This window comes from Panthera tigris, chromosome X, assembly GCF_018350195.1.
Source record: "Panthera tigris isolate Pti1 chromosome X, P.tigris_Pti1_mat1.1, whole genome shotgun sequence".
Lineage (NCBI taxonomy): Eukaryota > Metazoa > Chordata > Mammalia > Carnivora > Felidae > Panthera > Panthera tigris.
Genome location: NC_056677.1, coordinates 35,928,392 through 36,072,570, shown reverse-complemented (window position 1 = coordinate 36,072,570; position 144,179 = coordinate 35,928,392). Strand labels below are relative to the sequence as shown.

General features: G+C 43.6%; 1 protein-coding gene, 1 non-coding gene and 1 pseudogene across 5 annotated transcripts; 1 reads left to right on the top strand and 2 right to left on the bottom strand.

The window, feature by feature from the left end:
* The first annotated feature begins 59,731 nt into the window (after positions 1 to 59,731).
* On the top strand, positions 59,732 to 59,804 carry TRNAK-CUU. Its single transcript has one exon. It is a non-coding gene; the product is annotated as a tRNA-Lys (tRNA).
* Positions 59,805 to 67,331: 7,527 nt separating this feature from the next.
* Positions 67,332 to 84,085, bottom strand: DDX3X (DEAD-box helicase 3 X-linked). 4 transcript variants are annotated; one of them, XM_042974043.1, is made up of 17 exons: positions 83,181 to 84,085; positions 80,029 to 80,086; positions 78,058 to 78,105; positions 76,157 to 76,289; positions 75,062 to 75,220; positions 74,880 to 74,979; positions 74,349 to 74,484; positions 73,007 to 73,092; positions 72,595 to 72,693; positions 72,325 to 72,485; positions 71,772 to 71,916; positions 71,549 to 71,693; positions 71,171 to 71,352; positions 70,967 to 71,084; positions 70,582 to 70,735; positions 70,120 to 70,277; positions 67,332 to 69,914 (listed from the first exon to the last, which is right to left on the bottom strand). In XM_042974043.1, exons 1-17 carry the CDS (start codon positions 83,223 to 83,225, stop codon positions 69,835 to 69,837), a joined length of 2,007 nt encoding a protein of 668 aa, XP_042829977.1. In that variant the 5' UTR covers positions 83,226 to 84,085; the 3' UTR covers positions 67,332 to 69,834. The 4 variants fall into 4 exon arrangements, with proteins under 4 accessions (XP_042829977.1, XP_007099363.2, XP_042829978.1 ...); XM_007099301.3 differs by having other exon boundaries at positions 70,120 to 70,259; XM_042974044.1 differs by having other exon boundaries at positions 70,120 to 70,256.
* On the bottom strand, positions 83,832 to 142,721 carry LOC102964244 (annotated as a pseudogene).
* Between the last annotated feature and the right edge of the window lie 1,458 nt (positions 142,722 to 144,179).

Genomic DNA, 144,179 nt, shown 5'->3' with positions numbered 1-144,179 from the left:
ATTATAAAATCAAAAAGAATTTTTAATAATGTTATAAAATCAAACACTTTATTTAAAATGAGGATAAGAAATCCATTACATATTAACTTAAATCATATACTTTTATGGAGTAAAAAAAAAACCCTATATTTTCCAAAACAAAACAAAAATTAGCCGGAAGATTTGTATTGTTTTTCATTTTTGCAAATCTCTCATGTATGGCTTAATAGAAGACAGCTGGATTCTCCAAGTGCTTTGCCCTTTCAGTCTTTTGTGTTAGCAAACATATATAACCCTTGGAAAACTCCACTGTACACTCGAGAGAGAATGACAGAGAGAAATGCAAACAATGTCTTAGTATGTTATGCAAGTAGTTTTAACCTGGTGAGAGCCCTGAACCGCACTATGTGGGAATGGATTAGGCAATAAGATTGTTTTTCATTCGTTGTTCAATAAAATTGCTTAAATTAGATCATCTTTTATATTAAAAACAAAATCTCCTGCAGGAAGCTAATTAAGCATCTCTGCCAAGAGGCCAGCAGCTCCTGCTCGAGCCTGTGTTTCTGCATCTGGTTGCCAAGGATGCCCTGTCCCCGTTGGAAAGCCCTGGTCACCAACTAGGCTCCAGAAGATATGTGCATGCAGGGTTTTTAAATGTAATGCTAATAAGCAGCTGGTACTGAGGTCATGCACGGGAAGGGAGGCTAGCCTGTTCAGATTTTATTTGGGGGCTGACGCTAGGACACTGGGCCCCTGGGGCCTCAGTGCATCAACATACCCAGGCCTGCATTCGAGGATTTGCTGCCAACAGGGCACCATGGGCCAGGACAGCCTACCCCAGCTCTGCCAAGCATTGCCTTCTTGTTATTCGTTTATTCTCTCTCTCTCTCTCTCTCTCTCTCTCTCTCTCTCTTTTTTTATAAGACTTTATTTTTAAGTAGTCTCTACATCCAACATGGGGCTTGAACGCAAAACCCCGAGATCAAGAGTCACGTGCTATACCAACTGAGCCAGCCAGGTGCCCATTTGTTTATTCTTTATATCAAGTAAACTTTGTTTTGAATTTTTTTTTTAGTTTATTTATTTTGAGAGAGAAAGAGAGCATGAACAGGGGAGGGGAAGAGAGAGAGGGAGAGAAAATCTCAAGCAGGCTCTGCACTGTCAGCGTGGAGCCTGATGCAGGACTCAAACTCACGAACCATGAGATCATGACCCGAGCTGAAGTCAAGAGCTTAACCAACTGAGCCACCCAGGTGCCCCTCGTTTTGAATTTTTTTTAATGTTTACTTATTTTTGAGAGAGAGAGCACAAGAAGGGGAGGGGCAGAGAGAGAGGGGGACAGAGGATCCCAAGCAGGGTCCATGCTGACAGCAAAGAGCCTGATGCCAGTCTGGAACTCACAAACCACAAGATCATGACCCGAGCCGAAGTCACCCAGGTGCCCCTTGTTTTGGAATTTTTAATTGAAATATAGCCTATAGATGGGAAAGTGTACAAATAATAAGATACAGCTCCATGAATCCCCACAAACTGAGCACATCTTTGTAGCCCTTACCCCAGAAGCTCTCCTACGTAGCCCATTCCAAGTCAAAACCCACTCACCCCCTTAGATGATCACTATCCTGACTACTAACACCATAAATTAGCTTTGCCAGTTTCTATACTTTACATACATGGAATAAACTACATATTCTTTTGTGTGTGGCTTCTTTTATTCAACGTCATATTTGTATAAGTCTCCATGTGGTTACATTCAGTGTGGCTCATTCAATTCTCATTGCTGGATAGTAAGTATTCCATTGTATGAATATATCACAATCTGTTTATCCATCCTCCTATAGATGGACATCTGGGCTATTTCCAGTTTGGGGCTACTATGAATAAAGCTGCCATGAATATTCTTGCAGAAATCTTTTTGTGGAAACATTGGCTAGTTTTAAATTTAAACTGAACCATGGTCATGGTGATTGTTGCTGTTGTTGTTGTTGTTTTTAACTCCAACTATAATGTGAAGTGTTATAATGTGAAAAGCAAAAATTGCCTTCCCCATCTCTGACTCCTTTCAACACCTTCGTTGTAAACCCTGTTAAGTTACTCAGGAATCCTTCCAGAAATTTCTTAAGCAGATAAACACACAGGCATACAAATGAGATCACTCTTTTTGCACTTAGGATTTTGTCATGTAATAATTATCTTGGAGATCATATTAGTCAGGATAGGCTAGAATATGCTGAAGTAATGAAAAGCATTCACAGTCTCAGTGGTTTAAATGTTTATTTCCCACTCCTACTAACCCAGATAATTATGAGGGCCAACCTCATCATAATCACTCAAGAACCATCTCAACATTTGTGTCCATCATAGACCCAGGACCCATCTCAACATCTGTGTCCACAATCACTGGGGCAGGGAGAAAGGGATGCCACACACCAGCACTTAAGGTGTTCACCCAGAAGGGATATATGTCACTTCTGCTTAGATATCATTGGCCACAAGCCATGTGGCCACACCTATCTTTAAAGAGGATGGGAAATGCAGCCCTACCCTGTGTGAGGAGGCAGAAAAGAGGCAGAGCATTTGGGAATATCGTTACTGACTACCACAAAGATCTTCACATATCAGCACCCATAGACCTACCTCATTTACCACAGTAAAGATGTATTGTAAATTACTTAACCAATTTATATCACTGGACAGTCCAAGCAATGAGACAGTGAATATTCTTTTAGATTTATCTGTACCTACTTGTTTTGGTATATCTGTAGGCTAAATTGTTTAAAGTAGAATTGCTGAGTCAAAAAGTTTTGTGCATTTTTAAACTGTGGTAACTGTTGCCAAATTGCTAGGTACTGCTAAATTGTCTCCTTGAAGGAGTCGCCAAGTTGCACGTATACCAAGAAAGAATGAGAATTTCTACTTCTACCATGTCCTGGTTCTACTGAACTTTTAAATCTTTGACCATTAGACAGGTAAATATGGTTTTAATTTGCATTTATTTAATTAGAAATTACACCGAGCATCTTATCACATGCTTATTAGCCACTTATATTTCTTTTTCTGTAAACTACCTGTTCCTGACCTTTACCCGTTTCCTGTTGGATTACTGGTCCATTTTCTCATTGATTAGTACAAGCTCTTTGTATATTCAGGAAATTAGCATATAGCCTGTCATGTGTATTTCAAAGATTTTTGGGGGGTCTGTATTTAGCTTTTGTCCTTAGTTATGGTATTTTGATTTACATAGACATTTTTTATATTATATTATCAAAACTACCCATTTTTTTGCTTTGTGGCTTCCTGGTGGGGGGGCCTGTTTTAAAAGGCTTTTTCCAACCAAAATATTTTTTTTAATCACCAATGTTTCTTCCTCAAACTTGTATATCCCTTTACTCCTGGAGGAGTTCCCTCTCTTCAAAAGACAGGGCTGAGGGGAGCCTGGGCTCAGTCAGTTAAGCGTCCGACTTCAGCTCAGGTCATGATCTCGCGGTTTGTGAGTTCAAGCCCCGCGTTGGGCTCTGTGCTGACAGCTCAGAGCCTGGAGCCTGTTTCAGATTCTGTGTCTCCCTCTCTCTCTCTGACCCTCCCCCGTTCATGCTCTGTCTCTCTCTGTCTCAAAAATAAATAAACGTTAAAAAAAATTTTTTTTAATAAAAAAAAAAAAGACAGGGCTGGTATTAGTAAAAATATGTTTCTTACAGAAAGGGAGTGGATAAATATTGAAGCAAACTCTTACATTATCTTGCATTTCAATGCCCCCCCCCAACACACATGCATGTTGTACTTTAAAATTCTTTTCTTAAATTTACTCAATCCCTTCTCCAGGAAAATATCATTACTGGGCTAATTATAGATATTTCACTTGGGAAAAATCGGTCTAGGTCAGCAGGACCTGTTTCTGCCTCCTTTCCAAATCTTGTTTCCTGCACACAGACACCATAATTATAGGTAGACTGAGTTGAGCTGATGTAACAACCCAATGGATGCCACAAAACTGGCAAGATAAAAGGAAAAGATCGAGAAAATTCAGGATGGCTACTTTGTATTCCCCTTTTCCTAGGACTGGGAGCTTCAGAAAGCTACAAACTAAAAGCCTATGATATCTAAATTAAGTAAAAGAAGCAAGAAGAGGTAGAAATGTATATTCTCATGTGTACATAAAAATGACACAGTTTTGGGGATGCCTGGCTGGCTCAGTCAGTGGCACGTGTGACTCCTGATCTCAGGATCGTGAACTTGAGCCCCATGTTGGGCACAGAGATTACTTAAAAAATAATAATAATAATAAAAATAAAAGGTTGGGGTGCCTGGGTGGCTGAGTTGCTTAACCATCTGACTCTTGCTCTTGATTTCGGCTCAGGTCATGATCTCACAGTCATGAGATGGAGCCCTGAACCGGGCTCCATTGTAAGAATGGAACTTGCTTGGGATTCTCCATCTCCCTGCCCCACCCCTGCTCATGTACTCTCTTTTTCTCTCTCAAAATAAATAAATAAACTTCAAAAAAAAGGCTAAACCGTATTGTTTTATCTCTTTTCTTAATTGAAGTATAGCTGACATACAATGTTATATTAGTTTCAGGTGTACAGCATAATGATTTAACAATTCTTTTTTTTTTTTTTTAATGTTTTATTTTTGAGAGAGAGTACGAGGCCGGGGCAGCAGAGAGAGGGAGACACAGAATCCGAAACAGGCTCCAGGCTCTGCGCTGTCAGCACAGAGCCCAACGTGGGGCCTGAACTCATGAACCACGAGATCATGACCTGAGTCGAAGTTGGACGCTTAACTGACTGAGCCACCCAGGCGCCCCTGATTCAGCAATCCTGTACATTACACAACACTCTCCATGGTAAGTACAATTACCATCTGTCACCATACAACATTATTACCATGTTATTGACTCTGTTCCCTATCCTGTACTTTTCATCCCCGTGACTTATTTATTTTATAACTGGAAGTTTGTGCCTCTTAATCTTCACCTATTTTACCCATCCTCCCACCCCCCTCCTGTCGGGCAACTACCAGTTTGTTCTCTGCATTTATGAGTCTGTGTCTGGTTTTTTTGTTTGTTTGCTAAACCATATTGCTTTAGAATGCAAACACAAGGGGTGCCTGGATGTCTCAGTCAGTTGAGCGTTCTACCGTTGATATTGGCTTGGGTCACAATCCAAGGGTCATGGGATCAAGCCCTGCATTGGGCCCCACGCTGAGAATGGAGCCTGCTTAGGATCCTCTCTCTCCCTCTGCCCCTCTCCCCAACTCTCGCTTGCTCTCTCTTTAAAATAAATAAGTAAATAAATAAACAAATAAATAAGAATGAAGACATGAATAGTCAAAATGTAAGGAAAAGCAAGGAAATTATTACTATTAGAGTACACATGAGAACTATGATTGGAAGAAACACCTGGGGTCTTCAAGGGCTGGAGTGATGTTCTATTTTTTGATCTGGGTATTGTTGGTGTAGGTGTTAGCTTTATGAATATGTGTTAAATCACCTGTGTAAGTTTTAGGCACTTTTTTGTTTTTTACTTCACAATGAAAAAGGTTTTTTAAAAAACCCTAGCAGGTCAGGGGTGCCTGGGTGGCTCAGTTGGTTGACCCCTCCAATTCTTGATTTCAGCTCAGGTCGTGATCTTACAGTTTGTGGGATCAAACCCCATGTTGGGCTCTGTGATGACAGCACAGAACCTGCTTGGGAGTCTCTCTCTGTCTCTCTCTCTCCCCCTCTCTGCCCCTTCCCCACTCTCTCTTTCTCTCTCTCTCTCTCAAAATAAATAAATAAAATGTTAAAAAAAAAAAACACTCTAGCAGGTCAGATAAAGTTGAATTACAGTAAAGATTCATAGCAGATTAGACTGGGTTGTAGGTAAGTCTCCTCCTTACATTTGAGTTATTCAGTTACGGTTGCCAGATAAAGTAGAGGACACCCACCCAAGAAATGTAAATTTCGGATAAACAAAATATAGTTCTTAGTATATTTCAAATATACTTCATGGAACAAACTTATCCTAAAAAATTATTCATTGTTTATTTGCAATTCAAATCTAACTTGGCTTTTGTATTTTTATTTGCTAAATCTGGCAACCCTAAACTGTCAGGACAAGAGTACAAAGGGAGGCCCCATATGTCTAAAGACTTTAACTTATACACCAAACTAGCAAACTGTTGAATAAAATATGTTCTATTCTCCTATCTTGACTAATACACCCACACAACAGGGGCATGTGGGTGGTTCAGTCGGTTATGCATCAGACACTTGATTTCAGCTCAGGTCATGATCTCACAGTTCGTGGGATCAAGCCCCAAGTCGGGCTCTGTGCTGACAGCGAGGAGCCTCCTTGGGATTCTCTCTCTCCCTTTCTCTCTGCCCCTCCCCTACTTGCTCTCTCTCAAAATAAGTAAATAAACATTTAAAAGAATTAAAACAATATATGGGCCACCTGGGTGGCTCAGTCAGTTAAGCATCTGACTTCAGCTCAGGTCATGATTTCATGGTTCATGAGTTCAAGCCCTACATCAGGCTGTCAGCACAGAGCCCACTTCTGTCCCCCTCTATCTCTGCTCCTTCCCTGCTCATGTTTGCTCACTCTCTCTCTCTCAAAAATAAATAAGCATTAAAAAAACTTTTTAAAAAAAGAATCTTTAAAAAATACACCCACACAATGACAAAACTGGTAAGTATATATGTAAAGCTATGATTTTCTATAGGACTTAAAGTCAGTAAAATATCAAAGACTACTGGAGTTCCTGGCTGGTTCAATCAGTGGAGCGTGATACTCTTGATCTCGGGGTTGTAAGTTCAAGCCCCACGTTGGATGTAGAGATTACTTAAAAATAAAATCTTTTTTTTTAAGTTTACTTATTTATTTTGAGAGAGAGAGTGCAAATAGGGCAGGGGCAGAGAAGCGGGGGAGAGATAGAATCCCAAACAGGTTCCACATTGTCAGTGCAGAGCCCAATGCAAGGCTCAATTCCAGGAACCATGAAATCATGACCTGAGCTGAAGTCAAGAGTCTGATGCTTAACTGACTGAGCCATCCAGACACCCCTAAAAATAAAATCTTAAAAAAAAAAAAAAAAAAAAAAAAAAAAAAATATATATATATATATATATATATATCAAAGACTGCTAAAATTAGTTATGTTTGTGTGTGTCTGTATATTTTGAGTTTGGATGAGTAATAAAATAAAGATGTATATAATTCATATATTAGTATATATATTCCATAAATGTTATTATATTGCCTTTATTTTACAAAGTCACAAATTATGCTGTAATAATCAAAAAGTTTACATAATTTATGTTCTCTGGATAGCAATCATCTAAAGGATTTTAACAGAAGATATGTGTTAGGAAAAACAGTCTCCTCCTATATATCTCTCTTTTTTTTTTTTTTGGAAAGTTTATTTATTTATTTTGAGAGAGACAGAGAGAGGGAGGGAGGGAGAAAATTCCAAGCAGACTCCGCACTGTCAGCATAGAGCCTGATGTGGAGCTTGAGCCCACAAACCGTGAGATCATGACCTGAGCTTAAGTCGGACGCTTAACCAACCAAACCACCGAGGCACCCCATCCTATGTATCTCTTTTACTCTCACATGTCTGCCACACTCACAACACTTATGACCCTGCATGTGTGGGGGTTTCCCTCAGCAACAATCCTCTGTGACATCAGCTGGGTGTGCTACAATTTAACACAATGTTCACACTAGTGTCAGATCCCACAGGGTAAGAGCTCAGCCCCACAATACTGTCCCCCACCCTCACTTCAGATGCCGGTCACAAGTTCAGTTTGTCACCAGTTTGTCACCTATCAGCTATAAATCAGAGGATGCTATGACCCTGTCCTTGGGTTCCATTAATTTGTTGGAGCGGCTCACAGAACTCAGGAAAACAGTTTACTTACTGCTTACCAGTTTATTATAAAAGGGTATGATAAAAGATATGAATGTCCAAATAAAGAGGTGCATAGGGCAAAGTGTGGGAAAGGGGGTGGAGCTTCCATGACCTCTCCACATGCATCACTACTTCCCCATCACCACCACCACCACCACGTGCTCACCAACCCGGAAGCTCTCTGAACCCTGTACTTTGGTGCGTTTTTTTTGTTTGTTTGTTTTTAAGTAGGCTTCACGCCCAGTGTGGAGCCCAAATCAGGGCTTGAACTCACAACCCTGAGATCAAGACCTGAGCTGAGATCAAGAGTCAGACACTTAACGGACTGAGCCACCCAGGCACCCCTGTACCTTGGGGTTTTTATGAAGGCTTCCTCATCTAGGCATGATTCATCATTAACTCCATTTCCAGCCCCTCTCCTCCCTCTGGAGAGTAGGGAGTGAGGCTAAAAATTCCAGCTTCTAATCATGTTTTGGTCTTTCCAGTGACCAGCCCCCATCCGGGAGCCACCAGCAGAGGTTTCATTAAAACAAAAGACACTGCTGGGACACCTGGGTGGCTAAGTCAGTGGAGCCAACTTCAGCTCAGGTCATGATCTCACGGTTCATGGGTTCGAGCCCCGCTTCGGGTTCTGTGCTGACTGACGGCTCGGAGACTGGAGCCTGCTTCGGATTCTGTGTCCCCCTCTCTCTGCTCCTCCCCTGCTCATGCTCTGTCTCTCTCTCAAAAATAAATAAATACACATTAAAAAACAAAAAGACACTGGTGTCCCTCAGGAAATTACAAGGGATAGAGGAACTCTGCCTCAAGAACCGGGGGTCAAAGACCAAATATTAAAATGAAAGGTACAAAAAACAAATAAATAAATTTAATTAAATAACATAAAATAACAAAATAAAATATGCTCCTAGTGCTCTTATCACTTAAGAATTTACAAGGGTTTTAGGCGCTCTGTGCCAGAAACCAGGAATAGAGACATATATATATTTTTTTCCTATTATCTCACAAGAAGTAATTGTATTAAAACTGTATGGATTTTTTTTCATTTAAATTTTTAATTTTAAAATTAAACTAGGTAGTAAAAATCAAATTATTTAAACCTTTTCATATGTTTTAAAATATTTTTCTTCTAAAAGATTCAAAATTTTGTCTTAAATTTACATGATGGTGGTTGCCAACGGCTAGAGGAGGGAGGAAGGAGGAGTTAGTGCTTAATGGGTAGACTTTCCGTTTTGCAAGATGAAGAGTTCAGGAAAGGAGCGGTGGTGATGACTGCACAAAAATATAAATGTACATAACACTGCTGAATTATATGCTTAAAAATGGTTAAGGTGGGGCGCCTGGGTGGCTCAGTCGGTTAAGCCTCCGACTTCGGCTCAGGTCACGATCTCGCGGTCTGTGAGTTCAAGCCCCGCGTCAGGCTCTGTGCTGACAGCTCAGAGCCTGGAGCCTGTTTCAGATTCTGTGTCTCCCTCTCTCTGTGACCCTCCCCCATTCATGCTCTGTCTCTCTCTGTCTCAAAAATAAATAAAAGTTAAAAAAAAAATTTAAAAAAAAATGGTTAAGGTGATCGATTTTCTTCTATGTATTTTACCCCAATAAATTTTTTTTAATTTTTTATTATTTAATATTTACAAAAAAAATTTATTTTAGAGCAAGAGACAGAGAGAGCTGGGGAGAGGGCCAGAGTGAGAGAGAGAATCCCAAGCAGACTCCATGCTCAGTGTGGAGCCTGACCCAGGGCTCCATCCCACAACCGTGAGATCATGACGGTTGAGCCTAAATCAAGAGTCCAATGCTTAACCAACTAAGCCACCCAAGTGCCGCTAACTTTTTTTTTTTAAGCAGGCTTCACATCCCATTGAGGAGCCCAATGTGGGACTCAAACTCATGACCCCAAGACCAAGACCCAAGCTGATATTAAGCACTGGATGCTCAACTGACTCAGCCACCCAGGCGCCCAAAAACATTTTTAATTACATGGGAAATATAATCAACATATATCAAATTCTTTCCTAAGTTATTTAAATAAAGATGACGTATTAAATTTAAGTTTTTGAAATTTTAATTCTTATTATGTATGTTGTAACGGTAAAACAATATAACAAAAAACGGTATCATATTTCACACATCAGGCCCAACCCTGCATATATAGCAAGTTAAAAGTAACACAAGGGCTCAGTAATACAAGGTGGCTCAGTCAGTTAAGCGTCCAACTTCGGCTCAGGTCATGATCTTGCAGTTCATGGGTTCAGGCCCCACATCAGGCTCTCTGCTGTCAGCGTGTAGCCTGCTTCAGATCCTCTGTCTCCCTCTCTCTCTGCCCCTGCCCTGCTTGTGTCTGCCCACTTGCATGCATGTGTGTTGTCTCTCTCTCAAAAATAAATAAACCTTTTTTACAAAAAGAATAATATGAAGTTTTTATGTTGCTATTTGTTCTTTAAATATTCTTTAGATGTTTTTAAATATGGTTCGATATTGCCAACGTTCCTCAGCTACTGTGCCGTGAAAATCACTTTAACTCATGAGAACCTCCAAAACCATGAATTGTTCTGAGAGGAAAGAGTTGGTGAGTTTGATGATACTGTTTCTTATCAGGTACCTCAGTTCCTCAAACCCTCCTCCTCGAACTCCAAAACACTGTCCCCCTCTGACATCTGCAGCACAACTTACAAATCTCTACAGCATGTGGCTAAGGTCACCTGTTGTTTGAAAGACATAGGTCAACACCAGTGGAGAAGTGTTTCCTGGGACCTAGACACTGTCTGTAACAGGAGTGTCTGTAACAGGAGTGGACTGCCCAGCACATTGTGGGCTGGGCAGTGCGAATGCTGACTAGCTGATTCTAAGCCAAGAGGTGCCCATATGTTCGTTAACCAATGTGTTTTTGTGATCTGCAGGGCTCTCTGAAACGTGGGCCCTGGGGTAGGGGTCCCTCTTGCCAATATCTAAGGATGGTACTGGCTATAAGAACCTGATCATATGAAAATAAATTCAAGAAGCAAGGAATCATTGGGTCACCTGGGTGGCTCAGTCGGTTAAGCATCTGACTCTCGGTTTCAGCTCAGGTCATGATCTCATGGTTCATGGATTCAAGCCCCACAACGAGCTCTGTGCTGACAGTGCAGAGCCTACTTGGGATTCTCTGTCTCCCTCTCTCTCTGCTTCTCTCTCTGTCTCAAAAATAAATAAATAAACATTAAAAAAAAAAAAGCAAGGAATCATCTAGAACTTTGGCAAGAGTAAGGTTAACAAGTTTTCCTCTAGTTTTACCAACATGAGGAAACAACAGTGCTAAACAGCTAAAGTTAAATGTCAACCAGGAGACAGCCAGTGCTGGTTGGGTCAAACAGCAACCAAAGCCTCAGGTAAGTGGCAAGGAGCCTCTCACTGAGGACTTCCCTGTTTCCTTTGTACCACCAGGGAGAGACAGAGGGGGCTACTCTATCTGTGGTCCCTAACCCCAGCCTGACTGGGAGATACCATTTTCCACCCTCCAACAGAAGTGACCTCTCTTCAAGTGGGGCCAATTTACAAAATATTCAAGTTTTAAATGCTGAGGCTAGGGGCCTGCAGCTGGCCGGGAAGGGGTGTGGGGCCTAGACTGAACTTTGTTCTTCCGGCTAGCTAAGTATCTCCACCCTGCCTTCCCTTTTCAGCAGCTGTCAAGTTCCCAGCTTCATCAGGGTGTGCCTCCTCACACACTTAGCCCCGCCCCCTGCTGAAGGGGATTATAGAACCCTCTCTGCAATTTCTTTGAGCAAGAAGCTGAAATCATCCACCAGTACAAAATCTGCAGAGGATTTCTCACCTAGGGAGGTGGCTGCTGGTCTTCTACCCTGTGTGACTCCATGAAAGAGGCTGATTTCAATTATGCATTCTCATTGAGGCTTTTATTTATTTTATTTTATATTTTATTTTATTTATTTTATTTTATTTTATTTTATTTCATTTTATTTTAAATAGCCTCCACTCCCCATGTGGGGCTCCAACTCATGACCCGGAGATCAAGAGTCACATGCTCTACCTACTGAGCCAGCCAGGTGCCCAGATGCTTTTTTTTTAAGTTTTGGTTTTTTTTGTTTGTTTGTTTGTTTTACTTTGAGAGAGAGAGAGTGAGAGCAGAGGAGGAGCTAAAAGACAGGGAGAGAGAATCCCAAGCAGGCTCCCCACTGTCAGCATGGAGCCCTACACGGGGCTCAAACTCACAAACCTTGAGATCATGACCTGAGCCAAAATCAAGAGTCATATGCTTAACTGACTAAGCCACCCAGGTGCCCCACCATGAGGCTTTTTAAATATATATATATATTTTTAAATTTTTTATGTTTATTTTTGAGAGAGTGCTAGCATGGGAGGGGCAGAGAGAGAGGGAGACAGAGAATCCAAAGCAGGCTCCGCACTATCAGCACAGAGCCTGATGTGGGGCTTGAACTCATGAACCGTGAGATCATCACCCGAGCCAAAGTCGGATGTTCAACCAACTACCCACCCAGGTGCCCCTTAAATGTATTTTTTTAAGTTTATTTATTTATTTATTTTTTTAGTAATCTCTACACCCAACGTGGGGCTTGAACTCACAACCTCAAGATCAAGAGTCGCACACTCTTCTGTCTGAGCCAGCCAGGCAGCCCTTAAATGTATTTTTAAATATAAGGGATTCATATGTTATAAAACCCCATCTAAAGGGGCACCCAAGTAGCATAGTCAGTTAAGCTCAGGTCATGATATCATGGTTTGAGCCCCACAATGGGCTGTGTGCTGATGGTGTAGAGCTTGCTTGAGATTCTTGCTCCTTCCACACTTGCGCTCATGATTTCTCTAAGTAAATAAATAAACCTAAAAATAAATTTTAAAAACCCATCTAAAAATATTCTATTTCAGTGGTTCAATATTCACAAGTCAATCAATGTGATACATCACATCAGTAAAAGAAAGGATAAGAACCATATGATCATTTCAGTAGATGCAGAAAAAGCATTTGACAAAGTGTAACATGCATTCATGATAAAAACTCTCAACAAAGTATGTTTGCAAAGAACATGCCTCAACATAATAAAGGCCATATATGAAAAACCGACAGGTAACATACTCAGTGGTAAAAAACTGAGAGCTCTTCCTCTAAGATCAGGAACAAGATGAAGATGTCCACTCTCACCACTTTTATTCAACATAGTACTGAAAAGAAATAAAAAGCATCCAAATTGGTAAGGAAGAAGTAAAACTTTCGCTATTTGCAGATGACATGATACTATATATAGAAAACCCTAAAGACTCCACCAAAGAAACTACTAGAACTGATACATTAATTCAGGAAAATCAATGTACAGATATCTGTAGCATTTCGATACACTCATAATGAAGTAGCAGGAAGAAAAATGAAAACAATCCCATTTACAAGTGCACCAAAAAGAGGGGTATCTGGCTGACTTGGATGGTGGAGCATGCAACTCTTGATCTCAGGGATGTGACTTCAAGCCCTGCACTGGGTGTAGAGGTTACTTAAAAATAAAAATTTTAGGGGTGCCTGGGTGGCTCAATCAGTTGAGCGTCCAAAGTCGGCTCAGATCATGATCTCACAGTTTATGGGTTCGAGCCCCGCATCAGGCTCTCTGTTGACAGCTCAGAACCTGGAGCCTGCTTTGGATTCTGTGTCTCCCTCTCTCTCTCTGCCCCTCCCTCACTCACGCACCATCTCTCTCTCTCTCAAAAATAAATAAACATTAAAAAATTTTTAATAAAAAAAATAATAATACATAATTTAAAACCAAAAAACTAATGCACCAAAAAGGAGGAGTAAACTTAAATTAACCAAGGAGGTGAAAGACCCTACTCTGAAAACTATGAAACACTGATGAAAGAAATTGATGATGACACAAACAAATGGAAAGACATTCCATGCTCATGGATTGGGAGAACCAATATTGTTAAAATATCCACACTACCCAAGGCAATCTACAGATTTAGTGCAATCCCTATCAAAATACCAATAGCATTTTTCACAGGACTGGAACAAATAATTATAAAAATTTGTATGGAACCACAAAAGACCCCAGAATAGGCAAAGCATTCTTTTTTTTTTTAATGCTTATTTATTTTTGAGAAAGAGAGAGAGGCAGAATGCAAGTGGGGGGAGGAGCAGAGAGAGAGGGAGACACAGAATCCGAAGCAGGCTCCAGGCTCTGAGCTGTCAGCACAGAACCGGGCGCGGGGCTTGAACTCACGAACTGTGAGATCATGACCTGAGCCGAAGTCATTCGCCCAACCGACTGAGCCACACAGCTGTCCCTAGCCAAAACATTCTTGAAAGAAGAACAAAGTTAAAGGTATCACAATCCCAGTCTTCAAGATATACTACATACCTGTAGTATATTACCTGTATTTGATTACCTGTATTACCTGTATTTGATATTTGATTACCTGTAGTAATCAAAACAGTATGCTATCAAGACAAAAACAGACACATAGATCAGTGAAATGGAATAGAGAGCCCAGAAATAAACCCATGATTATATGGTCAATTAATTAATGACAAAGGAGGCAAGAATATACTATGGGGAAAAGACAGTCTCTACAACAAATGGTGCTGGGAAAACTAGACAGCTACATGCAAAAGAATGAAACTGGACCACTTTCTTACACCATGAACAAAATAAACTCAAAGTGGATTAGAGACTTAAATGAGAGACCTGAAACCATAAAATTCTTAGAAGAAAACATAGGCAGTAATCTCTCTGACATTAGCCATAGAAACATTTTTCTAGTTATGTCTCCTTTGGCAAAGGAAACAAACAAAATTAAACTATTGGGACCATATGAAAAAAAAAGCTTTTACACAGTGAAGGAAACCATCAACAAACAAAAAGACAACCCACCGAATGAAAGAAGATATTTGCAATTGATATATCCAAGAAGGGATTAATATCCTAAATATATAAAGAACTTATATAATTCAACACCAAAAAAACCCCACAAAAATAATCCAACTTTAAAATGGGCAGAAGACATGAACATTTTTTTTAATATATATATATATATATATATATATATATATATATATATATATATATATCTGAAAGAGAGACAGAGACAGAGGCGCACACAGAGGAGGGGCAGAGAGATAATTTATCTTTTCTTTCTCCTCAGCCTCTGCTGCTCACATTCTGCCTTTACTCCAAAGGGCCATCTCCAGGGCTCCTGGGTGGCTCAGTCAGCTAAGCATCTGACTCTTAATGTTGGCTCAGGTCATGATCTCACAGTTTGTGAGTTTGAGCCCCATGGTAGGCTCTGTGCGGGCAGCTCAGAGCCTGCTTGGGATTCTCTGTCTCTCTCCCTCTCTCTCTGCCCCTCCCCCCCCACACACACACATGCACACACTCTCTCTCTCTCTCAAAATAAATAAATAAACATTCAAAAAACAAAACAAAAACAAAGGGCCATCTCCAAGCAGCCATCTCCAAGATCAGAAGAGGCACAACCCACAAACCCTCATGGCATCCACAGTCACCTTTTGTTTTGAGAACACAGTGCAAATGTTGTTCAGAAGTATTTCCTTGGGGCCTGAACAGTGTTAAGTCATGTGAGTGGCTGTCCCAAGAAGGGCATAGTTCAGGGCTCAGGATTGTGCCAGCACTGACCACTGGATCCCAAGGTGGAGGTGCCCATGCAATCTCTACCACGTGTTTTCTGTGTGTTCTTGTGGTAATGTGGCACCTTCCAAAGCATGGAGCCCAAGCCAGGGCCCTCTTGCCCAGGTCCAAGGACAATATTGGATTAGGAGCTCCCATTGCTGCCTGGAGCAGCCCAGCCTGTGTTCTGGGCCCATCCAGGACAGTGCAATAAACGAATGTGGCAAAGAATGCTTCTGGATAATCACCTGTGCTTCGCGGGACACAGACCACTTTTGAAGCAATCTGCCAGAGGCATTACCATGGACAGAGGCTGCCTGGCCTGCTGCAAAGCTGTTTGCATGGAAGACAGGCTCCAACCCAGGCAGGCTCTATAGCATCATTAGTGGAGAGGGCTACCTGCTTCCATAACCTCACTGAAGCCAGGAAACTGTTGCCATGGACGAGATCCCTTGGCCCTGGGATGAGTTGGGGGGCACCAGGAGGCAGTTCCATGAGGGAAGCTGGGCTTGATGGGAACCCAATGGACCAGGCTGAGGAAGCAGGTGCCCCACAGCCATGGAAAGCTAAATGTGCATCAGCCTCATTCATAAGATTTCTAGGGAAAGACTATAGATGAGCTGGTGAGGTGGTCACGTTTGCCATCCCTCCTTTTCACAGCCCAAATCTCCTCAGATGGAGGGCAGAGGAAAATGGCCACCAATGCCAAGAGCATAAATGGGCAACATTCAGACTACAGGAATCCTTCCAGGACAAAATGGCTCAGGCTCTTCAACAGATAAATTGTAAGGAAAAGAAAGAAATGGAAGAGGGGGTAAATAGGTTAAAAATGGCTTAGAAGACATTTAAATAAAAGTTTTTAAAAGGCGGGGCATCTGGATAGCTCAGTTGGTTGAGCGTCTAACTTTAGCTCAGGTCATGATCTCACAGCTTGTGAGTTCAAACCCCACATCGGGCTTTCTGCTGTCGGCACAGAGCCTGCTTCAGATCCTGTCTCCCTCTCTCTCTCTCTCTGCCCATCCCCCACTTGTTCCATCTCTATCTCTCTCTCAAAAATAAACAAACATTTTTAAAAAGTTTTTAAAAGGCAAGCTAAACTATAGTACATAGGAACTATAGTACATAGGAATGTACAGTTGGGTGATAAAGCTATTGTTTTTTGTGATTAGCATAGAAGTCAGGATCATGGTTACATCTGGGGGAGGAGGGGCTATGGTTTGGATGGGAAACATGAAGGGGCTTCTAGGGTGCCCGGCAAAGTTCTACTTCTTGACCTGGTTGGTGGTTACAAGGAGGTTCAGCTTATAATAATTCATTAAGCCACACATTTGTTGTGCGCTGTGCCTGTGTTTTATTTTATAGTAAAAAGGGTTGTGCTTTTAAAAAAATCTCCCCGTGAATATAATTTTGCTATATAATCCATGAGGACTTTGTTTTGGTGTTCTTAGGACCCAGAAACCCTCAGTATACTTCTTAAAATTTCCAATTCTCCGGTATTTGTTGTGACCGCACCATCCATGCAGATGTTTCCCAGATGTTGATCATGTGCTCTGGCTATTTTGGGTTAGCCCTGATTTTAAATAGTCTATCTGCTTGTCATTACAAATCATCATTTCCCCTTAAATTCTATGATCCTGATGAATTATATCTAAATGAATGAAATCATTAAACATTTTTTGAGATTGCAGGGTTGAAAAAAAACCACCACCTCACAATTATTCACAAAGTGGAGCTCACAGTGACCCATATTCTGCTGAGGGAAGATTGTGTGTGCAGCACTTTCTGGTCAGAATGCCTGAGGGCAAGGAGCCAGAGAGAATAAGAGAACAGTGGCAAATATTTCTAGACTCTTTTCCCTGAGCAATGCCCACCTCCTTGAGGTACAGTGGTTGATATCCAGGGGACCAAAGATGGTACACAGATTTCTACTGAAGTTAAGAAGAGCCAGAGGGTAGGCCTGGCTCAACAACCACTGGGGCCAAAGGTGAGAAAGTAAGGTCAGCAGGCAAGTCTCCAGGTTAGAAGCAGAGGTAGAAACAGGGGCAAGCCCAAGGGGCACGAGATGGACAGGACAGGAGTGGTCGTGCGTGTGGAAATGGTGGCTTTCCTTGTTGGCCATCCATCTTATGGGGGATGGTAAGACAACCTGGTTTATGGGCAGCCCTCATCCTTCTGCCCTCTCCCACCTAGGCAGCTGGGCAGGGCAAGGCAGAATCAAGGCTGCTTCAAATTTGTCTGAGGAAAGAATTTTGCCTTTTCCTGAGAAGGAAGGCAAGTTTTCTCAGGTGCTTCTGGTCTACCTCCTTTTCCCACAGTACATATTAACTAGAGCTAGCCAGGGTCTCTGCCACAACCCAGTGCCCCCTCCCCTGTGTTCTCTGGCTCCCTGTCTCTAGTGGCTGGACTGTTGTAGTGGGAGGTACGGTAATCCCCAGAACCCACAAACATATGACCTTTCATGGCAAAAGGGACTTTGCCAATGTGATCAAATTAAGGATCTCACAATAGGGAGATCAGCCTGGATTATCCAGCTGGGCCCAATGTGATCCCAAGGTCCTTCTAAGACGGAGGCAAGAGGGTCAGAGTAAGAGAAGGCAATGTGGGGATGGAAGCACAGGTCAAAGAGAGAAAGGGCGGGACTGGAAGGTGCTACATTGAAGGCTATGAAGATGGAAGGAGGGGCCATAAGACAAAAAACTCAGGTAGCCTGTAGCTGGACAAAGCAAGGAAATGCATTCTGCCCTCTAGTCTCCTGAAGGAGCACAGCCAACACCTCGATGTCCGGACTTTAATTTTCCAAACTGTAAGATGATAAATTGGTGGTGTTTTAAGTCACTGAGTTTGTGGAAATTTGTTACAGCAGCATAGGAAACAGATACAGGAAGGAATGACTCTCAATGAGCCAGCCAAGTCAGAAAGTGGTAGAAGATGCCATTGGGTGCTTGGACAGGGGTCACCAACAGTGTAATTCCACAGGGCTGAAAAAGTGGACTCCATTTCTCAACAGGGAGAGCTGAAGCAGTGGGGGAAGAGGGAGAGTCTCAGGGTGTTTTCTCTGATTATCTCCCTTGGAGCCAACTTCTGTCAGCCCATGCCATATATGCCTCTTTCCCACATTATAGTGTATCCCATTAAATCTGACAGGGGCTCTGTCCTACTGGGGCAAGGAGAAGTCTTGTTAGATATTAACAGGCAGCTGGCGTTATGGTGAGGCTCAGAGGCAATCAGGATGAAAGCTCTAGTGACCAAGAAATGGAATGTTCCGGGTAGACAGAGGGACATTCACAGGTTACTTGTTATCTGAATGGGAAGTTAGCATGGGGCCATGAGTCATTCAGTCTGGCTGTGGGGCATGAACTGGAAAGCTGTGGTGGCTGTGGCCCGGTGACAGAAACTCTGGAAGCTTCAGTTTCCTCATCTGTGAAATGGGCTGAACCCACCTCATAGGGTTGTAACTAGGCTTAAGGTGATAATCCATGCAAAACACTTAGCGCAGTGCCTGGTGTGCAGGAAGTGCCCAGTGAAGGCTATAATTATGTAAAACTATACCCCCATTGGAAATCAGGTAGAGGGTGGCCTGTGCACGTGGAAAGGCTCTTTGATAAAGAGGGCAAATGGAGGTCTGTGAGTGCAGGTACTGAGGTGTGTCAGGTCAGGCTGTGACACTAGGATCAGGTGGGTCCATCAGGAAGCCAAGCAGGGGGTTCCCCAGGGATACTCAGCTATCAGGAGTAGATGCCCAAGCTTGATCTCAGCTGGGGCACATGTGTGTAGGGGGCTGATGGTGCACACCCCCAAGAACAGGCCCTGAAACCGAGAAGCTACCGCATCCTTGTTCCTGTAGCACAGGGAATGTCTCTGCCCTGGTGAAACGTGGTCAGGAAATCCAGTGCTGGGGGTCCCATCCTGGGGGCCAGGCCAGAGAAGGACACCTACAGGATGCAGGTGGAACAGAGAAAGCTGAGGGCAGAGCCAAGCACAGTGAGCCCCATGAGCGCCAGGCTGAGGTAGCCAAGATCATTTGAGGAGACTAAAGGGTAAAAGCAGGACTGGGCCTGAGAGAGAAAACCCAGCATCAGGAGCTGGAATGCAGAGGGACAAAATCCAGCGCGAGGCTGGGAAGTGTTGAGCAACTCACCAACAGAAGGCATGGGCACCCGTGGAATGTTCCATGATTTTCCATGCTGGGATGTGCCTGAGTCAGCTGGGTTAACTTTGTCAACAGTTCCAGGCTGTTTGAAGAGTTTGAGGGAACATTCAAACACAATTTTTAATTTTTTTTTATTTTTTAATGTTTATTTATTCTTTGAGAGAGAGAGAGAGAATATGAGTGGGGGGGGGGGGGCGGGCAGAGAGAGACACACACACAGAATCCGAAGCAGGCTCCAGGCTCTGAGCTGTGAGCACAGAGCCCAACTCGGGGCTCAAATTCAGGAACCATGAGATCATGAACTGAGCCAAAGTGGGACACTTAACCAATGGAGCCACCCAGGTGCCCCTACGGTTGTTAATTTTAGTGTCAAAATGAGTGCAAAAGGCATGAGAAGAACACGTAGTCTTACAAACCTGACCTTGTACCATTTGTACTCAGTAGAAAAGTGGCATAAGTGTTTTTTTATGATGGGAAATCTGACTTTTCGAACACCACCAAAGAACCATCAGTTTCCCTACCAGTTCCACAGCTTCTATTATATTTACGAAGAAAATTTTCATAAAAATGTTCTGGCAAAATGCAAGAGTCCTTTGATAGTGACAAAAAACAGTTCTCTTTTAAATGGATCACCCCCTTCCCTGACAGGACCATGACTTCAGATCGTATTAAACATCAATTTTCACAAAGTTAAGACCTACATTTTTCATCAGCACAAACAAGAAGTGGAACAATTGTGGGAAAGTTTTGTTCCAAAGCCTTGTAAGAAGTAACCAATGGCACTGAGTGAAATTTTATCTCATAGATACATTTATCGAAATTCAAACAAAAAAGTTGTTCATATCATTGCTAAAATATCTCATGAAAACACCATAGTTAACATGAAAGCTCTTGAACTTTACATTCTACTGTGGGAGTTGTCCAATTAAGTCAATGTTTTCATTGTTATGAGCCATAAAAAACCTGCCACCAAGACTACTGGCATGTTCACTCAAAATATAAATACTGACTTTGGAGAAGCAAAACTTACAAAGTTGGAGCAGAGTTTAGAAGAAAGAAAAAGCTTCTGAAATGTAGCTTCTGCTGGAGACAATTGCTAATGATAGTATAGGCAAATCTTGAGAGCATCTATTGATTATTCTAATTTCTTGGGGGTTTTGCTTTTTACTTTATTTTTTTAATGTTTTATTTATTTTTGAGAGAGAGACAGCATGAGCAGGGAAGGGGCAGAGAGAGAGAGACACGGAATCTGAAGCAGGCTCTGAGCCACCAGCACAAAGCCTGATGTGGGGCTCGAACCCACAGACTGTGAGATCATAACCTGAGCCACAGACGGACGCTTAACCAACTGAGCCACCCAGGCACCCCTCTTTTTATTTTATTTTTTAAAGTAATCTCTACACCAATGTGGGGCTGAAACTCATGACCCCAAGATTAAGAGTTACATGCTGTAATGACTGAGCCAGCCAGGCATCTTGATTATTATAATTTCAAAAGGGAAAAATAAGAGTCCTGAATGGGATAATCTGAAAAAAGCATGGAATCTTTGATAAATTGTTCTCCTTCTATATCATAGTGTGGCCTCATCTTTCCATTATTTCCCAATGAAAACAGTAGTCGAAAGGAACATTTTCAGGGTACCTGAGTGGCTTAGTCAGTTGAGTGACTCTTTATTTGGGCTCAGGTCATGATCCCAGGGTCATGGGATCAAGCCCCACATTGGCCTCCATGCTGAGCATGGAGACTGCTTAAGATTCTGTCTCTCTCCCTCTGCCCCTCTCCCTAAAGGTGATCATCATGAGAAAATGAGAATGTTAATCCTTTAACTTCTAGGGAATTAAGATTATTTTGTTGATTATCCAGTTTGAGGAATCTGAAAATCAATTGACAATTGAAGATGTAAACCCTCTCTTAAAAATTCAAATGAGTTACTCAGAGGCAGGCCAAAAAAAAAAAATGTTTCAAATTTTTGTTTAAATTTTATTTTTATTTATTTATTTTTGAGAGTGGGGGTAAGGGCAGAGAGAGAGGGAAAGAGAGAGAATCCCAAGCAGGCTCTGCACTGTCAGCAGGGAGCTGGATGTGGGGCTCGGACTCACCAACCATGAGATCATGACTTGAGCTGAAATCAAGAGTTGGATGCTTAACCGAGTAAGCAACCCAGGCACCTCCCCAATTTTTTTTAAGTAGTCTCCATGCCCAGCACGGAGCCCAGCAAGGGGCTTGAACTCACAACCTTGAGATGAAGACCCAAGCTGAGATCAAGAGTCAGACAATCAACTGAGCCACCCAGGGACCCCAATGTTTCAAGTTTTAAAGAAGAACAAATAATTGTTGAGTAAGCTAAGTTTTTCAAACAAGTACATGTAGCTAACATTGCAGGAGACCACTGCCAATGGCAGTTTAGGGAACTATCCATCAATCAATGTTCCCAACCCATATGATCTTGTTGTAAAGTCCATAAAGCAAAAGACTAAGTTTTTGTTGTTTAAGAAGAATACCCAATACCTAGAATAGTGTCTAGAATTTAGTAGGGCCTCAAATAGTCATAAATTTTAAAAATAAGTGAATAAAAAACTCAAGGCAATCTCCTGGGAAAAAATGAAGGTGTGGCAGACATTATTTGCTATCTCCCCAGCAGCCATCCCTCCTTCTTCTTTGCTAATGGAACTCTGATTTCATTTAAGTAAATGTAAGTTTCATCTACTATAAGAGTGTTGGAACTCTTTCTCCCCCAGAGGGAGAATCCTGATTAGTCAAATTCAGTCGTGGTTAATTATTTATTAGCTTTGATAGTGACTGGCTTACTAATAAACAAGTGACACAATACTAGTCATTGAGACCTGAGAATAAGTCTGCTGTGAAGTTTTTTTTTTTTAATGTTTATGTATTTTTGAGAGAGAGAGAGAGCAGGCAGGGGAGAGGAAGAAAGAGAGGGAGACAGAGGATCTGAAGCAGGCCCCGTGCTGTTAGAGCACAGAGCCCGACATGGGGCTCAAACCCACAAACCAGGAGATCATGACCTGAGCCAAAGTAGGACACTTAACTGATTGAGCCACTCAAGTGCCCCTGCTGTGAAGTTTCTAAGAGAGTTCTTACTTTTCAGAAAAGGACAGGAATGGATACAAAATCAATATACAGAAATTTGTTGCATTTCTATACACTCATAATGAAGTAACAGAAAGAGAAATGAAGAGGACCATGTGGGTGGCTCAGTTGATTAAGCGTCCAACTCCTGATTTCAGCTCAGGTTATGATCTCATGAGATCAAGCCCCACAATGGGCTCTGCGCTGACAGTGCGGAACCTGCTCGGGATTCTCTCTCTTCTTCTCTGCTTCTGCCCTGCTCACGCTCTCTCTCTCTCAAAATAAATAAACTTTAAAAAGAAAGAAAGAAAGAAAAACCAATACAGAAAACAATTCCATTTACAATTGTACCAAAATAAATAAATAAAATACGTGGGAATAAACTTAACCAAGGAGGTAAAAGAACTGTATTCTGAAAACTATGAAACACAGATAAAATAAACTGAAGAGGACACAAACAAATGGAAGGATATTTCATGCTCAGGGATTGGGAGAACCAATATTGTTAAAATGTCCACACTACCCAAAGCAATCTACAGCTTTAATGCAATCCTTATCAAAATACCAACAGCATTTTTCACAGGACTAGGAAAAGGAATCCTAAAAATTTGTATGGAACCACAAAAGACTCCAAAGTAGCCAAAGAACTCTTGAAAAGAACAAATTTAGAGGTATCACAATCCCAGGTTTCAAGATATATCGCAAAGCTGTAGTAATCGAAACAAAGTATGCTAATGGCACAAAAAATAGATACATAGATCAATGAAACAGAATAGAGAGCCTAGAAATTAACCTGTGATTATATGGTCAATTAATCTACAATAAAGGAGGCAAAAATATACAATGGGAAAAAGACAGTCTCTTCAACAAAATGGTGTTGGGGAACTAGACAGCTACATGCAAAAGAATGAAACTGGACCACTTTCTTACACCATGCACAAAATAAACTCAAAGTGGACTAAAGACCTAAATGTGAGACCTGAAACCATAAAACTCTTACAAGAACACATAGGCAGTAATCTCTTTGACATTAGGCATAGAAACATTTTTCTAGATATGTCTCCTCTGGAAGGGAAACAAAAGCAAAATTAAACTATTAGTACTACATCAAAACAAAAAGCTTTTGCGCAGTCAAGGAAACCATCAACAAAACAAAAAGACAACCCACTCAATAGGAGAAAATATTTGTAAATGATATATCTGATAAAGGGTTAATATCCTAAATATATCAAGAACTTACACAACTCAACATCAAAATATCAAAGAATCCAATTTTAAAATGGGCAGAGGACATGAATAGACATTTTTCCAAAGAAGGCTATATAGATGGTCAACAGACACATGAAAAGATGCTCAACATTACTCATCATCAGGAAAATGCAAATCAATACCACAATGAGATATCACTCCATACCTGTCAGAATGGCTAAAATCAAAAACACAAGAAACAACAGGTGTTGGCAAGATGTAGAGAGAAAAGAACCCTTATGTACTGTTAGTGGGAACGGCAGCTGGTACAGCCACCATGGAAAACAGTATGGAGTTTCCTCAAAAAATTAAAAATAGAGGGCGCCTGAGTGGTTCAGTCAGTTAAGCATCTGACTCTTGATTTTGGCTCAGGTCATGATCTCATGGTTCGTAAGATCGAGCCCCACATTGGACTCTGCTCTGGCAGCACAGAGCCTACTTGGGATTCTCTCTCCCCCTCTCTCCCTACCCCTACCCTGTTCACTCTCTCCACTCTCTCTCAAAAATAAATGTTTTTTTTTTTATTAAAAATAGAATTACTGTACAATCCAATAATTCCACTACTGGGTATTTACCGAAAGAAAACAAAAACACTAATTCAAAAGGATATATGCACTCCTATGTTTATTACAGCATTATTTACAATAACCAAGATATTAAAGCAAACCATGCATCCATCACTATATGAGTGGATTAGGAAGATATGGTATCTATCTATCTATCTATCTATCTATCAATAATGGAATACCACTCAGCCATAAAAAAAGAATGAAATCCTGCCATTTGCAACAACATGGATGGATCTAGAGGGTATAATACAGAATTTAAGAAACAAACAAATGAACAAAGAAAAAAAGAGACAAACCAAAAAACAGACTCTTAACTATAGAGAACAAATTGTGGTTACCAGAGGGGAGGTGGAGGGAATGGGTTAAATAGGTGAAGGAGATTAAGAGTACACTTAGTGTGATGAGCCCTGAGTAATGTTTGGAATTGTTGAATTTCTATATTGTACACCTGAAACTAACATAACACTGTATGTTAACTATATTTGAATAAAAAAGAAAGAAAAGGATAGGAAGACAGGATATTCTCTTTCTTTAAAAATTTTTTTTAATGTTTTTTAAATTTATTTTTGAGACAGAGAGAGACAGAGCATAGCAGGGGAGGGGAAGAGAGAGAGGGAGACACAGAATCAAAAGCAGGCTCCAGGCTCTGAGCTGTCCGCACAGAGCCTGATGCGGGGCTCGAACTCACAGAGTGTGAGATCGTGACCTGAGCTGAAGGCGATGCTTAACCGACTGAGCCACCCAGGCGCCCCTCTCTCTCTTTCTTTTGAATCATTTTATTTTATGGGGTGCTTGGGTGGTTCAGTCGGTTGAGTCTCTGACTTGATTTTGGCTCAGGTCGTGATCCCAAGGTCATGGGATTGAGCCCCATGGAACCCAGGGTCATAGGATCAAGCTTGAGATTCTTTCTCTTTCCCTCTGCCCCTCTCCTCCACTTGCACACACTCTCTCTCTCAAAAAATAAAAAAGGAAAGGAGTGCCTGGGTGGCCCAGTTGGTTGAGCATCTGACTCTTGGTTTCCATTCAGGTCATGATCTCGCAGTTTGTGGGTTCGAGCTCCACCTTGGGGTCTGTGCTGACAGTGTGGAGCCTGCTTGGGATTCTCTCTCTCCTTCTCTCTCTGCCCTTCCCCTGTTCATGCTATCTCTCACTCTCTCAAAATAAATTTAAAAAATAAACAAAAGGAGTCCCCCATTCCCTTAAAAAAAATTAAAAATAAATAATAAAAAGTAAAAAATAAATAAAAATAAATAAGTCATTTTATTTTATTTTTTCTAGGTAATCACTACACCCAACGTGGGCCTCAGTCTTAAAACCCCAAAATCAAGAGCCGTATGTTCTAGCAACTGAGCCAGCCAGATGCCCCCAGAATGTTTTCTCTTTAATCCAACTGATGCTCTGTGATCTTTGCTGCTGCAGCCCTCTTGTGACCATGAGGAAAGAAGCCAGAGGACCAAAGCCAACCTTAAGGATAACATAGCAGAAAGATAGAAAAGGCTTGGACCTTTGCCAATATCACTGAGTCACTGAATTAACCAACCCTGGAATTCCCTAGCTCTGGACTTCTTATATGAGATAACAATCCCCAGTATTGTTTAAGCCATTTTAAATCAAGTCTTGTGTCACTTGCAGAAAAAAACACCCCAATAGGCACATGCTGTTGGTTGGCTACCCATTCCCAAACTCCTCTTCCATTACAGAGGGTGAAAAGGCCAGATACTTGTTTTCCCAGCTTCCCTAGCAGCCGGGAGCTCACATGACCTAGTTCTGGCCCATGAGACATAAAGGTAAGTCCACTTGGAACTTTGAGAAAAGAATTACCACCACTCCCCTCATCACCCCAATCAAAATTTTAAAAAGAGGCATGGAAAGAGAAGTTTCTTTTTCTTCCTGAATGACGTAGTATGAAAATCTGACTGTTTGAGCTATGTCAACCATCTTGTGACTGTTCAGAGCAAAACTGACTATGAAGACCAGGACATACACTGGCAAAGTGGAAGGAGGGAAGGAAATAGGTTCTGATGACATTGCCAGGCCTCTGAACCAACCCTTGGCCCACCTACTTCACACTCATTAAGAAAGCAAGAAAGAGAGTTGCATTGGCTGGCTTAGTCAATAGAGCATGCAATTGTTGATCTCAGGGTGGTGAGTTCAAGCCCCATGTTGGGTGTGGAGGAAGGGAAGAAGGAAGGAAGGAAGGAAGCAAGGAAGGGAGGGAGGGAGGGAGGGAGCAGGGGAGGAAGGAAGGGCCTTATGGTTTAAGCCTCTGTTGGTGAGATGGATTTTCTGTTGCTTACATCATCCTTACTGATAAACCCACATTTATAAAACTGCCGGTTAAGAAAGGAAGTGTGGCTGTGGAGCATGATCTAGCTCAGCACTAAGCATTTGCATGGTCATAATAATATAAATGGTGAACTGTTTTAACCAGAAATTGTAAAAATAGCCCTGTTGGGGGAGTAAAAGCAGGGGAAAATGGGATCAGAGTATGTGAAAAGGCCCAGTCTTCATCAGCATGACAGGAAGTCACAAATGATGTCTAAATTTAAAAAATTAAACACAGTGGTTTTAAGTGTATTAATTATTGGAGCACCTGGCTGGCTCAGTTGGTTAAGCATCTGACTCTTGATCTCAGCTCAGGTCATGATGTCACAGTTCATGGCATCGAGCTCTGTGTTGGGCTCTTTGTGGTCAGCGTGGAGCCTGACTGGGATTCTCTCTTTCCCTCTCTCTCTCTCTCTCTCTACCTCTCCCCCATGCTCTCACTTGCTCTTTCTCTCTCTCTCTCTCTCACAATAAACTTTAAGAAATAAATCTTCTTTTAAAAAGTGTATTAATTAGAAGTATGAAGATATATATGAGGAGAAAGAGAAAGGGCTGAAAATATCTCCTTTGGAAAAGAAGTCAAGGAGGTAGGGAAGGCTGGGACAGGGTGATTGGCATGATTCATCATGAAACTCTCAGTTCCACTTAACTCTTTTTAAAAAATGAACACATATTCTCTGATAAAAAATTAATGTCAAATCTCAAATTAAAAAAATATTATGGATTTGGAGACAAATTTCACAAACTAAGCCATGTCAAAGAGAAACAAGCTAACAAAAGAAAATGAGTGATTCCATGACAGATTACTCATTAACATGCTCTAATACCATTTAATAATTATAAAAATGGGGGCACCTGGCGGGCTCAGTCAGAAGAGCATGCAACTCTTGATCTTGGGGTTGTGAGTTTGAGCCCCCACATTGGGCATAGAAATTACTAAAAACAAACAAACAAACAAAAACTTAAAAAACAACTATACAAAGACAGATATTTGAGGTTTGTGGTGACATATATGTATAATGAACATAGGCTATGTGGAGACAAAGCTTGAAATTTTTAACTTCCAGTTTAAGGCATCAATTTTTCAGTTTACAGAGACTAGTTTTTGCATACCACATGCTCAGTCTTATACTTGAATCTCTGTGGATCCCTGCAGTACAGAAGCCCAACATCCCAGCTGGGGAAGCAAGATTAACCAACAAACATAAAGCACAGAATGGCATAAGAAAACAGTCAAAAGGAATTGAGCGTCCATCAGTATAGTTAGGCACAGCCCTCTGGGTAATGTGGGTTTGAATTCTGGGCTGTAAAGAATGAATGGTGTTTCTGGAGGCTGGAGAAGGAGGGTGGTGTTCTAGGTAAAATAAATAGGACAAACAAAGTCATTAAGGTAGGAAATATCCTTAACCTATAAAGAGTTCATCCAAGAAAAAAAGAAAAAGACCAAGAATCCAGTGGAAAAAAGGGCAAAAAATATTAGCAGATAGCATTCTCAAAAAAAAAAAAAAAAGAGAAAGAAAGAAAGAAAAGAAATAGGAAATGGGGGCACCTGGGTGGCTCAATCAGTTAAGCATCCGATTCTTGGTTTCGGCTCAACTCATGATCTCACATTTTGTAGGTTCGAGCCCCACATCGGACTCTGCACTAACAGCAAGGAGCGTGCTTGGGATTCTCTCTGCCCCTCCCCTTCTTGCACACTCTTTCTCTCAAAATAAACAAACATTAAAAAAAATAAAAAATAAAATATTTGAAAGCATAGTAAGAGAAATAGCCAATAAATTCCATTGTCATCTCTCATATTGGTGAAGATCAAAAAGTTTCCTAACACTATGTGTAGCAGGCAGAAGTCTAATATGGTCCCCCAAATTCCCACCCCCTGGTGTACACACAGCTCCCAGTAATTCACTCTCACACTAATCTAGGTGTTGCTGTGAATTGGATTTTGTCGATGTAATTACGTTTCCAAATCAGGTGACCTTAAGATGATCTGGGTGGGCCTGAGCTAATCATATAAACCCTCTAAATCTAGGTCTAGGGGCACCTGGTTGGCTCAGTCAGTAGAGCCTGCACCTCTTGATCTTAGGGTCATGAGTTCAAGCCCCATATTTGGCATAGAGTTTACTTAAAAAAAAAAAAAATGAGGGACACCTGGGTGGCTCAGTCAGTTAAGCGCCTGGTTTCAGCTCAGGTCATGATCTCAAGGTTTCATGAGTTCAAGCCCCAAGTCGGGCTCTATGCTGGCAGCACAGAGCTTGAGATTCTCTGTCTCTCCCTCTCTCTGCCCGTCCCCCATTCGTGCAGTCTCTGTCTCTCCCAAATAAATAAATACACTTAAAAAAATGAATGAATAGATAAATAAATCTAGGCCTGGAGGTCAGAGACAGGGAAGTCAGAGATCCAAAGCATACGAAGGATTTGATTCACTGTTGTTCACTTGAAGAGGGAGGGAGCCACGTGGCAAAGAATGCCAGCAACTTCTATAGCTGAGTGCAGCCCAAAGCTGACCAGCCTGCAAGAGAGGCAGACCTCAGTCCTACAACCATAAGGAACTGAATTTCACCAAAAACAAGCTTGGAAGTAGACCTCTCCCTAGAGGCTCCAGACAAGAATTCAGTCTGGCTGACACTTTGGTTTTAACCTTATAATACCCTGAGCCGAGAACCCAGCCATGCTGTGCCACCTACAGAACTGTGAGCTAATAAATGGGTGTTGTTTTAAGCCACTGAGTTTGAGGCAATTTGTCATGCAGCCATAGAAAGCTAATGTGCTGTGTTAAAAGGGTGTGGTGAAATGGCTGCATTCATTTGTTGCTGGTTGTCATGTAAATACATATAACATCTATGGAGGGCAAGTTGACAATATCTATGAAAATTAAAGTTGCTCATCCCTTTGACTCAGCAACTCCTTCTTTAAGAATTCATCCTACAGATACACTCACACACGTGCCAGGTGATCTATAAACAAAGATATACATTGTAGCATTGTTGGTAACAGCAAAAGACTATCTGCAACCTATGTATCTATCAATGGTAGGCTAGCCAAATACACAATGGAGTGGCTCCCAAGATGATGCCATGCGAGACACCCAGACATTGACCCCCAGGAATTATTTTTAGGTGAAAATGTAAGGTTTAGATGGTGTATAGAATGCTACTATTTGTCTGTAGCCAAAAAAATTATAAAAGAGAAAAACATAACCATACATGTTCATAGATACATAGGATATTTCTGGAAGATACACAAGAAACACAGGTTACCTTTACAGGAGGTGATCCATTGACTAGTGGACAGAAGAAGGACAACTGTTTCCATGTCACCTTGTTCTCTCTTTCCAGAACAAAGACGGTGTGTGTATTAGTTCAGAAAAAGAAATACAAACAAAAGAACAAGATTAGCTCTGCCCTTGTGGGTACTTGAAGAGAATAAAACTACATTTCTTTAAAGGAAGTAAGCAGGGGCGCCTCGGTAGTTCAGTCGGTTGAGCGTCTGACTCTTAATTCAGCCCAGGTGATGGTCTTGGTTGTTGGATGAACCCCATTGGGATCTGCACTGAAAGCAAGGAGCCTGCTTGGAATTCTCGCTCTCTCTGTCTCTCTCTCTCTCTCTTTGCCCCTCCCCTGCTCATATGTGCTTTCTCTCTCTCAAATAAATAAATATTTAACAAAAAATAAATAAGGGAGGCAAGGAGAAGGAAAGAAGGGAGGGAGAAAACTAGAAAAGACTAAGGCAAGACTTAACTGCCCCTCGCCCTCTGTTCAACTAAATATTTCTCCTTGATATCAACGCTTTGGCTCATTTTCAGACAAAGGTCCGCTTGCAAGTGCCTACAGAGACGTCCTCTGTGAGAAGGATGCCCTGCCAGTTCCTTGTGCTGAGTGTGCACCCATCTGGCTCCCAGCAGGTGCCCTATAAATACTTACCCGCCAGAATAAGCTAGCGTCTATTGCTGTTTTATCCACCTTCCCTCCCTCATAAAGGTAGGATGCCAATGTGGTTTTGTTCCGATGTTAATCGAAGATTTCTTTTTTTTTTTTAGTTAAAGGCTTTATTTTTAGGTACTCTCTACAACCAAGGAAGGGCTCCAACTCGCAACCCCAGGATCAAAAGCTCTACTGACGGAGGCAGCCAGGCGTCCCCTTGGAAGATTTGTCGACATTCGCTAAAAAGTTGGAGTTTCAGTATTGGCTGCTGTCTTTTTTTCCAGCGGGCGCCAGCACGGTTAGAAGGCTGGGTAGAGGGTTTGCTCACGACCCACCAATTTTGAAATTGAGAACGGATTTTGGGGAGAACAGAGCCCGAGGTCGAGAGATACGAGATGAGGAAAGCCCACCGTAGGCCCCAGGCCCCGCTACGCTGAAGATCCGTGTCCCGCCCACCCCTACAGCTCGCACTCGCGCCCCCTGCAGGCTGGTGGTTCTATCTGCAACTCTCCGCGGTTTCTCACACCTACAACCCTTTCCACCTGTTGGCCCCTCCGCCTGGAACCCAAGCCCTTCTCTGTCTTCTTCGCCTGACCAATTCGGGCTTCTCATCCGACTCGGTTCAAGGCTTTTTGTTTGGTGAAACTCATACGATTTCTGGCCTAGGGGTCCCTCCTCTGGGCCCCCATAGCACCCGCATTCACATCCCTCTTGTCTTTGTTTCCCCTCCCCCCCCAAAGCAAACCCCGAGACAAGGATTTGGAAGCAAATAGCTTAGGTGACCCCAGGAATCACAAGTGATTTCCTTCCTTTAAAGAACTGTGCTTTTGGGGCACCTGGGTGGCTCAGTTGGTTAAGCGTCCAACTCTCGGTTTTGGCTTAGTTCAGGATCTCACGGTTGGTGACAGCTCAGAGCCTAGAGCCTGCTTGGGATTCTCTCTCCTTCTCTCTCTGCTCCTCCCCTGCTTGCTCTCTATCTCTCTCTCTCTCTCTCAAAATAAATGAATACACTTTAAAAAAATTTTTAAAAAGAACTGTACTTTTATTCTCTTTGAGTAGGGAGAGTGAGACACCGAGGGAAGCCCAAAAGGATGAGTTTATGGGTTCATTAGCACCCTGGGCAGCTGGGGCTGAGGCCTGCTAGGGATCCTCTGAGAGGCCGGGAACACACCTCAAAACCATCACACTGGAGGACCAGGAGGCTGGGACATTTCTCTATCAACTTCCATGCCCTTTTGCTACCCCCCCCCCCACACTTCTGGTTGTGCCTCCAGGTGCTAAGGCTGGGAAGCTGAGAGGCAGGCCTCCAGGTAGAGTGGTCACCTGCCTACCAGAGCCTCAGCGGGGCTCAGGAGAGACGGGACAGGCCATTGCCAGCATCCTGCAGCACCGAGCCTAATGCTGGCACACGGAATGGTAAATTGGTTATTTTCTCCTTCCTGGCCCCTACAGACTGTAGTTTTCATCTCTGCATCCCCAGCGTCAAGCAGCACATTGTTACACATTTCGTGCTCAAAAACTATTGAAGGAAGGACGGAAGGAGGGAAGGAGGGAGTGAACAAGCTTGAAGTTGATGTCAATGAGCACTGAGGGAGAAGAATGATTTTCGTCCTGCTAGGATCAAATTACAGTGGCTTTGGGGTGCCTGGGTGGCTCAGTGGGTTAAGCAACCGACTTTGGCTCAGGTCATGGTTCATGAGTTCAAGCCCTGCATTGAGCTCTCTGCTGTCAGTGCAGAGCCCGCTTCGGATACTCTGTCTCCCTCTCTCTGCCCCTCCCCTACTCACTGTCTCTCTCAAAAATAAATAAACACACAAAAAAAATTACAGTGGCTTTGAATGCCAGAATGTTGTCTACTTTAATAATTTGAGGGAACAACTTTCACAGACAAAAATTGGCAGAGGAGCGCCTGGATGGTTCAGTTGGTTAAGCGTCCGACTCTAGATTTCCGCTCAGGTCATGACCTCACAGTTTGTGAGTTCAAGCCCCGCACTGTCAGTGCGGAGCCTGCTTGGGATTCTGTCTCTCCCTCCAGCTCTCTGCCCTTCCCCCACTCACGCTGTCTCTCTCTCTCTCTCTCTCTCAAAATAAATAAATTTAAAAAACAAGACAAGTCATGAAAAGTCTCAAAACAACTTGGTAAATGAGACTGTCCATATCCACCTTGTGTCACAAGGATGAATATGCCATTATTTGTCATTTCTGTAATTTCTCATGGTCTCAGGAAGTGACATCCCCGTTATTCCCTTCTCAACCAGGGCCTTGACAATCCATCCCCAAACTTCTCTGTGAGTCCAAATAGACGGGCTATTTCTTTTTCATTTCCTTCTTCAGTCCAAGAGCTATTGAAAGTAACAACCAAGGCAAAAAACTAAAATGACCCCAGACAGGACGAACAAGAAGCAGCAAGTCGTGTGGAAATCAGGGCTGTGTGCCTAGCCACTGTCGTCCTCAGTTAATTGCCTGACACGCCCTCCCGGCCCAGTTCAGGGATCTGGACCCGGCAGGCCTGCCCACGCAAGTGACCTGCCCACCTGCCCTTGGGCGCTCCCACGGCCTCCGCCACTCTGGCACTCGGAATTGGCCACCCTGCCCAGGTCGCAACCACGGAAGTGGAAGGAAAATTAGTTGCTCCCTTGTCCTCTGGCCGGCAGCCAGGACCCAGGCTCCCTGATGACGGGAAGTGCTCCCCTGCGCTGTTGAAGGCCCTGACTCACCTCTCCCCCTACAATAGGTGTGGCTTCAGAAGGGACTCTACCAGTAAAGGCCTGGGTGGCCTGGGATCCAAGAGGAGTACAGTCTCCTCAGAAAAGAGCACATTCAGGGTGCCTGGGTGGCTCAGTCGGTTGGGCATCCGACTTCGGCTCAGGTCATGATCTCACGGCTCATGAGTTGAAGCCCCGCGTCTGGCTCTATTCTAACAGCTCAAAGCCTGGAACCTGCTTTGTATTGTGTGTCTCCCTCTCTCTCTGCCCCTCCCCTCCTCATCTGCTCTCTCTCTGTCAAAAATAAATAAACATCAAAAAACAAATTTTTTTTAAAAGAGAAGAGTACATTCAAGGCCTAGAGAATTCAGCTTGCCCATCGTCAAATGTAAGGCAAGCACAATGCCCAGAGGCATATGAGGAACACAGCTCTTACCACATGGATTAGCCTAACTTGACCACCCAGCACAGCAGGTGTGCACCGACCACGTACAGAACTGAGCATCTGTCGTTGAAGCTGTGGCTTCCTCAAGATTCTTTGACACAGCACTTTTCCAGTTTTCCCGCTACACTTCCACTCTCTTCCATGACTGTCTTTTGTCCTCCCCTTGGCTGGGGCTGCTCTCAGGCTTCTGACCTAGTCTTCCTTAATGGATGGGTCTCCTCACCCTGTTTGTCAGCGAGTTCACCAAGCTTGGATTCAACAATCATTTTTTTAAGGTTTTTTTATTTATTTTTGAGAGAGCAAGAGCAGGGGAGGGGCAGAGAGAGAGGGAGACAGAGAATCGTAAGCAGGCTCCGTGCTGTCAGCACAGAGACAGATGCTGGGCTTGAACTCAGGAACTGTGAGATCATGACCTGAGCCAAAATCAAGGGTCGGACACCCAACGGACTGAGCCAGCCAGGTGCCCCTCAAGGATCATTTTTTGGGAGCTCAAAATGTAGTTCACCTTTATACCACTCTTTCTGTATTTCCCAGGGTAGAACTTTCTAGAGGTTCAGTATATGTTGATCCCTACATTTCTACCTATAGCCTGACTCCCTGTTCTTGGCCTAAATCCAGCCAGAACAGAAATTTCTCTACAAGCCATGCAGCACAGGAGGGAAATCCCGGACAGCTACACTCCTCCCGGCTCTATCTCACCATTCTGTAGTGCCTAGACATTCCCATGTGGCCCCTCTGTGTGTTTGATGGCAGGGGACAATGCAGAACACAGTCTCCTCTCAGGGTCCCAAATGTGAATCTGACCAAAGGCTTCCTGCTTCTGGCTTCCCGTTCAACTTCTCCAACTTCTCACCCTTTCTCTGGCCATAAGCCCAGAAAAGTAACCTTGAGACCCACTGCCACTCCTCTCTTGGCCCTGCTTCCATGTTTCTTCCCACAATTCCTGTGGACCAGATGGGACAAATGTTGGACTTTCACTTCCTCTAGGTCACATCTTCCTACTCGAAAGCAACAGCCTGACCAATATTGATGGAAGGGGTAACATCTCTCCATCATGGAAGAACTACTGGGATCTGAACTCACCAGAATCATTTTTTTTTTATTATTGAGGTATAACTGACATACCACATTACATTAGTTTCAGGTGATTTGATAGTTGTATGTGTTGTAAAATGATCACCACAATAAGTCTAGGTAACATCCATCCTATACATAGCTACAAATTTGTTTTCTTGCAATAAGAACTTTTAAGATCCACTCTCTTGGCAACCTTCAGATATGCAATACAAGGGCACCTGGCTGGCTCAGTCAGAGGAGCATGTAACTTTTGATCTCAAGGTTGTGAGTTCGAGCCCCATATTGGGAATAGAGATTATTTAAAAAATAAAATAAAATCTGGGGTGCACGGGTGGCTCAGTCAGTTAAGTGTCTGACTCTTGATTTTGGCTCAGGTCGTGATGTCACAGTTCATGAGTTCGAGCCCCACATCGGGCTCTGTGCCGACAGCAAGGAGCCTGCTTGGGATTCTCTCTCTCTCCCTCTCACTCTGCCCCTTCCCTGCTCATGTTCACTCGCTCTCTCTCTCTCTTTCTCGCTCTCTCTCAAAATAAACTTTAAAAAAATAAAATAAAAATCTTAAAAAATATGGAAGACCGTATTATTAACTATAGTCACCATGCTGTACATTACATCCCCATGATTTATTTATTTTATAACTGAAAGTTTGTACCATTTCACCCACCTCCCAACCCCCACCTCTGGCAAACATTACTCTGTTCTCTGTATCTATGAGCTTGGTTTTTTTGTGTTTTGTTTTTTTAGATTCCACATGTGAGATCGTATGGTACTTGTCTTTCTCTGACTTCTCTCAGCTAGCCTAATGCCCTCAATCCTTCCACGTTGCTGTCCCACATGGCAAGATTTCATTCTTTTTTGTGGCTCAGTGATATCCCCCTACATATATGTATGCCACATTTTCTTTGTCCCTTTATCCGTTGGTGGACACTTGGGCTGCTTCCACATCTTGGCTATTATAAATAATGCTGCAATAAACACAGAGGTGCATGTATCTTTTCAAATTGGTGTTTTTGTTTTTTTCAGGTAAATACCCAGACAGAGGATTGCTGGATTGTAAGGTAGTTCTGTTTTTAATTTTCTGAGGAACCTCCACGCTGTTTTCCACAGTGGCTGCACTAATTTACATTCCCAACAGTGCACAAGGGTTCCTTTTTCTCCACATCCTCGCCAACACTTGTTTCTTGTCTTTTTGATAATAGTCATTAGAACAGGAGTGAGGATATCCCATTGTGATTTTGATTTGTATTTCCCTGACGATGAGTGACACTGAGCACCTTTTCATGTACCTGTTGGCCATCTATATGCCTTCTTTGGAAAAATGTCTTTTTTTTTTTTAAGCTCATTTATTTTTGAGAGAGAAAGAGAAAGTGTGAGTCAGGGAAGAGCAGAGAGAGAAGGAAAGAGAGAATTCCAAGCAGGCCCCACGCTGTCAGTTTGGAGCCCGAAATGAGCTCGAACCCACAAACCATGACATCATGACCTGAGCCAAAGTCAGACACTTAACTGACTGAGCCACCCAGTCGCCCCTGGAAAAATGTCTATTCAGATCCTCTGCCCATTCTTGGTTGGATTGTTTGGGGATTTTTTTTGCTATTGAGGTGTATGAATTCTTTGTTTATTTTGGATCCTAGCCCTTATTCAGATATATGATTTGCAAATATTTTCTCCCACTCAGTAGGGTGCCTTTTCATTTTGCTGAGAGTTTCCTTTGTTGTGCAGAAACTTCTTAGTTTAATGTAGCCCTACTTGTCTGTTTTTACTCAGGATTAATTTTTAATTCAGTCAAGAAATTTGGAAAAACCTTTTCCTCTGCCAAGCAAATGGCTCCTCAGACTTTCCAAGGAGAAGGTGGCCAAAATAGAAACTCAAGAGGGAAAAGTCCACTTGAATTCTTCAAAGTGTCCCCTCTGTTTCATATGGATTTTCTCAGTTACTCATCAGGACAACCTATGGGGTCATTACTATTGTTATTTGAATTTTACCCTTAGAAGAGTAAAGCACAGAGAGGTCATGTGACTTGCCCCATGTCACAGAGCCAATTGTGGGAGAGCCAGGATTGAAACCAGGTCGTGGTCTGACTCGGGAAGCAGCCATGTTTCTTCCTTCTGTGTGCACAATGTAGGCTTCTCTCTGATTCTACTCTTTCCCCCATTCTCCATTAGCCAATCTCATGCCAATTTCCTTTTTAAAGTCCTCTCCAAGGGGCGCCTGGGTGACTCAGTCGGTTAAGCGTCCGACTTCGGCTCAGGTCATGATCTCACAGTTCGTGGGTTCGAGCCCCGCGTCGGGCTCTGTGCCGACAGGCTCGGAGCCCGGATCCTAATTCGGATTATGTGCCTCCCTCTCTCTCTGCCCCTCCCTTGCTCATGCTCTGTCTCTCTCTGTCTCAAAAATAAATAAAACATTAAAAAAAATTAAAAAAAAAAAAACTTAAAGTCCTCTCTAAGACACTGTCAAGCCCCTGGCACAGACCCTCACTATTTTATTTCTCAATTCCTGCCCCAGGAATCTCTCTCTCTCCCTCTCCCTTTCTTTCTCTCTCATTTTAGTTTATTTATTTTGAGAAAGAGAGTGTGTGCGACCAAGGGAGGGGCAGAGAGAGAGAACCCCAAGCAGGCTCTGCACTGTCAGGGCAAAGCCTGACATGGGCCTCGAACCCACAAACTGTGACATCATGACCTGAGCAGAGATCAAGAGTAGGAGCGGAGATCAATAAACCACCCAGGCACCCCCTGCCCCAGCTTTTCAATCGGCCTCTTACTGCCAGTCCTTGCCTTCAATGCATTTTTACATAAATGCCAGATTATTCCTCCTAAAACTCTGCTTTCTTTGCGTCGTTATAATCATCTTTGGCTCCACATCTCCCACCTCAGTGCTTCCTGGCTGGCACTCAGGGAGGACCCCAGCCCACTCCTCCAAGCCTGTCCTTCCCCAAACCCACAATTTCACCTTCCAGGTCAGTTCTAACAGACCCCAAACCATGCCAAGCTCATTGCCACCACCTCCGGACCTTTGCCAGTCCTGCCTAGAATTTGGCCCTCTGTCCTTTGTAAATCTTGCCCACCCCTCCCAGGTCACCTTGACCCAAACCATCCTCTCTCTCCTGACCTTCTTATGTCCTCCCCTCTAGGATCACATAGTTTGACACTGAATTGTCCCCTAAGAGACTCCTGTGTTGCCCCAGTGTGACTGTGAGCTTGCTCTTTGGGAACATGAGTGATTTCATACAATTCTTTGCAAGCCACTCCCTCCCTGACATTTAGGGTACTTTAGAAAAAGGCAGAACTAATCTTTGACAAAACAGGAAAGAATGTCCAATGGAAAAAAGACAGTCTCTTTAACAAATGGTGCTGGGAGAACTCGACAGCATCATGCAGAAGAATGAAATTAGACCACTTTCTTACACCACTCACAAAAATAAACTCAAAATGGATGAAGGATCTGAATGTGAGATGGGAAACCATCAAAACCCTAAAGGAAAAAGCAGGAAAAAACCTCTCTGACCTCAGCCGCAGCAATTTCTTACTCGACACATCTCCAAAGGCAAAGGGATTAAAGGCAAAATGAACTATTGGGACCTCATCAAGATAAAAAGCTTATGCACTGCAAAGGAAACAATCAACAAAACTAAAAGGCAACTGACGGAATGGGAAAAGATACTTGCAAATGACATATCGGATAAAGGGCTAATATCCAAAATCTATAAAGAACTCACCAAACTCCACACCCAAAAAACAAATAATCCAGTGAAGAAATGGGCAGAAGGCATGAGTAGACACTTCTCTAAAGAAGACATCCAGATGGCCAACAGGCACATGAAAAGATGCTCAACGTCGTTCCTCATCAGGGAAATAAATACAAATCAAAACCACACTCAGATACGACCTCACGCCGGTCAGAGTGGCTAAAATGAACAAATCAGGAGACTATAGATGCTGGAGAGGATGTGGAGAAACGGGAACCCTCTTGTACTGTTGGTGGCAATGCAAACTGTTGCAGCCACTCTGGAAAACAGTGTGGAGGTTCCTCAAAAAATTAAAAATAGACCTACCCTATGACCCAGCAATAGCACTGCTAGGAATTTACCCAAGGGATACAGGAATGCTGATGCATAGGGGCACTTGTACCCCAATATTTATAGCAGCACTTTCAACAATAGCCAAATTATGGAAAGAGCCTAAATGTCCATCAACTGAAGAATAGATAAAGAAATTGTGATCTTTATACACAATGGAATACTACTTGGCAATGAGAAAGAATGAACTATGGCCTTTTGTAGTAGCAACGTGGATGGACCTGGAGAGTATTATGCTAAGTGAAATAAGTCATACAGAGAAAGACAGATGCCATATGTTTTCACTCTTATGTGGATCCTGAAAAACTTAACAGAAGACCAAAGGGGAGGGGCAGGGGAAAAAAAAGTTACAGAGAGGGAAGGAGGCAAACCATAAGAGACTCTTAAATACTGAGAATAAACTGAGGGTTGATGGGGGAGTGGGAGGGAGGGGAAAGTGGCTGATGGGCATTGAGGAGGGCACCTGTTGGGATGAGCACTGGGTGTTGTATGGAAACCAATTTGACAATAAATTACATATAAAAGAAGAAAAGAAAAGAAAAGAAAAGGCAGGTACTGGGGCGCCTGGGTGGCTCAGTCAGTTAAGCGTCCAACTCTTGATTTCTGCTCAAGTCATGATCTCACGAATCATGAGTTCGAGCCCTGCATCTGCAGAGCCTGCTTGGGATTCTCTCTCTCTCTCTCTCTCTCTGTTTCTGTTCCTCCCCCACTTGTGCTGTCTTTTTCTCTCTCAAAATAAATAAACTTAAAAGAAAGAAAAGAAAAGAAATTGAAATGGCAGGTGCCCAGGTTTCATCTCATACTTGCTAAACCGGAATCTCTGAGGGTGGGCCCAGGCAATTTTTTTTTTTTTTTTTTTTTGGTAATAGCTTAACTGAGGTACAATTTATGTAGGATAAAATTCACCCTTTTACAGCATACAAGTCAGTGGTTTGTAGAATATTCACAGAGTTTTGCAACCCACTATCTAATTTTAAAACATTTTCATCACCCCAAAAGGAAATTCCAAACCCATTAGCAGTCCCTCCCCATCCCCCGCTTCCTCCAGCCTCTGGCAACCACTAATTTACTTTCTGTCTCTGTGGATTTGCTTATTCTGGACATTGCATATAAATGGAATCATACAATATGTGGTCCTTTGGGGCGCCTGGGTGGCTCAGTTGGTTAAGCGTCTGACTTTAGCTCAGGTCGTGATCTCACAGTTCTTGGGTTCGAGCCCCACATCGGGCTCTGTGCTCAGAGCCTGGAGCCTGCTTCGGATTCTGTGTCTCCCTCTCTCTCCCTCTCTCTGCCCTTCCCTGCTCACACTCTGTCTCTTTCTCTCTCAAAATAAATAAACATTGACAAAATTAAAAACAAAAAACAATATGTGGTCCTTTGTGTCTGGCTTCTTCACTCAGCCTCATGTTTCCAAGGTTCATCCATGTTGTAGCAGGTGCCAATCCTTCTTTCCTTTTAATTGCTGAATAATATTTCATTGTACAGATAGACTACATTTTTTAAGTTTATTTCTTTATTTTGAGAGAGACAGAGACAGCGCGAGCGGGGGAGAGGCAGAGAGCTAGGGAGAGAGAATCCCAAGCAGGCTCCACACTGTCAGCGGAGAGCCCAACACGGGGTTCGAACCCACGAACTGTGAGATCATGACCTGAACCGACATCAAGAGTCAGACGTTTAGGGGCACCTGGGTGGTTCAGTTGGTTGAGCGACCAACTTCAGCTCAGGTCATGATCTCGCCGTTTCCGAGTTCGAGCCCTGCATCGGGCTCTCTGCTGACAGCTCAGAGCCTGGAGCTCATTTAGATTCTGTGCCTCCCTCTCTCTCTCTCTGCCCCTTCCCCACTCATGCCCTGTCTTTCTCTCTCAAAAATAAACATTAAAAAAAAAAAGTCAGACATTTAACTGACTGAGCCACCCAGGCGCCCCCAGATAGACCACATTTGGCTTATCCATTCATCAGTTAGTGGACATTTGGGTCAGTTCCACTCTGAGGCTATTACACAAATGCCTCTGCAAACACTTGTGTATCAGTTTTTGTGTGACCGTATGTTCTCACTTCCCTTGGGTAGGTACCCGGAAGTGGAATTCCTGGTTCTAGGGTACCTCTGTGCTTAATCTTTTGAGACTCTGCTAAGCTGTTTTCTACCAGAGCCGCACCATTTAACAGTGCCACCAGCGGTGAGTGAGGGTGCCAGTTTCTCCACATCCTTGGCCCATGGATTTTTGCCATTGTTGCACAGGTATGACAGAGTTTGAACACGCTGTGCTAAGCTCTGGAAGCCCTCCTTGTTTACCATCCTGAGAACTCCCCAGGATTCCTCTGAGGTGTCGGGTGGCCCGGGGTTGGATCACCTTTCACAGAGAGCCCCAGGGTGGGAATGAGGGGATGGCATGCCTGCCAGTGTGAGCATTGCCAAGGAAACAATCATGGCAGCCCCGGTGCTGAAACTCTGGGCCCAAGAAACTGAGTGCTTAGAGAGAGACATTTAGGAGGAAGTATCTGAGGTGGAGGGAGGGCTGAGACCAAGCCAGGCCCTGACTCAGCCTTTGAGCTGCTGTTTGACCGTGATAGGGCCATTTAACCTCCCCAGGATGGCTGTGATGTGTTGAAAAACTGAGGATTGTGTCTGCTTCTCATCCCCACCCCCAGAAGGATGCCAGGAGGTTAAAATTAGCTCATTGAAAGCATCTGGTGCAAGTTCTGGGTAACTCCTATGCATTGTTATGGTATTATCTCTGTCTTGTCCTCGGGTGGGAACAGGAGGGCTTCGGTGGCCAGAGAGGCAACGCCACAGTTTTCTGGACTGATACAGCAGTTCTGATTCTTTCCGAGTGCAACCGCCATGGTTTAAATCCCTGCCCCCGTGGCTTTAATGGACTAAAATAAACAGGAAGTTTCCACTTCATCCAGACCTCACTGAGGCTTGTGTGGCATGTGACATGTGACTTCTGCTGTCCATTTCCTTTTCTCTCTGGAAGGACCTTTCAGACTTAGGCGTGGCTACATCTGTACTCACAGCAAAGCTTCATCCTTTTTTTTTTTTTTTTTTTTTTTTTTTTTTGCCTACATAACTTCCTGTCCAGCAGTGATTCTAGTACTCCCCACCCCCCACACACACACTTTTACGACATCAAAAGGACATGCGGAGAAATAAAAGGGTTAGAATTCACATCAAAGCCCAACGTCCAGAATCTTGTTGCAAATCCAGATGAAGCTATTTGTGTGGGCAGAGGCTGAGAGCTGTTACTCAAAAGCTGGGTCCCCAGGAGAAGGAAGATGGGGTTTAGTGTGTGTGTGTGTGTGTGTGTGTGTGTGTTTTGAACAGAATGAAACCTTAGTTCCTTGAGCAACATGAGGCTGTTGGTTTTCTTGCCTTGCTGCACACAGGCTCCCTGTGCGGTAGGTCAGAAGAGATACCCGGCTTGTCTTTGTCCCTGGGCCGAACTGGGGGGTTGTTTCCTTTCTGCACGTAAAGAACAGCAAATCCCCGAAATGGGTCTATGTGGAAATAGTCACAGAGGATAAATAGCTGTTCCCATCCTACGGCAGGCCTCCCTTCTCCCGCTTCCCGGAATGGTATTCCTTGGCTGGGGGATAGGCAGATAGTGTAAGTTCATTTGTGACTTTGGAATATTAAGGTGTGTGTGTTTGTGTGTGTGCACATGTTAATAGAAAAATGAACAGGGCGCCTGAGTGGCTCAGTCAGTTAAGTGTCCGACTTTAGCTCAGGTCATAATCTCACAGTTTGGGGGTTCGAGCCCCGCGTCGGGCTCTGTGCTGACAGCTAGGAGCCTGGAGCCTGCTTGGAATTCTGTCTCTGTCTCTCTGCCCTTCCCCTGCTCAAGCTCTGTCTCTCTCTCTCTCAAATATAAACAATAAAAAAATTTTTTTAGAAAGAAAAAAAAAAATGAATGGATTCCTCAGCAGCCACAAAATTTTATCAAAGCTTTGTATGCTTCTCGTGTCACCTCGTCATCCAGATCTCAGTCATAAATGAAGAAGCCCAGCGGAATCTTTGATCACCTCCTTCCCAGAAAGCCAGTGAGAATGTGGCTAGAGGGGGCTCTGCCCTGAGGGAAAACCAGGCAAGCCTCTGCCCCGTGCCCGCTTGCAGTCCTCTGCTTTCAGACAGTGGAGCTCCAGTCCCAGCAGTGGGGGCGGGGGGAGCTCTGTTCCTGACTGGAAGAGTCAAGAGTATTTTCATAAGAAGACTGAGAAACTTCCCAGAACTCTGAGGAGCCATGAGCAAGGGTGTCCTCATCCCCCGGTTGAGCCTAGTGGGCTACCCTTGAAGAACAGAAGCCACACAGCTGTCTGGCTTGTGTCCCCACGGCCGTGTCCTGGGGATACAGCCTATTTGAGAAAGGGCTTTGAACTGGAGAAAGAAATCCACAGGAAAGATCATGGTGCACCTTCTGTTGGCTCTAGCGTGCTTAGGGTCAGCCCTCAGACTTCACCCAGCCCCAGGCTGGGATTGAGGGACAGTGAGAATTGGACTCAAGAGCTTCCACACTGACCTTCCAGAAACTTCGTCTTCAGCCCCGTTCCAGGCCTCGCTCCAGGCCCCGCTCCTTTGAAGCACAGGTGGATTAGAGGTAGCTGTTCCTCACGAGGCATCCTGCCCACCCAGTTTGACGGGTTAGGAGCCCCTCCCTCCCCAGGGGCAGTTTCTAGCCTGGCACTAGCATCCGTGCACCTCAGACTCCAGAGCTCTGTCCAGAATGTTGATGGTTGGGAGATGACTCTGGAAAATAACCGGAGCTAAGCGGCGCTTCCCACTTGGCCACCCCAGGCCCCCTGCCTGGCTGTGTGGAAAGGGGGGGGGGGGGACAAGAGCCTCATTTTCCAGGAAGTCAACTCATTGACTAATGATGCAAGCTCAAGACAGGGGTTCCTGAGAAGGCTGCCGAAGGTCTCTCAACCATCCCTCTGCCATCGTCATACCCTAGAAACCATTTGTTACTGTGGATTTAAAAACTTTTAGCGAAGCACAACCACTATCCTGACTTCTAATACCATGGATTCATTTTGCCGGTTTTTGAACTTCTTATAAATGGAATCATACAGTATGGACTCATGGTTTTTGATTTTTTTCCCCCCGCTCAACATTATGAGGTTCAGCCCTGTTGTATCAATAGCTTGTTCATTCATTCTCGTTGTTGTACACTATTCCACTGTCTGAATACACCATCTATTTCTCTGTTCCCTGTCAGTGGCAGGCACTTGGGCAGTTTCCAGCTTCGGGTTAGTACAAAGAACGCTGCCGTGACCATTTATGCCTTTGGGTAAATGTATATTTGCATCTCGGTTGGGCATATACCCAGGAACGGAAGTGCTGGATCAGAGAACGCATCTGTTCAATTTTGGTAGATACATACAAAGCTCTAAAGGAGCTCATACATCTTCACCCCCAGACCCCTAAATCTGGAGCCTTTCCCATGGATCTCACGCCTTCAGCAGCTCTGAAGCCAACGGTGATGAACTATACCCCTCGCACTTAGGTGGCAGGGGCAGTTGTTACCCCAAAGGAAGTAACAGTCAGCTAGGGTTGCCATTACAAAATACCATAGACGGGCTGGCTTTAACAACAGAAATGTTCTCACAGTTCTTGGAGGCTGGAAATTGGAGATCAGGGTGCCATTATGGTCAGGTTCTGGTGACGGCTCTTGTCCTGGCTTGCAGCCTTCTCCCAGTGTCCTTACATGATGGCAAGAGAGAGGGAGATCTCTGGTGTCTCTTCTGTTTTCTTTTTTTAAAACTCTCGTGCATAGTCGAGTTTTTATTTTGTATTTTTTAATTACTTTATTTGTTTATTTATTTATTTTTAATTTATTTTGAGAGAAAGAGCATGTGGGAGCCGAGGATGGGCAGAGAGACAGGAAGAGAGAGAAACCCAAGCAGGATCCTCGCTGTCGGCACAAAACCTGACACAGGGCTCAAACTCACAAAGAATGAGATCATGACCTGAGTCGAAATCAAAAGTGGGATGCTCAACCAACTGAACCACACAGGCGTCCCTGTATTTTTTTAATGTTTACTTATTTTTGAGAGAGAGAGAGAAAGAGTGTGAGCAGGGGAGGGGTGGAGAGAGAAGGAGGCAGAGAATCCGAAGCAGGCTCCAGGCTCTCAGCTGTCAGCACAGAGCCCAACATGGGGCTGGAACTCATGAACCGTGAGATTGTGACCTGAGCCAAAGTCAGACGCTTAACCGACTGAGCCACCTGGGCACCCCTGTATCTTTTTTTTCTAAGTAAGCTATATGTAAGTATGCCCAATGTGGGGCTTGAACTCACGACCCTGAGATCAAAAGTCGCATGCTCTATCAACTGAGCCAACCAAGTGCCCCTCTGGTGTCTCCTCTTATACGGACACTAATCCCATCATGAGGGCCACACTGGCATGACCTCATCTAAACCTAATTACACTTCAAAGACCCCATTCTCCATATACCATCACTCTGGGGGGGTTAACATGCATAGGGCAAGGGGCAGTGGGGAGCTTTCCAGTGAGAGGAGAGGCTGTTTCTTCCTATGTCTATCATCTGTCTAGCTGCTTCACCACTGCATCCCCAGTGTCTGCTAGCAAAGGGTCTGGCATGCAGTGTGTGCTCCATAAATAGTGTTTTGAAACCTATTTTATGGGAACTCTCAAGCATACAAAAGCTATAGAGAGACCAGCATAATGAGCCCCTCTATTCTCATTGCCCAGCTTCAACCATTATGAACATTTTGCCCATCTAATTTCACTTACCACTTGTCACGGTTGGTATTCCAAGGAGAGGGAACAGCATATAAAAGGCACAGGGGTGTGAAGACTGTATGGTGTGTTCAGCCCCCGAAGGGCCGAAGGGTGGCCAGATTCGGGAATAGACAGTCCCTGTGACTATTCCAGCTCCGGCCTTCATTGCCTTGATCTCATCTCTTCTCACGACACATTGAGCACTTCCTGTGGGTGGGCCATCCCTGAGCAGGAGTAATAGGGTGAATGAGATGTAGCCCTTCTTGTCATGAGGCTGACTCTCTAGGAGAGAGACCCACAACAGAAGAGCCATATGGCATGACACTGCTCTGGGAGGAGTCTGTGGGCACCTAGCCAGACTTGGGGTCGGGAAAGGATTCTTGGAGGAAGTGTTAGCTTTTGAAGGTCTTTCTCCATTTGCCCCCAAATCCATTCTTTGTTTCTCTATGCCCCTGAAAGTGACCTTTAACAGACTTCAACCAGACCGCTTTGCCTCTTTGGCCTTCAGGTGAGTTCAGCCAATCAGAAAGACAGGCAGCAGACTGAGAGTTGGGAAGAAAAACAAGTTTGAGTCTATTTCTCTTGCTTGCTGCTCCACGGTGGTTCTGGCAGTGGCTGGAACCTTCCATGGCCACAGCTCCTGTCAAGCGGCCCCTTTTCATGGCACCAGTGCTCGCTAGCCTCCAGTGACATAATTTCCTCGACCTACCCCTTTGGACCTATGGGTGTTAATGGCTTCCTGCTGTTGATAGTTCCTGGGTGCCTCAACATCCCTTGTGAATTCCCCCAATCCTGCCAACACCTTTGTCAATAGTACCTTCAATAAAAAGTCTCCCCCAAAATTCTACATAAAGAAAGTAAGGAATTGCTCACAAAAGGATAAAAACATGTTGAAAGGACACAGCAGCCAACCTGAGGGCACTCCCAATAGCCAAAGCTAGAATAACTCAAACAAAATAAATAATGACAGTATTGCATTATAACCCATAGAATAAAATGAATATCCAGAAGTCCATACTAATATTGATAACTAAATAAATTAATTAAAAAGGGAGAAGGGACAGCACTTTCTTACAGAAGAATTCCGATTAATAAATATAGAAGGAACGAAATATAAACAACACAGTAATAATTGTCCAAGGCAAGATCTACTGACAGATGCTAAAATCAGTGAGCAAAATTTGAAGAAAAACAGGATAGACACATAGTCTCAAAGTATCTTCTCCAAAATATTTTTTTAATATTTATTTATTTTTGAGAGAGAGAGAGAGGCAGAGCATGAGCAAGGGAGGGGCAGAGAGAAAGGAAGACACAGAATCCGAAGCAGGTTCCAGGCTCTGAGCTGTCAGCACAGAGCTCAACATAGGGCTTGAACTCATGAATCGTGAGATCATGACCTGAGCCGAAGTCAGACGCTTAACGGACTGAGCCACCCAGGCGCCCCTCCAAAATACTTGTTAATAACAATGGGGTGGGGTGCACCTGGTTGGTTCAGTTGGTAGAACGTGTGATACTTGATCTCAGGGTTGTGAGTTCAAGCCCCACATTGGGTGTAGAGCTTACTTAAAAATAAAATCTTAAAAAAAAATAATAACGGGGGACATAGTAATTTTACAGTGAAGAAACGCAGCAGAAACCACCTTAACCAATGAGCAGGATTAACATTGCCAGTATCAAGACACCTTGACATCCTGTAACCCCATGATGAGACAAGAGGAGCACATCATTTCTGTGGTATTCTTACCCAAAATGCATAACCTCAATTTTTCTAAGATCTTATTTTTAAGTAGTCTCTACACCCAATGTGGGACTTGAACCCATAACCCTGAGATCAAGAGTTGCACGCTCCACCAACTGAGCCAGCCAGGTGCCCCACATAACCTCAGTCTAATCATGAGAAAACATCAGACAAACTCAAGTCAAAAGTTACTCCACAAAGCACATGACTAAGACACTTCACGAGTGTCAAGAAAAGACTGAAGAGCTATCAGAGACTGGAAGACACTAGAAGACGTAATAGCTACATGCAATGTGGAATCCTGGGTTGGATCCTGAAAGAGAAAGAGGACATTTGTGAAAGCACTGGTGACACTGAGATTAGGTCCACAGTTTAGGGAATAGTGACATAACTAAATGCAGCGTGGGATCTGCAGGGATTGAGCTAAAACCCGTTCGTTTAGCAAAGGCACCCCCAGAGATTCTGATGTTGCGTTAAAAACACTTGCATTGCAGTGTTGACAATAATTGAAGCTGCATGTAGCTCCATGGGGATTCGCTATACCACACCTTCTCTACTTTTGCATTTTTTTCCCAAAAATTCTCTAATCCCAAAGCTCGCTCTTCAATTGTTCTCAATAGCAAAATAGTAGAAAATGATCCAAATGTCCAGCGGTGAGAGAATGAATGGATTAACTACATCGTGCTCTTCATGAAATGGAATATTATACAGCAAAGAAAGCTCAAAACAGGCAAAACCAGTATTTAAGACGGCATGTCTATGTGATAAAGCTATACAGCAAGGAAGGCATAGTGGTTACCTCTAAGAAGAGGGGCTGAGATTAGAAAGGAAGATGTGATGGGCCTCTGGGAGGCCGGCAAAGCTCTGTTCTTGATCTGGAGATGGTTAGATGGGTATTTATAACTATTTATGAAATTATACGAGCATAGGATAGGCACTTGTATGTATTTTTTGTATTTTTTGTTAAATGTTTATTTTTGAGGGAGACAGACAGAGCATGAGCGGGGGAGGGGCAGAGAGAGAGGGAGACACAGAATCGGAAGCAGGCTCCAGGCTCCGAGCCGTCAGCACAGAGCCTGACACGGGGTTTGAATCCACGAACTGTGAGATCATGACCTGAGCAAAGTCAGTCACTTAACCAACTGAGCCACCCAGGTGCCCCTATGTAGTTTTATAAACCAGCACTGCAAAAAAATTATTTAAAAAAAAAACAAAAAACAAAAAACAAAAAACCAGCACTGCAGAATTTGTCTAAGCGGGAGAATAACATGATCGATTTGCCACTTATTTGTTTATTTATTTATTTATTATTTTAGAGAGTGTGCACACGAGTGGTGGAGGGGCAGAGGGAGAGACAGAATCCCAAGCAGGCTCCTCACTCAGCATGGAGCCCGACAAAGGGCTTGATCCCACGACCCTGGGATCGTGACCTGAGCTGAAATCAATAGTCGGATGCCCAACTGACTGAGCCACCCATACGTCCCCCAACTGGCCCTTTAGAAAGATTATGCTGACCTCTGGGTGGTGAGTGGATTTGGGGGTGAGAATAAGACCGGGTGGACCAGCTCTGAAACTGTTGCAGCAATTCAAGGGAGAGGCATAGATGCGTGGAGAACCCCAACCGGGGCAACAGCAATGGGGTTTTAAGGAGAAGTGAGTGGGGGCGCCTGGGTGGCTCAGTCGGTTAAGCGTCCGACTTCAGCTCAGGTCACGATCTCGCAGTCCGTCAGTTCGAGCCCTGCGTAGGGCTCTGGGCTGATGGCTCAGAGCCTGGAGCCTGCTTCTGATTCTGTGTCTCCCTCTCTTTCTGCCCCTTCCCCGTTCATGCTCTGTCTCTCTCTGTCTCAAAAATAAATAAACGTTAAAAAAAAATTAAAAAAAAAAAAAAAAAGGAGAAGTGAGTGGTTCCAAGGAACACCTGGGATTAGGGTCAACTGGAGGTAGTGTTTTGGGGTGTTGCCGAAGGGACCGGGGCTGGTCCCAAGCATGGTTTTGAGCCGCAAAGTCCACATTCTGCTAATATCAGCCTTCTGCAGTGCTCCTTTAGCCCACACAGCGGGCTGAAACAAGCGTGTCCTTTGCCTGTTTTTCAAATAGTTTACATTGGGAGAAGGGGAATGTGCTTCAGGATCCATACACTGGAGTTTGGACACACACGGCGATCACCCACCACTAGCAGTGTGGAGAGGAATCAATGCCATAATCCAATGTAAAACTCATAAATGATCCCATTCTTTGACCCATAACCCCAGTCCTGGGAATTTCTCCTAAAGGAATTTTTTTTTAAGTTTATTTTTGAGAGAGAGAGAGCGCATGCACACTCGAGCAGGGGAGGGCAGAGAGAGATAGAGGGAGAGAGAAAATCCCCAAGCAGGCTCCACACCGGCAGTAGAGCCCGATGGAGGGCTTGAACCCACAAACCATGAGATCACAACCCGAGTCTAGATGAAACAAGAGTCAAATCTCGACCGACTGAGCCAGCCAGGTGCCCCAATCCTGAGGGAATCTTTTTAAAAAGACTTACCCACCATCCAGCTTCAACAAATGTCAACTCATGGACAACCTTGTTTCATCTATACTCTGACCCACTTCTGCCCCTCGATTATTTTGAAGCAAATTCCAGACATCACTTCATTTTGTTGGCAAATACGTGTCTCTCAAAGGTAAGAATCCCCCTCAAGGGGCGACTGGGTGGCTCAGTTGGTTAAGCATCCAACTCTTCATTTCAGCTCAGGTCATGGTCTCAGAGCTCATAAGATCAAGCCCCACATCGGGCTCTGTGCTAAGAGTGGGGGGGGGCCTGCTTGGGATTCTCTCTCTCTCCCTCTCTCCCTGCCCCTCCCCTGCTTACACTCATGCACACATGAGCACACTTCCTCTCTCCCTCTCTCAAAATAAATAAACTATAAACACACACACACACACACACACACACACACACAAAGAATCCTCCTCAAAAAAAGTAACTGCACTACCATTATCACACTTAAAGAAAACCACCATAATTCCTTAACATCAGGGTGCTTGCAAGAACTAGAGAGAGCAATGTCAGGCTCGCAGAGAAAACTTAAACTCAAGAGTGGTGGTACTTATTGTTGAGCCACTGGTTCTTGATCTTTCTGTGTAATGGGCTCACCTCCATCATAGTGGCACTAAGATAACACAGTGTCACCACAGCCAGATGCTCTCCATATTCCTGAGAGGAGTGTGTATGTGTGTGTGTGAACGTGTGTGTGTGTGTGTGAGAGAGAGAGGGAGATCTTTTTTTTTTAACAGTAAAATAGGCAGTTAGAATTTTAAACCAAGAAACTGATTTCAGGAGCGCCTGGGGGACTTGGTCGGTTAAGCGTCCTACTCGTGATTTAGCTCAGGTCGTGATCTCACAGCTCATGGGTTCGAGCTCAGAATTGGGCTCTGCATGACATCGCGGAGCCTGCTTGAAATTCTCTCTTGGCCCCTCCCTGCGTGTGCTCTCCCTCTGTTGCTCAAAAAATAAATAAACTTAAAAAATAAATCATATATAAAAAAAGAAGAGTCATCAGCCTCCGCAGCTCCTGCCCCGCCTTTTGTAGACAAGGCACTGGCTCAGGGCCCTGTCAGAGGTTACACAGCTTTTTCCTTCCTTGGTACTTTAATTAGAGTAGCTAGCTAAGAATGTCAGGACCTCTGAAGAGGCTGAGACCTGAATGAGCAGGAGTCAGCCATGAGAAGGGAAGTTCTAGAAGGAAGGATGAACGTGGCGTGGCTAAGGAAGTGAAAGGAAGTTGGTATGAGAGGAACACGCAGTGGATGAGGGGAGGAACCCAATCAGGTAGAATCTTCTAAGCCATAACGGAGGCCGGGAGACCAGCGAACAAGCCAGTTACAGCCGTTCGGGAAAGAAAGGAGGTTAACTTGGACTGGGATTTTAGCAGTGGTGATGGTGAAGTGGTCAGGTTTGGAAGTAGAACTTATGAGAGGTGCTGATGAAGGTACGAGAGAAAGAGAAAAAAGGAATGACTTCTAAGCCTTTGGCCTGAATGAGTAGGTGAAAAATCAAGCCACTTAAGGAAATGGGGGAAGGGCCCTGGAGAGGTCAGGGAAAAGGGGGAAGGTACAAGTATCTATTGGTATCCGCTACTATTCAGTTCTTTAGTTCAGATGATGAAGAGTATCCCATCCTTTGAATACTATAAAATCTATGAAAATATGTATGTATATTAATAAATCCAGGGGGAAAATACATATAATCATTTCTGCAGAGGCTGATCAAAACTCAAAATTCAAAATACGGGGGCGCCTGGGTGGCTCAGCGGGTTGAGCATCAGACTTCAGCTCAGATTATGATCTCACAGTTTGTGGGTTCGAGACCCACGGCGGGCTCTATGCTGACAGCTCAGAACCTGGAGCCTGATTCAGATTCTTTGTCTCCCTCTCTCTCTGCCCTTCCTCCTCTTGTGGTCTCTCGGCCTCAAAAGATAAATAAAACATTTCAAAAAATTCAAAATACGAATGGACTAATACCCTTAACATTATTCCATCATCACGCTTAACGGCAAACACTGGAAGAATTCACAGTTATTATTTTAGCATTATAATGGAGATACCAACTGAGGTGATTGGACAAGAGAAACAAATCGGAGGTCTGATAGGATAGTTTTAAGGAAGAATTAGAATTACTTTATATATTATTTGAATGATTTCAGTACCTAGTATATCTTTAATAAATTGTACCATTTCTGCAATTTAAATAAATAAATAAATAAATAAATAAATAAATAAAAGAAACATAACCTAGCTAGTGTTGCCCTCCCCCAATTACAGGTCTAATAACTGGAAAGGAGGAAGTAGAACTATTATTATTTGTACATGACATAATCATATACCTGGAAAAGCAAGAGAATCAGCCAAGAAACTACTACAAATGATATAATTCAATAAGGTACCAAAAGGTAAAATTTACAGAAACCAACAGCTTTCCTATATACAATTACCAGCTAGAAAATATAATGGAAGAAGATACCTCACTTATAATAGCAACAAATAATACAAAATACACAGAAATAAACTTCATATGAAATGTGCAAGATGTATATAAAGAAAACATTAAAAACACTACGGGTTACAAAAAGACAACTTGAACAGAGTCATCTTAAATGTCAATGATCCCTAAATTAGTTTATAAATTAACACCATTCCAAAACAACCTGAAAAATTTCTAGAACTAGAAAAAATGACTATAAATGGTGGGGGATTTTTTTTTGTTTATTTATGTATTGGGGTGGGGGGGCAGAGAGAGAGGGAGAAAGAGAATCCCAAGCAGGCTCCACATTGTCAGTGCAGAGCCGGATGTGAAGCTCAAACCCATGAACCATGAGATCATGACCTGAGCCAAAATCAGATGCATAACCAACTGAGCCACCCAGCCGCCCCTGTGAATGCTGTTTCTAAAAAATAAGCAAGCAAAGGGTGCCTGGCTGGCTCAGTCAGTGGAGTACGCAACTTGATCTCAGGCTTGAGGCTTTGAGCCCCATGGTGAATGTAGAGATTACTTAAAAATAAAATCTTTTTTTTTCATAAGATCTTCAAAAAAAGAAAAAAAAAAGCAAGAAGAGCAAAACAAAACTCTTAAAAAAAAGAGCACTGGAGGACTGACTACATATTAAAGATACTAAAACATATTACAAAGCCTCAATTATTAAAACTATGTGGTCCTAGCATATGACTCAAAAAAGCCAGTGTTGGGACACCTGGGTGGCTCGGTTAAGTGTCCAACTTTGGCTCAGGTCGCAATCCCACAGGTCATGAGTTTGAGCCCTGCATCAGGCTCTCTGCAATGGGCACAGAGCCTGCTTCAGATCCTATGTCTCCCTCTCTCTGCCCTTCCCCGCTCATGAGCGTGCATGCTCTCTCTCAAAAATAATAAAATAAACATTAAAAAAAAAAGCCAGTGTTAACACAGTAGAAATTCCAGAAGTAACCACATTTGTATAATGGGAGTTTTGCATCTGATCACTGTTGGCCGCATTGGAGACTCTTAGCTATCCTCTCAATGTGCCCAGCTACATGACACTACCCAGCCTCCTTTGCAGTTAGAGGTGGTCATGTGACCCATATTTTGCCAAAAATGGCATGAGTGATGTGTGCCCCTTCTGTACTGACACATGAAAAACAGCTGGAGTGCCTCCTCCAACCTCTTTTTTTTTTTTTTTTCTGTCTGCAAATCAGGTTTATTTGAACCACACAGATGAGGACAATGTCCTAAATCAGCGGTTCCCAAATGTTAGCAGACATCAGAACCCCCAGAGAGCTTGTTAAAACACAAATGGCTAGGGACACCTGGGTGACTCAGTCAGTTAAGCATCCGACTTCAGCTCAGATCATGATCTCTCCGTTCCTGAGCTCAGGTCCCCCATCGGGCTCCGTGCTGACAGCTCAGAGCCTGGAGCCTGCCTCGGATTCTGTGTCTCCCTCTCTCTCTGCCCCTCCCCTGCTTGTACTCTGTCTCTCTCTCAAAAATAAATAAAACATTAAATACACACACACACACAAATGGCTGAACTCCATCTGCAGAGTTTTGGATACAACAGGTCTGGGGTGATACTTAAGAATTTCTATTTCTAACCAATTCCCAGGCGGTGCTGATGCTGCTGGTCTAGAGACCACATTTTGAGAACTACTTCCCTGAAGTTGAGAAGTAAACTGGAAGGAACCTCAATCCTGAATGATTGAGAGCAAAAGTCACCCACTGACCTGAGAATATGAATTCTGAAATGGTAGGTAAGAGAAGTCATTTCTATCTTAAGCTGTTGTATTTCAGAGCCTCCTCATTACAACACTTCAGGCTTATGCTAACAAATGCAGTGTAGAAAAGATAGATGTTTCAATAGATGGTGTTGGGTCATATAGAAAAAAAATGTTGGATCCACACACCATTATCATATATCAAGATAAACTTCAAATTAATTAAAAAAATGTGAAAATAAAACCATAAAGGTAGAAATATAATTATAAGAAGGAAACACAGGAGAATTCTTTTATGACATGTTGGAGTAAGAAAAGAAATATGGCTTAATATTCGGAAGCCCTAAAAGAAAAGATGAAATAAAGTACACATTTAAAAAAACAAAAACAACTCTCAGGACCACCTGGCTGGCTCAGTCAGTAAAGCATGTGACTGTTGATCTCGGGGTCGTGAGTTTGAACCCCAGGTTGGGCGTAGAGATTACTTAATTAAAAACAAATGGGGGGGCATCTGGGTGACTCAGTCGGTTGAGTGACTGACTCTTGATTTCAGCTCAGGACATTGTATCACGTTTCGTGACACTGAGCCCCGAGTCAGGCTCTGCTCTGACAGCACAGAGCCTGCTTGGGAATTCTCTCTCTCTCTTTGTGCCCCTCCCCCTGCTTGTGCTCTGTCTCTCTCTCTCTCTCTCTCTCTCTCTTTGTGCCCCTCCCCCTGCTTGTGCTCTGTCTCTCTCTCTCTCTAAAAAATAAACATTAAAAAAAAAAGAAATAGACCAATAACACAAAAGAAAAAACGGCCAAAATCATTGTGAATAGTTAACAGAAAAAGAAATACAAATAGCCCTTTAACATATGGGAGGGTGTTTGAGCTCACTCAGAAGAGAACTATAAATTAAAACTATCCAGCTAAAAAAACAGTATCAATTACATTAGCCAAAATATAAGTTTGCCAACGCGCTCATACACAAAACTATGGAAAAAGAAGCATTCTTGTATGTTGCTGGTGGCAGTGCAAATTGATACAACTCCTGTAGGAAACTTGACCACATGTACCCAAATTTCAATGGATATACTTTTTTTTTCTTAATGAATATACTTCTGTGTACAAAATTCATCATTCAATGCAGTATTGTTGGAAATAGCAAATGATGGAAAACAACCTGTATGTTCATCAATAGGATGGTTGCATAATTATGGTGTAGCCACACAATAGAATATTCTGGTTACACAACTGTAAAAAAGAATGGATTCTGTGTATTGACATGCAAAATTTCCCATTATATATTGTTTAGTAGAAAAGAGGTATGCAACAATATGGTGTGCTATCTATTTTTTTCTAAGTAAGCTCTGTGTCCTATGTGGGGCTCGAACTCACAACCCTGAGAACAAGAGTCACATGCTAGGGGCAGCTTGATGGCTCAGTAGGTTAAGGGTCCATCTCTTGGTTTCGGCTCAGGTCATGATCTCACAGTTTGTGGGCTCAAGCCCCACGTCAGGCTCTGCACTGACAGCATGGAGCCTTCTTGGGATTCTCTGTCTCCCTCTCTCTCTCTGCCCCTCCCCTGCTTGTGCTCTCTTTCTCTCTCAAAATAAATAAACTTAAAAAAAAAAGTCACATGCTCTACTGACTGAGCCAGCTGTTTTCATGTGTCAGTGCAAAAGGGGCACACATCATTCACTCATGCCATTTTTGGCAAAATCTGGGTCACATGACCACCTCTAACTGCAAGGGAGGCTGGGTAGTGTCATGTAGCTGGGCGCATTGAGAGGATAGCTAACAGTCTCCAATGTGGCCAACAATGAGGTTTTGCAGGGGGATGGCTAGAGGAAAACGGAGTCACAAGCTAGAGAGAGACATGTTTATTTTATTATTTTTGAGAGTTTTAATAATTGAGGCTTTGTAATATGTTTTAATATCTTTAATATGTAGTCAGTCCTTCAGATATTTTAGTTACTTCAAAGAGTAAGCCTGTGATCGGTCTAACTGGCGTCTGGGTGGCTCAGTCGGTTAAGTGTCCGACTTCAGCTCGGGTCATGATCTCGTGGGTTCGAGCCCCACGTCCAGCTCTGTGCTGACAGCTCAGAGCCTGGAGCCTGCTTCGGATTCTGTGCCTCCCCCTCTCTCTGCCCCTCCCCATCTTGTGCTCTGTTTCTCTCTGTCTCTCAAAAATAAATAAATAAATGTTTTTTAAAAAAGGAAAAAAAAAAGATGAGGCTTTGAGGTGGATGATGTGAAGGGAATGATCCAGGAGAAAGGGAAATACAGATAATGCATTCATAGGTGAGAGGCCACCACAGCCCTAAGTGGTTGAGAAAGGCATAGCTAGGAGGTCAGGCCCTAAACAGGAACACTCCATACTTCCTCTACTGGGAGAGAATGGAAAACATCTAAGAGAAGACAAAGTACCAGGGTGCCTGGGTGGCTCAATTGATTAAGCATCCGATTTTGGCTCAGGTCGTGATTCCAGGGCTCATGAGTTCAAGCCCTGTGTTGGGCTCTGTGCTGACAGTGAGAAGCCTGCTTGGGACTCTCTCTCTTTACCTTGTTCTCTTCCCCTCCCCCATTCATGTTCTCTCTCTCTCTCTCTCTCACCCTCTGTCAAAAATAAATAAACATTGGGGCGCCTGGGTGGCGCAGTCGGTTAAGCTTCCGACTTCAGCCAGGTCACGATCTCGCGGTCCGTGAGTTCGAGCCCCGCGTCAGGCTCTGGGCTGATGGCTCGGAGCCTGTTTCCGATTCTGTGTCTCCCTCTCTCTCTGCCCCTCCCCCGTTCATGCTCTGTCTCTCTCTGTCCCAAAAATAAATTAAAAACGTTGAAAAAAAAATTAAAAAAAAAAAAAAAAAAGAAAAAAATAAATAAATAAATAAACATTAAAACAAATTTTTTTAATTTTTTTTAATGTTTATTTCTGAGACAGAGAGAGACAGAGCATGACTGGGGGAGGGGCAGAGAGAGAGACACAGAATCCGAAGCAGGCTCCAGGCTCTGAGCCGGCAGCACGGAGCCCGATTCGGGGCTCAAACTCACGTACCGTGAGATCATGACCTGAGCCAAAGTCGGAGGCTCAACTGACTGAGCCACCCAGGCATCCCAAATGTTAAAAATTTTTTAAAAAAGAAAGACAAAATACTAATTTGACCATGGGTGACACCAGTTCCTCTCTTTGCTTAGGGTTTTCAACAGAGCTGTTACCAAATACATCCTTACCTTCTGTTACTAAATGTCTTTAAAAAACACCTTTGCTTTGACTGCTTGATCACTAAAACATATAAGCCTATACAGCTGCGTCCACACAACAAAACTCATTAGCTGTCAGCTCTCTCCCAGTAGAGAACACAATCATAGGGGTCATCCAGTCTTGATAAGCTAGTTTTTGGAAAGCCACAGATAGGAATATAAACCCAACTTCCCTAGAGAATTAGATGAAACCCAAGAGCTGTACTCCACCCGACTCCAAAGCAGGAAATAAATAGGATTACCTAGATTGCTACCCTGCCAAAATTGAATCGACACATACTTTATTTATTTTTTTTTTTAATTTTTTTTTCAACATTTTTTATTTATTTTTGGGACAGAGAGAGACAGAGCATGAACGGGGGAGGGGCAGAGAGAGAGGGAGACACAGAATCGGAAACAGGCTCCAGGCTCCGAGCCATCAGCCCAGAGCCTGACGCGGGGCTCGAACTCACGGACCGCGAGATCGTGACCTGGCTGAAGTCGGACGCTTAACCGACTGCGCCACCCAGGCGCCCCACTTTATTTTTTATTATCATTGTTAAGTCTCAATTCCCATATCAAGATATTCCTTCCTATGATAAGAAACTGAAACAGACAAAAAATAGCATTAAGTTTCACTTTATATATTTATACCTTATTTCCCTCCAAAATTTGGAGGCAAGTTTCAGATGCCCGTGGAAGAAAATGAAAAAAGTTGGAAGAGACAAATGAGTAGGCTAAGATTCAACCGGGGTATGGTTAATAAATGCCACAGACTTCATTTCTAGGAGTAGGCCGAAGTGAAAACTTGTATAATTTTTGTTGCTCACAAGAGAAAAACATGTTTCTTAGAAACAAAGCCTATTTATGACACTGATACCCAAAATAAATTTATTCCCCAGGTCCTATTACAAGAAATACTGTTAGCATTGCAGATCTCTTAGAAATCCACCGAACAGGGATGCTTGGGTGGCCCAGTCGGTTAAGCCTCTGACTCTTAATTTCCGCTCAGGTTATGTCTCGAAGTTCATGGGGTCGAGCCCCACGTCCAGCTCCATGCTGACAGTGCAGAGCCTGCTTCAGATACTCTCTCTCTGCCCTTCCCCCACTCGCGCACACACGCTCTCTCTCAAAAATGAAAAAACATTAAAAAAAAGAAAAAGAAATCCACAGAATAAACAGACTTGCAAATTGCACACGGTAGCTTCTGTGCCTCCTGTGAAAAAGAAGGCTTTGCCTGAGTGTATGCCAATTAAAGAAGTTCTACAGGAAGTCACCACAGTACAATCCAAGGACATCGTTCCCCTGATGAAAACTGACATTAAAATTTTGTTATTAAAATTCTGGGACATTATGGTAATTAAGTTCAACGCATGCCGAGAATTAATATTCAAGTAAGACTCCCAAGTACTCTCAAAATGATGAGTTTTAAGAAGATGAAACTAAAAAGGTGTAAGGTTTCTTCAAGTTTGAGATTAACTGAATATTGTATTTTCTGCATCATTACTGACTTGACTTTTGGGAAGCCTCTGTCTCCGTTCCTAACAGGAAACTTTCCAGAAGGTGCTTACTGGATCAGAAGGGGAATGCCTGCATTAAATTTACATGCATTTTTAGGGTTGTCTTCAGCAGAAGGGTTGCTCTGAAATACCTAGGCTATCATGAGTAGCAGATGGGCTCCTTCATATATTCCTACATGAACTTACTTCACAAAATGCCTTCCTTCACGGAGGCACCTGCTCCATGGACATGCTCCACACAAGGAGCTTAATCCTAGGATGAATAAATAGGAGTGCTCCGTGTAGGAAGTGGCAGATGATTTTTCCTGTTGGCTGGATATTCTGAGTTCACAACTTAAAAATATGTTTTAGATTCGGGGTGCCTGGGTGGCTCTGTTGGCTAAGTGTCCGATTCAATTTCAGCTCAGGTCATGATCTCACAGTTCGTGAGTTCAAGCCCTACATCGGGCTCTGTGCTGACAGCATGGAGTCTGCTTGGAATTCTCTCTTGTTCTCTGCCCCTCCCCCATTCACATTCTCTCTGTCTCTCTCAAAATAAAAATAAACTTAAAGATTTATAAATATATACATATGTTTTAGACTCAAAATAGTAAAGACGTCAATTCTCTCCCAAATTGATCTAGAGGTTCAGCACAATTACCATCAAAACCCCAGCCAGATTTTTTGTAAAGAAAATCTTATTCTAGGGGCGCTTGGCTGGCTCAGTTGGTAGAGCATGTGACTCTTGATCTCGGGGTTGTGAGTTCAAGCCCCACGTTGGGCATAGAGATTACTCAAAAAAAAAAAAAAGAAAAAAAAAAAAAAAGGAAAGAAAAGAGGGCACCTGGGTGGCTCAGTCAGTTAAGCGTCTGACTTTGGCTCAGGTCATGACCTCACAGTTCGTGAGTTCAGGTCCCACATTGGGCTCTGTGCTGACAGATTAGAGCCTGGAGACTGCTTCAGATTCTGTCTCTGTCTCTCTACCCCTCCTTTCCTCATGCACTGTTTCTCTCTGAAATATAAATCAAACATCAAATAATTTTAAAAAAAAGCTTATTCTAAAATTTATGTGAAATGACAAAGGAACTAGAATAACTAAAACAAATTTGAAAAAGAATAAAGTGGGAGGAATCACTCTACCAAATTTTAAGACTTACTATATAGCTAGAAGTAATGGAAACAGTATGGTATTGGTGGAGGGATAGACACATAGATCAATGAAATAGAAGAGAACCCAAAAGAGACCCACACAAGGATGGTCAACTGAGTTTTGACAAAGTTGCAAAGGCATTTCAACAAGGGAAGGAGAGTCTTTTCAACAAATGGTGCTAGAGCAACTGGACATCCATCGATTAAAAAGGGAACCTTAACCTAAACCTCACACCTTAAAAACGGACGCAAAGTGGATCATAGATTTCAATGTAAAATTATAAAATTACTAGGAAAAATAGAAAATCTTTAGGACCAAGGCTAAGCGAAGTATCCTTAGACATGACACCAAAATCACAATCCACAAAAGGAAACATTGGTGATTGGATTGCATCAAACTTAAAATTTTTTTTTAATTAATGAATTTTTTGTCTTGTTTTGAGAGAGAGACAGAGTGCAAGTGGGGGAGGAGCAGAGAGAGTGGGGGACAGAGGATATAAAGCAGGCTCTGTGCTGACAGCAGAAAGCCTGAAACGGTGCTCAAACTCAAAAGCTGTGAGTCATGACCTGAACCAAAGTTGGACGCTTAACCAACTGAGCCACTCAGGCACCCCAAAATTTAAAATGTTTTTAAAAAATTAAAAATGGGTGTGCCTGGGTGACTCAGTAAGTTGAGTCTGACTTTTTTTTTAATGTTTTTTTAATGTTTATTTTTGAGAGAGACAGCGATAGAGTGCGAATGGGGGAGGGGCAGAGAGAAAAGCAGACACAGAATCTGAAGCAGGCTCCAGGCTCTGAGCTATCAGCACAGAGCCCGATGCAGGGTTCGAACTCTCGAACCGTGAGATCATGACCTGAGCCGAAGTCAGATGCCCAACTGACTGAGCCACCTAGGCGCCCCAAGAATCTGACTCTTGATCTCAGCTCAGGTCATGATTTCACGGTTCATGAGTTGAAGCCCCTCGTTGGGCTCAGCACAGAGCCTGCTTGGGATTCTCTCTCCTTCTCTCTGCTCCTCCCCCCTTATGCTCTCTATCAAAATAAACAAAAACTTTTAAAAAATTTAAATGTTTGCTCTGCAAAAGACCCAGTTAAGAACAAAAATAAGCTGAGTGTCCATTAATAGATGAGTGGATAAAGAAGTGGTATATACAAAGGAATATTATTCAGCCATAAAAAAGAATGAAATCTTGCCATTTGCAACAACATGGATGGAACCAGAGTGTATTATGCTAAGTCAAATAAGCCAGTCAGATAAAGACAAATACTATATGATTTCACTCCTATGTGGAATATAAGAAGCAAAACAAACAAAGGGGAAAAAAAGAAAGACAAACCAAATGAGGATTAACAGGGAGGAGGTGGGAAGAGGGATGGGTGAAATAGGTGATGGGGATTAAGAGTACACTTACCTTTTTTTTTTTTTTAAGTAATTTCTGCACCCAACATGGGGCTCGAACTCATGACCCTGAGATCAAGAGTCACATGTTTTTCTGACTGAGCCAGCCAGACATCCCAAGAGTACACTTACCTTGATGAGCACTGCAAGTGTTGAATCGTTATATTGTACACCTGACATTAAAATAATGCTGCATGTTAATTACATTGGAATTAAAATAAAATAATAATAAAAAGAAGATAGACAAGCTACAGACCGGGAAAAGATATTTGCAAATCATACATCTGATAAAGGACTTGTACCTAGAATATACAGAAAACTCTCAAAACTCAGCAGTACAAAGCAAACAAACGAACAGAAACAGACTCCTAAATACAGAGATCTACTGGTTGCCAGAGGGGAGGGAGTTAGGGGGAATGAAGGAAATAGGTGAAGGGGATTAAGAGGTACAAACTTAGAGTTGTAAAATAAATAAATCATAGGGATGAAAAGTAACAGCATTAGGGAATACTGTTGTAATGTTGTAATAACTTTGTATGGTGACAAAGGGTAACTACACTTACTGTGGTGAACACTGTGAATGTCCAGAATTGTCAAATCCCCGAAACTAATGTAACATTGTATGTCAACTTTACTTCAATAACTTAAAAGAAACCTCAGCAGTAAAAAATAATCAATTATTTTACAAGGGGTCACAGACACAAACATTTATTTTACCAAAGAGAATATAAGGATGGCATATAAGTACATGAAAAGAAGTTCAACATCACTAGCCCATAGGGAAATGCAGATTAAGACCACAATGAGATGCCACCGTGCACCAATTAGAACAGCCAAAATAAAAATATGACAATACCAAACGCTGGTGAGGATGCACAGAAACTGGACCTCTCGTGCATCGCTGGTGGGAATGTAAAATGGTATAGCCACTCAGGAAAATGGGTTAGCAGGTTCTTAAAGTAAACATATACTTACCATGTGGTCCAACAATTGCATTTATGCCAGAAAAATGAAAACTTATGTCCACACAAAAATCTGTACATGAATGTTCATAGCAACCTTGATTTGTAATGGTCAAAAACTGGAAATAAGCCAACTATCCTTCAACGACTGAATAAACAAAACTATGGAACATCCATACCACTCAGCAGTAAAGAAACAAACTATTTGCAACAACTTGGACAGCTCTCAAGGACATTCTGCTGAGTGACAACAAGCCAATCTCAAAAGGTCACATACTGCACAGTTCCATTTATGTTAACAATTTTGAAATGACATTTTAGAAATGGAAAACAGATGAGCGGTTGCCAGGGGTTAGTGACAGGGTGGAGAAGCAGGAAGGGGTGGGGGGCAGGTGTGACTATAAAGAGGTAACACGAGGGAGACTGTGGTGATAGAACAGTTCTTTGGAAGTTGCTATAGAAATCAACATGTAGTAAAACTGCATAGAAACACACACACACACACACACACACACACACACACACACACGGCACACACAAAACTGGTGAAGTCTGGATGAGGTCTGTGGATTGTACCAATGTCAATTTCCTGGTTTTGATGTACTAGTTATGCCAGATGTTACTAACAGGGGAAACTGCGTGAAAGGTACACATGATCTCTCTGTACTATTTCACAACTTCCTGTGAATTTATAATCATCTCAGACTAAAACAATTAAAAACTTATGTTTTGTTAGAAAATATAATTGTACAAAATTTGCTCAGTACAGGAAATTATGAAGCAGCAGAAAATCATTTCATTTCAACCAGAAACAAGAACTGTCACTATTTTTGCAGATTTCCTTCTAGTTTTCTACATATTTTCCAAATAGTTGAGCTCATTCTGCCCATGCCAGTTGAAACCTACTCCTTCCTCAACCCATTAGAGCAATTATTTTCTCTACATTGTTAATAATTGTAAATGGCAGCTCAGTATTCTGAGTACTATCTATAAAATTAAACTTTCAGCCCCAATTCTAGTTAGAAGGAACAGGGTGCACAAAAACCAAGGCAAAGGCAGACTGCAGGATGTGTCTGCACAATAGCATCATATTCAGCTACAGTATAAGGTATGGGAAATAAGTTAAAAGCTGCAAAGGTAGACTAGTACCACACCAAAGGACCAACTTAATAGACCATCATTAGCTTGATTGCAGTAACTATTGTAATTTGGAATATAGAGATGCTTCTGCTATGAAGTACCTGAAACACCATCATGGTAACTGGAAGTTTTGGAACAGATAATAGAAAGTAGAGAACAGCAGAGTCCGTACCTAAGCTTGCTGCATCAAAATTGCCTGGGGAAATTAGGAACAAAAGCAAATGCAAAACAGATTGCTGAGTGAACCCCAGGGATGGATTCTATTAGGAGAGTCGCCATAGAATCATTTCCCAGATTCTTCTGTTGCAACATCAAGTTGGGGAGCCACAAAAGAAAAACTAGGTTCCAAGAGGGCAAGGAGTACGTTTGAATTCATAGCTACATTCCCCAACACTCAGCAGACCCCAACCGGTTTTTCAATGAGCCCTAAATCAACCTTGGCACTCCAAATGTCTACCAGATAACCCACTAGATCCTATCAGGTGACTGGGTCCGGAATGGAGGTTCAGAGACCATTCTGCATTCAACTAATCCACTGATGTCAGGTAAATGAGATGGTCTGTTGAAAATTTAAGTGAGTATGGAGTAGAATTAAGAGTGAAAAAGGGAGCGCCTGGGTCCGACTTTGGCTCAGGTCATGATCTCATGGTTCGTGGGCTCGAGCCCCGCATCGGGCTCTGTGCTGGCAGCTCAGAGCCTGGAGCCTGTTTCAGATTCTGTGTCTCCCTCTCTCTCTGCCCCTCCCCTGTTCATGCTCTGTCTCAAGAATAAATAAACATTAAAAAAAAAAAGTTAAATGTCGGGGTGCCTGGCCAGCCCAGTCAATAGAGCACACAATTCTTGATCTCAGGGTCATGAGTTCAAGTCTCATGTTGGGAATGGAGCCTATTAAAAAAAAAAAAAGGCAAAATGTCATCTTTGGTGCAACAAGGAAAACAGGAACCCTCAAATTATAAACCATGACTATACCTGCTAACACAATAAAATCAGGACTGAAACTGGACACACATCCACAGAAAACCTTAAGTCAGAATACAGACATGTATCACAGCACTAACAGGCCCACCTAATGATCCTTTGAAGAGGGGAAAGGAAATTAGGGATATGGTCATGTCCCCAGAGGATAGAGATAGCGTCAGTACTTCCTTCTTTTTATTGCCAAACAGCATTCCATTCCATGTATACACATTTTGTTTGTCCCTCCACCAGCTGATTGGCATTTGGGTGGTTTCCACTCTTGGGTTATTGTGAATGCTATGAACATTCGCATGCAAATAGTAAGTTGTCGGCTTGTTTTCGTTTTTCCTGGGTAGAATTCTCCTAGGAGTGAAATTGCTGAGTCATGTGGTAATTCTATGTTCAACACCTGTTTTGAGACATCTCCTCCTCTTAATGTGCTTATCTGTTTTATGGTGTTTTCTCCCATAATAAACATGTTTCCAGGTCATGATCTACTCTTCCACACCATAATTAAACATAGTGTCCGGTGTCAAAATAATCCTATTTCAAAATTATCCTGAAGAAAACTCGGTCAAGTTTTTCCCAAGGGGGAGGTGGGAATCAACAACGAAAATGAGGAAAGAAATGGAGAACAGTCACTATACAGGAAACCACATTAGAAACAGACTAAACATGCTGAAAAATAGATCAACTGAAATGAGGGCAAGATAGGAAGCAAAGCAGGTTTCAACATATCCGGAATCGTGTTCAGTGAGAAGAGAAAAAAGCCTGAGATATTCCTAAAATGCAGTGAATGGAATTTCTGCTTTTCAGTGGGAAGGCAGGTAAGACCAGTGTCAACACCCAGATATCTTAGTTACTTCAAAGAGTAAGTCTGTGATCGGTCTAACTAGGTCACTTAGGAGCATAGGGGCAAGGGAAACAAGCCACCCGTCATAGAAAAAAAAACAATTATATAGGTTCAAGCAGACACTGAACAATTTTCAAACATGGTTCCTAGAAGTCATTTTTGAAAAAAATTATGTGGTGTTGAAATTCAGCCAAGAGATGGTTAGAGCAAACCATTACCGAAACCAAACATTAATGACTGGGGGAGGCAGACAGTGACAATAGCATTTAAGTATATATTTAAACAAATCGCTTAAACTACAAAAATTTAAAAAAAAAACTACAAAAATTAACATAGTATGCAAATAAACCTGACTACTATAATCTTAATACTGCTAGACTAGAAATAATCTCAATTAAGAATTAGTTCCCCCAGATAGCTTGTGTTCACTTTTTTTTGTGTGTGTTTATTTTTGAAAGAGACAGTGCGAGTGGGAGAAGGCAGATAGGGAGACACAGAATCTGAAGCAGGCCCCAGGCTCTGAGCTGTCAGCACAGAGCCCGACGCAGGGCTGGAACTCACAAACCATGAGATCACAACCTGAGCCGAAGCTGGACGCTTAACTGAGCCACACAGGTGCCCGCACCCCTCTTTTATCAGTGACTTTGAACCATCCTTAGAATCCAATTTCACTCCATTAACTTTTCCATCTAGCTGTCCTAACATAACCTCTTTCCACACTTTTGAGAGTGCAAGTGGGGGAGCGGCAAAAAAGAGGATCTGAAGCGGGCCCCGCACTTAGAGCAGCAAGCCTGATGTGGGGCTTGAACTCATGAAATGAGAGATCATGATCTGAGCCTAAGACAGTCAACCGACAGCCACCCAGGTGCCCCTCTTTCCACACTTTTGTCTAAACTCCTACTTCCCTTCCCTCTTTCCATTCTCCAAAACTAATATGGCATATTAGGCTTCAAAATTCTGCCCTATAAATTTAGGCTTGCTACTTTGAGATGACTAACTCTGAACAATGATACCGATCCAGAATCAAGTATTTCTTTACAATACCAAAAAGAAAAAAGAAAAAAATTGTTCATCATACCGCAAAGAACTCAAAAAAGCTGTTATCAAGTACTTTCCTTAGGTTTAATCATAGCCACCTACCAACATTTGACCATGTTTGACCCCAAAAACAGGAGTCCTTTCATATGGTTCAACCTAATTGCTTACAAAGTGCCTATTCAGTTCTGGTTCACATACCGTCTGTTAATTGGTAGCAGCTGCCCGCAGCAGTAATGGATGCCAGCAAAGAAACTGAAGGGGGTAAGGGGGTAGCCATGCCAGACATCTCTATCATCATAACCCCAAATACTTTTAAAAAGTAGGCTCCACTCCCTACGTGAGGCCTGAACTCCCAACCCTGAGCCTGAGTCGCATGCTCTACCAACTGAGCCAGCCAGGCACCCCACCCCCCGCCCCACCACCACCAAATATTTTGGATCCCTTAGCATTCACCATCACTTAGATTACTAGTCCATTTGACTTTTACCCAACATTCTTCCACCGTCTAAATGTCCTTCAAATCAAGTGCTTCCAAGATTCCCACCCATGTTGGGTTGAAGTACAAACTGATTTGCAATACAATGCAATACGTCCACGTAAGGACGTCCTAGATTTCCATTAGAGCAATCTTTTTTTTCACCTTCACCTTTTATTACAAATCCTTATGGCATCAGTCATTCTGTCTCCCAAGAGGCATCTCAAAATTAGCACTCGACAGCAAAACCAAAAAAATTACACCTTACAATTCTTCAGGCAAGAGCACAACTTTATTTTCACCTATAATAATAAACCACAATTGACAACAACAAAGGAGACTGTGCAGTTCAACTTTTTATTTTAATAAAATCAGAATATGCACAGCACATGCAGTGCTAGCATCTAAACTAATACAATAAGCAATTACTAAAGCTACAGTGACTTGAGGTTCAATCTTTACATTCAGCAAGTTTAAATCCATTCTTATGTGATTTTTGAAACCTTATTAACTGAAAACATTGCTTGCTGATAAAACTTGCTCAAATGCTATCGCTGAATGTACAAGTCACTGAATATGCCAATACAACAAAGATAACCACATGTTTGAGGATAGCAATGTGCCAGACATTCACTGAAAAAAAAAAAAAAATACACACAACTAAACAAAACTCACGCAACAAACATCTGAGAATCTGGACACTTCTTATCAGTGTTTTGAAGTGTTTCATTAATATCTTAAGACAAGTGTATCAAAACCTTGGCATGATTTAATTTCAAGTCGCCAATTTTGTTTTTACTAACATCAGAAAGTTATGGCTACACTGCCAATGCCGGGTCTGCTTAATTTGACTTAAGAGTTTAATATGACTTAACATTAAAAGCTCACACTACCCCGAAATATATAATTTCACGCATACGGTGACATTCAACATTCAAGTGCCAGTGTTTTTGTACTGTCTTTTGGTCAAGTTTCTTTAAACTTTCAAAGAATCACTTTTAGGCTTACAAAAATAAATATTTGTCAAAATGTTCAATAAATATTACATAAAACTAGCAGCAAAAAGTATCTAGAAATCTGTCGTGTGCAAATAGTTTTCTTCCCAACTATTATTCCCGTGGTCCCAAATAAATTTTAGAATCTAGTCCCATCCCCTTCCTAGACAAGCTGCGTTCAACAATCTCCAAGAGACAAAATAAGATTGGAAGTTTAAGGACACGCACACAAGACATATATATAAAATTCTCTGAATGTGCAATAAAAGAAGTACTTTGTAAAAAGTTATGGGCAAAATGTACAAGGGCCTAAACCTAGACTAATTGAAATAGCACCATAACAAATGACCTCAATACTGTCAAGTGCACCTACTTAATAAAAGTTTTAGAACAAGGCACAATACACTTGAAAATCTATTGCACTTTAGGAAATTTTTGCCGTCTTCCTATGCCACTGTAAAAAGATTGAGCGTTTTGATCACCGCATTCTGGCCACAAAATTAGCACAGAATTCAGAGTGGCAGAGGCATTTTAGTGGTGGACAATGCTCATCTTTGGCCAGATTTAGCATAAACAGACTATAAATACAATGGAAACCTATGCAACTAAAACTGACTACAACTGCACTGTATAGCAGAATTGACACCTTGTGCAGTTATGTACATATTTCCAACCTGTGTGATCTCAAAGATTTCAGTTTGTTACTCTTCTGGAGCCATTTTTACAAAGTCTATAGTAAGCCAGTTTAACATCTCAACGCAGCTTGAACAGAGTAATGTGAATCGGCATTTAAAATAAAGCCTGCTGCATTAATTCTTCCTGTTCATACCCTCTTGACCAAAAAACATCAACACTAGCATGCGTTATTAGACCAAAAATCACCCAGGGCCCCAATGAGGGCTGGTCATTGCTGTGGTCAGCCATTCTACCATTTCAATTTCATTTATGGCAGGCATTTAAAAAGTCTAAGTAGATGAATTCTCCTAAAAACCTATTTCAAGTTATCAGACCTTTAAACTTTCCCTGTAATAATATGCCCACATTTGGCTAGCTCATAATTAATGATCTGCCTAAACATTGAAAGAGGAATTGCTGTATTTACTTGCATTAACTTTGAAAACAGTGCTTTGAATGTATGCATGTATTCATACATCACCTCATCATGACTGGAATGGCTTGTTTAAAGACTATCAGGTTCTAAATACCTATCCAGGATAGAGTGAGCAAATCAGAACTTTAACTTAATACAGTTTGCCACATTAGAAACTAATTCCGTTAATATGCTTCAAGACGTTTGTTGTTTATTTTCCCCCAATCTGCAAGTATCAGAAAGCCCTAATGCAGGCTACCGCATAAGTTTTTTCCTTATAATATTTATGGATGAATCGATGATTCCTGTTAAGTTGTATCACACCTGTGTGCCAAGGTTTGATTTTAGCCCAAGTTCAGTAAATTTATTTTGTCAAAACAATTGATATCTTGAGCATTACTGAGCCAACAGGACATCAAAATAAAAAGTTGTCTAAAGTTAAAGGCACAGTACATTAACAAACAAATGATCCTCAGTCACAAAATTATAAATGCAGTTTGGGATGGGGGTTGGCGGGAGGGGAGTTAATCCAAACTACAGCAATGAAGTCTTCGAACCACCTTCTGAACAGGGCTGCTGATTGTTCCTTTCATCTTTTCATGTGACCTTGAGCTCCCTTAAAAAAAAAATTTCAGTGGAGAATCACAGCTGGTAATGTACTGCGAGTTCTTGAAGCTACACAAGGTATAGTCTGGCTAAGTTACATGTGGTTTCCATATTAGCTTGTTTGGCAGGGTGACCTGCTGTAAAGCAGGTTCAGTTACCCCACCAGTCAACCCCCTGGGAGTTATAATTTCCTCCGTATCCATCACTGTTGTAAAAGCCTCCGTAGCCACCTAATGAGAGATGTGAAAAAGAGAGAAATTAATTAAGTCATCCACTGTTAAATACAACCATTCCCCTCCTTAAGTACTTTGACATCAAATTATGAAAAGCAATCCATGGGGCCAAACTTCTCCAGTGTTTTTAACTATGCTTTGAAAAAAGAGGACTACAAGAAGAAGCCCTCCCCAAAGACAGGAGGTGAAAAATGAACATCACCTCCACCAAACCCTCTGCTGCTGCCGTGGCCGCCTCCTCCGCTGCGGCTGCTGCTGGCGCGGCTGCTGCTGAAGCTGGAACTGCTGGCCCCGCTGCTTTGTCGATAGTCTCGGGCACCGAAGCCTCCGCTGAATCTACTACTGCAACGACAGAATGTGCTGGTGGTTCGAAGGAAGAGGAGATCCCACCAGACAAGCCAGTTCTTGTTAAAACCTCCCGATGGTCAATTTCTGATTTTTCGATTCAAATGATTCCCCATCCAGCCCTGTTTTCCCTAATGCGATCTTAAAGACTGTAGCCCGTAAACGGCTGGCGTTAACTTTGTGACAACCCCTTCTAACACCCCTTCCCCAAATGATCCAGGCAACCGAAGAAAATAAAGCCTGTTCCACTAAGTACTTGAAAAGTTAACTTTGGACACAGCACCCACCCCATTCTTTATATGCCACCCGTATGCCTCACCTCTTAGACCGTCCACGACTGCTACCCTTGTAGTGGTGTTCGTAAGCCATGTTTTCTAACCAAGACGGCACTTCTTGTTTAGCTTCAACAAGAAGATCCAACAAATCCTTGGTAATATTTATGTTCCTCTCATTAAAGAATGAGGTGGCGAGGCCTAAACCAGTCCCAAAAAGTACGTAAATTAAAGTCTTCCATAAGAGCACAGTATTCTTACTTTCCTACATAGAATAGTAAGTAGAACACTGAAAAGACCACAAGTCACTTCTATTGCTAAGATAGATTTTAACAGCATTCCTTAGTAACAGAGTTCTCAAATTAAGATCCTGAAAAGTTCTTTGCTACATCCCACTGAAAAAACCACCAGACCATCAATCTGAACACTTACCAAGGTTTCCTACACGTCCTGTACGGCCAATGCGATGTACGTACTCCTCAATATCACTTGGCAAGTCAAAATTGATAACATGTTTCACATTTGAAATGTCCAGTCCTCTTGCTGCTACCTAGAAAATAACTTTTGTTACACATGGCACACTTGAAGCCAAAGTTGAACAGCGGCAACTTGAAAATACACTTGTATTATACATACGGCTGTAGCCACTAGAATTGGGCTTTTTCCTGAGCGGAACTGGTGAAGAGCCTCTTCTCGGTCTCTCTGAGATCGGTCTCCGTGGATGCTGGTACAAGCATACCCTTCATGGTACAAGAAATCCTCCAGAGAATCTGCACCCTTTTTGGTCTCCACAAACACTAATGTCAGCGAATCCTTGCCTAATTGTGAAAAATTACCAGATATTTGTCTTTAACAGGGACTTAGTTCTCTTAACATTTAGTCAACATCTAAACAGAGACAAATAAATATACTTTTAATGGGATGTTTTAAATGGGGAGGAAAAGCAATAAAGGTGATCCAAATGGATTCCCATTACCTGAGCCAGAGTGACACTAAAATTATTCGTAATTTTACCTGTTGCATTCAGAAGATCAAGCAAAAAGGACCGTTTGTCAGACTCTTCCACCCAAACAACTTTCTGTGTGATGTTCTCAGAGGTAGAGCCAACTCTTCCTACAGCCAAAAAGATATACTCATCCAAGAAATCACGAGCAAGCATCTGAAAAGAAAAAATTATCATCATCTACTGAGACCAACAAATTCCTCAGTAAATAAAACTTGCAGCATCACACAGTACCTGTATTTCCTTAGGGAAAGTAGCACTAAACATCATAGTGTGACGAACTCCCTTTGGAGGCATGGTATCTTGTTCAACTATTCTACGTATCTGAGGTTCAAACCCCATATCCAACATCCGATCAGCTTCATCTAACACCAAGTATCTGTCATAAAAATATTCAGTTTAGAATTTGAGAAGAAAAGATAGTTTTAGTACAGCTGTTTTCTATATACAATCATATATTCACTGATGGTTAAATTCCTCACACTGCAGATTTAACACACGTACACGAGACAAAGCACAGGACTTGTGCCACGAAACAAATCATTCACAAGCACACAGCAAAACTAGCTCTTACTACTTCTGACTCCGTCCCAGTCCAATCATTCTCAGCCTCTACTAAAAGGTCACCAATTTATCAACATTAAAACTACAATCAGCATCTCATAAAAGAGGGCTAAAATGAATCACTTCTGGATCTTAAAATTTAAACAATGCTGGTAAGTACTACAAAATGAATGGCCAGTAATTTAAAAAATATTACATTTTATGCATTTAAAAATGAACATACTTGCAGAAGTCCAATCCAATCTTTCCTCTTTCCATCATATCTACTAGACGTCCTGGAGTAGCTACTAACAAGTGGCATCCACGCTCTAAGTCTCGAATCTGCTGACCAATATCAGCACCACCATAAACCACGCAAGGTCGAACTCTAGATCGGTATGAAAACTACAAGCAAAGAAATTTTTACAATTTCAAGGCCAACACTTTTTCATAGTCCTAAAACAGTTCAATAGAATCAACGAGAAAGCTAAAAATCCCTGAAATGTGTACTTACTTTTCTAGCTTCCTCATAGATCTGTACTGCCAATTCTCTGGTTGGTGCTAATACCAAGGAGATTGGGTACTGTTTGCGACGCCCATACCTTCCATTTTCCTAAAAAATAATTTAAAAGTTCAACTCTTAACATCCTCTTTTAAAGGTCCATTACGACATAATTCCCTTCTGTAGTTTACAGATTACACTTGAAAACTGTTTTTCATTAAATAATTTGGAGTAAGTAGATATGCCATTTAGAAAGTTCTCAACAGCTATCTACAAAGTTCTACAATAATGGTACATTTCGGGGAGCCTGGCAGGTTCAGTCAGTACAGTGCACAGCTCTTGATTTCAGGGTAGTGAGGTTAAGCCCCAAGTTGGCCATAAAACTTACTTAAAAGTATAAATGTCCCACATAACAAATATTTACCTTCATGGCCCTCAAAGCTTCGCCTGGACCATCTGAATAAATCTGACTCAAGATGGGCAAAAGAAATGCTGCAGTTTTTCCAGACCCTGTTTAAGAGAAAGCATATTCAGAGAAGGACTGCTTATTATTTTTGAATAAATATTGGTAGAGGACGGTTTTTTAACTGCCCTATTACTAATTAGTGGTTTTACTTTATACCCCAATAAATTTTCTAAAAACTAACAGCTAAGTTAAAAATACCAAAAAATGACTTCTTTGACCCATCTGTAACAGAAGTCAGCAAACTAAGGTCCTATGTATCTTTGTAAATAAAGCTTTATTGGAATACAACCACGCCCAATAATTTACACGGGATCTACAGGTGCTTTCACACTATGACAGCAGAAACGAGTAGATTGGCAACAGAGACTACATGGCCCATAAAAACCAAAAATGTTTATTTTGCTTCCTTACAGAGAAAGTATACCAAACTCTGATCAATAACAATGTAGTGTTCACTTATTTGCGTTTGTAAAAAGAACAGAAATTTTCCCTCAAAAATGATGTCAATTTCAATTTGTAACACATATATACAGACATACTGTATATATTCTGGTGTACAAAGGATGAAATTTTCACTCTTCCATAAGGAAGCAAAGATACCAGATAATTATATTTATTTTTAATGGGGGGGGGGGGGGGCAGTTGCCACCCTCCTTCAAATTGGTCAAACTTACAGACACAGCAAAACTTGTGCTCAATTTAGAGGCTATAAACCATCCCCATTCCCAAAAGGTGGGAAGTGCTTCTTTACCATGAAGGTACCTTTCTTTCCCTTGGCCACATTCCTATGGATCACAGACTATTCTGATCTTACAATTCTTACTGATCTCACGATTTGGGAGTTCGAGCCCCACATCGAGCTCTGCACTGACAGTGAGGAGCCTGCTTAGGATTCTCTCTCTCCCTCTCTCTCCAACCCTCCCCTGTTCGTGTCCTCTCCTTCTCTAAATTAATAAATAAACTTAAAAAAAAAAAATGTTATAGTGCTAATTTCCCACCATTGCAATGACAATAATCTAACCCTGTTGCAACAGTTAACAGGCTGAGGGCTTTCTATAGGCCTCCCCAAGATGCCCTAATGGGAACACTAAAGATAACAAAATCCAAAGGTCTGTAGGACAAGAAATACCAGCCAACTACTCCATACCTGTATCAAAATATACCAATTAGGCTATGTCTAGGACTCAAACTTCCCCATGAAACTTAGATATCCCATGTGGTTTTTTTGGTACTAGTTGTACAAGGGTAATCCCAATTAAGTTATTCTTTAGAACTTTTTACTTTTATTAAGTAGACTTACCTGTTTGGGCACAAGCCATCAAGTCTCTTTTCTCTTTGATAATAGGAATAGCATGCTTTTGTACTGGAGTTGGGCGAGTATAACGAGTAAGCTCAATGTTTCCCATAATAATTTCTCCCATCTCAACATCACTGAACTGTCAAGAAATTCAATGGGGTTAAATTGCTAGAAATGCTATCCTGGAGCCATTTTTGTTTTACACTAATACAATAACAGGGAGGAAAAACCCTAACACCTGATTTGTACTTTATAGCTGCTTTAAATAAAACTACATTATATTTTGAAGAAAACCAGTCCTCCAGGCTTAATCTACACTGAAGAAGTCTGGGGTCCTCCTACATTTGATGCATTTTCTATTTCTAATTATTAGTAATGGTGACACTTAACATTCCACAAATCAATCAGGTTTTTAATGTAACTAAAGAATTATTCAAATAGGTATGATCTATATTTGCTTTTTGAAAGCCCACCTTATTTTGATGTGCTGTGAGAAGATTTACACTTCTTAAAAAGTCAAGCAAAAATACTTACACTTTCAATGTGTGGAGGACAGTTGTTGCCTGTTGCCTCAACTGGAATGTCATCATATTTCTCAAAGTTAATCCCAGTGTTTCCTCCAGAAAAGAGTTCCCTGAAATCAAGATTGGTTAAGTTTATTTGTTATATTAGCTAATGAGGCTTTATCACAATTAACATACGTTTCAAAAACTTACTGTTCCAAGCGTTCACTTGGTGGGAGTGGTTTTGACCAATCATCTTCATCTGATTTGTCACACCAGCGACTATTTCCACCACGTTCAAATTTGCCAAAGCCACTTCTGTCACCACGGCTGCCAATGCCGTCATAGTCACTCCGTCCACGATCATCAAACCTGAACAGCATAAGAAACTAATCAGAATCATTTAACCATTATCAGATTACTGTCACTACTCTAGAACCGTACCTGGAGAGAAGCTGAATGACTCATCACAGCTCACTTCTATTTGACAAATAAGGTCCTCTAATTAATCACATCAAATGTACCATTTACATAGCTTTACTTTCTAAAGGAAGTATCCTTGATTTCTATAAAATTATACAGCCTACACAGGCCTCATACACGCTGAAATTAAGAACCAAGTCTTAAATATTTGGTATCAGCACATAACTTGTACTTTCATTTAAAGTTCTCATCCAAATACATTTTAGTGGTAGGAAAAATAGCACTCCAAATATCAATTGTCCCAGTTACAACTAGGATGTCATTTAAAAGGACAATCAATTCACCTGTGTGACAGACTGTGGATAAAAGGTAGAAAATAATCCTTACCTGAATTAAGATGTTTTTAGTTTTAGGCCTGTTTGCGAAAAATCAGGACACACAGGACTAACCACAGCTATTAGGCGCATGAGGTCAGTTCACCACTTGTGTAATCAAAGATATAAGGTGTTTAAAATTGTCATAAAGAATACCCACAAAAATCTCAACCAAATTAGGCCATTCACTAAATAAACTTACTGCTTTAAATATAAATAAAGCTAGATTAATTACAAAAACAACTGATTTCATTATGTCCAGGGGCATGTTCTTATTCTCCTCTAATTTCTATGGAACAAATTCAACTTAGTTCTAAGACCTCTTACAGCTAAGAAAACACGATTACACAGATATAATGCTTATTAACACATCCAAATAGGGGGTCTGTTAAGGGGGGAAAAAAAGCATCATGCTTCATAGTAAGAGTACAAGAACAAGCATTTACCAAAATAAAGACCAATTCCTAAATTTCATATACACAAGGTGAAAAGATCAATAAAAATCACATACCTTCCCCTTGATCCACTTCCACGATCACTAAAGAAACTAGACTTCCCTCGTGAATCGCTACGAGATCCAAAACTGCTGTATGCATCCTTATCTTTACTAGAACTCCACCCTGAACTGTCTTTATCGTAGAACCCTTCAATAAAAAAAAGCAAACCCATTTTATTGTATTAAATAGAAATTTGCAATACCTAGGTTTCTGAATTTGAAGCCCTCCACTAATTTTATCTTATCTCTGTGAACTAAAAGGACAATGGAAATATTCCTATCATGGTACTAGAAGAGAACCAAGATTTAGAGCTGGTTTACAATGGCACACAGAATTTTTTAGATTTTCTCCACTGGAAAATACTGTGCACTAAACCAAGCAACTTAACAGTCTAAAAATGTTCTAAATGAATACCACCTCTAAAAAGGTCAATAGCTTTGCCTATAAACAATGATTATGGTATAATTATATGACCACCACAATTAAATCCATTCGTTTTATAGGCATGAACAAGTTTACTGGGAAACAGTTATTGTTTCAGTGTTTCTCAGAGGTGATATTTAAGACATTCCTAAAGGTGTCAGATTACCTGATTTAATACATTATTTTCCAATTTCAATAGTAAAAAGTAGTACAATGCTCCATTCGCATGAAATACAGACAAGAATCAGGAATACGAGGAAAATCTTCATCCCTACACTGTTAGTGTGGACAGATTCCTAGGGTACAAACTATAAACATTCAGTAAGAGGGAATGAGAAAGGTGTAAATTAGCCCAAGAGGTAGAGGGTTTAAAGACGAATAAATTAAACAGATTAAACGTTTAAAAGTTAAGTTACTTTCCTTCAGCCTTAAGCCTCTACCATTAGCTGCCAGCCAGGTGATCAACACCTCAGCAAGCAATAGAGTCGAATTAGATTTCTAACAGCCCTTTCAGTTCTGAAAGGTCTGTGATACTGCCCCTTCCCTTTGATCTGTCACTGCAATGAAGAGGGAAAAGCACTAAATATACATGGGGGCCAGTTTCAGCTAGAACACTAGAATGAGAACCCATGACAATAAAGACAAACTCTGCAGGTAACTAAGAAAAATGATATGATAGTTACGAAATTATAATACAGATTTTATATACATGTATTGCCAGGGACAGTGAAGCTAATATATATAGACTGCATATGCACATGGAGGAATGATAGCAAATCACATGCTCCTGTGGACTTCTGCACCCTTCCAATTCTGCCTTCTTTATCTTCCTTCTTCTTGACCTTTAAATAGTTTTCCAAACCTTCACTTTTCCTCCAAATCTCAGATCACCTATTTCACAGAATATACAGCACCCAAACAATTGTCCCATAATGAGGTATCCACTAGTTATCACATTACAAACACAACCAGAAAAGACCAGGCGTTGTGATACATTTTAGACAAAACTTTTCAAATGAAGCACTTAAGGGCAAGGAGATGAAACCAGAGAATCACTCCCAACTTACTGGGAGCATGCCCAATGCTATAATCTGTTACCTAATCTGCAATAACACATCTTTCTTTTGACAGCTCTGCAAAACAGAAATAACTGGGTTATTACTGTGCAGTTTGGTTTACACAGTAGGACACCCACTCACCTTTTTCAAATTGAAATCATGATATCAATGATTACAGATTACAAAGTACAACACTAGTAAACTGTACAAAACCATGCCCTTGGCCAGAGGAATCTGACATAGGAAATAGAGAATTTTCCACTGTGTGACTTTAGAGGAGTTTTTTCAGAGTAAGTCCTAATAATTTGAACCAATTCTGACAGAGGCACAGGAGAGCACAATGTTCACAGACTTCTCAAAGTGCCTCATTTTTCCCTAGGCTCTGACTTCTAAACAACAAGAATTAGGTCTACCAAGTTGCTCAAAAGACTTACCTTTAGTAGCTTCTCTGTTCCTTAAGTGAGGAGGAATATAGCGTCCTTCTAAAAGAAAGAATATAAAATTAAATGCCAAAACTTAAAGCTTTTTACCAAAATTTGCACTATTAAAAAAACGGTCCTGGGGGCACCTGAGTGGCTCAGTTGGTTATGTATCCAACTCTTGGTTTCCGCTGAGGTCATGACCTCACGGTTCATGGGTACAAGCCTTGTGTCGGGCTCTGCACTCATGGTGCAGAGCCTGTTTGGGATTGTCTCTCTCTCTCTGCCCCTCCCCTCCTCACACTTTCTCTAAATAAAGAAATAAAGCTTTTTTAAAAAATGTAAAAAAAGGTCCTAGAAAAAAAATTTAATATCTAGCCTACCAGTCTGACTTACTTGGAAATGGGGGAGGGGGATGAGTCTACTTTTATTTTAAATGGGTTATTGCCTTTTAAGAACTTTAAAAGGGGAGGGGAGGAGGAAAAAAGTTTGGTAAATAAAAATTTGACTTGGAACCTAATCATTGAAATCCACAAATATAACTTGCTACTAGTGGTTAATACAACACAATTTTTTTAAAGGCCTGCTACTATTTGAGAACTGTCAGCAATAGTTACAAGGAAAGTATAACTGTAACAACCTAAAACTGCTATGTAATAAATCCTGCAATTAGCCACTAAGAGGCTTTTTTGTTTCTAACCTGGTAAGTTGCGATGAGGAAATGATTTCAAGGAATTGAGAGTTTTAATTTGGGGCTTGCCAGAGTCTACAGTCAACTGCTGTTGCTTACAGAAGTCTGCAGGCAAGAAATACAGCCTAGATAATGGATGAGAAGCAAAAGCAAATAATGTATATCCACCAAGTAAAAGAAAGTCAACCTGCTTTATTACTAATAAATCTGCAATTTAACTGTCTCTTCCACTTTTGGGTTGAACTAAATATTAAAGATCTCTATTAGGATGATCAACTCGTAACAGATCTTTAGCATGACAAAGTCAAATCTAAAAAATACCAAGCAACTTTGTGCCCAAAGAGGCCTTTCTTCCCTAAAAATGAGGTCACATCCTTTACCACGTAACACAATGAAAAAACGCTTTCAGACCCTACAGCCTGTACCCATTTGCCCCCTCCCTCTTTTTTTGGTGGGAGTTAATAGGAAGAGATCGATCCTGAAGGGACCCAAAGCAGGTCTACTGCCAAATAATAAATCCCTACACCTTAATACTAATCTCTAACAAGTTTCAAACAAAACAAAACAACTCTCTGAAAAAATAAAATGAAATAAAACTTTTATATCTAACTTCTTTCCCAGACAATGATACAATTCAGCATTTAAAATCCTAACCACCACTTCAAGATCCGGTATAGCTTTGTTCTATCAGTAAGTCTCATGTTCCTCACAGGAAAGGGTTAGCTATAGCTGATGAACAAGAATGTTCCCTTTATTGGGGCTCAGTCAGTTAAGCGTCCAACTCCGGCTCGGGAGTTGAGCCCCACATCCGGCTCTGTGCTGACAGTGAGGAGCCTGCTAGGGATTGATTCTAGCTCTCTCTCTGCCCCTCCCCCACTTGTGCTTTTCTCTCTCAAAATAAACTTAAAAAAAAAAAAAAAGAATGTTTCTTTTATTGAATTTAATTCTGGTAGATTCACTCTAATAGGGATAAACACATGCCCACTACCTCTAAGCGGGGTCAAGATTCATAATGGACATAATCAAATTCTTCCAAAGGTAATGTGTGTTGTATCAAGTTCTTTTTAATGATTATTTTTATTCAGAAAATGAGTCCCTTTTATTATTACCCAAAGGCCACAATGCTTTAAGAGTGATCACTAAGTACACTACATAATTTTACTTAACACTGACTACATAGTAACTCTACACAGTAAAAACTGGAAGGGAAACTCTTAAGCTTTAAAATAAGTCCAATGGAACATTAAGTTATTAAAGCTCTAATATTCAAGTAATCCATAAAATGATTTACTTACTGCTTGCTGTACTTCCTCCACTCTGATTATCTGAAGAGTTCAGGTCTAGGCCAGCAAACTAGGAGAAGAGAGTTAAATGGTTAGCTGCCCGTGTGCTGAAATATTATGAAGAGAAAACTAGTCCTTCTCTGTAGCATTGACTAGCACTAGTTGCCCTGCCTGCTTCATGGAGCTGATGTGAAACTCTTAATAAGAGTGTTAACGAAGAATGCGTTTTGAAAACTGTAAAATTCTAAGCAAACAGAAAATAGCACAAACTGCTTATACTATGGAAAGCAGCACACTAACATGCTGGTGTTATCCAGTAGAAACTGGGTCAAAATTTAAGTGATTCAATTCAAAGTGAATTTTCCCTGTAACATTTTCTAAAGTAAAAGCTCCAAGAAATTAAAATTATTTTAAAATGTCAAATAGGAAAACGATTTATTTTTACTCCCATCATATTTGATAAATGTTCCTAATACCACCAACTTTCTACTTGGAATTACTTTGAACCTATAGAGCACACCTGAAAAACAGAACAAAATTTTAATTGACCATTTCTTAGTTTTTTATCCCTAAGTATTGCACAAGTATTTTTAATTAGGGTAGCACTCTGATGAACAACTCTGTGGGGGCACCTGGATGGTCATGATCTCAAGGTTCAAGCCCTGTATCGGACTGTGCACTGGGACAGTGCCGAGTTGGCTTGGGATTCTTTCTCCCCCTCTCTGCCCCTCCCACACTCTCTCTCAAAATAAACAAACAAACTTAAAAAAAAAAAAAAAAAAAAAAAACCTCTGTGAAGTAGGTACCACCTATTTATTCTCCCATTTTTAAGATTGAGATTAAGCTCAGAAGACTTTGGACATAAATGGCACAACTGGCATTGAATGCTTTTAAACAGTAGGACACATTTCACTGTCTTTAATCTCGATTTCTACTCACCCCCTTACACTAGAAGCTCAAAGCCTCAACATTCCACAAAAAGCCCTGCTATGTTCATCACATTCTGTAGTGACCAGGAAGTACTTGCAAGCAATATCCGGGGGAAAAACCACACCTGTCAAAAAACTTTTAAGAAAGCCACAAAAGACATCACACAGTACTGATGCCACCTGTTTGCAAAAGTAGTATAAATCTTCTGTTAAAAGCTCAAAATTGATACTGTCAAATTGTAAGCACCATCAATGGAGTCACTGAAAATTGGAAGGAGATGCTAAATCTTAATAAAAAAAAGAAAGTAAGTACAAGACTTTTAGGCACCTCGCTTCCAAAATTTGCATTAGCAAAAACACGGCCATGCTTTCTGTTATTCAAGAGACTGATACTTTAAAGCACAAGAGGAACAAAAACTCTTTTTGCACTTGTTACAGTGTAAGTTTTGTTATTAATTTTACACTTGGCAACATGAACCATAAAGCAGGATACTGTAAACTGTTAGGAATACATTGTTGCAATTTTGTTTTCAATTTGCTTGCTGCTGAATTCTAACGAGTCTACATACTTTTTGAATTATATCACAAATTTAAATAAGACTCATTCCTGCCTATAATCTTTTTAAATTGGCACCACCTATATACAAAATGTTAAAAATGGGGATAGCCTGTGCTGTTGACAACAGATTTTCTATGTGCTTCATTCAACATATGACGTATCAGCAATTTGAAGGATTTAATACAATTCATTAATGGAAGAAAAAAACGCTCCATTTATTGACAAGGAACAAGAAACACATCGTTAAATCTGCAAAAATATATTACACACGACTACGTTAAAAATCCATCAATTTGTGTCACTAAACTTCGTTTCAGGATTGTTCTGGAGTTTGGGGTAAGCAAAAGTTTACTTAAAGGTCTCCAAACATCCCACCGAAAAGCTTATCTGTAGCATGGTGCCTCTACTGCAGAAGGATCCAGACTTCCTGCCACCGAAGCCCATCCTCCGTTAATCTACCCCCAAACCCTTAGAAGAGGGGATTCCGGTTAAGATGACAGACCCAGAGCTCTAACCTATTTCACAATCTCACTCCACAGGCAGCAACAAGTCAACAACAAAACTGTTTATTTCCCCCAAGCTACATTCCGGGTATTTTTCCTGCGGCCGATTCCTGGATCAAACGTCACTAACACGGGAACAGTCATACAACCCGTGGTACCACCCAAAACAACGCGCGGCCCTCGGCTAAAGCGCCACTCACTATGTGGAGCAAGTAAGGAAAAGGGGCCACTCCAGGTCTCTAACCTCCCGGATGTCTCCCCGCCGCGTCCAATCTCTATCTAGAGCCCAGCGCTACCGCGCACGCAGAGACCCACTCCCCCCCCCCTTCCCCCCACTCCTCCCCGAATCTTCTGCGTCACAAAACTTTCCACTCCGGAAACGCGGCCTCAGCGGCCGCGGCACCCAGCGTGCGATGGCCCCTGCGGAAACCGGGCTCGAGCAAAAAGGCCTGCGGAAGGAAGCCCGGGAGGAACAAGATGTCCATTCCATCCTTCTTTCCAGGCCCACGCCGGCCCGGGACCCGCTCTCTCCCGCTAGTGGGCCGCAGCGCCGCCCAGCCACCCAGCCCCACACAAAGAAGGCCGCCGCCATTACCCCCAGAGAAGGCCACCCCCCGCGCCGCCCCCTTCCACATTCCAGGGCTGCGTCCCTCCTGCTCACACGGGCGCACACACACACCGCTGCTGCCGCGCGCGGACACACGCGCACGCACACACACACACGAACGCCGCAGGGTCTCTGGGACAGGAATCCACGCTGCGAGCGCAAAGAGAATCGAAAGCCCTCGAGGCCAAAAGGGTCCCCATTCGCGCACTGCCGCGCCACTCACCTCCCCCTCACCACCCATGGGTCACAAACCAGTCTAGGTTCGCGCGTGCGCGTCTCCGCGAGAGCGCGCGCACCCCCTCCCCCTCCGCCCGCCTGCGCACGCACACACAAAAGCCGCCATTGTGCTCGGCCCGGGGACAATACCGCGGGCCAAGCCGGGGCCCCGGCCCGAGCGATAGCCATAACCAGCATTCCTACCACCTCCCCGTTCCTCCATAGCCCCAAATCACTGACACTGGCCAGCCCGAAGTATGCAGGAGATGGGAACTAAGCGTGCCAGTTAACGCTGCGCCATAAGCCAAGTTAGGTCCAGCAACCACCCCGGTAGGCTCCTTGCACCTCACCTGCTGGTCCAGCCCGAGCGCATTTTCCACCGCCACATGACTCATCCCTGAAGAGTACCGAGAACTCGGAGTCTTCCGCTGCTAAGCGAGTGTGTTTGGTTCACCGCGATGGCCCTCTCACGGGAGAACTGCGGCTCTGGAACGCACGGCGCGGCCACCGATCTAATATACCCACTCGAAGGGCTCCTACGTCAGCACGTAAGACGTAGCCCCTCCCTCTCACACCCGAACCCCTCCTGCTGCTGTGACTTCTGCCTAGCTACTGCGCGTTCGTTTAGTCCAAACCTCGCGTGATTTCCTCAGCAGTCCCGTCCCTGGCTCTTCGTCCTACCTTGGAGCTCAGAGCGCCAAATGCTGCCCTAGTTCGCCTGAGCTTCAGTTCTCCTGTCCTCCGCTAATACCCTAGACTAAGTCTTTGAGTTCTTGAGATCTCGCGATAACTCGTCGTGTCCCCTTTTGCGCCTGCTAGGAGGTCTTAAGATTTAACCTAGGTTTCTTTCCCTTTTATCTCCTTATGCCCCTAGTTTTTGCTGTTCCTTTCAACTGCGCACTCGCTCATTTCTCTCAGTCCTTGGACTTGGAGATGTCGGGAGATTTCTCCGAAGTAGTCAGCCCTCGTTCTTCCATGGGCGGCCTCCTTGAAATCGGGAGTTAGGCGAAAAAAAGCCCGAAGCCGGGAGGACGGCGGGTCACGTGGCCGCAGGTGTCGCTCTCGGTGGCCATTTTGTGGAGCAAACCTTGGCCTGAATTGAGTGCACGGAGTGCGGGGGGAGGAGGGGGGAGAGAGGACCTAAGGGGAAAGAGGGGCAAAGGAGGAGGGAAGAAGCGGAAAAGGGGGAGGAGGAGGAGGAAGGAGGGCGGAATGGTGACCGGAGCTGTGGTCGGGATCTGGGGGACCTGTGCTGGTGGCGGGACACTTAACTGCGCGGTTGCCTAGGCAGCAGGGGCGCCGCCTAAGAACGCAATAGCCCCTTCTGATCCACCCTCCCGACGCGAGCGCGCTCCTCGCGCTCCACCCCCCCCCCCCACCCGCGGTGAGGAAACAATGAGACAATCAAGCGCTGAACTTGAGCCGTCGCTAGCGTACCCTCTCGGGACCCCGAGTCCCCGGCCGTCCGTGGGAACAACGGCTACATTAACCCCTTAGTTTCCTCCCGCGGGGCGTTCAGCGGCTCAGGGCCAGTGGCCTCCAGTGCGCTGCTTCCCCCAAAGCTAGGGGACCCTGAGGCTTGCAAACGGCTTTCCTAGGGAGTGGGCACTGTCTGTGGCTGGGTTCAGTCAAGGCCTGCGGGAGGAAATGCTAAGGCGTTATCGGCTTGGGGTGGGGATGACCCTCAGGCCACTGCGGTGGATGAGGAATGGGAGGAAATGGGTTTCTGCCGTAGGAGGAACCCCTTCTTTAGCCCCCTCCGAAGCAAGCCACCCCTAGTCTTGCTTGAGTGCCACAGGCCCTTAAATAGAAGAAAATGTCTTGACTAGTAGATCCCTGGCTTTAAGTGAGAAGCCGCGTATACGTGGTTCTTTTAAACGCTGTTCCCCTCTCTTCTAACCCTCGGACTGACAAATAATACGTGGTTTTTTCACCATCCCTCAAAGGGTCTTCTGCCAGAATTCAAATAGCTCGGGCTCGTCACATACATTACCACATAACTTCTCTCCCTTTCCAATTTTTAAAGTTGAAACTGAAATTCTGACGAGATCGGGAGATAATATTAACACTTGTGTCCTGAGGCCAGTTGCTTAACTGCTTTGGGTCTCCGTTTCCTCATCTATATAAGGAGTTAGCTGGACTACATAACCCTGTAAAAGACTCAGTTCCTTTTTATGTCTACTGTTTGTTACCGCCCCCCCTTAACCGTGCCGAAATAACAAATCTTATCTAATATAACCTAAACCTAACAACACACAATTTCAAAAAACGTTATCTCACTGTAGAACAGAAACAAAACGATGGTAAACAATGCTCCCTCACAAGGACACTAACGTGATAGACACCTGCCCAGCATAGTCACAAATGCAAACTGAAAGTGTTTTCGCAACTCAAGTACCAGGAGCAGCGTTGCGGTTGGTGCCCTGCTTTTCCAAAATGATGAACTCTGTTTGAAACAAAACAATACAATCTTTTCTCCATTGTTACGGTATTTACAATACTAGAGAATTCGGGGTGTATCGAAAACTGAGCAAAAATATTTTTGTTTATATGTAAAATAGTGTTCCAGGCTTTAAATCATGATGAACTAGTTTTTCACTTTCGATTCTTTGCAGTAGGGGACTGACCAGCATTGTAGAACAACTAGCATGCCTGGTCCCTGACTCTAACTGCCAGTAGCCATGCTAGTCATGGTGACAACCAAAAATGCAGATTTCCACAATGCCCCCTTGAGAACCATTAAGCTTAGTGATCACTAAGTCCCCTTTTGGCCCTGAAATTCGTGAATTCTCACGGAGAATTAGGTGTTTCTGTTTGGTTTGGCTTCAGCTTCCTTTTCATATAGACCAGGGTAAACGGATTCAAAAGGTAATGGTTCTGACAGTTCAAACTGCATCTAGCAACAATGGGATGTACTGATATCCCTGGTCCTGGACTTTCTTTTACTTTTCAGTACAGCCAACATACAGGGTACTGCCATGGGAATACTTAGAAAGAATTAAAATATACAGCAGTTTCCTATTTTCAGTTAACCCCTGCTCATAGGCATACTCAGTTCAAACCACCAGGGTGTTTTGTTAATCGATATGTTATCACTGGAATATCAAATTGGAAAGGAAGCAGGGAAACATACAAAGCTTTGTCTCCAAACACATTCACTCTGAAAAAGAATGATGTGCGCACTTGAGGTAGCTAAATGAGCCAACTTTCATAGCACTCCAAAGGACTTTTCCACTAAGCAGTCATTTGCATATCTTCTCCACCCAGCCGTCATTTGCAAATTTCATTTGAAGTGACCTAAAAAGGGTTAGGAAAAGCTGAAACCAGGGAAACTTTTTTTGCATTCTCACTTCCTTACACTCCCAGACAATGTTAAGTTGATGGCCCATAATTGAGGCAAATATACGATTTGCACCACGCCCACCCCCCAATCCTTTGAGGCAGGTGAGCAGACAAAAGCCTAGAAACTGCGGATCCTGGAACCAGCAGTTCAGATTCCTGCTCTACTGCTTACAAACTGTGTGACTGGGGGCACTTACTTGACATCTCAGTACCTCAGTTTCCTTGTCTATCAAGTTAGAAGAAAAATAGTTTCTGTCTCGCAGCACCTGGACGGCTTAGCCGGAACAGCGTGCAACTCTTGATCTTGGGGTCATGGGTTTGAGCCCATGATTACTAAAATAAATAAATAAATAAATAAACTAAAAAAATCGTTTCTGTCTCAAAAGGTAGTTGGAATTCAAGGGCTAGTGCCTGAAAGTGCTTTGCAAGGAGTAAGAGATTAGTACGTGATAGATACATGTACATATACACTTGTCTTCCTCCCGATTGTCTCAAACCACCGGCCCCCCCACCCCAGCACACACCCAGCAGAGTGAGTTGCTCTGGCACAGGACTCCCGAAGCACCCACTGCTCAAGCCACTGTTACATTCACCGTGTTGTACTGCGGTTGTGTGTGAGCCCACGGAGGAGAGGGCACTTGTCACACCCCAGGACAGCCCAATAGTGATGATGAGTAAATAGTGCAAATGCCCGCCTTGGGCAAGTTAAGGGGTCTAAAACCATTATTTTGCTTCCGCAAATGGTTTTAAGTAAATTTCATCACTATTCTGTGAGACTGAGATAAACCGAAATCACATTGTCGTGATGCACATAATGTGCCCAAGTAATTTAAAACCTTGCAGAAAAATAATCAGACTATTATGCAGCTTGAAGAAAAGCAGTAGGAAAAGGGATTCTAAGAGATAGAAACCTCAGAGCCTTTAGTGAACCTCATGATTACCAGTCATTTTCCTGCAAGGTCCAGAGGAAAGGTCTCCTGGGTCTAACTGACCCATACTCCCTTTAGTGTAGAATAAAGTTCAAGGAGGGCGGAACTCCCTTGTAATCAGAAGGATAATTACAGGTGTGGAGGTAAAAGCAATGCCCACTGAGTCTCCTTTTATGTTTTAAAGTGTAATAGCCTTTTTGAGTTTTTGTTTCGGGCTCCCAATAAAGCAGATCAGCTTCCAAAGCCAGGTAGTTTACAGTACAGTTAACCATTGAACTGCGCGGTCTATTTATTCTTTTTTTTTTTTTTTTTTACAATACCGTAAATGTATTTTCTTTTCCTTGTGATTTTTTTTTTAAAGTAAGCTCTACGGCCAACATGGGGCTTGACCTCACAACCCCGAGATCAGGAGTCGCATGCTCTACCGACTGAGCCAGCCAGACGCCCCTTCCTTATGATTTTCTTAATAACATTTTCTTTTCTCTAACTTACTTTATTGTAAAAATACAATATGTCGTACATATAACATATAAAATGTGTTAATCAACTGTTTATGCTATCAGAAAGGCTTCTGGTCAACAGTAAGCTATTAGTAGTTAAGTTTTGGGGGAGTCCGGAGTTACACAGGGATTTTCAACTGGTCGGGGTCAACTGTGATTAGGAAAATGTTACTGTGAAGGCTGATAAAAGTTCTAAAGGGAAAAGAGGAGTGTTAGTCTTTGAGATATTGCTGTACACCCTTATTCTCTAAGGGTGAGAGCCGATACATTCAAAACTGGGCATGTGTCAGACAATTATTTATCCCCAGATAGCAAATCTGGCCTGGAATCCGCTTTCCTCCCACAAAGATGTTAAGATGAAAAACAAAATTATATCGGAGGGATTCTTCTCTACCACTAACATTGCTAAAAATATTTTCAAACAGAAAAATCCAGTGTACCTCTGCCTTCATTCATGTAAAGCGACTAGGCGATACAAGGGATAAATAGGGAAGTCGTGGGTAGAGGCTCTGAACCAGAGGGAACAAGGGCAGTGAGACTGCCTTGCCTTGAGAGAGAAGGGGGGGACCCTGGGAAATACAACGAAAAGGGCCACATGCCTTCAAGATTCCATGCTGCATCTTAGGTGATGGCATTTTTAGCAGTTTCTCTCTCTCGAGCGCGGGTGATGCAGAACTTGGCCATAATCTCACAGCGGTCCTGTGTTGGACTTATACACTCTGTGTTTCGTAACATGAATTAATTCTTTTCCCTACACCTTCCTACTTGGCGATTATTGCTGTCGTTATCTTACAGACCTTGGTTGCTACTAGGTTTAATCATTTTTAAAGGTTTTTAGACCTTTTCAACTTTTGAATTTTTATTTCTTTAAAGACCTCTGGTTATGACTGTCAACGATATTGTGATTTAGAATAAAAAATAGATATTTGGTCTTCGACCCCCATTCCTGGCACAGAGCTCCTAAAACCCTTGGAATTTCCTGTGAGGAGAGTGAGCGATAAAGGGCTTTTGTTATGTTAACGAGGTGACATCTGGAAAGTGCCAAAGGAAGGGGGCTGGTTGGCGGCTCGGACGTTTCAGTCCCACCCCACTGACGTGAGAGGGGGTGGGGAGCTGGAGGTTAAATTCAATCCCCAATGGCCAGTGATGTAATCGTGCCTACTTCATAAACCTGCATAAACACCCAAGAAGACTGGTTTGGAGAGCCCGGTTTGTGAGCATATGGAGATGTGGGGGGATTGGAGGGCCTGGAAAGGGCATGGAGCTCCCTGCCCTTTCTCCCCTACCTTGCCCTATGTGTTTCTTCCATCTGGCTGTTCCGAGTTATCCTTTGATAATAAACCAGTGACCTATTAAGTGACATATTTCTCTGAGTTCTGTGAGTCGCTCTAGCAAATTAATCACACCGAAGGTGGGGGTTGTTGGAACCTCCAATCTATAGCTGATTAGTCAGAAGCACAGGTGATAATCTGGATTTATGGCATCCGAACTGGGGGAAGGGGGCAATCTTGTAGGACTGTGGGATCTGACGCTGTCTTCCAGGTAGATAGTGTCAGAAAGGATCTGAATGTAGGGCTCCCAGCTGTGTCACGGGATTCTTTGATGGTGTAAAAAAAAAAATACACATTGTAATTGGAGTCAGAATCCTACTGTCCAACCCACTGTACTCTATTAATGCAGAATTGTGTGCTTAGGCAGAACCCCGGACCCTTTTCTGCGAAGTTTTCCTTCATGTTGGCCATCCTAAGGTTATGAACCAAAAAGCAGGAAAGATTCGTCATGGAAATTCAGTTTAATTACAGTCTGTGAGTGTCACCACCCACACAGGGCAGATGAGCCCTCCTGGAATGTGGAGACCAGCAGGGAAAGTGCTTTGCAACTCTTTTCCTTTTTCTGGGAAGATGGGGCTGCATTTTCAACGGTCTGTTTTTCTGTGCCTGTTTAGAAGCATTGTTCTAAATTCTTCACATGTGTGGTTAGCTCATCGAATCCTCACAGCAGCCCTAGAAGGGAGGTACGTGCCCCCAACCCAGGATACAGACGGAGGGCCCAAGGACACGCTGTCATTCACAGGCGGGGTGGGGGGCGGGGGGTGGGGAATGGGTGGACACCGCTGGGGATCAAGCCACGCCCATGAAGCCAAGGCCCCTCCTACACTTCAAACTCCGCAAGGTCTAAACAGGATTCCCCATTACCTCCCAAACAACTTGTGCCTCTGGTGTTTATCTCAGATAGTAGAATCATCATTTCTCCCACGCAGACTTAAAACCCCAGTGATATTTTGGACTCCATTTCTCTTCTGAGCGTACCTGCTGTCCATAAACAGACCCTTCCTCCTTCCCACCTTATGCCTCTCAAACTGGTCTCCTTGTCTCATTGCCTAGTTCAGGCTTTTATTTACTTTTACATCAGTAGTGAGCAATTTCTCGCGCGCGCGCGTGTCAGTTTAAAAACAATATACACGTTTATAAGAATTCTCCCTGATAGTTCAAGCTTTGCTCAAGCCTGCTCTTGATTATCCCAGAAACTTCCTCACTGCCCTTCCTGCCTCACTCTTTCCCCTCTGCCCAACCCTTTATACAGGTCAAGATTTTCTTCTTTTTTTTTTTTTAAGTTTTTAAATGTTTATTTATTTTTGAAAGAAAAAGAGCACACGCAAGTGGGGGAGGGGAAGAAAAAGACAGAGCACACGCAAGTGGGGGAGGGGAAGAGAGAGCAGGACAGAGGAACTGAAGCGGGCTCTGTGTTGAGAGCAGAGAGCCCGACGCAGGGCTCAAACTCACAATTCGCGAGATGATGGCCTGAGCCCAAGTCAGACACTTAACCGACAGAGCCACCCTGGCGCCCCGGCCCAAGGTTTTCTTAAAACAGTCCTACTGTGCCACTTCCCTGTTCAAAACACTTTGACATCTCCCCCCAGCTGACTGCATTCAAGGTCTGATCCCATTTTCTCCTGTCCCCCACCATTCCCCCACCCCTCTTGTCCACCTTGCCCCCTGTCACCACCCCCAGCACTATCGTGCTTTACGCTCCTCCACTGCACCGCTCATTATTCTTTGAACATACTCAGCACTAACCCTGCCTCTGATCCTTTGTTCACAGTGTTCCCTCCTCACAAAATCTACCCTGCAGATTTCAGACTGGCCAGCCCCACAGTCATGTGAGCCCATGTCTTAAAATCTAGTGGTTCTATTTCTCTGGAGAACCCTGACCAACATACTTTCTGCCTGCTTTGTGCTCTTACACCCTTTTCCCATTCCCAATGTTGTCTGTCTTCCGTAATATGCGATTGTACACAGCTCGCATTCAGCAAAGGCTAAGACAGTCTCTTCTCATCTGTGGATCTCCAAGGAGCCTATCGCAGCTTAAAGGTCCTGCCCTACCCAGAAAAGAAATGCCCTGGAGCAGAGGCAGAAGAACTAGGGAAAGGGAGGTCTTGAATTGTGTCAAAGGAGAGAAAGCCAACCCGGAAAGCAAACACACATACCAGGGATTATGAACTCAGATGCCTTGGGGCCAGATGGGTCATGTGGATGAAGGAAGTGCTGAACTGGAGGAGTGACCCGATCCATTATGTCCCTACAGGAATGCAGGTTTTTCAGGAGAAGCTGAATGGGGGTGCCTGGGTGGTTCAGGCAATTAAGCGTCTGACTCTTGGTTTCAGCTCAGGTCATGATTTTACAGCTTTGTGAGTTCGAACCCTGCAATCGGGCTCTGTGCTAATGGCACAGAACTTGCTCGGGATGCTCTCTCTCCCTCTCTCTCTCTGTCCCTCCCCTACTTGCACTGTCTCTGTCTCTCTCAAAATAAATAAATAAACTTACAAAAAAAAAAAAAAGAAGCTGGATATCCAGGTTTTTACGTGAAATGTCCTGATTTTTTAACTGCTGACAGCTCATTCCTATTGTTTCTAGCCACTGAGTGTGGCTAGAAAGCTTCAGGACCATTGGTACTCTTCTAGTTTGTTAAGCTAGGTTGATGGGTACATGAGGGTTTGCTTTTCCTGTATTCGTGCCCCACAGATATATTGTAAATATCCTTTTATCCATATTCCAAATTGAAACTGTAAACCTTTTGTGTGAATTCAATTTTGCAGCCGCTTCTCATTCCCATCCTCTACTGTATGTTACTTTTGCAAAACTTGCAGAGGAAGGTTTGCAGCTACACACCTTCCCTTGAATAATAATTAGATTAGTTAAGTGTTACTTTGTGCTGAAAATAGAAAAAGGCAGCAATGCCATTTCTTCCACAAGAATTATTCTATGAAAAGAAACATGTTGCATCTCACCAGCTGCCGCCCACTCTTTCCTCTCTGGAATGTGTTGGAATCTATCAGACATTACCTTTCATACAACTTGATCTTGAATAGAATAATATTAATTATTCTGCACAAACCAAACTATGACTTCCAACATACACCTCTTCCTCTCCGTGATTTTGATGGAAGTCTATATGTGTGTGTAATAGGGCACAGCTGACGCTCAGTGTCTAAGAGAGATCTACATTCTGGCACCATGGAAATAGAGCTGTCTTTGGTTCCAAAACGGTTCAGCCTCTATTTTGAATGAAGCAACCATGACTCACTTGCAGTCTGGAAGAAGTTACTTTACCGTTCTGTGTTTCAGTCTCCTCATTGATAAAATAAGGGTAATGAGAGCCATCCCCTAAGTATCACAAATGGGTAACAGGACATTATTTTATCTGGGTGGAGGAAGAAAACCACAGAGGGGGGAAATATCAAGTCAAATCATTCGTTTAGTCATTCAGAAGATGTTTATTGGAAAAAGAAAAAAAAAAGATGTTTATTCAACACCATGCTAAGGGCCAGGCATGGGGGGGGGGGGTGGGACAAATCAGTTTAAAACATGGCCTCTGCCAGAGCACCTAGGTGGCTCCATTGGTTAAGTGTTTGGCTCAGGTCATGATCTCATGGTTTGTGAGATCGATCCCCACATCAGGCTCCATGCTGACAGCGCAGAGCCTGTTTGGGATTCTCCCTCTTCCTCTCTCTCTGCCATTTCACTGCTCATTCTGTCTCTCTCTCTCTCAAAAATAAATAAAGTTAAAAAAAAAATGGCCTCTGCCCTCACAGAACTGGGAGACAAGACATACACACAGAAGGATCATTAATCCAATATGAGGCAATATGTAGTAAATCTAGACTATGAGAGTGTGAGCTCCTCTACTGCAGGGCCCGTGTTCTGTTCCATCTTAGTAAATGTGGAGTAAATGCATGAGTGGTACCAAAAGTGCAGTAGCTCTTCTAAGGAGGAAGATATGGTGGGCTAGAAAGTTCTGGAAGCCTTTAAATTTGGAACTTGAGCCAAACCTGGAGACACGGATAAGATTCAGATAATCAGAGAGGAAGGGAAACGTGGTTTCTGGCGGTGGGAATGAGGGAGAAGACACCTAGTATGTGGGTATATGGGGCCTAGGGAGTAGGAATGGCCAAGGAGCTTTTGGAAGCAGTGAGTTTGGGAAATGGTGGCTGGAAAGGCTGGTTCATTTATTCACTCAGGAAAACCCACAACGCAGAGATACAGTGGTGGATAAGCAAGGCACCAGTCCTGGATGTCATGGGGCTGCCCATCTGTTGACCATGGTGTTTAAATGTGTGTTTAGAAAAATAGCAGGAGATTAAATGGTAGGTTGAAAAGGTCGATTGGGACAGATTATGGAGAATAAAGCATTTGGGCTTTATTTGTAAGCATTGAGCAGCAACTAAAGATTTCTTTTTTTTTTTTTATTAAAAAATTTTTTTTAATGTTTACTTATTTTTGAAACAGAGAGAGACAGAGCATGAACGGGGGAGGGTCAGAGAGAGGGAGACACAGAATCTGAAACAGGCTCCAGGCTCTGAGCTGTCAGCACAGAGCCCGACGCGGGGCTCGAACTCACGGACCGTGAGATTATGACCTGAGCCGAGGTCGGATGCTCAATCGACTGAGCCACCCAGGCGCCCCATAAAGATTTCTTAGCAGGGGAGTGACAAGAGGAAATGCCTCTCCACGATTTTGATGGAAGTCTGTCCTTGTTGCTGTCTTAGCTTGGACTACTATATTAGAATACCGGATACCTTATAAACAACAGGCATTTATTTCTCACAGTGTTGGGAGGCTGGAAAGCCAAGAACAAGATGCTGGCAGATTTGGTGTCTAGTGAGAGCCCACTTTCTGGTTCCTAGATGACACCTTCTTGCTCTGTCCTCACATGGTGGAAGGGGCAAGACTGTTATCTGGGCCTCTTTTATAAGGGCACTAATCCTACTCATGAGAGTGCCACCCTTAGGACCTAGTCACCTCCTCCAAATACCATCACTTGGGAGATGGGCTTCAATATATGAATTTGGTGGTGGGGGGATACATTTAATCTATCACAGTTATGTACAGGATGATTTGGGGCAGAAAGAAACTGAGACTGGATAGCTGGATGTCAAAGTGTCTCTGGACCAAACTGCAGTAGAAACAAGAAGGAAGGAGAAGGGTGCCTGGGTGGCTTAGTCAGTTAGGCATCTGACTTCAGCTCGGGCCATGATCGTGTGGGTTCATACGTCAACCCCCACGTCGGGTGTCTCACTGACAGTGCGGAGTCTGCCTGGGATTCTCTCTCTCCCTCTCTCTACCCCTCTCCAATTTGTGCACTTGAGTGCATGCACGCGCGCTCTCTGTCTCTCATTCTAAAAAAAAAAAAAAAATAGAAAGAGAATGTAAGGGGGGGGGGGAACACCACCCAGTGAGAACTGACATTGATTAGGCATGAACACAAAACCACTCAGGTTTTGAGCCTCAATTATTTGTGATAGTAATGATTTGATCAGTCCTATATAAGCAAGATCAGGCCTTACACTTTTAAAAATTCTTGGAGCAGAACTGTGGCCTAAACCAAGGGTTCATTCTTTTCTTCTCACCAAAGTATCTCTAGGTTCCTCCTGAATGTGTCACAGGACATATTTTTCTACTTACCTGGGTAGAGAACATCATACTCTATTTGGAACATAGGCCACTGTGTAATAAATCTCATCTTGTCTTCTTCGAAGAGTCAGTGCAAAATGAGGCAGCTTGTCATGTGAGTCAAGTCTTTTAAGCTTCTCAGATGAACGTTGCTATATTAGGACCAAGGACTGTTATGCAACAGGCCCAGCTACACCTTTCCTTGATGCGTGTACTTCACACTGAAGACCACCTGTTGAACTAACAGTTGTTACTTTATTTTTGAAAAATGATCACATTCAGGGGTGAATTGTCTGTTAATCTCACAGGGTCCTCAGTTTTGGTACTGGTTATTTGGGGATATGGAAAGAATATTCTAGAAAATGAACCAGCGGTCATTTTGATGAAAAGAATGGATGGAAATGTTTTTACACGATACACTATGACCTGTATAGAGCTAGAATAATGCTAGGACTTCAAGTGGTCCATAACTGACAGTTCCTCATAAGCTGCGTGAAGGAGACAAGCAAGGAGCAGCCTTGCTGGTGCCCTGTCTTGTGCTCCCATGGCCTGTTTTTCATCCTTTGCCACACTCTGATGGAAGGCCTGTGCTCCATGTCCCTCTCCCCACAAAACTGTGAGCCCCTGGAGGCAACCATATTTTACTCCTTTTCAGATCACTAGTACCTGGTATTATTCCTGGAACATAGTAGGTGCTCAATAAACATTGGATGGACAGATGAATGGGTGAAATATGTATTTGCCCTTATTTGGCATGGAATACAGGGCAGGCTAGGAGATCACTACTATTATTTTTTTTAACTTTAAAATAAAACCACACCAGGGCTGCCTGGGTGGCTCAGCCAGTTGTATGTCCGACTCTTGATTTCATCTCAGATCATGGTCCCAGGGTTAAGGGATCAAGCTCCGAGTCAGACTTTGCACTGTGCATGGAGTCTGCTTGAGATTCTCTCTCTGTGTGTGTCTCTCTCTGTCTCTCTCTCTCTCTCTCCCCCTCTGCCCCGTCCCCCCACTTGCATTCTCTCTCTCTCTCTCTCTCTCTCTCTCTCTTTCTCTCTAAAATAAAAAATATAAGTAAAAAATAAAACCACATCAGGACGCCTGGGTGGCTCAGTTGGTTGAGCGTCCAACTTCAGCTCAGGTCACAAACTCACAGTTCATGGATTCGAGCCCCACATTGGGCTCTCTGCTGTGAGCGCAGAGCCTGCTTTGGATCCTCTGTCCCCCTCTCTCTCTCCCCCTCTTTTGCTTATGCATGCCCATGTGCTCTCTCTCTCTCTCTCACTCTGTCTTTCAAAATTAAACATTTAAAATAAATGAGTAATTAAAACCACATCAAAATTTAAAACTTTGTACTCCCAAAGACCCTGTTAAAAGGATGAAAAGGCAAGTTAAAGACTGACATAAAATATTTGCAAATCACACATCTAACAAAGGACTTGTGTCTAGAATATATAAAGAACTTTCAAAACTCAATGGAAACAATCCAATTAGAAAATGGGCAAAAGATATCAATAGATAGTTCATTGAGAGGATGGCCAACAAATACATGAAAAGATGGTCAATATCATCAGTCATTAGAGAGATACAAATTAAAATCACAATGCAGGGGTGGGGGGCACCTGGGTGGCTCAGTCAGTTAAGTGTCCAACTCTTGATTTAGTTCAGGTCAGTATCTCACGATTCATGTGTTCAAGCCCCACATCAGGCTCCACGTTATCAGCGTGGGATTCTTTCTCTCTCCTTCTCTACCTCTCCCTAACTAAAGCTCATGCTGTCTCTCTCAAAACTTTAAAAAAATTTTTTTTAAACAAATTGTTTTAAAAACACACACACACACACACACAATGAGGGGTGCCTGCATGGTTTAGTCAGTTAGGTGACTAACTCTTTTTTTTTAAGAAAATCATTTTTTTAATGTTTACTTATTTTTTTTAATTTTTTTAATGTTTATTTATTTCTGAGACAGAGAGAGACAGAGCATGAGTGGGGAAGGGGCAGAGAGAGGGGGGACACAGAATCGGAAGCAAGCTCCAGGCTCTGAGCTGTCAGCACAGAGCCCGACGCAGGGCTCGAACTCACAGACTGGGAGATCATGACCTGAGCCGAAGCCGTATGCTCAACCGACTGACCACCCAGGCGCCCCAATGTTTACTTATTTTTGAGAGATAGAGCACAAGCAGAGGAGGGAGGTAAGGAGAGAGAGGGAGACACAGAATCCAAAGCCGGCCGCTTAAGCGACTAAGCCACCCAGGTGCCCCATGACTAACTCTTGATATTGGCTCAGGTCGTGATCTCGTAGTCATGGGATTAGGGCCCGCATAGGGCTTGGCACTGAGCATAGAGCCTGTTTAAGATTCTCTCTCTCCCTCTCTCTCTACCCCTCTCCCCTTTGCGTGTGTTATCTCTCTCTCTCTCTCTCTCTCGTAAATAAAGTTAAAAAAAAAAAAACCTAAAAATTAATTTACCATATGACCCAACACTTGCACTCAGGCGTTTATCCCAGAGAAATGAAAATTTATTTTCACATGTAAACTTCTACACAAATGTTCATAGCAGCTTTATTTGTAATACCCAAAGACTGAAAGCTATCCAAAATGTCCTTCAGTGTTCTAGCTAAGCTATGGTACATCCATACCATAGAATAAGACTCAACAATAAAAACAAATGAGGGGCATACTGGCTGGCTCAATCAGTAGAGCATGTGACTGTTGATCTCAGGGTTGTGAGTTCAAGCCCCACGTTGGGTGTAGAGATTACTTAAAAAAATTTTTTTTAATAAAAAAAAAGTACAGCTAAAAAAAAAACAATAAAAAGGAACGAACAATTGTTATGCACTGAACATTTGTGACCCCCCCCAACAAAGTTCATGTGTTGAAGCCCTAAACCCCAATGTGATGGCATTTGGAGATGAGGCGTTTGGGAGGTCACTAGGTTTAGATGAGGTTATGAGGGTGGGGTCCTCATGATGGGATTGATGCCCTTATAAGAAGAGACACCAGGGGTGCCTGGCTGGCTCAGTCAGTAGAGCACACAACTCTTGATATTGGGGTCGTGAGTTTGAGCCCCACTCTGGGTGTACAGATTACTAAAAAATAAATAAATGCTTTTTTTTTTAAAGCCAGTCTCAAAAGGATAATACTACATGGTTTCATTTGTATGCCATTCACAAAATAACATAATTCTGGAGGTGGAGAGCAGCTTACTATTGCCAGGGGGAGGGAAAGGGTGTGTGTATGGCTATAAGGGAATAATTGGAAAGGGCATTGTGGAGATGGGAGAGCTTAGGGTCTCAGCAATGGTGGTTTACACAAAGTTACATGTGTAATAGCATTGCATGGAGCTACACACACACATACACACATATACACATACATACATGCATCCACACATACACATACACACAAATGAGTGAATGTAAACTGGGTAAAATCTGAATAATGTCTGTGGATTGTGCATTCCCTCACTTTCATTGTGTACTTTAGTTATGCAACTCCTGTGAATCTATAATATTTCAAAATTAGAAGTTTTTAAAAAAAGAAATCAGTCAGCATTTCTGACTTGCAACTTTGTTTTTTTCTTTATGTGAGCCCTCTCTTTTAAATACTGCTTCTTATATCATGATTTGGGAGAACTCGAGGCAATTAAAATATATGTACAGCCTTCAAATGTGCCTTTAAAGTTGCAATTCTTTTGTTATTGTTTTGTGGTGGTAACAGCAGGAGCAGCTTTCTTTCTTTTTTTTAAGTTTTTAGTTATTTATTTTGAGAAAGAAAGAACATGAGCAGGGGAGGGGCAGAGAGAGAAGGAGAGAGAGAATCGTAAGCAGGCTCCGTGCTGACACTGCGGGGCCCAGCTCAGGGCTCGAACTCACAAACCATGAGATCATGACCTGAGTCGAAACCAAGAGTCAGACATTTAGCCGACTGAGCCACCCAGGTGCCCCTGACAGATTTGTTTTAAAGGCCCAATACCAATTCCTTCCCTCCTGGTTATTGGAATCATTATCGCCTTCCTCTTTGGTAAATTCTTCGGACAGATGTTGACTGACGTATTTTCGGAGGATCCTGCAAAACTAATAGAGTGTCCAGAGATGTAAATTAGTGAGCAATGTACATGCTGAACTTTCCTTTTGTCCTTTCCCCCAAAGGTTTATTGGACAATTATGCTTTTCAATGAACCTAACTTTAATAGCAGGCAGGGCTCCGTACTTGGTAGTTAATTGACCATCACAATGTCCTTGTATCATATCTTGACCTCGTCACAGGGACAACTGGAGAACAGTCTTAGTCTATTCTGGCCACTCTAACAAAATACCACAGACTGGTGGCTTATGAACAACATGAATTTATTTCTCACGGTTCTGGAAGCTGGAAGTGCAAGATCAAGGCTCTGGCAGATTCCGTGTTCTGGTGAGGTCCCACTCCCTGGTTTCTGGATGATCATCTTGCAGTGTCCTCACAGGGAAGAAGGGGCTAGGGAGCTGTCTGGGGTCTCTCTTTTCTTTTTCTTTTTTTTAAGTGTATTCATTTATTTTAAGAGAGATAGAGACAGTGTGAGTGGGGGAGGAGCAGAGAGAGAGGCAGAGAGAGAATCCTAAGCAGGCTCTGAGCTGCCAGCACAGAGTCCAATGTGGGGCTCAAGCCCATGAAACCCCAAAATCATGACCTGAGTAGAAACCAAGAGCCAGATGCTCAACCAGCTGAGCCACCCAGGCACCCCTGGCCTCTTATAAGGGCACTAATCCCATCATGGGGGCTCCACCCTCATGACCTAATCACCTCCCAAAGGCCCTGCCTCCTAATGTCATCACACAGGGGATAAGGTTTCAATACACAGTAAGATCCATTTCTCCTACATCCTCCACTTTGAGGGGACCCAATACCAGTTGGATGGGGAAGCAGAGAGAAAAGAAAGGCAAGTCCCCTTAGAGGAAGTATTTCTCAAGAAAGACCTGAGAGTTGGTGGCTCTGGAAGTGGGATCAGGCCCCTTTTTGTTTTGCTTCTTCCTTCCCCACCATCACTGTCACCATTATTGCTTCCAAGGGACGGGCCATTGGTCCTCTAACCCAGCACGGCCAGGGAAGGACTGGAGTGAGGTAAACCACTGCTGTTGTCTCCTGGCTTCTCTGGCTGCCCGCTTATGTCCTCTTGATGCCCTTCAGGAGCCCAAGAGAAACCAACTGTCACAGCTCAGTTCACAAGCACCTTTGTCACTTCTGAGTCCCTCCTCTGTGTCAGGCCCCTTGCCAATAGGGTTTATGCCACACAGGGTTCTGATCAAAGCCTTCCAAAACAAAAAAGGTTTGTTATATCCTCCTAGATGAACCTGGTAAAAAGATCAGAAATATTTGATGTTAATATACACGGTATCCCTAAAGTCTGGAAACATAGGGTTTTGGGTGTTTTGGTTTTTTTTTCTGAAGATGTCCTTGATGACACTCTGTATTTTTGCCTGTTTCCAGCCTGGACGAATACCCTGTATAGTTAGGTAGGGTGTAACTCAATTACAACATGAATGGAACTGTTTTCAGTCACTATTTATAGTATCCCTGTGGGTTACCTGACTCCAGGCTACTCAGTTTCAGGACTTCTAACTCATAGATTCATTCATTAGGCAGACATTTTTGAGTGCCATCTGTTTCTTTCTTTCTTTTTTTTTTTTAATGTTTATTTTTGAGAGAGAGACAGAGAGAGACAGAGTGTGAGCGGGGGAGGGGCAGAGAGAGAGGGAGACACAGAATGTGAAGCAGGGAGGCTCCAGGCTCTGAGCTGTCAGCACAGAGCCCAACGAGGTGGGGGGGCCCGAATTCACGAACCTCAAGATCATGACCTGAGCCGAAGTCGGAGGCTTAACCGACTGAGCCACCCAAGCGCCCCCAGTGCCGTCTGTTTCATGACAGCATTCCAGGTAGAGGGAGGAAAGCGACTCCTGTTGATTATCTACCTTGGGGACATTCGTCTGTCAGACAAATTCTTTGTGTCCCATCAGCTCCTCTAACATGACCACAGGCTTTGTTCTTCTGAGAGGAAGACATTGGAGAAACCGGAATCTCAAAGCCAGCTCAATGACTGTGGTGTCAATTGCCTTAATTTGTATAATTGTTCGACGATGAGTCTACCAGCCTCATCATAAACAACAACCCAGAAAGTGACTGCTCTATTAAAGTCATTTCAACAGTGTGGTGAATCTCAGGCAGGGGGCCCAGATGGTCTTTCTTTACTCAATTCCTTAAGCCAGTCTCTGAAAAAATGCCTGCACTGTTCTGTGTCTCCAAAAGGACCCAGTTCTCAGAGATCATAGAGAAACGTGTAAGAGATTTCAACTTACAGCAGTAAAATTGTAGACACAGGAAGCTGCTTTTCCAGTAAGCTGTGGACCATTGGTCCTGAGATACTTCTGGATTTCCACCCAGGCTGCCCCACCAGAATGCTACAAAAAGCTAATGTTGGGGCGCCTGGGTGGCTCGGTCGGTTAAGCGTCCGACTTCGGCTCAGGTCATGATCTCACAGTTCGTGAGTTCGAGCACCGCGTCGGGCTCTGTGCTGACAGCTCAGAGCCTGGAGCCTGCTTCACATTCTGTGTCTCCCTCTCTCTCTGCCCCTTCCCTGCTCATGCTGTGTCTCTCTCTGTCTCAAAAATAAATAAACATTAAAAAAATTTTTTTTAAAAAGCTAATGTTTGTTACCTTTATTTATTCAAGAGGTTCATTTCTTTTCCTTAATTGTAATCACTAGATGTCTAACCTAGCAAACAGCCCACGAGTGAGACCTAGGGAGAAATTAATTGAGGTCTAAAAGCTGAGCATGCTGTAAAATTATTATTATTATTATTATTATTGAAGTATAGCTGACATGCTGGGAGATCCTGGATGTTCCCTTGTGCTAAGCATGTTGAAGAATGGGTCAACACATCCTCATGGGAGTAGATTGGTAGTTTGGAACTGAAATGTGGGTGTGCTTTATAGACAAGCATGTTTTTGGGCTTAATTCAGGTCCCAGTTACATACTGCTATGTAAAAGACACCCCAAAACTTAGTGACTGAAAACAACCATGTATTTATTATTTCTCACCGTGCTGGGGGATAACAGATTCAGATGTGCCATTCTTCCTTGAGGTTCTGAGTTTGGTTGCAGTCAGATGGTGATAAGGCTACACTCACCTGAACCTTCTTCATTCACATGTCTGTACCTGGGTTGGCGTGGCTGTGAAGCAACTGTGGGCTTCCTTACAACGAAGCAGCCTCTGAGTACTTGGGCTTCTCAAAGCCAGCATCGAGTCTGGCTTCCTTCCCCTAGAGCACATGTTCCAGGAGACCCAGGTGGTAGCTACAAGACTTACTAGGACCTAGCTTCGGAAGTCACACGGGGTCATTCCACCACATTCTATTAACCAAAAAGCAAGTCCCAGGGGCAGCCAGGATCCAAGAGCACGAATACCAGTGCACCAGGGAGACCACCTTTGGCAATGGGCTCCAAGAGTCTGGTGTGCTCTTAGGTTTGTTTTTTTTTTTTTAAGTTTTTATTTATTTTACTGGTGGGGAGGGGCAGAGAGGGAGGGAGAGAGAATCCCAAGGAGGCTCCACAGTGTCAGCGCAGAATGCAACGTGGGGCTTGAACTCATGAACCATCCAATCATGACCTGAGCCGAAACCAAGAGTCAGATGCTCAACCGACTGAGCCACCCAGGAACCCTGCTTTTAGTTTCTTTTTTTTTTTTTTTTAATTTTTTTTTTAACGTTTATTTATTTTTGAGACAGGGAGAGACAGCATGAACGGAGGAGGGTCAGAGAGAGAGGGAGACACAGAATCTGAAACAGGCTACAGGCTCTGAGCTGTCAGCACAGAGCCCGACACGGGGCTCGAACTCATGCACCGCGAGATCATGACCTGAGCCGAAGTCGGATGCCCAACCGACTGAGCCACCCAGGCGCCCCGCCTGCTTTTAGTTTCAAACAGCAGGTATCATAAATGAATGGCCGGATACACATGGTGCCTTCCATCTATACCCAAAACTCCAGATATAGCGCCCAAGTTCTCAGAAGCTGACAGAGCCATTCTGCTGGCCCAGGACACTGGTGGACCCCAGCCTTCTCTACCCTCACAATTCTTTACTCTCACTGCCATCTGTCACCTCACCAGGCAAAGGAATTCCACCTCAGACAACCTTTTCTCAATTACGTCCTCTTTTACCTTGTACCTTTATCTCCAAGAGCCTCTCTCCATCTTATACACAGTCACTTCAGTAAAATCTCTACCCCTTTTGGGGCACCTGGGTTAAGCACCTGACTTCGGCTCAGACCAGGATCTTGTGGTTTGTGAGTTCGAGTCCCACATTGAGCTCTGCACGGATGGTGCAGAGCCTGCCTGGGATTCTCTCTCTCCCTCTCTCTCTCTCTGTCCGTGTCTTGCTCACGCTCTCTCTCAAAAATAAATAAATAAACTTAAAAAAAGTCTCTCCCCCTTTTAATTTCACATTCAAGCCCAGAGCCCACCCCGTCATGGCTGATGTTCAATCTGAGTGGCTTTAGTGCTATGATTGTATTCAATAAAAAAGGAAAGCCATCAATTGTGAAGTAAAATTAGGCAAAAAGAACCTGTGACTTCAAGTCCTAAACCCTTTGAGAGTTCCCAGAAGTACCTGTTAAAATCTTCCCCAAAGTGAATGGCTTCTCCCTACTTTCTAGTAAAGTCTGTGGGTTTTTTTTTTAAGTTTATGTATTTATTTTGAGAGAGAGAGAGAGAGAGAGAGAGCCCACAAGCGGGGAGGGGCAGAGAGAGGGAGAGGGAGAATCTGAAGCAGGCTCTGTGATACCCGATATGGGCTTGATCTCATGAACCTCGAGATCATGATCTGAGCCAAAACCAACAGTGATGCTTAACCAATTGAACCACTCAGGGGCCCCGGAAAGTCTGTTTTTTGTTTTGTTTTGTTTTTGTTTTTTAAAGCACTAGTGCTTCAGATGAACAAAACCTGTTTTATTTTCTGTTCCAAAATTGTTTTTCATCGTGTCTTAAAAATATTATTGCAAAATCACATTGTTTCCTACTAATGCTTAATTGCAAAAGACGGGTATTTCAGCCATAGTATGAATTATATAGAATTTTGAGGTCTAGCCTAGGAATCTAACAACCACTGTAAGCACTGCTCTGTTTTTCCCTGGGAAAAAACATTCCAATCGCCAAACCGCAAACTTCAAAATGGCATTTTGTGGACATGTCCCATTTGTATCGGATCCCTGCTCATTTGCTTTTTTCTTCCGCGGAATTACATCATGAACTTGGGTTTGGTTGCATTACATTAAGATACTGAAAAGCAAAGTTGATGGGGGATTTAAGGAATGTTCTGTGTTGGTTCAGGACCAAGTTGCTTGTTTCCATGCCATGCTATCTCCATCCGTCAAAACTTTTAGCCTTCCTGTAAACCAGAGAAGGGCAGGTATTTCCCTGTAGGAACAGTTTTCAATTTCAACAGAAACTGTCAGTTAACATTGCTGGCCAGTTCGGGGACGCTACTGTATGGGCTGGTGACCTCTGGGGTCATTTTCTACATGTATCTGCTTTCCCTCAGCTGTACCCTTCCAGCTGCTGGTATCCAAAGGCTGAGGATATAGTGGGAACAGTTGTGACAGTAATGGAGCCCCCAGCAGGAAGGAGGAACAGTAGTAGACCCAGCCTGTCGGGGACTCTGCGACACTCCTCAATAAAGCCCCGAGAGACAGGACTGAGACCCAAGACCCAAACTGGTCCCTCCCACAGCTCCCAGTACAATGTTCTTCACACATGAGGCTAGTCTTCACACAGTAAGCTGACTGACTGACTTTCGGTGCTCCAGCTAGACAAAAATGAAGATTTGCAAAAATGGAGATGCTATTATTTCCTTTACAAAGAAAATCACCTTGGGTTAGGGGTGCCTGGGTGGCTCAGTCAGTTAAGCATCTGACTTGGGCTCAGGTCATGATCTCACAGTTCGGGGGTTTGAGCCCCACGTTGGGCTCTGTGCTCACAGCTTGGAGCCAGGAGTCTGTTTCAGATTCTGTCTCCCTCTCTCTCTGCCCCACCTGCACTCACACTCTGTCTCTCTCCCAAAAGTAAACATTAAAAACAATTAAAAAAAAAAAAAGAATCACCTTGAGTTAATCCCAGAGAAATTAGAAGTAGGATTTCAGTTACAACTTTCTAGAATCCCCCACATGTCCATTATGTAAAACCAGAAATGCCTTTATGCAGATTTTATTAGTTATGAATGTTTTTGGGGGTGCCTGGGTGGCTCAGTCAGTTAAACGAATGTTTTTTATTCAGACATGCTCATTTTTCCCCTCAAATTATCCAGAAAATTGGGGCATGCTGCGTGTGGGGGGAGGGCAAGGCTTTGGAATGAGCTACAATTCTTAAATGTCACAGGACATTGAAATTTTGACTTAAGCTGGGGCGTGAGAGGGAATCTTTTGAAAGAGCCACGAAATATTTATACTGCTGTCATTCAATTGCATGGACTCCCATCACTGCCTGGAAATTAAGCCGTCACTGTGTGTCAGGTCTTCTAAATAGGCAAAGAGCAGCCATCTTCTGTTGAATAGCGCCTGTCAGACGGTTGCCAAAATCTGGAGAAAATTCTCAGGCAATGTTAACTGTGCAACCCACAGGTAGAGCACAGACCAGCCTCCACATGAGACTCAGTAAAGCCTGAGATGCAATTATTCCATCTATCAAATCGTAAATATCCCCCTCCCAGTCTCCCCGAAAGATAACACCCAATGAGTGTTGATCACAAGAAGATGCTATAGAAGAATAAAATCACAACCAACCTTTATGGAGAATAATTTATCTATATCAAACTCCTGAAATAAGAGTGTTGATACCTAATTCAAAAATTCCCACTTGTAGGGGTGCCAGGCTGGCTCAGTCGGTGGAGCATGAGACTCTTGATCTCAGGGTTGTGAGTTCAGACCCCATGTTGGGTGTAGAGATTACTTAAAGAAACAAACAAATGAACTAACACACAAAAAATTCCACTTCGAGGGGCACCTGGGTGGCCCAGTTGGTTAAACGTGTGACTTGAGCTCAGGTCATGATCTCATGATTGGTGGGCTCGAGCCCTGTGAAGGGGTCTGTGCTAACAGCATGGAGCCTGCCTCAGATTCTGTGTCTCCCTCTGTCTGCTCCTTCCCCGCCCATGCTCTGACTCTCTCTCTCTCTCAAAAATAAATAAAAAACTTTAAAAAAAAAAAAAACTTAAAAGGGCTGCCTGGGTGGCTTAGTCATTCGGGTATCCGACTTCGGCTCAGCTCGTGATCTCATGGTTCATGAGTTCAAGCCCCAAGTCGGGCCCTGTGCTCACAGCTCAGAGCCTGGAGCCTGCTTCAGATTCTGTGTCTCCTCTCTCTCTACCCCTACCCCATTCACACTCTGTTTCTCTCTCTCTCCCTCAAAAATAAATTTAAAAAAATTTTTTTAAGTTTTAGGAAACAAAAAAAAATTCCACTTCTAGGACTGTATTGACAAAAAAAAACAAAGAAATATTTTTATTTTTAAAAAATATTTTACTGTTTATTTACTTTTGAGAGGGAGAAAGAGACACAGAGAGACAGAGGCATGAGCAGGGGAGAGGCAGAAAGAAGGAGAAACAGAATCTGAATCAGGCTCCAGGCTCTGAGCTGGCAGCATAGAGTCCAACATGGGGCTTGAACTCATGAACCGTGAGATCATGACCTGAGCCGAAGTCGGGCGCTTAACTGACTGAGCCACCCAGGCACCCCAGAAAACAAAGAAATATTTTTTTTTCACTATTTAATAGCAGGTGTTTATTTCACATGTATTATCAGATGATTGTTCCACTGTTAATTATAATTTTATTTATTTATTTTATTTATTTTTTTAATATATGAAATTTATTGTCAAATTGGTTTCCATACAACACCCAGTGCTCATCCCAAAAGGTGCCCTCCTCAATACCCATCACCCACCCTCCCTTCCCTCCCACCCCCCATCAACCCTCAGTTTGTTCTCAGTTTTTAAGAGTCTCTTATGCTTTGGCTCTCTCCCACTCTAACCTCTTTTTTTTTTTTTTCCTTCCCCTCCCCCATGGGTTTCTGTTAAGTTTCTCAGGATCCACATAAGAGTGAACACATATGGTATCTGTCTTTCTCTGTATGGCTTATTTCACTTAGCATCACACTCTCCAGTTCCATCCACGTTGCTACAAAGGGCCATATTTCATTCTTTCTCATTGCCATGTAGTACTCCATTGTGTATATAAACCACAATTTCTTTATCCATTCATCAGTTGATGGACATTTAGGCTCTTTCCATAATTTGGCTATTGTTGAGAGTGCCGCTATAAACATTGGGGTACAAGTGCCCCTATGCATCAGTACTCCTGTATCCCTTGGGTAAATTCCTAGCAGTGCTATTGCTGGGTCATAGGGTAGGTCTATTTTTAATTTTCTTTTTTTTTTTAATTTTTTTTTAACGTTTATTTATTTTTGAGACAGAGAGAGACAGAGCATGAACGGGGGAGGGTCAGAGAGAGGGAGACACAGAATCTGAAACAGGCTCCAGGCTCCGAGCTGTCAGCACAGAGCCTGACGCGGGGCTCGAACTCATGGACTGCGAGATCGTGACCTGAGCCGAAGTCGGCCGCTCAACTGACTGAGCCACCCAGGCGCCCCCATTTTTAATTTTCTGAGGAACCTCCACGCTGTTTTCCAGAGTGGCTGCACCAATTTGCATTCCCACCAACAGTGCAAGAGGGTTCCCGTTTCTCCACATCCTCTCCAGCATCTATAGTCTCCTGATTTGTTCATTTTGGCCACTCTGACTGGCGTGAGGTGATATCTGAGTGTGGTTTTGATTTGTATTTCCCTGATAAGGAATGACGTTGAGCATCTTTTCATGTGCCTGTTGGCCATCCGGATGTCTTCTTTAGAGAAGTGTCTATTCATGTTTTCTGCCCATTTCTTCACTGGGTTATTTGTTTTTCGGGTGTGGAGTTTGGTGAGCTCTTTATAGATTTTGGATACTAGCCCTTTGTCCGATATGTCATTTGCAAATATCTTTTCCCATTCCGTTGGTTGCCTTTTAGTTTTGTTGGTTGTTTCCTTTGCTGTGCAGAAGCTTTTTATCTTCATAAGGTCCCAGTAATTCACTTTTGCTTTTAATTCCCTTGCCTTTGGGGATGTGTCGAGTAAGAGATTGCTACGACTGAGGTCAGAGAGGTCTTTTCCTGCTTTCTCCTCTAAGGTTTTGATGGTTTCCTGTCTCACATTCAGGTCCTTTATCCATTTTGAGTTTATTTTTGTGAATGGTGTGAGAAAGTGGTCTAGTTTCAATCTTCTGCATGTTGCTGTCCAGTTCTCCCAGCACCAAGAAATATTTTTAAATGGATGTAAGAGGATATTTATTACAACATTATTTACAATAGCAAAACAACAAAACAAAGAGACCGCTACAAAACCTAGAAAGCAATGTACAATAAATAAGGCACCTGAGTGATTGAATATTATGAAGTCATCTAAGGCATTAAAATTCTGGAAGGTGGGGCACCTGGGTGGCTCAGTCGATTAAGGGTCTGACTCTTGACTTCAGCTCAGGTCATGATATCATGGTTCGTGGGTTTGATCTCTGCATTGGGCTCTGCGCTGACAAGGCAGAGCCTACTTGGGATTCTCTCTCTCCCTCTCTCTCTCTGCCCCTCCCATGCTCTACTTCTCTCTCTCAAAATAAATAAACGTAAAAAAAAAAGCACCCCAAGGTTAGTCTCTCAGGATGACATCAACAGAGAGGTGTGTGTGGAGAAGATCACAGTGTTCCAGAATCCTGCCCTCAAAGCCAGGGACTGAGAGTGAAGCATGCAGTCCACTGTGTAGCCTCCTAATGAGCCATGGCCACTCGATGCTCCCAGGGGATTGGGGAATATGTACTCAGATGACTGTTATTTGGATGCAGTGAGCGTGATCCTGAGAAATGAAGAGAGCGGGAAGTAATACCTGGAAAGGACTAGAAAACCACAGTCACCGAGTTACTGTCAGAGACTGGAATCCAGGGACTTGGTGGCAGAAATGAAGAGGGACACTGAGCTTCAAACCACAGTCACACTGTACCTGAGGTATTGACCTGGGAAGAAGGCCTTCTGCCTGAGCCCCGTGTGTGGGCATGGACTGAGGCTGAGGAAGGCTGTGAAGGCCAGTTTGTGGAGGCTTGTATCTTTTACTGATGAATCAAAACCTTGCTGATCATATCGTCAACAAAAAGGCCGCAAGAATTTGTAACCCTGAAAAGTGATGAGATCTGACTTGACTCCGAAAAAGCTAAGTAAGCGTGCCTGGGTGGCTCAGTCGGTTGAACGTCTGACTCTTGATTTTGGTTCAGGTCATGATCTCAGGGTTGTGGGATCAAGCCCTGTATCAGGCTTCCTGCTGAGCAGGGAGCCTGCTAGGGAATCTCTTTCTCCCTCTCTCTCTGCCCCTCCCCTGCTTTCTCTCTCTCTCTCTCAAAATAAATAAATAAACTTTTTAAAAGTTTATTTATTTATTTACTTGTTTATTTATTTATTTAAAGAGAGAGTGCGTGTGTGAGCAAGCAGGGGAGAGGCAGAGAGAGAGGGAGAGAGAGAGAGAATCCCAAGCAGGTTCCACACCATCGGCTCGGAGCCCAATGTGGGGCTCGAACCCACAACCCATGAGATTATGACCTGAGCCAAAATCAAGAGTCAGCCGCTTAACTGACTGAGCCACCCAGGTGCCCCAATAAATAAATTTTTAAAAAAAGAAAAAGAAAAGCTAAGTAGAGATCAGAGGGAGGTCAGAGGAAGCAGCAGAGACCAAGAGATGTTTGGGCCTTAGAACACAGAGAGTCTGGGGATAGGCAGGGTCAGGTGAGCAGGAGGAAGGAGGAGTCAAAAGCCTTAGGAAAGTCTCTGAGGGGGCTTGCCCAGGACACTGCTTGGATGACTCCCTCCACCAAGACCACAAATACACAAGGCAGCCAGTGGGAGGACATAATGAGCAGCCATCTCAGACTTGTTAATCTGAGGAGCCCACAGGCATCCAAGTGGAAATGTCCAGAAGGCATTAGGAAATGGGGATTGGGAGCTCCTGCCGAAGTAGCCAGATGACGTGGCTGCTAAAATGAATACAATATTAGGCTGCATTTATAGCTGTGGAGTATTTCGGCCTCATATGTGTCACTAGCAGTGGGCAGAGAGCAGGCATAGTTTCAGACTGACGTTAGGAATCCAGCTCAGGACACGACCTGGGGCTGGTGGGGGATGTGACCAGGATGGTAGGAGAACTGGAAATCCTGTTATACACACACACACACACACACACACACACACAACCTAGATGTCATTGTTTTCCAGAAAAGGAACTCTCTGTTGAATGCTTAGTATGTAACAGTATATGAAAATGGAAGCTCCTACAGAGATACCAAGCGACAGTAAGTATGAATTTTCAGAGTGAGGTGCCAAATTGACATGTATCACCAGATTTACAAAGGAAATGGTTGTCGGACCTGTTCAGCTACCCTGGGGACAGCGACAGGAAAGGTCTGAGAGTGTGAAGGGGAAAATAGTTGAAGCTATTTGAGGAGGAGGTGGGTAGTAGTTGCTGTGTCTAAGACCCCATCTACCCCCCAAAAAATGACAGGTTAATTGGGGAACGATATATGTATGTGGGGAGTTGATGCCTTTTAACCCAAAGCCTAATGAGCCTGTCTCCTCACCAACCCTCAAAAGCAGAGCCTAAGGGGCACCTGGGTGGCTCAATCAGTTAAGCCACCGACTCTTGGTTTCGGCTCAGGTCACGATCTCATGGTTCGTGAGTTTGAGCCTGAATCAGGCTCTGCACTGACAGTGTGGAGCCTGCTCCCAGTTCTCTCTCATTCTCTCTCTCTCTCAACATAAATAAACTTAAAAAAACAAACAAACAGCAGAGCCTGAGGAAGGGGCTTCCTTGTATAGTTTATTTTCTGGAGTGGTCCCAGGGGATGGGAGCAGGGGCCAGGAAAGAGTAACAGGGAAGGAGGGAATGCCAATGTGAGCTCATCCATGCTGTAGACAACTGGGCCCTGATATCTTTGGGGACTTTCTGAGGCACCACATAAAAGGTGCCTCCGAATCATCCATGGGGGGATGGAAGAAGACTGAGCTTATGCATGAGCTCCAAGTCCGAATTGGTCAAGGGTTGGCCTGTTTGCACACATGTCAGAATGCCATGGTCGGTTCCCCCAGCCCCCACTCCCCACCCAGCCATGAAGAAGCCCAGGACCAGAGTGAGAGGTGTCAGCTCCACATCCAAGACTTCTAAAGAACAAATGATGAAGGTTCCTGGGTGGCTCACTCGGTTAAGCATCTGACTCTTGGTTTCAGCTCAGGTCATGACCTCACGGGGATCGTGGGTTCAAGCCCCGTGTTAGGCTCTGTGCTGGCAGCATGGAGCCTGCTTGGGAGTCTCTCTCTCTCTCCCTCTCTCTGCCCCTCCCTGACTTGTGCTCTTTCTCTCTCAAAATAAATAAATAAACTAAATAAGTAAATAAAAGGCATGGGGCACCTGGAGGGCTCAATCAGTTAAGTGTCTGACTTTGGCTCAAGTCATGGTCTTCTAGTTCATGAGTGTGAGTCCACATTGAGCTGTCTGCTCTCAGCACAGAGCCTGCTTCAGATCCTCTGTCTCCCTCTCTCTTTGCCCCTCCCCGACTCATTCTCTAAATAAATAAAGAAAGAAACATTTTATAAATAAATAAATAAATAGCAAATGCCAGCAAGCTCATTGTCATGGCGGCCAGGAGAAGGAGCACTACCACACTGCATCCACCTACCCTTCCAGAGCGTATTGGGAGAATGGTTGTCTGAGTGTTTTCTTGGTCCCAAAGGAGACAGCCTGCTTGGGGTTGTCTTAGAGACTGTCCAAGAGGACCTCTGGGGTGGGGTGTGTGTGTGTGTGTGTGTGTGTGTGTGTGCGTGTGAACACATAAAGAAGCTGGAGGGTGCTGCCCAATGCCCGGGGCTGAGGGCAGCAATGCCCATGCCTCTATTTCCCCAACCTCAGGAGAGGATGACAGTAGGGAGAATCATTGAAGAGCCCAAGAAAACTCCCAGGGGAGAGTGAATCAGCTTTAGACACCTGGCTCAGAGAGAGCAACAGGTCAGGACAGACACAACTCCTCCCTCCATTCAACCTTACCTCTGAGAAGCTAGAGCTGGGGGAGGGGAGGGAAAGTGTAAGGTAGAGAAATAGACAGGAATCCAGCCACACCTACTTACTGCTAGAGGATTCCAACCAGAAGCAGTCTGGGTGGGGGGTGGGGAGAGGAGGAGGTATGAAGATTATCTTGGACTGGATATTCTAATTATGGAAGAGAGGCTGTACTGGTGACTCTAAGTGTCTATAAGGCTATAAATTGCCTACAACTGTGCTGAAAATTCATGGGGCCCAGTGGAGTATTTATCCAGTAATTTTTTTTTTAAGTTCGTTCATTTATTTTGAGAGAAACAGAGAGAGGCAGAGAGGAGAGAGAGAGAATCCCAAGCAGGCTCTGCACCATCGACAAGGAGCCCGATGTGGGGCTCAAACCCACAAACAGCAAGACCATGACCTGAACCAAAACCCAGAGTCAGATGCTTAACCGACTGACCCACTCAGGTGCCCCTCCAGTAATGGGGTGTATTTATCCAGTGTATTCTTCAAGGTTCTCCAGAGAAACAGAACCAATAGGATGTGTGTGTATATATATATATAGATAGATAGATATAGATATAGATATATAGATATAGATATAGATATATAGATATAGATATAGATATAGAAAGAGATGTATTACAAAGAATTGGCTCATGCAATTATGGAGGCTGACAAGTCCCAAGATCTGCAGTCTGCAAGCTGGAGACCCAGAGAGCCCATGTTTTAGTTCCAGTTTGAAGACGAGAAAAAAACAATATCCCTGTTCGAAGGCAGTCAGGCATGAGGAGTTCCCTCTTCCTCAGCCTTTTTGTTCAACTCAGGCCATCAACTGACTGGATAAGGCCCACCCACATTAGGGAGTCAGCCAATTTAAGCGTTAATCTCATCTAAAACCATTCACAGACACACTCAGAATAATGTTTGACCAGATATCTGGGCACCCTTAGTACTTACTTATCACCCAGATTCAAAAGCTATCAATTTATGGCCAATCTCATACTCTCTATTCCTTTTACCCACTCCCCCATCCCTAGAATGTTTTGAAACAAGTCTTAGAGACAGCATATCCTTTCATCTACTAATTTTTCAAAATGTATTTCTAAGAGTTAAAGACTTTTTTTTTTTAAGATTTTATTTTTTTGAGTAATATCTACATCCAACATGGAGCTTGAACTCATGATCCTGAGATCAAGAATCGCATGCTCCAATGACTGAGCCAGCCAAGTGCCCCTAAGAGTTAAAGACTTTCAGGGGCACCTGGGTGGCTCAGGCAGTTAAGTATCTGACTTTAGCTCAGGTCATGATCTCACAGTTCGTGAGTTCAAGCCCCATATCGGGCTCTGTGCTGACAGCACAGAGCTTGGAGCCCACTTTGACTTCTGTGTCTCTCCCTCTCCCTCTGCCCCTCCTGCCCCTGCTCACACTCTGTCTTTCTCTCTCTCTCAAAAGTAAATAAACATTAAAAAAAGTTTTTTAAGAAGAGTTAAAGGCTTTTATAAAAGAAAATAATGTTCTTTAATGTTTAATGTAAAGAACATATGTTCTTTTATGTTATAAAAGAACATAACCCATAACACCCCCCACAACAATAGTTAGTTCATACCATCAATTATTTACTCAGTGTTCACATTTCCCCAACTGGTTTTATACAAAATTAATAGTTTTTGAATCAAGATGCAAATAAGTCCTACTGATGATATGTTCCTTAAGTTGTTAGTCTATACATATACCTTCCATTTCATTTTTTACTTATAATGTGTTGTTGTTGTTGAAGCAATTGGATAATTTGCCCATAAGAATTTCCCATAGCCTGAATGTTGCTGAGTGCATCCTCATGGTGTGATTTGACATGTTCCTTTATCCTCTGTATTCCCTGCAAATTGGTAGTTAGAGCTAGGCCAGTGGTGTCTAGTAGAACTTCCTGTAATGACAGAAATGTTCTATATCTGCACTGTCCAATATGGCAGCCACTAGCTACATGTGACTATCGAGCACTTGAGATGTGGCTAGTGTGACTGAGGAGTTGGGTTTTTAATTTTATGAAATTTTAATTCACTGAAATAGAAATAGCCACATACAGCTGTGACTACTGTATTCTGACAATGCAAATCTAGAGGCTTGATCTGCTTCAGTTTTGTTTTGTTTTGAAACCTACTTCAGAGGCACCTGGGTGTAGAGATTACCTACATAAATGAACAAACAAACAAACTTAAAAAAAACAGTTAAAAAAGAAAGAAAGAAAACTATTTCAAGTGGTAGTGTGTACCTCCGTCATCCACCACTGTATTTATTTATAATGTTTATTTATTTTTAAAGTTTTGTATAGATATATTTTTTTGGAGATAGAGAGAGACAGAGTGCGAGCAGGGGAGAGGCGGGGGCGGGGACAGAAGATCTGAAAAGGGCTCTGTGCTGACAGCAGCAAGCCCGACACAGGGCTTGAACCCACCAACTGCAAGGTCATGACCTTAGCCGAAGTCGGAAGCTCAACTGACTGAGCCACCCAGGTGCCTTCATCCACTACTGTATTTAGTCCAAATTTGTTTCTTCTTGTCTGCAATCAGTCGGCCATAGTGGTGCCTATACCTTTTATGTATTTCCCAACATGCCACAGGGTGGCCATGTGGGCCTGATCTCCTCTAAGGAGCCCACCAGCACCTTGGATAAAATTACTCAGCCAGGGCCCAGCTACTTGGCAATTTTTCCATTCTTATTTTATTCGACTCTATCATGTTCCTTTCACAAGGCTTATAAAATGATAGACTCTTTCTTCATTTTCCAGGTGAAGAAAATGGAGCAGGGGGAGGAACAGGCTACTTCTCAAAGCTGTGCTCCCTTTCTCAGTGAAGAGCCCCTCCTGAGAGCCCCTTTGGAAGTGGGTTGGAGAGAGGCAAAAGGTTATACTGGTTAAGGGCAGAACAGAGATAGAACTTAAGTCTGTCTCCTGATGCCCACACAAATCTTTTTTCTTCTATCAACACTGAATTCCATAATAGATTTGCTGGTGTTGAACCATCCTTGCATGCTTGCAATAACTCTGCTTGGCCATGATGTTTTAGTGTCTTATACACTGCTGGATTCAACTTGATAACATTTTATTCAAAATTCTTGAATTTGTGCTCATAAATGAGTTTAGTCAACTTTCTCTTTATTGTACTTATCTGGTTTGGATATCAAGCTTCTAATAGCCCCATAAAATGAGTTGCACAGTTTCCCTTTTTTTTTGTATTTTACATAACAGTTCACATAAGGTGGGATTTCCCATTTTCTGAAGATGGGTAAAACACATCCATGAAAGTGTCTGAAGTTGGTTCCTTTCCTTCCTTCCTTCCTTCCTTCCTCCTTTTCTTTCTTTTGTAGAGGGTAGAGTGTGGGCACTGGGAGAGATTTTTTACCTTCTGCTTCATCTTTTTAAAAGGTTATTGATTTATTCTGACATTCCATATCTTATCGAATTGATTTTGTTACTTTACATCTACAAGGTTGTCTCTTTCGTTTAATTTTCCAAATTTATTGGCACAAAGTTGTTCATAATGATCGCATATGATTTTCAAATCTCTTCCAGCACGCTTTCCTCTCCACCCTGCTGGTTCCTATCCAAGTCCTGTGCCGCAAGGCCTGCAAAATGACTTCATAGTCATGATTCCAAATGCCAACCCCAAGTGTACAGTAAATGTATATTGTCCATATATTGATGAGATGGGGAGTGTTAACCAGATGTGGAGAGAAAACCACAGTTCTTACAGCTTACAAAGGACATTTAGTTTAGCTTTTTTCCCCCATGAGAAACACAAATCTGCATAAAATATGTCTTTGTTTTGTCACTGCATGCTTATAGATGCCTCTTTGAGTCTAAGGATCTCAGGATTCTGTGGAGTCAGCCTTCCATAAATCAGTGTACCCTCTATCGAATTTAGAGCAGGGAGAATATAAAGACAATAACCACATCTTCGAGGTGTGCCTACAATTAGTTGGGAAGTAATAATAATACAAAAAGAGGTAAATTATGTGCTGATCTGTAAAGTGCTGCTGTGGATACAAACAGTAGGGAGCACTGAACATAGGGAGAGTTGGACTGTTGGGGAGGCCAAGAAGGGATTGGCTAAGCAGAAGAGCATAGAAGGAGTTTCAGGCAATAGAAATTCCTAGAAGAAAGGTAAGATCAGTAGGACAAAGGCACAGAAGCAAAAAGCACTACAGGATGCAGAATATCAGAGGAGCTTGGCCTAGGCGGGCATCTGATCAGAGATTATGGACATGGAAGGAGAGAAAACATGCCTGCTGATCTCTTCTGTGTAAAAAAGTGGATTGGGCTGAGAGACAATCAACAGGATTAACTGACATTCTTTCATATAAGAAGATATTCTTTTCTTTTCTTTTTTTAAACATATATTTTTTAAGTAATCTCTACACCCAACATGGGGCTCGAACTCACTACCCTGAGATTAAGAGTTGCATACTCCACCAACTGAGCCGGCCAGATGCCCCAAGAATATATGCATTTTTTCATTTTTTCATTTTTAGTTTTTAAAATGCTTTATTTTTGACAGTGGGGGAGCGGGAGGGGCAGTGAGAGGGGGACAGAGGATCCAAAGTGGGCTCTGTGCTGACAGCAGATGTGGGGCTCCAGGTCACAAACCTCGAGATCTTGACCTGAGCCAAAGTCAGATGTTTAACCGACTGACCCACCCAGGTACTCCAAGAATGTATTCCTATATATATGAATACATGCTTGTGGAAACAACCCAAATGTCCACTGATGGATGAATATGGATAAACAAAATGTGGTCTGTCTATACAATAGAATATCATTCAGCCTTGAAAAGGAATGAAATTCTGACACATGCTACAATATGGATGAAATTTGAAAACATTATGCCAAGTGAAATAAACCAGACATAAAAGGACAAATGTGGGGCACCTCGCTGGCTCAGTTGGAGGAGCATGTGACACTTGATCTTGTGGTTGTGAGTTCAAGCCCCGTGTTGGGCAAAGAAAGTACTTAAATAAATAGAAACTTAAAAAAAAAGGACAAATATTGTATAATTCCACTTACATGAAGTCCCTAGAGTAGCCAAAGTCACAGAGACACTCTGAGTGCTAGGGGCTGGGGTGATGGTGGGGAGAATTGGGAGTTAGTGTTTAATGGGCACAGAGTTTCAGTTTGGGATGATGAGAAAGTTCTGGAGATAGTTGGTGGTAATAGTTCCACAACAATGTGAACGTACTTAATGCCACAACTATATGCTTAAAAATAGTTTAAATGGTAAATTAAAATTTTTATATTAAATTGTATAAAATTAAACTTTTTTATTCGTGTATGTTATACAATGTTATAAAAAAAATTTAATGTTATGTGTATTTTAGCACAGTAAAAAAATATAAAAGTAAAATTAATACATTCTCATATATAAGAATACATATGCACATATCCTGAGGAATACAAACCAGAGTGAGCAGGGGTTACTTCTGGAAGGTGGAAGCACAGAGAATTATACATTTCCACATTGTTTGTCTTCCGAACAGCATGTAATTTTGTCATCACAAGATAATTAAAGATGAAAAAACTCCGACAGAGCAGAATTCAATGTAATGGATTACCATGAAAAGTGCATGTGCTCTGGCTGAAAGTCACCCAAGAGAAGGGTTTTTCTTCTTTGGAGGAGAGAGTAGGTCTACTGCCCATTAAATCCACGGAGATGCCTCAGAGGCGGGGAACAGACTAAAGGTTGGGGCTCCAGGGGCACCTGGGTGGCTCACTATGTCAAGCGTGGACTCTTGGTTTGGACTCGGGTCACGATCTCCTGGTTTCGTGGGTTCGAGCCCCGCATTGGGCACAGACAGTGCAGAGCCTGCTTGGGATTCTCTGTCTCCCTCGCTCTCTGTCCTTCCCCCACTCCCACTGTCTCTGTGTCTTTCAAAATAATTAAACTTAAAAAAAAAAAGAGATAAAAGGGTAGGGCTCCAGAGATGCTGACTGCTAGGTACTTCTGATGCTTCTCTTCCCTGAACAGAGAGGACTTGGAGGCTGGCAGTCAGCAGAGCAAACACACACCCCCAGCCAGGGGTCTGAGGTGGCCAAGTGCATGGCGCTGACAGACACGCGAGCAGAGGCCCTGAGACAAGGGCACATGGCTACAGGCCACAGGCCAGGCCTCAGGGGCGGCACACTGGCCTCCCCAGACACCAGAGATAGGCCTATCTACAGATTCTGCAAGTCCTGTCTGCCTCGTGGGAGAAGCCAGCATGGTCCAGGAGGCCAGGAGGGAACTGGCATTTGAAATTTTTTGTTCCTCCATTTTGCCCCCAGGTTGCTAGGGTAAAACCCATAAATACACCAACTGGCTTCATTACTGATTAATGAGCTCCAGCTTTATGTCTGACAAGCCTTGGACTGGAACCAGGTGGCTGGCTTCCTGCTTTTCTCAACAGCAGGTTCAAAGCCGTGTCCTTCTCCCCACGCCCCAGGCTCCCACAGCAGTTGGGCAGAAACATAAAGAATGGGGTCTCCTTCTCCACCAACGCCTGGTGAGCTCTCAGCTCATGTGTCTTCCTTGGCCTGTTCGTCCTTCCTGATTCAGAGGCTGGCTGGGTGGCAGTGCCCTTCCCAAGCCTGACCCAGGACTTGTGCCCTTGAACCCATCCTCCTCCTCAGCCATCTATGAGGCCTTTTACCATTTCCTTTTTTTCTTTCTTTCTTCCGTCTTTCTTTCTTTCTTTTAAAGATTTTTAAAAGTAATCTCTACACGCTTGGCATGCATTTTGAGATTTATCTATGTCGTAGGGTGTATCAATAGTTCACTCCTGGGGCGCCTGGGTGGCTCAGTGGGTTAAGCATCCGACTTTGGCTCAGGTCAAGATCTCCGGTCTTTGAGTTAGAGACCCGCGTGGGGCTCTGTGCTGACAGCTCAGAGCCTGGAGCCTGCTTCAGATTCTGTGTCTCCCTCTCTCTGCCCCTCCCCCACTCATGCTCTCTGTCTCTCTCTCTCTCTCTCTCTCTCTCTCTCAAAAATAAATAAACTTAAAAAAATAGTTCACTCCTTTTTAAAAAAATTATTTATTTATTTTGGAAGAGAGTGTGCATGCGTACAAGAGTGGGGGAGAAGGGGCAGGAGGAGAGAATCTTTTTTTTCTTTTAAATGTTTATTATTTATTTTTGAGAAAGAGAGAGAGACAGAATGAGAGCAGGGGAGAGGAAAAGAGGGAGACGCAGAATCCGAAGCAGGCTCGAGGCTCTGAGCTGTCAGCACAGAGCCCGGTGTGGGGCTCAAACTCATGCACAATGAAATCATGACCTGAGCCAAGGTTGGACATTTAACCAACTGAGTCACCCAGGCACTCCCTTTTGTTTAATGTTTATTTTTATTTTTGAGACAGAGACTGCAAGCAGAGACTGCAAGAGAGAGGGGGACAGAGAATCTGAGAATCTGAAACAGGGTCGGCACTGATAGCAGCACGCTGGATGTGGGGCTTGAACTCACGAATCTCAAGATCATGACCTGAGCTGAAGTCCCAGGCTCAACCAGCTGAGCCACCCAGGCGCCCCAAGAGAGAGAGAATCTTAAGCAGTCTCCACACCCAGTGGAGCCTGACTGGGGGCTCAGGAGCCAAAATCAAGATTCAGACTCTTAAATGACTGAGGCACCCAGGCGCCCCCAGTTCATTCCTTTTTATCGATGAGCAGTATTCTATTGTGTGGATATACTACAATTTATTTATTCACTCCCCTGTTGATTAGTATTTGTGCTATTTCCAATTTGTTTTTTTCGAGTTAGTTAACATAGAGTGTAGTCTTGGTGTCAGGAGTAGAACCCAGTGATTCATCTCTTACGTATGACACCCAATGCTCTGTTTTTATCTTATTTTTTCTTCCCCCTTCCCTTATGTTCATCTGTTGTGTTTCTTAAATTCCACATATGAGTGAAATCATTCTCTGATCGACTTATTTCGCTTAGCATAATACCCTCCAATTCCATGCATGTTGTTGCAAATGGCAAGATTTCATTCTTTTTCATTGCCGAGTACTATTCCATTGTGTGTGTGTGTGTATAAATATATTTATATATATCTAAATATATTTATATGTATAAATATATTTATATATATATCTCACATCTTCTTTATCCATTCATCAAGCTATTATGAATAAAGCTACCATGAACATTTGTATACAAGTCTTTGTGTAGACTCATTTCTTTTTTTTTTAAATTTTTTTTTAATTTATTTTTGAGAGAGAGCATGAGCAGGGGAGGGGCCGAGAGAGAGGGAGACACAGAATCCGAAGCAGGCTCCAGGCTCTGAGCTGTCAGCACAGAGCCCGAGGCGGGGCTCGAACTCAACGACTGCGAGATCATGACCCGAGCCCAAGTCGGACGCTTAACCGACTGAGCCACCCAGGAGCACCTGTGTGGACTCATTTCTCATTTACCCCTTTCTCTTGGGTAAATAAGAGCAGAATAGCTGACTCACGCAGTAATTCTATGTTTGAATTGCTAAGGAAGTGCCAAGCCCTTTTCCAGAACGGCTGTAACATTTGCCGTTCGCACCAGCAGTGTGCGAGAGCTCCAGTTGTCCTCATTCTTGTTAGCATTTGGTATTACCAGTCTTTTTCATTTTAGCCATTCTAATTGGTGTGTAGTAGCATTCTGTTTTCTTTTCAATTGTTATGAAGTATTTTCAGCATATGAAATAGTAAGAGAAAATATTAAAACAAATTCCCACGTACCCAGCACCTAGCTTTGTCAGATGTTACCATTTTGCCATCATTGCCTCAGACCAAATTTCTTTTTATGCCAAGAGTCTGTTGAGAATTCCACGTGCTACACAGTCATATTTCTACATCTTAAGTTCCAGGAGAGAATTTAGTTTTGACCTTGGAAATAATCTCATGAAGCTGACCATTGACCACTTACTAAATTTCCGTGAATTTTAGTGACTGTCAACGTCAACATTTCAGCTTTAAATAACTGCTTACTCTTGGTTAATATTTTTCCAAGTGAGCATATTCTTTAAAATCAGAAAATGTAGGGGCACCTGGGTGGCTCCATCAGTTAAGCGTCCTACTGTTGACACCACTGTTGTGAGATCGAGCCCCGCATTGGGCTCTGTGTACTGAGCACGGGCCTGCTCTCTCCCTTTCTCTCTGTCCCTTCCCTCACCCTCCCCCCGCCTCAAAATAAATAAATAAACATTTTTTTAAAAATCAGAAAATGTAGCATAAAGTATGAGGTAGTGAAGCATTTTATTTTTCTTAAACAGCTTTACTAAGATATTATTTGCATACCATATAATTCATCCATCTAAAGTATACAATTCAATGCTCTTTAGTATATTCACAGATAAGTGTAACCATCACCACTTTGGGGTCTTTTAATTCTCATGAATGTGTTAAAAATTGGACACTTTAAATAATGTAATGTGACAGTTCTGGAAATCAGAGTTTCCCCCTCTCCGAGGTGAGTCGTGGCTGCTGTTTATTCCCATTGTTGGTTTCTGAACTAATTCTGCACCGTATATTCTTTGTCATGAGTAACCACTGAAGTCTCTGCTTGTCGGCTTAGTGGTCAGCTAATGAATGGACAGAGATCTCAAGCGTCGGGAGGAAGTAAGTAAGTGTCTGAAGCAGTGAGTCTCCCAGTTGTTGCCAGAGGCTTCTGTGGGTGTGTTAGGACACACTTTCAACACCCAACAGGGGAGCTGACAATTCTGCCTTGGCCTTCACTTTCTACTTGCACAGAATCTCAAGGTCAGCCGGAGCTGAGAGATTAGGACCCCCTCAGGTCTCTCCTGAGCATGTGCCCAGCTCTATGCATGCAGGTGGACTTCTAGATTTCCAGGAATATGCCAGAACTTTTCTGAGCCCCCTATGGGCATCTTCTTCCTTAGCCCCTCCCCTTCTTATTGTCCCTGTCTCTGCTGACAACAACTGGGACTTTTGGGGTTATAGGAAACAGTTACTCTTCAATGAAGTGAACTGCAGGTCCCATGTGGGGCAGATAGACAGGCCTTGGGGCCTCGTTGGGCCACAAAGAGGCAGAAAGGAGCCCAGGCACCAAAAGCCTGAGACCCCTCCAGGCTGCCTTCTCATGGGATCTCCCTCACTCCTGGGCAATCTGCTGTCTTCTTTCCCTGATGACCACATCCTCTGCTTACTCATTTCATTCATCCTTTCTGTTCCCTCATAATCTCTGCTTACTCATGGCCTACCCACATCATGACCTTTTAGCTTCTGTTCCCATGATTAACTGATGAATCCCCCAGCATGCCCTAGTTTCAGTCACTGAGTGTGAGGAAACATCTTCTCGTAAGAGAATATGAGGATGCCATTCAACCTGTGGATTTACTTGTCTCAGGTCCAGTGCTCACCTTGGTCCAGTCAGCTACTGCCATGGGTGTAGGGTGGAGTCAGGTGTTCCACTAAAAAACACTTCCCAGGAGCTATGGGTGGGACAGTTTCACTTGGTGCTGAGGATTGGCAGACATCATGAATGACATCTCTAGGACTGTCACATGCTATGGCAGAGTGTAATGATTAAGAGCACGGGGGGCGGGGGGTGCCTGGGTGGCTCACTCAGTTAATCATCCGACTCTTGATTTCCGTGGCTCAGGTCATGACCTCACGGTTTGTGAGGTGGAGCCCCACGTCAGGCTCTGCGCTGACAGTGCGGAGCTTGCTTGGGATTCTCTCTCTGCCCCTCCCCTTGCTCTTGCACGTGCTCTCTCTCACTCTCTCTCAAAATAAATAAACTAAAAAAAAATTCCAGTGGTTTCCAAAGCCTACAGAATAAACTTTAAGCTCCGTAGTATTTCCAGGTTGGTCCCTACCTACCACTTGAGGCAGGATAATGTATTGGGCGATTACTTTATAGCTCTCCTGGCATTTTCCTCTTAGGGCAGGCCCATCCAGGACCGTGTATTCCCTTGCCTCAGGGCCTTGGCAGGGGTGGCAAAAGCTGAGCAGCTTTTGACTGAGGCAAGTCCTGGATCAGGTGTTTAGGGAAAGCCTGGGCTGATTGAAGAGGTCCTGTGCTGGGTGACAAGGGAGGAGCAGGGAGGGAGGGGCAGCACCGGGAGAGCAGGTGGGAGGGGGCAGAGAATCCCAAGCACAGAGGTGGGGGGAGTAGAGGTTGTCCAGCCTGCAAGCAGTGGGGGTGCTCTGCTCCATGGCAGTGCCTTGGGGAAAGTGGCCACACCCAAGAGAGCTGACTAGGTGGTGCACCTGTAGGGCTGGACTCCAAGCTCTGGGACCGCCAGCCAGAAAATGATTCCTAGACCCCCTACCATCAACCCAAGCACTGTCTTGGAATAGCCAAAGCCTCCCAAGCTGATATGTAGGCTGGATTCCAGTATATTGACTTTAAGAAGTACATGTTTCTTTACACTTTACCTAACTTTACATGGTCCGGAAATACCTGTGTTTCCCATTAACAGCACCCCCCACCCCCGACTCTGGATAAAGGAAATTGGGAGGCCAAATTATTTTGGGGGAAGTTTCCTTTTTTTTTTTTTTAATTTGTTTTGAGAATAGGGGGAGGAGGGCAGAGAGATGGAGAGAGAATCCCAAGCAGGCTCTGCACTGCCAGTGCAGAGTCCAACTTGGGGCCTGATCTCACCAACTGTGAGATCATGACGCAAGCCGATTTCAAGTCAGACACTTAACTGACTGAGCCACCCAGGTGCCCCTATTTATTTATTTTATTTATTTATTTTTTTACTAATCTCTACGCACAACATGGGGCTCAAACTCATGACCCCCAAGATCAAGAGTTTCAAGATCTTCTGACTGAGCCAGCCAGGCACCCCCACCCCCACATTTTCCTTGTATAAACCTGGAAGTATTTTTGACACTTCAGAGACAGTATTTGAGATGCTAGTCTGCCATCTGCCTGGTGTTGGCCTCCCTGAAATAAATTCCTTTCTTGTTTCACCTCCACTCATTTCTCTGCCTTTGGGTTTTGTCAGCAGCAAGTGGCCAAACCTGGTCTGTTTGGGACCCCCGGAGCCAGATGCTCTTATACCCCTGAACTCCACTACAGACATGTCTACCCAATCCCCTTTCTCCTCTTCCCCCTTACCAACAATACCCTGATATTATTGGGGGCAGCAATATGCCAGATAGGAAATGACATTCCCAGACTCCCTTGTGTCCAGGGATGACCACTGAGATGTGAGTGGAAGTTGGAGGGTGAGGTTTCTTAGGAAAGGTCTTTGGTCCTTTGCCCTTCCCCTACTTCTTGCCTAGAATGTGGGTATGATGATGGACTTCCAGCTGCTTTGTGATCTGAGGGATGGAAGCCATGCCCCAAGGTTGAAGGAGTAGAAAGACAGAGAGAATCCCATCCCGGATGCCTGTGGAGCCACCCTGTCAGCCTTGGTTCACTTATCTCTGGTCTTCTTTTAAATGAAAGAGAAATAAACTTCTATCTTGTTTAAACCACTTGTGTTTTGTTTAACAGCCACTCCTAATCCTAACTGATAAGGCAAGCACAAAATCAGAGTTTAGGAAGGAGAATTGCCCAGAGGAATTGTTCTTGCAGGCCAGGGTGTGAGTACGGAGCCCTAGCGGTTCACCCCAGAGGCCACCTATGGCAGGAGCCTCAAAGATGACCCTGGATGTTGGCCTCGGGCTATTCATTCTCTGCCAGTGCTTACTTGCCAGTCATATGAGTCAGCCATCTTGGGGGTAGACGCCCCAGCCCAGTCAAGTCCTCAAAGACTGCAACCCAGACTTGACTGCAATCTCATGGGAGACCCACAGACACTGAGGTGATAAGTGTCCTTTGTTGTTTTAAGCTGCCGAGTTTTGTTACACAGCTATAGCTAACCAATACACCACCATGCAGGGACCTCTCAGTCAGACTGTCTTTTGCCTCTGGCAGGTGGAACACTACCAGGTTCTTGCTCTGTGGACCAGTGGGCTCTGGAGCAAAGCTTCCCAGTCAAAGTGCCATGGTTCCCTAGGTGCTGGGAATGAGCAGCAGGTCTGTCCCAAGAACTGATGGTTGTACACTTTATTGTAATTTATTCAAATTCTATATTTTATATCATCACCAAATCCTTTAAAAAAATTATAATGTTTATTTTTGAGAGAGACAGAGAGAGACAGAGAGAGAGTGCAAGCAGGGAAGGGGCAGAGAGAGAGGGAGACACAAAATCTGAAGCAGGCTCCAGTCTCTGAGCTATCAGCACAGAGCCCGACGTGGGGCTCGAACTCACTAATCAGGAGATCACCACCTGAGCTGAAGTTGGACGCTTAACCGACTGAGCCACGTAGGCGCACCCCCAAACCCTTTTTTATTACTATAATTATATACTATAAAAGAAATGTAATCATTTTTCTTTTTTGCCAAGCCTTTTACAGGCACTCTGAAATGAATAATGCAAATGTTATCATTTTCAGTGTGCAAAGGGGTTAGGAAGTCCTGGTCTAGACACCCTACTAACCACTTCCTTCTGCAACACGTTCTTTCCTTGAGTGGGCTCATCATGTAGTTACCTTCTCGGACGTGCACCCACATTTCCCTGAGACCACCACTCTAGTGAACTTGGCCAGGGCCCAAACTTCTCATCTGAAACCAGAGACAACAACCCCTTGTGCAGGATGGAGGATGGGGCTGGTTGCAGAAGTGGCCTGTTGATGTCTCCAAGCCCACAGATCTTCTCTTCCTGAGTTTCCTGTGGTGTCTGTGGAATTAGCTCTTCTTGGGTCATGCCATCTGGTTAGATGGCAGTCGGGGTTGAGGTTTGTTTTGCAGCCTGGGGTAGCCCTGAGGGAGCAAGGCTTGCTAATCAGAAATGATTGGTAGCTGTACTTTTCCTCCTCCTCTGTTGGAGCATCAGTGGTTCTCAAAGTGAGGTTCCAGCACTACCAGCAACAGCAGCACTCGGGAACTTGTTAGAAATACAAATTCTCTGGCCTTCCCCTGGACTATTGAATCAGAAACTCTGGGGGCGGGGCCCAGCACTCGGTGCTTTAATGAGCCCTCCAGGGGATTCGGATGCAGCTCTTGTGAAAACTTGCAAAGCTCTCTTAAGTCTTTCCGGGGATTTGATTAGAGTGTATCTTTCCTCTTTACTAAATCACTCAGCAAGAGTGGTGTTGACGTGAGCAGCCTTTGGGGTTCCGGAGCTAGGCTGGTGGGCCCTCTGGGATCTCAGCACTGCTAGGTAACCCCAGGAGCTCTTCCAGGTTGGGGACAGTGTGGGCGTGGAGGTCACTAATCTCTTAGGAAACTGGGTAGACAGAAATGGGCTCATAAACACTGCAAAGAAATCGAGTTCCTCTGAAAGGTGAGATCACAAGGTGAGCTTCTCAGCATCATTCTTTTTTTCTTTCTTTAAACCCCAGGTGCAGAGGGGTAAATTAATAATATTCCTCTGTTCGTGGCATATTAACAGCATTGATCCCCATAAGCCTGTTGTGTGTATGCGTTCATGGGCGTGTGCATGTATTTTACATCTTATCTCTGTTCCTGCTCCCCCTCCATGGACATTTTAATGTTTATTTTTCCTTCATATGGGCGCTGACAGATGGGTATTGCCGTTTTCCATGAATGTATTTTTTGTTTTCATGTAAATTGTATAGCCGTGTAACATACACATGGAAAAATGCACAAATCATAAGTGCACAGCTGGGTACATTTTCACAAAATGGACACACCTTTGTGACTGGCTCCCAGCTCAAGAGAAAAAACATGACCGGTGCTCCAGAAACATTTCATGCCCCTTTCCAGTCACTACCTCTCCAAGGGTAATTTGTGTCTGGACTTTTGTTTTGTTTTGTTTTTAGAGAAAGAGAATGAAATCAGGGGAGGGAGAGAGAGAATCTTAAGCAGGTTCACACCCAGTGAGGAGCCTGATGTGGGGCTCTATCTCATGAATGTGAGATCATGACCTGAGCCGAAATCAAGAGTTGGACACTTAACCGACTGAGCCACCTGAGTGCCCCTGTATCTGGACTTCTAACAGCATAGATTACATTTCCTGTTTTTGAAATTTATATAAATGGCACGTGTATATATTTTGAATTAACATTAATAGTATTGGATTATATATTTCATCCAGTTTCTTACCTTCTTTTTCACTAAAGATTAAGTTTTTCAGATCTGTTCCTGTTAGTACATGTACACATAATCCTTTGCTTCTAATTGCTGCATGATATTCCAGGGCATGCCTCCACCATACTGAACCATGAACCATGTCCCTGTGACAAAGCCCAGATTTCCTGGGAATCCCCATCATCACAAATAGCACTGTGATGAACACCTTGTGAATATCCCTCATGGATCTGTCTGAGCAGTTCTGCAGGACACATGTTGTGCAAAACGGGGTTAACACAGCAGGCCTGATTGCTTATCCATAGAAACACCTGTTGTCCAGGTTGACCCTTGGCTGGTGCCTGGGAATCAGGATTTGTAGATGATTCTCACCATTCCCTACCTGATAAGAGTGGTTCACTGTGCCTAGACTATTGATGCAAACAGCGTGGTTTGTGCTGAACTCCAGCTTTCTTTCTGGGAGGCTGGAATCTGGGTATGTGCCCAGGCAAAGTGTGCCTCCATGAGCAGCCCCTGGTAAAAACCCTGGGTGCTCAGTCTCTAACAGACTCCCCCAGTAAGACATCATGTCCCATATGTCATCACGGCCCATCACTGGAGGAGTTAAGCACATCCTGTGTGATCCCACAGGAAAGGGAGTCTTGGAAGCTTATGCCTGGTCTCCCTTGGACTTGACCTCATGCACCTTTTCCCTATGCTGATTGTGCTCTATGTCCTTTCACTGTGATAAGTCTTAGCCATGAGGGCAACTATATCCTGAGTCCTGAGAGCCCTCCAGCTGAATCATCAAATCTGGGGGTGGTCTGGTAACCAAGCTAATGTGAGTTCACTCCTTGGCGAGTCGCAGATAGAAACTACACCAGGTGGAGTTGTTGCACAAAGAAAATGTTATTTGCGGCAAATAAAGAGATCACAGGGAATAACTTCCAAAGCCATGACTCTCTGAGCAAGGGCAGATGGGTTCTTTTTATTATGGTTAGGATGAATATTTTAAAAAGGGATCCTTGTCATCATATGGAGAGGCGGGCATAAGGTCTTGCATGCGCCTTAAGGAAATATGCCTATCCGTACATTGTATGTTTTGTAAATGAGGCTTCTGCTCCTCCTTGAGCAGACATTTTAATATTATAATGAGGTAAAAGTAATTGTCAATCATTCTAGAGGTAGCTCCATGGTCCATCTGCTCAGGCGCCAGCCTCCAGCCAGGGGTTATGCTCAAACTGGTCAGCGTGGTCTGGGCCAGCGGGAGGTCTTGGCAAGGCAGTCGCTATTGTTTGAGGGGCGGTTTTGCTTTCCATTTGCCTGAGTTAAACATAAGCTGGAAAGAAGAGCTTAAGAAAAAATGTGAGACAAAGGTCAGTGAGTACAAGCAGGTGGGCAATAAAGGTCAAGCCTTGGGTTCTAGCTGTTGACAGTCTTGGGGACCCCTGACACATGAGGGGACTTGCTGGGTCACAAAGAATACATACATGAAAGCTCACCAAGTCCTGTTCTGCCCCCCTTGCCCCCTTCTTTCCTTCTATCTCTCCAGCCTCGTACCTATGACCTTCCTTGTTCTCTTTTCATACATCAACTTGGTAAATCGTTTGTAATCTGCTTGTTTGTATCATGGTGTCTCTGCCCTTATTCTGCCTCAAATGGCCATTCTCTTCTTTCATTTGCCTTTCTGATCACCACTTCAAAACCTGATTCACTATTTCCATACAGAAATTTCCATCACTTGGATGAATTTTTTAGGAAGCCAGTGGGATGCGACTTCCAAAATGAAACACGAGTTGGAACACCCTGTACTACTTACCATCAAGAAAAAGGCATGGGGCGCCTGGGTGGCCCAGTCTGTTAAGCATCTGACTTCGGCTCAGGTCATGATCTTGCAGTTTGTGAGTTTGAGCCCCACATGGGGCTCTCCGATGTCAGCACAGAGCCCACTTCAGATCCTCTGTCCCGCTCTCTCTGCCCCTCCCCCACTCATTCTCTGTCTCTGTCTCTCTCTGTCTAAAATAAAATAAACATTAAAAAAAAATTAAACATAGAATTACCGTATGATCCAATAATTCCACTTTAGGGATATACCCAAAAGAATTGAAAGCTGGGGCTCAAATAGATTTGCACACCCATGGTCATAGCAGCATTGTTCACAATAGCCCAAAGGTGGAAACAACCCAAATGTCCAGTGATGGATGAATGGATAAAAAAAAATGTGATCTACACATCCAATGGAATAGCAGTCAGCCTTAAAAAGGAAGGAAATTCTGACACATTTTACAATATGAATGAACCTTGAAGACATTAGTCTAAGTAAAATAAGCCAGACACAAAAGGACAAATATGGTATGATTCCAGTTGTATCAGGTACCAGGAGTTTACAAACTCCTAGATGGAAAATAGAAAGAAGATTGGCAGGGGCGGGGTGGGGCAGAGGGAAATGGGGAGTTATTGTTTATTTTTATTTATTTATTTTTCTGTTTTATTTATTTATTTGCTTATTTATTAAAAAATGTATTTATGGGGTGCCTGGGTGGCTCAGTCAGTTGAGCGTCCGATTTTGGCTCAGGTCATGATCTCACAGATCGTGAGATCGAACCCTGCGTCAGGCTCTGTGCTGACAGCTCAGAGCCTGGAGCCTGCTTTGGATTCTGTGTCTCCCTCTCTCTCTGTGCTTCCCTGCTCACACTGGGTCTCTAACTCTCTCAAAAATAAATAAATTAAAGAAATTTTTTTAATGTTTATTTATTTATTTTTTTTTAAATTTTTTTTCAACGTTTTTTATTTATTTTTGGGACAGAGAGAGACAGAGCATGAACGGGGGAGGGGCAGAGAGAGAGGGAGACACAGAATCGGAAACAGGCTCCAGGCTCCGAGCCATCAGCCCAGAGCCTGACGCGGGGCTCGAACTCACAGACCGCGAGATCGTGACCTGGCTGAAGTCGGACGCTTAACCGACTGTGCCACCCAGGCGCCCCAAATGTTTATTTATTTTTGAGAGAGTTAGAGAGAGCACGAGTGGGGGAGGGGCAGAGATTGAGGGAGAGAGAGAGAATCCCAAGTAGGCTCTGCACTGTCAGGGAGAAGCCCAATTCAGGGCTTGATCTCATTGAACCCTGAGATCATGACCTGAGCTGAAATCAAGAGTCAGACGCTTAACCAACTGAGCCATCTAGGCCCCCTAAAGTTTTTATTTTATTTTATTTTATTTTATTTTTTTATTTTATTGTTTTATTCTGAGAGAGAGAGCACACAAGCAGGAAAGGGGCAGAGTGAGAGGGAGGGAGAGAGAATCCCAAATAGGCTCCATGCTGTCAGCACAGAGCCTGAGACAGGGCTCAGGGCTGGATCCCACAAACCGTGAGATCACAACCTGAGCTGAAATCAAGCATCAGATGCTTAACCAATCGAGCCACCCAAAGATTTCATTTTCAGGTAATCTGTACACCAACGTGGGGCATGAACTCAAAACCCTGAGATAAAGAGTCACATGTTCCTCTGACTGAGCCAGCCAGGTGCCTGGGGAGTTATTGTTTAATGGGCACAGATTTTTTCAATTTAGGATGATTTGAAAGTTCTGGAGTTGGATGGTGGTGATAGTGGTTCAGAACAATGTGAATATACTTAAATGCCACTAAATGGGACATTTGAAAAATGTGTTAAAGTGGAAATTTTAGGTTACGTATATCTTACCACAGAAGGTATGCAAGTAAAATGTAATTAAGATTGTTTTAAAACTCAGTTAACTTTCTAAAAGCAGTGAGTGCATCTTTTACTTCTTTAGTGTCAGCCAATTAAAAACATTCATGGAAGACTGACAACGATATGTCATCTAAGATGCAGAGCCTGTCCTCACAGAGCTCATGTTCTAGATGAGTCCACCTCTCTCCATAGTGCTTGGTGAAATGTGTCAAACACAGGGGAAGGGCTTGTTGAGTGGCGACAAACATTTGCACGGGGCTCAGTAGCTTTTTGCTATCACCTCTGAAGCAGGTTTTAGGATTTTCTGAGGGCAAGGTCCTTTTTGGCTTAGCTTGTCTTCATACTCATAGTAGCCAGCCTCCAAGATGGCCTCCAGTGATCTATGCTTCCTTGTATTCATGTCGTTGTGTAATCCTCTCTTGTTGAGTTGTGGGTTGGCTTAATAAATAGAATAAGGCAGAAGTGATGTATGTGATTGGAAAGCTAGGTCATAAAAGGTAGAGTGGCTCATCTCTCAATATCTGTCCCTTTCTCCCCCTCATTACCTGCACTGGGGGAAGCCTTGTCCAGAGCGGCCGATGTGTCAAAGAACTGAGGCCTCCAGCCAACAGTCACATGAATGTGCTTAGAAGCAGATCCTCTGGGTTCAGTCAAGTCTTGGGAGAGCCTTCCCCACAAGACCCTCTGAGCCAGAGCACCCAGATCCCTGACCCTCAGAAACTGTGTGTGATAGTAATAGTCCATTGTTTTCAGCCGCTAAGTTTTGAAGACATTTGTTACACAGCAATAGATATAACTAATATCTTCCCCATCACAACACAGTGGTTCACAGCTGAACCCTGGAACTAGACTATCTGGACTCAAATCCTGGTTAGGCCACTTCTAAGCTGTGTGACCTTGAGCATGTGACAATTCTTCTGTGACTCAGCCTCTTCAGTTATAAAATGGGGGATATGGGCACCTGGCTGGCTCAGTTGGAAGAGCATGCAACTTTTGATCTCGGGGTCGTGAGTTCAAGCCCCACGTTGGGTGTAGAGATAACTAAAAAAGTAAATCCGTTTCAAAAACAAAATAAAATAGGGGATGCTACTATTACCTACCTCATTAGGTTGGGGGGATTAAATAAATACATGTAAAGTGTTTCGCAAGGGACCTGGCATATAATTAGCAGTCAGGAAATGTCAACTGCTATTGCTGTCGTTATTGTAGCTGATGGGAGAATGCCACAGACTCAGAGTGGGGATTGAGTTTGCTAGTAGCACGATGCTCTTGACCTCCAGGGAAAGGGGGTCCCCATGGTTTTGCCTCGATGCAGAGCATCACCAGCCTCTACTTACTGCAGATGGGACCATGCTGCCCGGAGTGAGGAAAGGCAGCCCTTAGGATGGTTCCATGGATGCCGGGCTGGGGGGCATTCCGGACTCTCGGAAGTCTGAGAACGCTTTAGGCAGGTTGGACTGTGGTCCTTACTTCCGCAGCAGGTTGGATTGTGGCTGAAATTAGAAATGCTGGGACTTCTAGTTTCCAGTGCAGCAAGTGTCATTTTTCCCTTTTCCCAAAGTAAAAAGCCTTTGCTTCCAATGTATTGGTAGGCCCAAAATAAGCTTTTTTCCCTCAATTAGAAGGTATTAGATAATGTGTCCACCAAAGGAGAGAAGGATTGGGAAAATGTAAACAGAAAACTTCTACCATAGAAGTAAATTACTACGCGAAAGAAGCCAATCCAAAAAGGCTACATACTGCATGATTCCAACTATCTGACATTCTGGAAAAGACCAAACTATGGAGACAGGAAAAGGATCAGTGGTTGCCAGAGCTTAGGGGGAGGGAAGAAAGGGCAGAGTGCAGAGGATTTTCAGGGCAATGAAAGTAGTCTGTATGCTGCTTACAATGGTGGATACATGTCATTATGTCGGCAGCCCTCTTGCTCAACTATAGACCCCAACAATTAAAACCAGAAATAGACAAGCCCGCTTAACTCATGCTCTAACTAAAACCCATTGTGTTAATTTCTTATCTCACTTTCTTGAGGCATTGACGAAGATGTTTTGCAATGACCGGAACATTGCAACCACCAGACCAGAAAAGCTCTGATACCAACGGAATGCCTAGAAGGCCACACCCGACATGTTCCCTTCCCTGCCCATAATGATGGGCTGAACACATACCGACCCCCACCTGTGATCATGCGCTCCCTGTCGGCTCTCTTGCACATACCCCCAAACCTCTCTTTAAAACTCTAGGTGTCCATCTTGCAGGCTGAGAGGTCATTTGAGCCTGCCACCAACCCCAGTTGCCAGCACCCAAAATAAATTTCTCCCTTTCTCTCTTCCAAACCTTCATCTCTTGAGTTATTGACTTTTCTTATGATGAGTTGTACCTGAGTTTGGCAACAGCAGTGGCAAACCTAACCAGGAGCTATGCTTTCCACTTGTCCAGCCCCCAACCTCCCTGGTGCCCCCCTCCCCTGGATGGAGCAGGTGGCTGGGGCAGTGCCAGGGCTCAATCTGTTCATTTCCTGAGTTAGCGTCTATGATAGATCGATCAGTAACAATTACACATTTGTCTAAACCCATAGAATGTACAACACCAAGAATAAACCTTAAGGTAAACTACAAACTCTGGGTGATACTGACATGTCAATGTGGAATCATCGGTTTAACAAATGTGCACTCTAGTGTGGGATGTTGATAACGGGGGAGGCTGTGCATCTGGAGGGGGCAGAGGGTATATAGGAACTTTCTGTACCTTCGTCCCAATTTTGCTGTGAACCTAAAAGTGCTCTAAAAAATAAAATCTAGGGGCGCCTGGGTGGCTCAGTTGGTTGAGCATCTGACTTCAGTTCAGGTCATGATCTCTAGGTTCGTGGGTTCCAGCCCTGTGTCAGGCTCTCTGCTGTCAGCATGGAGCCCACTTTGGATCCTCTGTCCCCCCCTCTCTCTCTGCCCCTCCCCCACCTGTGCTCACCCTCTCTCCCTCTCTCTCTCAAAAATAAATAAACATTTAAAGAATAAATCAATCAAAAAATTTTAAAATAAAATGATAAAGGAAGCTTTGATTTGAAGCTATGTTATTTAGGCATAGCTAAATGCCTAATTTATTATTTGTACCCGTTGAGTACAAGCAACAGAAATTTCCAGATCATTGAACTTCAGGTTACAGGTCACAGACGCCTGGTGAACCAGAAGACAGGGATTATTGTTACCAAATATGGGGGGAGGAGGATGCTGCCGAGGGCCTCAGAAAGGCCTAGAAGGCAGCAGGGAGCATTACCCTGCCCCTCTGTGCCAGCAGCTCTTTATTCCATCTCTCCCTGTCTCTCTCTTTCTGTCTCCCCCTCTCTTCCTCCTTCCCTTGGCCTTTTTTTCTCCCAGACTGCTCCCTCTGTCTCCCCAGACCTACAACCCGCCAGGGCTCCCCTGTTTACACCAAATGGCGTCTGGCTCTTCATAAACACTATTTTCTCTTTCTGCATCCAGTCCTAAATTCCTGGGTGAGGGGACTCCTGTGGCCCAGTATCTTGGGGCAGGTGTCCACTCCCTGCCCCAGCACCTCTGGCCATGATGGGTGGAGGTGGGGACCCGGTACAATGGAAGCTGCCTGGGAGCCCATCCCTGCTCAGAAAGAAGTGAATGGGGAGGCAGGGGTTGTTACTAGGAGGTGGTGTGTAGTAGGGCTGGTGGCTTACAGCTGGGCCTAATTCTGTGACTTGTGACAATCGTCCCCTTAGGAGCAGGAACAATATGTGAGCTGCTGGCAGACCTCTGCCCCACTTTCTGTGCTTGCTGCTGGTGCCCGCTTTCTTTTTGATTTCAGGTCTTGCAGGGGCTCTGATTTGGAGCGTGGCATTGGAGGAATTCTTCACCACCAACTTGCCTTAATTCCTCCTTTTTACATAACCAAATGGCAACAGAGAGGATGTTTGGATTCTGCTTGCTTGCTTCTCCCCCCCCCCCCCCCCCGCGTTGCAGGAGTTTATTTATTAATTAGTGTGCTAAATAAATAAATAAATAAATAAAAAGGAAGTCATAAAATACCCTTGTTTATGTTCTAGTCCGCGTGCTTTGTGTTCATTTGTCTGCAGCCTGGCGTGGGGGAGCGGAGCGCTTGCCCCCCGGGAGGGGACCGCATGGAGGGTGTCTGCATCATCCGCTGCGGATGCGACTGGCCAATGCAATTCATTTCTCTCCCTCCTTCCCTCCTCCCCCCCCCCCCCCCGGGCTTCCTTCCTTCGCCCCCTCCCCCCCCCCCCCCATGCTCCCGCCTCCGTCCCCGCTCGCTCCGCGGGGTCTGGGCGCCCTTGCAAGGAAAGAGGGCTTCCTGGGAGGGTGGCTTCGAGGCCCGAGAGCTTGCATCAGTCATTCCAAACGTCGTTAGGAAGCGGGGCGGGATCGATGAGGCGATGGAAAGTCGGGTTCCAGACTGCCTCGGGGGGCGTTCACCGCTGAGCCCGGGCTGCGCCCCCCCACCTTCCCGGCCGCCCGGTGCCCCGCTGGGGACTGCGCAGGTCCCGGCCCAGGCCCTCGGCGCGGCCCCCCTTCAGCCCTTCACGTTGGGGCTGCGCGCGGGTGTACAGCCGTCGAGGATCGGAGCCTAGGGGTGCCGGGGCTCCCAGAGAGTGTGACTCAGAGGGGCAGAGGTTCCCCGCTTCCCAAAGCCGGGGCGCCCCAGAGCGACTGAGAACCTAGCGCGGTGCGCCTGCCACCCGTCCCCTCGCAAGGAAGGAGGAGGAGATCGAAGGACAGCCTTTGCCCGATCATTGAAAGAGAAGCTTCTGGCCCCTCCCCGGATGGTTTGGAGCGGTTCGTAACTCAGGCTGACCCGCCTTTTCCGGCCCCTCCCAGCACTCTCACCCCCACCCGGAGGCCGGGGCGCGCGCCATCGGGCAGGCGGGCCTGGGCACAGCCACTACGGAGTCACAGAGCGGGCAGCAGGGAGGGAAGGAGGGCTAAGCTGGCTTTCCAGGAGGCTGGACTTCCTCATCGTCTCCTCCCACGCCTGAGAGCGCGGCCGGAGGGTGGGGAAGGGGGGAAGGGCTCCTGCCCTGTTGGAACCCTCCCTGGTGCGGGCCCCAGCTGCTTTTGGCAGGGTTTATGGATGTGGGGTCAGACCGGGCTCCTCATCCTTGTTCACCTCATGAGCCACCCAGAAAATTTATATAATGTCCCCGTGACTTTCAGGGGTGAACTGGTGAGTATTTGGAGAGTCCAAATGGGGCTTGGTGGGTAAAAAAAAAAAAAAAAAAAAAAAAAAAATTATTTCATTCTGTATATTATGCAATCATGTAAAGAAAATGAAATATAAACGATTACAAAAGGTGAAATACCCACTATGTATATACAATTTCCTAAATGAAATCTTTACAACCCTTTCTTTATTTTCTCCTTTATACTATGGAAAAGTTCCCACAAAAATAGAAGAGTAGATAATTTTCAGCTTCAACAATGATCAAGATATGGCCAATTTTGTTTCATTACTCCCCTCCTGTTCTTACCGGTTTTTGTTTTGTTTTGTTTATTTATTTTGAGAGGGACAGCTCAAGTAGGGGAGGGGCAGAGAAAGAGAGAGAATCCCAAGCAGGCTCCATGCTGTCAGTGCAGAGCCCAACTTGGGACTCGATCCCATGAACTGTGAGATCACGACCTGAGCTGAAATCGAGAGTGGGATGCTTAACCAACTGAGGCTCCCCGTCGCCCCATCCTTTCATTTAAAAAAAAATTTTTTTTTAATGTTTATTTTTGAAAGAGAGAGCACCAGCAGGGGAGGGGCAGAGAGAGAGGGAGACACAGAATCTGAAGCAGGCCCAGGCTCTGAGCTGTCAGCACAGAGCCCCATGCGGGGCTTGAACTCACAGACCATGAGATCATGACCTGAACCGATGCTTAACCAAGGAGCTACCCAGGCTCCCCCTTTCACTTTTTTTAAATGATAAATTGACCTTGTGTTTTAGCCTTTGCCAGATAACAAGGCATCCCAAAGTGTACTGGCCTAAAACAGCAATACTCTATGCTTTGTCATGATTGTGCTGGTTGGCTGGGCACTTCTTCTGTGGGTTTTGACTGGAATTATTCAAGAGGGAGGCTTAGCTGGGCTTGAAGGTCCAAGATGGTTTCACTTGCATGTCTGGCTGTGGACTAGGACACTTCAGGTCTCCTCTCTTCCATGGCTTCTCGTGTTCTAGTAGGCTAGATGGATTGTTATATAGCAACCAGAACCTTCCAAGAGAATCAAGGCAGAACCCTTAAGCTTCCTGACTTAACCATGGGAGCCCCAAGTCACTTCCATCCTTTTCTATTGGCCCAAGCAGGTCACAGGGCAAGCCCAGACTCGGGTAAGGAAGTGGAGAAAAAGACACACCCCTGGATGGGAAGAAGATGTGGCGGGAACACATTGCACAGTGCAAACCAGCATGGGAGGGATTGGTGGCCTTTAACCAATCTACCACAGTTTGTTTTCATCAATGTAACTTTTTTTTTTTAAGTTTATGTGTTTATTTTGAGAGTGAGAGAGCGAGTAAGCAAGGGAGGGGTAGAGAGAGAGGGAGAGAGAGAATCCCAAGCAGGCTCCGTGCTGTCAGCGCAGACCCGCATGTGGGGCTCGATCCCATGAACCTGAGATCATGACCTGAGCCGAAATCAAGCGTCAGCTCAACCAACTGAGCCACACAGTCGCTCCTTCCACGTAACTTTCTATATGAGGTTTAATGCTCGCAATGGCCACACGTAATTCATCGATGAACACTTCGAATGCTTGATAGTCACCATCAAGGAGAAATTTCATTAGCACAGGTAAACAACTGCCGTCTTTTATCATCCACTTAAACTTGTGCAACAGTTGAAATTATATTTAAAGGCTCTGGCAGCTCTTCCTTTAGTGGACAGATGAAATGTTGAAAGTTCTTATTGTAATGCAAATGGGTTTTGAAAGCCAATGTATCTTTTCCTATTAGGTACTTAAAATGGTCTAATTTGCGGAAGGCACACGCATTAGAGAGCAGCTGACCCGCGGTTGGCGTGGACACCGTGAAACTGTACCAACCACAAAAGGAGAGAGGTACCTGATACCCGTGGAGATGGTGTTTCTGGGCATGCTGTGGGGGCCCCACTCCACCAGCCTCATATTGCACTCCCAAAACTGCATCCATGACAACCTCTGGTGGGGCAAGAGCAGGCATGGCGACAAACTCCAGGTTAGGGTCTCCAATTAGTTTTCCAACAAGTCAAAGGGAAGACCTCTTCAAAGTTTGTAGTTACTTTTAGCGGAAATGTCTAAGACTGAACATACTTCTTTCTTTTTTTTCTTAATGTTTATTTATTTTTGAGAGAGAGAGAGAGAGAGAAACAGAACATGAGCAGGGAAGGAGCGGAGAGAGAGAATCCGAAGCAGGCTCCAGGCTCTGAGCTGTCAGCACAAAGCCCCACGTGGGGCTCGAATTCACAAACCGTGAGATCATGACCTCAGCCAAAATCCAATGCTCAACCAACTGAACCACCCAGGCGCCCCTGAAAATGCTTCTTTCAATGGAAGGTGATGGATTTTGCCTTAAATTTCCTGTCCTTAACACTCAGTTTCTTGCCACACAATGTGACAGGAATGTGTTCACATACTTGTACCGAATCCCTATGCCAGTTAGGCACGTCCTTGGAGGTAACACTCAATGTTACATCAAACATCATAATGGCACACTCTGTTTGGATATAACAGCCATCTCTCAATCTACCCAATTTCTTATGACTAGTTATATCCTGTACGTTGAACTTAACAGGTCCTCTGCTGGTGTGGAATAGAAAGGAATGGTCCTCAACCTCCAATGTAGTCACATACTTCTTCAACTCAGCACTCAAATGACATTTCACGAATGCCATTTTTTCCAGCACAATCATCACCAACCAATATAAGTTTGAACTGAACTTGTGATTCTCCTTAGGTGGCTTCCAGAAGCATCCCTGTCCCCCATCTGACTGAGGGCACTATGACCATTATTCTTGGATTTACTGTTAACATGATAGCATTCTCCATCTGTGTACCTTCTTGGTTCTTTGTTGTTGTTGTTATTTTAAGTGTATTTATGTAAAAGAAATTTTTTATGTTTTTTTTATTTTGAGAGAGAGAGAGAGAGACAGAGACAGAAACAGAGCACAAGTCGGGGCAGGGAAGAGAGAGAGGGAGACACAGAATCCAAAGCAGGCTCCAGGCTCTGAGCTGTCAGCACAGAGCCCGAGGTGGGGCTCAAACTCACAAACTGTGAGATCATGACCTGAGCCGAAGTCGGACACTTAACCAATTGAGCCATCCAGGGGCCCCTAAGTTTCTTTATTTATTTTGAGAGATATAGAGAGTGTGAGCAGGGGAGGGGCAGAGAACAGGAGGTTCCTCGCTGTCAACACAGAGCCCAATGCAGGGCTGAAGCTCATAAACCCTGAGATCATGACCTTAGCTGAAACCAAGAGTTGGATGTTTAACCGACTGAGCCACCCAGGCACCCCTGTGTACCCCCTTGTAAAACTAGACAACAATCTACAAGACCACTCTCACTTCTCACACCGACTGCAGAGTTCAGGTGTCCCCAAGACCACCCTCAGTTTTGATTATTTGCTAGAGAGATTCACAGAACTCACTGAAAGTTGTTATACTCACCACTACAGTTTATTACAGAGAGAGGGTACTGATTAAAATCAATTAAGTGAAGAGACACAAGGGGCAGAGTCCAGACAGGTCCAAACACAGAGCTTCCAGTTGTCATCTCCTGGTGGCGCCATGGACAGCGTTAACTCTTCCCAGCAACTATGTATGACAGTATGTAAGAGTATCGCCAACCAGGGAAGCTCACCTGAGCCTCGGTGGCCTGTTTCCACTGGAGCTCAGTCATGTAGACATGGTTCGTTGCCCACTCTGTGAAGGCTGAGCTGATAACCTTGTGACACAAAGCCCCCACCATAAACCACATTGTTACACTATCTGGTGTGGTCCCAGGCCCCCTTGTAAACAAAGACACTCATTTTTTAAAACTTTATTTACGTATTTTGACAGAGAGAGAGAGAGAGAGAGAGAGAGAGAGAGAGAATCCCAAGCAGGCTCTGCACTGTCAACACAGAGCCCGATGTAGGGCTTGAACTCATGAACCATGAGATCATGACCTGAGCCTAAATCAAGAGTCAGATGCTTAACCAACTGAACCACCTAAGCTCCCAACAAAGACACTCTTATCTGGCAAGACATTCCACAGGTGATATAGACATCACCTCCCAGGAGTTGAAGACAAAGGCCACACCTTTCTTTGAGCAAGGTTCATTCTTTCCCATATACCTCTCATTCTGCTTTTCCTCTCTCTCCTTTTTCCACATCCCTTTCTCTTCTACCTCTCCTGTCCTAGGCTGGGGTGGGGGGTCACATTGTTATTGTAAGCGGTTTGAAGGTCAATGAAAAGGATGGGTCACATCACTAGTTCCCTCCCCAGGGTCTCCACACCTTTGTGCCCAGGGTGCTGAGTGGCAGCCACATTGCTTCCTGCTGGCTGAGCTCAGGGAGAAGGCACAGGGGTGCGGAAAGAGCACAGTTGGTCTTGGTAGCTAGAGGAGCTCTTGATCCCCCCCACCACCCAGCCAGCCGGGACATGTCAGAAACATCATGTCTCCTCCCTGGTGTATGAGGGAACTGACACAAAAGGGACAGAGAGAGGAGGACTGAGCAGGTCTGTGCTAAGTTGCCTGTGGCACTGACCACCATTCCCCAGTCCAAGTTGAATCCTGAACTTCAGGCAGAATAAGATCTTCCACTACCACACCCTTGGAGACCAGGCATCTTGGAGATTCTATGTACGTGTGACTGGGAAGGATGGCTGTACCCAGAATGTGGGACAGAAGTAGATGATGAAGAATTTGGAGGGTGCCTGGGTGGCTTAGTTGGCTGAGTGACAAACTCTTGGTTTCAGCTCGGGTCATGCTCTCACGGTTCGTGGATACAAGCCCCATGTCAGGCTCTGCATTGATGGTATGGAGCCTGCTTAGATTCTCTCTCTGCCTCTCTCCTGTGTGTGCATGCACTCTCTCTCTCTCAAAATAAATAAATAATTGTAAAAAAAAAAAAAAGGAATTTGGAGATCCATAAAATCTACCTGTTAAGAGTAGGTGACAGATTGTTTTCAAAAATGGCCACAATTCGGGGCACCTGGCTGGCTCAGTCGGTTAAGCATCTGACTTCGGCTCAGGTCATGATCTCACGGTTCGTGAGTTCAAGCCCCTCGTCAGGCTCTGTGCTGATGGCTCAGAGCCTGGAGCCTGTTTCAGATTCTGTGTCTCCCTCTCTCCCTGACCCTCCCGCGTTCATGCTGTCTCTCTCTGTCTCAAAAATAAATAAACATTTAAAAAAATTTAAAAAAAAATGGCCACAATTAAAAAACAAAACAATGGCCACAATTTCACTTCTATGAGGTATCTAGAATAGTTGAACTCATAGAAACAGAAAGTAGAATAGGGGTACCAGGGTCTGAGGAAGGGGGAAGGGGCAGTCATTGTACAGAGTTTCAGTTTGGGATGATGAAAAATTCTGGAGTTGACAACACCTAATGCTGCTGAGAATGGAGGAACAGGAACTCTCATTCATTGCTGGTGGGAATGCAAAATGGTACAGCCAGTATGGAAAGTAGTTTGAGAGTTTCTTAAAAACAAGGTGCCTGGCTGGCTCAGTCAGTAGAGTATGTGATTCTTGATCTTGGGGTTGTGAGTTCAAGCCCCCCAAGTTGGGTGTACAGATTACTTTTATTTTATTTTATTTTATTTTATTTTATTTTTATTTTATTTTATTTTATTACGTTTTATTGTATTGTATTTTTGAGAGAGAGAAAGACAGCGTGCAAGTGGGGAAGAGGGAAGAAGGAGAGAGAGAGAATCCCAAGCAGGCTCCACTCTCAGCACAGAGCCCAATGCAGGGCTGGATCCCACCACCCTGGGATCATGACCTGAGTCGAAACCAAGAACCTGATGCTCAGCCAACTGGACGCCCCAAGTGTAGAGATTACTTAAAAACAAACAAACAAACAAAAAAAACATTAGGGGCACCCGGCTGGTCAGTCGGTAGAGCATGCAACTCTTAATCTCAGGGTTGTGAGTTCAAGCCCATAGTGGGCGTGGAGCCTACTTTAAAAAAAAAAAAAAAAAAGTTAAAAAAAAAAAAACCCAGCACAGCTCCCACTAAACATAGGCTTACCATGTAATTCAGCGAAAGTGTTCCTTGGTATTTACCCAAAGGAGTTGAAAGCTTATGTCTACACAGAAACCTGAACACAGATGTTTGTAGCAGCTTATTCATAATTGCCAAAACTTGGAAGCCACCAAGATGTTTTCAGTAGGTGAGTGGATAAACAGTGGTACATCCACACAGTAAAATATGATTCAGCACTAAAAAGAAATGAGCTGTCAAGCCACAAAAAGACATGAGGAAACGTGAATGCATGCCACTAGTGAAAGAAGCCAATCTGAAAGGGCTACCTACTGTATGGTTCCAACCATATGATGTTCTGGCAAAGGCAAAACTATGAAGACAGTAAAAAGATCAGTGGTTGTCAGGGGTTGGGTTAGAGGGAGGGATGAATAGGCAGAAACAGAAGATTCTTTGAGGCAATGAAAAGAAATGGTCCTGAACTAACTGTAAAAGTGCTAAATGAATAAAAGGTAGCATTTTTTTAAAAAAAATCTATTTTTAAAAAGTTCTGGAAATGGACGGTAGTCATGGATAGATGAGTAATTTTGATGCTATGCATATTTTACCACAATACAAAAAAAATTTTTTTTTGTTTTAAATAAGCTCTATACCCAGTGTGGGGCTCAAACTCACAACCCTGCGATCAAGAGTTTGACGCTCAGGGTCCCTGGGTGGCTCAGTCGGTTAAGCATCGACGCTTAATTTCAGCTCAAGTCATGATCTCATGGATCATGAGTTCGAGCCCCTGGCTGGGCTCCGAGCTAACAGCACAGAGCCTGCTTGGGATTCTCTCTCTCCCTCTCTCTCTCTGCTCCTCCCCCCCCACTCTCTTTCTCTTCCTCAAAATGAATAAATGAACTTAAGAAAAAAAGAAGAGTTGCATGCTCTACCAACTGAGCCAGCCAGGTGCTCCATGATACAAAGTTTTTAAAGAAAACAGAGAGACACAATTATTACCCTCCCTTTTCAATGCAGAGCGGCTCTTCCCATCAGAGTGGAACCTGGTCTGGTCTTGGGACTTGCTCTGACCAATCCGAATACCAAACATCGTGCCTGGTCCAGGCCTCTCAAGAAGCCTTGGGCTTCATTGCTGTTTCTGCTTGCTCTCCGTATGGGAGAAAGACTATCTGACCAGCTGAGGCCATCGCAGACCAGACTGTCCCCAGCCACCCTGGCAGTGGATATTGTACATGCGGGTGTGAGCCACGTACATCAATGGAGCTATGCCCAGCTTGCCAGTCCACAGAATCAAGAGCTAAATCTAGAGTTGGTGTCGTAAGGCACTAAGCTTGGTGGTGGACTGTTTTGCAGTGAACACTAACCAACTCAGACTATGGTGATGGAGGTAAATAAGGACTTTCCAAGTGAGGAGCCTAATCCTCTGGGATGTTGGTTTCCCTTAAGTTGGAGTGTTTGAGGGACATGGCCCGCTAAGGCTTTTGGGAACACTTTTGGAGACAGCTGTTACCTTTACTGATGCTGCAGAAGCCTAAAACTTCTCAGAGGTCAAGGTTCCAGCCTTACGGGTTCTTAGATTTTGGAATCCAATGTGAAAGAGATGTGGGTGACTCAGAGAGCATCTAGCAAAGAACTTCCGGTGTGATGGTAATGGGCATGAGCATAGGAAGGGGGTTGGGGAGCCAAGCTGACCCTCCCAAGAAGCAAGCTCACCTGCTCTCTCTTGGAACTCCAGGATGCTGTGCAGGTAGCCTGGCAACAATGTCCCCAGGCAGGCTGGTGGGCCCACTCTGCTTCCCCTGGTGGGAGGTTCACACGGGCCAAGATCAATGCTAAATGTGGAGATTCTTACTCAGAGCTGGGTTTCACACCTTCTGGCATTCAATACTAGCCTAGTTTTTAATAAAAAAACAACACTATTTTGGTGCCGTAAACCTATTTTTCACCATCTGGCATACCCTTATGCCTCTTATGTTTCTTCTTCTGGTACAGCCTGACAGGAAAAAACCACCATGGGACTAGAAGCTCCCGACCAACGAGGATATTATTGCACATTCAGATGGACGAGGTACCTCTCTGCAGGTTGTGACTGCTTAACTCTGAGCAGCAGACTTTAAAAGAACCTCTTTCTACAAATGTCAATTGAACAAAATGAAAGAAGTTTGGCTCGTGAAATATTAAGACAAAACATAAGTTTGATTTTCCTTTGATTCTTTTTTCTTTTTTTCTCTTTTGCATAACAGATGATGACAATCTTAAAATACCCAACAGGCTAACGAGGAAGAAAAACCACTCCTTCTGTCTAAGGGGAATGGTGAAATAATGGCCCAAAGCTGTCCTCTGCAATTCCTTTGGGGGTGACATTAAAGGATTGGAAGGCATCAGGGAAACCAACAGGAAAATTAGCTTAAAAAAAAAAAAAGATTTTATGTTTAAGTAATCTCTACATCCAACATGGGGCTCGAACTCACAACGCCGAGATCAAGAGTCACACACTCCATCGACTTAGCCAGCCAGGTGCCCCAGGAAAATTAGCTTTGTTAGTAAA

Excerpts from the sequence above, each read along its gene's own strand:
- DDX3X (XM_042974043.1), bottom strand. The coding sequence starts at position 83,225 with ATGAGTCATGTGGCGGTGGAAAATGCGCTCGGGCTGGACCAGCAG. Across the intron at positions 72,486-72,594 it reads TCTATGAGGAAGCTAGAAAA|TTTTCATACCGATCTAGAGT; the intron begins GTAAGTACACAT and ends CTTTGCTTGTAG. Across the intron at positions 70,278-70,581 it reads AGTCGTGGACGGTCTAAGAG|CACATTCTGTCGTTGCAGTA; the intron begins GTGAGGCATACG and ends TCGAACCACCAG.